Source organism: Uloborus diversus, chromosome 6 (genome assembly GCF_026930045.1).
Source record: "Uloborus diversus isolate 005 chromosome 6, Udiv.v.3.1, whole genome shotgun sequence".
Classification (NCBI taxonomy): Eukaryota; Metazoa; Arthropoda; class Arachnida; order Araneae; family Uloboridae; genus Uloborus; species Uloborus diversus.
In genome coordinates, this window is record NC_072736.1 from 87,403,740 (window position 1) to 87,535,266 (window position 131,527).

General features: G+C 32.8%; 2 protein-coding genes across 2 annotated transcripts; one reads left to right on the forward strand and one right to left on the reverse strand.

Annotated features, from left to right (window-relative positions):
* Positions 1 to 2,091: 2,091 nt before the first annotated feature.
* On the forward strand, positions 2,092 to 44,267 carry LOC129223838 (vitellogenin-2-like). Its single transcript, XM_054858201.1, has 27 exons — positions 2,092 to 2,137; positions 7,479 to 7,496; positions 8,561 to 8,703; positions 9,639 to 9,773; positions 10,987 to 11,160; positions 12,036 to 12,224; positions 15,078 to 15,220; positions 16,729 to 16,912; positions 17,942 to 18,144; positions 19,553 to 19,721; positions 20,885 to 21,049; positions 22,617 to 22,814; positions 24,130 to 24,347; positions 25,342 to 25,448; positions 26,747 to 27,027; positions 28,720 to 28,840; positions 28,936 to 29,197; positions 30,253 to 30,538; positions 31,823 to 32,035; positions 32,774 to 33,043; positions 34,076 to 34,213; positions 35,063 to 35,284; positions 35,495 to 35,771; positions 37,411 to 37,568; positions 38,099 to 38,341; positions 40,252 to 40,435; positions 42,620 to 44,267. Exons 1-27 carry the CDS (start codon positions 2,101 to 2,103, stop codon positions 42,901 to 42,903), a joined length of 5,022 nt encoding a protein of 1,673 aa, XP_054714176.1. The 5' UTR covers positions 2,092 to 2,100; the 3' UTR covers positions 42,904 to 44,267.
* A 2,183-nt stretch (positions 44,268 to 46,450) lies between these two features.
* LOC129223839 (MAM and LDL-receptor class A domain-containing protein 1-like) lies at positions 46,451 to 103,518 on the reverse strand. Its single transcript, XM_054858203.1, has 19 exons — positions 103,443 to 103,518; positions 93,954 to 94,046; positions 88,701 to 88,737; positions 87,439 to 87,621; positions 82,379 to 82,650; positions 72,185 to 72,278; positions 70,347 to 70,493; positions 68,768 to 68,851; positions 67,478 to 67,671; positions 65,746 to 65,830; positions 64,471 to 64,497; positions 63,479 to 63,631; positions 61,732 to 62,015; positions 60,143 to 60,230; positions 59,796 to 59,825; positions 51,672 to 51,806; positions 50,373 to 50,638; positions 49,361 to 49,454; positions 46,451 to 46,702 (listed from the first exon to the last, which is right to left on the reverse strand). Exons 2-19 carry the CDS (start codon positions 94,029 to 94,031, stop codon positions 46,674 to 46,676), a joined length of 2,280 nt encoding a protein of 759 aa, XP_054714178.1. The 5' UTR covers positions 94,032 to 94,046; positions 103,443 to 103,518; the 3' UTR covers positions 46,451 to 46,673.
* Between the last annotated feature and the right edge of the window lie 28,009 nt (positions 103,519 to 131,527).

The following is a 131,527-nucleotide window of genomic DNA, read 5'->3' on the forward strand; positions in this document are numbered from 1 at the left end:
AACAGTGCACTTAGAAAATATTTTGTAAATATGTACTCTGTAAAAATAACTCTGAAACGTTCCTGTAGTGCCTAATTTTTGCCAGAAACATATCTGGCCAAGGCTTTGCAGTGCTCGTTGCAAAATTAAATTCTTAGTGCAGCTTCGCATCGAAGAGAGCCCAGATGTCTCCATCTAGTGGGAAAACAGAGCAATCTTGTGGCAATGGTATTCGCCGATAGCGGTGCTACATGAAAGAACGGATATATCGCAGGAACGCACTAGGTCTGCAAACGATTGTGCCTCTAACGCTGCCCCATTAGAAAGAGAGAAAAATCTTTTACTAATTATATACAACTTAAATCTAGATTAAAACATTACTAACCATATAGTAATCTTAAAATGAGATCATACAAATACCTATAGAAATTTCAAACTCGTATTTTGGTGTTGCAAGGTGCCTCTTCTCTAATGCAAAAATAAAGAATTTATAGATGACTAGTGGCACCTGCCCGGCTTTGCCCGTAGTAGAACATTAAAAGGTCTTTTGGTTTGCCCGTACATTTACAAATAATGTATAGTGAATTTCTCGCCAATTGGCTTGCTCATATTACGGTTCCACGTCGTGAAAACTTGGTAATTTACTCGTCCATCTCATAATAATTTTGCTCAGGAAAATATTCTTAAAACTAAAATAGAAAAACAACAAAATCGAATTTTGGAAAAATCGCTTCGAGGTGCATACTCCCATGCTACAAACGAACTTTGTGTCAAATTTCATGAAAATCGCCCGAACGGTCCGGCCGCTATGCGCGTCACAGAGATCCAAACATACTACAGATATCCAGACATCCTCCGGACAGAGAGACTTTCAGCTTTATTATTAGTAATAAAGATTATGTGAAAAAGGGCTTAAAATTTTAATAGAAAATTAATAAAATCGAATTTTCGAAAAATCGCTTCGAGGTGCACATTCCCATGCTTCAAACTAATTGTGTGTCAAATTTCATGAAAATCGGCTGAACGGTCTAGGCGCTATGCGCGTCACAGAGATCCAAACATCCATACAGAGAGACTTTCAGGTTTGTTATTTAAAAAGAAAAGAAAAGAAGAAAGGTACAAAAGTAAAGAAAAGAAAGATAATTTTCAGAACAAATTCTTTCCCATTTTATTAAATTTCTGTGAAAAAATGGACTTAAAATTGGATTAGAAAAAGAACAAAATCGAATTTTCGAAAAATCGCTTCGAGGTGCACACCCTCATGCTACAAACTAACTTTGTGCCAAATTTCATGAAAATCGACCGAACGGTCTAGGCGCTATGCGCGTCACAGACATCCTACAAACATCCTCCGGACAGAGAGACTTTTTTTTTTTTTGCATTGAAAACAAAAGTACTGTCTGACCACGGATTGTATGGAAAGACAAACATCCGTTTTACAGCCGGAAATGAACGAATCTATTTTTTTTTTTTTTAGCGATGCCAGCTTTTGCAGAAGCAGAGTCTCATTCAAATAAACGGAATACCGGCATAAAATTTTAACTTTTCCCCCTCATTCAGATAGATTCGTCTTATCTGGACGTTTGAAAATTCCATACAATCCGTGGTTTGACAGTACGTTGTAATCAAGTCTTTGCTATTTTTCCTGTATTGATGCAACGATCGAACAACATTTAACAGAGTTACGAAAAAAAGAGCATTGAAAAAATTCTTTACTGCCATGAACTTTCGTGAAAAACGCGTGCTCTTATGCACTTTACTTTCAGTAAATAACTTTTCAATGAGTCAAAATAAAATCTACTAGAATATTTCAATATTCGTGCAATTGAATTATACTCTTTCGCAACCGTAAACTAATCGAATTAATCGAATAGCGATCAAGTGTATTTGTAAATGAAGACCAGCAATCGCTAATTGCACCTCACCCGGCGTCGACGGACAGCTTCAAAACACTTTTCGGGAGGAGATAACAGGGTGACCAGCAGGAGCTTATCGTCCGCACGTTCAACTCCCCTCGCGAAAGTTCAAGATGACGGGGCCCAAAGTCCGGTCACTCTTATCGTTCTTCTGGGGTGTATATATTCAGGGAGCTGTGCTAGAGCTTTTGAGTCGGGCAGAACCATGATCGGCCTAGCTCTCACATTCGTAGCGTTGGCTGGTAAGTGCCACTTGGAAATATTTTTATGTAGCTTTCACCTGTTAGAAAGCAATTTATTGGGCGATTCTCGGAAAAATGTCCCGTGCGTAATATTAAGTTTTTCTTTTTCTTTTTTTTTTCTAGCTAACCAAAGCCTTCGAAAAATAATGCTGTTGTGGAATAATACATGCTTTAATATGCAGGGAGTTATCAAAATGATGGAAACATTAAGAACATTTTTTGGGAATCTCTATTCTGCCGTAAATGTTCTGTTTATAAAGGTGCCCTTCTTTCTCTAATCACTCACACTGGTGAATCCAGATGATGATTGAGTTCTGTGGTCACTTTTGCTGCTGTTGCTTGCTTTTTGGACTTCACAGTCTGCTTCAATACCCGTCGACCTTTTTCACTGAGCTTCTCTTTCCACCCACTATTTTCCTTTGCAGAGCTTGTCTTGCCGCGCTGTGCGTACGCTGTCATGACTTTAGATAATGTACCTTTAGAAACGCCAAATAGTTGAGATGTTTCAGTTACACTTGCTCCAGCTTCACGCGCCCCAAAAATTTGGTCTCTTTAAAAATTTGAGAGGTCCGACATTTCATGCGCTTGAAAAGAAAATCAAGACTTTCAGAACTTCTGTTAAACCACCATATATTACCAGAATATAAACATTACTATTTATTTAAAAAAAAAAAACAGATATCTAGTTTTATTCTTTATTACATTTGAAGCGCATTCGAAAATGTCCCTTTTATTCACAGGTGTTTCCATTATTTTAATAACTACTTGTACTATCGAAACATAACAGTTAATCCCACATTTGATTAATAGTTACTTGAATAAAATAAAAAACTTAGCGTTGCGCACGGGATATTTTTTCGATAATCGCCCTAATGAGTTTTTTACTTATTATTATTTGAGGGTATTGAAGTACTAACTGTATTATGAAGTAATTATGTTGATTAAAAGATGACGCTGTTTAAAAAGAGGAGAACTATTTTTTTTTTCCTCAAAGTTGTTTGTAAAGGTTGTTTTTCGAGGAGATATTGTTATATTTAAAAATTTTGTTACTTTTATCATGAAAGTTGATTTTATTGAGAAAATTTTAAAATGTCAAGCGTTATAAAACATTTTAATATTTCTCATCATTTTTTTCATGCTTTTCAATTTCGATTTATTTAGACAAAAGTAAAAAATTGATAAGTTATTTTAAAAAATGTCCCATAAGGTTTAAAATGAACTGCAAAAAAACTACTTAAAAGATAAAATTATCCTTTAGCTAGAAAACTATTAAATTCGCTCTACATATTTTGTTTCACTTTTATTACTATTGCATTTTTATAGCTTCTCTCAAATTCTATAGCAAATTTGACTCATTAATGTTATTAACATATTGTAACATATTATTACGACGTCATTTCAAAACTTAGCCTAGACAAAGTTCTAAGCATGAAAAGCAGACCATTTTGGATTCTATATGGATCTGTCAGTATATTTCTGAACATTACTATTTTCTTCTATCTCCACATTAGAAATAGGACGTTATTCTTTTGCATTCTTTCACTCACAAAACCGTTTCAACGTTAAGCAATAGTTGAAATGGTATGTATACATGTTTAAAAACCATGAATGTCTACATCTCTTTAAAAACATTACTTGAAAAGCTGCATATCTTCGAAATGCTTTTGAGTGTAAAGAACATAATTTTTTGCTGTTGAGGCTTTGAGATTTCCAATTTCAAAGTGTAATTCATTTAATTGAAACAAATGCTTGGAAGGAACGTTGATTTACTTGACTATATAGTTATTTTGATGCGAGTTGCCAAACCACTTTTGCTGAGGTTTATTTGGTGGGAAAAATAAACACAGATATTTGAAGAAAAAATGCTTAAAGGTAAAAGTCTTAAGTTACGGCAGTTCTTGACTGTTTTCCCTTACGAAAGCAATTATTGAAAATTAAAACAATAGAACAAAACTATCAAATTCAAAAATAAAAAGCTTAATTATTTGATTCTGTAAAATCATCAATTAGTTCGGGGAAAGTTTTTTTTTAATACGTAATACAATTATCTATGTTCTTCTTAACCAAAGTTATTTAATTTATTTTTTTCCAAAACTTTTTCGTAACTACAGCTACTACGTCTTACAGGACAGTTGTAATTTCAATTAATGATTACATGTATGCCTTTCTATGCAAAATGATTAAATATAAATATCCACCTCCACCACTGACTACTGCAATACAGAAAGAAATTTTGTGACATTTATTTACCTTGCTAAGATCTATGTTTCTTACGATTTAGGTTTGCGGTTGCGATTTTCTTAATCACAGTAAACATTTCGCAGCAATATTAAATAACAATTGCATTAACTACAGTAATTCTGAACAGTAGGTATTTAAAATATTTTATATGGAAAGTTTTTATAAGTGTAGTCATTTTAAAAAATCCAATTAATTTTGCTCTGCGTTTTACTTAAAGCATGTTATGCTATTTAATTCACGTACAACGATATTTCCTGAAAGTGTAACAAGAAAAAATAATTACTTTTAAAAAGGGCAGACGAAATTCCTCAAATGAAATAATTTCAAATAAAAAATAAAAACGTTCTTAATTAAGCTTATAAAACTGAGTTGAAGAATAAATTTCAGCTTTTAGCTTGTACATGTATCTTGTTCTCATTAAATTTAGCCACTATGTTCGAAAAAAAAATGGAAACAAAATGGTATAACTAAAAGTAATTTACACATAAATATAAATCAAAGTATTGTTATAAGTGTGAAATCTTTAGAAAGAGACTTACTCATATGAGTAATAAACAGTCTAAGCTATTTATATTGCGCTATTTAGTTTTGATGTGCATTTTGTGACAAATGTTTCATGGAAAAATTTGAAGTTTTAAATTTGCAGCACATCAAAGTTTCAAAACTATAAGAAAAACTTTTTATAATCAGAAAAAACCTCTACTCTATCAAACATTGCTCTTTCATGCAGAATTTTTGTTCTTTTTTCAAGAAATGTTTTCACTGAGTTTTTGTTTTATCATTTTTGTATTGTTGCACACATTTAAGCATTTTTAATCCAAACTACATGTATCAGTCATAAAAAAAAATTACTGAACAATCAATTATCCACCTTCGACTTTTAAAAATCCGCATAGTGGTTCTTTTAAAAATTAAGAGTAAAATATTCATTTTATATATCTTAGTATAATATTATAACATTGTTTTGCATAATTGCCAGATTCATCTTTAATTATGTGATTAAATCTTGTTGTATGTCCTTTCATTAAAGCATACCAATCACGATTTTAGAAAAATGGCATTGGTGGTAAAATAACAATATCTGAGATTAGGGATTCCATTGAGCATGTTTTACTTTCAAATAAGCTTGAACTTTCAACCTTTTGCTTCTGAATGCTTCGGATTTCATTTTGACTGAGCTAGAATTTTTTCTAGAAATACCGTATCGTCGGTGCCTTTTTAGCATGTTTTCTATTATTCATACTGTCCATTGCTCTTATGAAAGTTTTAAAAAAACGTTACAATTGCCGATTATAATTACGTCTACTGCGTACTTTTTAAATTTCCTATTTTGTTGAAAATATTCTTTTTCGTACTTCAAACTTATTTTATGAGTAAGTAAAATAAAAGGATATATGTTTATTCTGGATATGTTCATCTCAAAACATTAAAACGAAAAAAAAAAAAAAACATTCCACGTACTTTTACTTTCCTTAAAAATTAGATGGAATTATCTATTAAAAATTTAAAATCATCTACTGCAATACTTTGATTAAAAAACCAGCTTCTAGTTACAGAAAATCAGCACTCAACCGAATTAAACTGAAGCTCAACAATGACAAGCGACGATAAAAATTAAAAATTTTAAAAAACCCCGACTGAGGTGCAACTGCAGAATCAAGAGGGAAAATTGAAAATCCTTCTAAAAACCTTATATTATTAAAAATCAATGTCAAGTATTTCATTTGTTATTATATAGAAACTGGCAACAGATAAAAATTTTAAATCATTGCATTTTATTTCCTTGTTTTCCAACAATGAATTCGGTTATCAAATCGAATGAATAAAAGGCTTAGCCGTTATTAAAATCTGCTTTTAAAAAACGTTATAATTCTATGAAACATGGAAGTTCCAAACACATTCTATCAGACGCGGAAAAGAAATCTTTTTATTTTGGTATTAAATTTTAAAAATTGTAACTCTTTTTTCACTGCAAAAATGGCGAAAACCCTTTTAGAGGTTTTTAATTAATATCTTCGTTAATTAATGTCATCCAAAAAGGCAACCTAGCTAAGAACACTCTCGGTTAACTCTCCTTTCGATTTGTTTTTTTTTTTTTTTTTTTCAAAATCGGTCCATCCGTTTAGGCACTAGAGTACCACACACATACACATAGATACACAGACACGTCAAGCTTATACCCCCCTTCCTTTGTGCGTCGGGGGTTAAAAAACAGTTATACCTTAAAACAGGCTAAAACATGCATTATTTACACCAATTCATTGCAGTTAAACATATACTGATTGAGTATTAAACTCCTTAAACTAAAACATGACACCTGTTTATTGCGAGGAAAAAAAAATATTTTAAATGTTATTATAAACCAAGAATACCAATATAAGTTATCACAGACAAATTACAATTATTTTTATTATACAACAATGCATGAATGCAGTGATTAAAATATGAGTGAAGCTTTTATTTTTTTTTTAATAGTGACTTGAACTTTATTTTTGTTAAATATCTTTTCCAATGTCCTTTTGACAGTACAAGATATAATTTGCTCCTCCAAGTCTTTGCAATTACGATTTGTTTACTTAATTGGATTTCGAAGAACATTTATTTTTCTATCTTCCTCTGGTTTATACTCGAAAACGAGGTCATTGTATTTCTAAATTGAATTAAATAGCTCTTCTTTTTTTGAAATGAAACTTTGTTGAAAGCTCTCTTTTTTTCATCCTCATTTTTATCTTCCTCGTATGAACATTGATGGTCAAGTCCAAGGATATCATCATCAGTCAGATTTATATGTTGGGATAAACTTATCTGTTTATTCTTTGTGGAGAAGTTTAAAAACAAGTTGATTCCAGTATTGATAGTATTACGCATTTTTGCGCGTTTTTAATGGGGGAAAGCTTTTCTGTAACCTAAAGTAATGCAGCGTGAAACATGTTTTCGTAGTTTGTGTTGCTCAAAGTTGGTATTTTCATTCATTGTTTCCGCTGAATGGTAAATGTTTATTTCTGAATAATGTGATTATTTGTAATTTGAAAGATTTAATAGCCCTATAATTTAGATTATGTGAACAATAACTAATAGTTCTTTTTTTTATTATTTTCAGCTACTGCAGCCGCCACTGGTAAGTACCAAGTTCTGGTCATTATGATTTTGTTTACATTTTAATACCATAACAAAACTAACTGAAATACGTTTCGTTTTCTTCTAATTATTTTCTACTGTGTGAAATTTTATGATTTCTACTAATACCGAACTAGTTTTTACTAAAATCGAAAGTAATTTCTTATTCCATAACAGGGTTTGCACAAAGAAAAGTATTTCATTTAATTGTAATTTGCTTTTAAAAGTTAAAACAATTGATAAGTTTTAAAATATATTACGTTAATTTCGGAGAATAAAAATCAAGGATGAGTGTTAATATTTAGAGGGGAAATTACAGAATCGATAGTATATTCAACAGTTATGCATTTTAATTATTAATTAAACTGAAAAATAAAAGAATTTTTTATATACATATTGACTTCTACAATTTTTAGATAATAATCCAAAATGCTCTCAGGGTGAACCATACGGTCTCAGCATTTTTAACGTCCCTACCGTTGCTCTACATATATTAACTACCACATTACACCTCACCTTTCAGCAAGAAACAATTTAGCGAATAAATTAAACAGGAAAATTAACTTTGCAAATGGGGTTGTATCCTTCAGTCAAAAGTACTACTTTTAGTCACTGAAATAGATAGAATAAGCAACAAAAATAATATGGAGCGAGAAAAAACCTTCATTTTCACAACGCTTAATTTTAAATTAATTCTCTTAAATGTCCGATTTCGATAATAAGGCGTGGTCTTATGACGTCACAAATGACGCACTTTGGTGTATGTGTCTACCGCGTTTCCACGTTATGATAATCAAGAAGCGATTGCCAACACATGTGAGTAAAGAAGCGAATTAAATATTGCACTCTGTGAATGGCATTTCATTATTTGTGATGTCATTGGCAGAAGCGTAAACAATGAAAGCGCGCAGATTGAAGTTTTTTTTTTACATTAAACTTAGGCAAAATATTTAAAAAATTGTCAGATCCTATGTTTTTAAGCACGTTCTTTCAGAAAAAAATACTTTTAAAATTTCGGAAACGACCCCATTGTGTCTTTAAATTGGTCCTTTTGCTCTGTTACAGGTTATATTGATGGCCGCGAGTATGTATACAAATATACAGGCAATATTCATACGGGTTATCCTCGCATCAAATCTCAATTCAGTGGATATGCATTTAAATCAGACCTCATCATCCAACCTCATGGAGATTATGCTTTCTTGAAGGTAAGAAGGAATTGTAAATTAATTAATTATTTACAGAATATAGTCTAAGTAGAATAGATTGAATACCTCGATAACTAGTTTTCAAAATTAAATTTCTTTTTCTTCAATTTTTTACGTATTTGGATGCGTTTTATCATTTTATCTAATGTATTTTTGTAGTATATTTTTTTTCCTATTTCCTGAAAGGAAAAACTAAAAACATAATTATAATCTTGAAAATTTACCCAATTTTTCATTGTTAAGAAATTATATTTCTCTTGTTGGCTTTTTAGATTAAAATGTTTGAATTTATCCTTTAGCTGTTTATGTTAAAAAAATTTCAGTTCTCGAAAAATACCCCTAAAGTAGCCAAAAAAGAAAGAGCACTTTGTGAAGAATAATTATTCAAAGAAATCCGGTTCTAATAAAGGACTTATATATGACTTATATTCCCTAGTTAATGTTTTTTTAACTGGTAAAATTTTAAAGAAAAATATTTCAAATTTAAAAAAAAATGGAGATGAGGTGTTTTGGAGGAGATGTTTGAGGGGGAAAAAAGAGTTTGTTCAAAGCTGACTAGTCCCTCAACAGTTATTAGGGGGAAAAAACCTCCACACGAATACTTTCCCGTCTCAAAATCCGTCTCTCAGTTTTTTTATTTTACAAAATTTATTTCATTATTATTTTTTTTTTTTCGTGTTTTGCGAAATTTTTACGGTGCGTTATTTTTTTTTCTTTTTTTTCTTTTTCCATTTTTAATGGAAAATATGCTAAAACACCTGAGATAGCCAACTTTAACTTTTATGAAGGAAGCAAAAATTTTTAATCAAAGAAAGCTAATCCAAGACCAGCTATCACAGCTTTGACTTTGATTTGATCGATTATAATATGTACATAGAGTTAATTTTCTGAGAATCTCTTCTTCTTATCGCACCTAATAATGTTCTTTTTTTTAGGTTGACCACGTCCAAAAGGCCCAATTTAATGACGAATTTGAGGATGTTCGAAGGTTTCAGCATGCATACAGTCCTATGCCTCCCCATGCTGAGTTCCTCACCAGGCCGTTCAAAGTACATCGAAAGAATGGAGTTGTAAGTATTGGTTAGAGAACCTTACAATCGAGTTCAAAAAGCTTATTACAGTAGACTCTCATTATTCCGGACTACTAGAGAATCCAGGTCGTCATCTGTGTAAGAGAAAATTAAGTATACAATCGACTCCCGCTACAACGTGATCCGACTTACGCGAAATGGCTATATATATAACGTGATTTTTTTCTCCAATAAACAATTTTAGATCTAGAGCGAATTTCTCGCCCGCAACACGAAAATTTTCGAAAGGGAATTGCGGTGTGTAATTATCGACTTTATTATTTTCTACTAAAAATTTATTTTCGTTAATGGACCTTCATTCCTTTAACATCACAGAGAGCGGAAGTTCCCACATCGTACTAGTCTGAACATCTCGCTTATACAAATACTCCTCACTTTCCGTTTATTTTTTTCATTCTAAATGTGAATGTTGATGAAAAAAAATGACACCTAAGAGCGCCTTCCAGTTCATTCGACATCTCTACGTGGTCAAACTATAGCACAGACTACACTTCTTTGGAAATTTTTGGCATTGAGCATTTTGCTCTCTATCAACATGATAAAACGTTTATTGGTTAGCATAAATCAACCAAAAGAAGGAGCTTTAAATGCAAGATACGTTCAAGACAAAATTTCTCTTGAAGCGTAGAGTTTTCAATTGTTAGATATGGGGTGTGTAAATTGTAGTTTTTTGTAAAAAAAATGCAACATATACAGTCTGCAAAACATTTTGCTGCTGAAGAAGGTAATCTTAAATGATTGAGACAATATCAGCAGAAAGCAGCTAGTTATTACTGAAACTCCTTTAAAGAGCATTGCAGATCAGTGAAACGACAAAAGATTATCTTTGGCGTTTCATTGGCAGTTTTTGAGAAAAATTATCACCTAAAATTATACTTAATCAGAATGCCTCATTTCGGTAATGTTTTACGAAAAAAATATTAGTGAAAACGAAATATGTAGCTATTACTATTTGGCTCAAGAAAAATATTTTTTTGAATTTTCCATCCACCGGGAATCCCTGTAGTACCTACCCGCTTTCACGATTTAATCGCATCTCCTAAGGAGATGCGATTTGGAGCATGGCAGCCCGAGCAGCCCTGTAATATTTAGATGTTAACTTAACTATAGGGTGCATTCTAAGAGCGAAAAGAATTGTTTTTAGAGTATGTATTTGTTGTTAGCAGAAGCTGAAAAAAATCATTTCTTTCAGATAACTCACATCGAAGTAACGAAGGACGAACCTGCTTTCTCTGTCAACTTGAAGCGTGGGTTAGCTTCCTTGTTCAACCTCAACTTCGACCAATATGACTCTGGTTCGAATAATGTTGAAGATAACGACATCCACAGGCCTGATCCAGATGCACATTACTACAAAATCAATGAGGTGAGTCAAAACTGTATTACATCGCTCAACCATACATTAAACTGTTTATAATTTAATTTGATAAAAAACTACTAAAATAATTTCAATCAAATTGCATTTATTTATCACGAAAGACTTTTACTTTAGAAGTTCTGTGATAAAATTGTCTTCAAAAAGCATGTGTGTCTCTCAATTTTATAAATATATGTATAAAGAAAAGCTAAAACAGCTATCAAAAACTCTAGCCTTAAAAAAAGAACACTATTTTCTGCACACTATATTCTGATTCAAAATTTACTATTTTTTTTAGCACATATGACTTTTACATTAAGAGCTTGTCCCAATAAAGTCGTCTTTCAAAAGTATGTGCATCATAAAATTCCTTCGATAAGTAAAAACTAAAAATGATATTTAAAAAATAATGAACCTTGCTGGGAAAATAAAAAAATAATACATTATTCTTTGTACCAACACTATTCTGGTCAAAAACCAAGCATTTATTTACCATATATAGTTTTTACCATACACAGTTTCTTAAACACATAAGAACTAAAAGATACATAAAAAGTACTTAATCTTGTTGTAAATATAAGAAATAATGCATTATTGTACTATCACAAATATGGTGAAGACCATAGCATACGTTTAACGCACTCGACTTTGCTTTAGTAAGCTTTGTATAAAAAGCAGTCTTTAAAAAGCATGTGTCTCAGAATTCTGCTAAAAAAATTATGACTAAAACTGATATTGCAAATTCTATTCCTTTTTGAAAAAAGAAAGAAAATGAACATTATTGTTTAAATTTTCTTTTTGTATATCATTTGACAAGCAACAGATGTATTAATGCAAAAGAAGGTACTCAGAGAATTGTAATTTGTGTTCAATTCTCATTCCAGGAAGGCATTTTGGGCGAATGTGAGACTGCCTACGTGATCGAGCACCACCCCTACTACAAGACTCCACACAACAACATTGTGCTCAATGTCACCAAAGTGAAAAATTACCACAAATGCAGCACCAGGCCTTCTCAAGTGTACTCGGTGTTCCACGGACATGAATGCGGCAAAGCTCCCTATGAAAAAGCGGTAAGTTCCTGCATCATCATTCTTGGTCAAGCAGTTCAACGTAGAAGGTCAATGCATGCCTTTAAGGATTTTTAAATCGTAACTTCTCATAACGTTCATATCCAATAAATTCCGCACTCCAATAACTTTTGTAGCAGCCTAATAACATATCGTGAAAAAGATCGTCTGACAGTTGCAACAAAAATTATTTTAAAAATTAAATAAATAGAATTATTCTGTTCACGCATATTCGCAACTCCAACAAACTATAGGGGGCACTGCAGCCACCGTCTGATGGCGGATGAAAAAGGTAAAACAAAAACGCACGCTGTAGCGTAGAAAATGCTAATAATCCTAGTAATTTTTGTTTGTATGCATGATTATTTTGTTTTATTCTTTTTAAATCAATTTTCAAAGTCTTGTGGATATTCTGGTTCATGTAAAAATAAATAAGAATTCAAGAAACATTACTAAACATTAGAAATTAATACAAATTTCGCAGTTCGTAGTTGTAAGCAGCCATTTCGACAATGTTGAATTCGAAATTTATCAATTCTTGATGAAACTACATTTTTATTGTAGCCATATGAACCCTATAAATATTTCATGTAAATAAACCTTTGTTTATCAGTGTTATCAAAAGAGGAAGGTGAAAGTTCTTTGTTTTGTTTGGCTAGCGCTAATTGTTTTACATTCGGTTTCGTATATTTCTATTTTCTGAATTATGATTTAATTCTGTCATCCATCATCAATAAAATTCTCATGGATACATGGCGGTAGTTTTCTTTGCAATTGATCTTCCATTATTTCTTTAAACTTATCGAATTCTGTTATCTTTCTACCATTTTAATCCACACATGATAAAAAATAAAAATGGTTTACAACTGACATGAAAATCTCGCCAAGTGTTATTTGCTTGCACAATACTAAAACTATAACGCTAAACTATAATCGCACTATTTTGGCGATGAAAATTCTCAGCGTTATACATTTTTCATTCCGTTCTACGATAATATATTCAGGAAAATATTTTGCTGGAAAATACTATCCTTTTTTTGCGTTTAAAATTTAAAAAAAAAAAACAAATTCTTACAAATTCACACAAAACAATAAAAAAAAAATTACCTGGTATAAAGTTATCCTCTTCCAAAAAAAAAATGCTTTGAATAGACTTGCAAATGCGAAGTTGAGAAAGAGTTCTTGAATCCAGAGTTTTCTTGTGTTTAGAATTTCACGCCATTTACGAAAGTCAACTCACTTTTTAAAAGGAAATAATAAAGACTAACTTGATTTTGTGGAGCTCGAGGATACCATTAAGGGACAAAAAACTTTCTATTGCTGAAAGCAATCCAAGACACATCGAATGCGTTAATAAATACTCATAACAAACTGCCTATGTTTACGTCAACAGACACACATGGAACGCAATGTTTTAGTTTTTTCGGCAGTTATGTAAATCACCGCAAGGTAGCGTATTCGAGCGCTGGAGTTGCGAATTTTTTTATTTATCGTTTGTCAAACGTTGCTTACGTTTAATTCTATTTTAATTTATATCTTTATATTGGCAACAAAGCTTTCGTGTTTTTTGGTTTTTAGAACAGGCATACCTACGAAAAATAAGGAAGTTTAGGAAAGTTCGATGTCTGATATTACAAAACCTTTTTTTTTTTTTTGAAATATTTATTTGCACTGCAGTGTATATATCATTCCTGAATAATGTGTTTCAGACCTTCAATCTCCAGTTTTTCTCGTTAATTAATAAAATACCCGATTCCCCAAAACCAACTCCTTCAAGTCGTGCAAAGGAGAATCGAAATTTTCTCCCAAAAGAAAGGAGGTGGAGGTTCATAAAAATTTTTGCCTGAAACTATTAATATACATATTATTCAAACTGTCAAACATATTAATTTTCTAGACTTGGCAATCTAGCGTAAGGCCAAGGGATTGTTTCTAAGCCCTCGCTGCCAGGCACATTTTCTATTTCCAGTGACTTTAAATTGCAGGGTTTTTTTTTTTTTTTCAAATATATAACGTTACCCACCTAGTTCCCGAGTAAAATGAGTCTTCTAATTCGTTCTACTTATTTTAATATTATTTAGTTCATTTTCTAATGAGTTTTTAATGTTCTTTATTCTAACTAAATAAGGCTTGTCAATTTAAGAAATTCAACTTTTGGTGAATATTTTCCCCGGAATTATCAGTCAAAAATTATCATACTTTAAAATGAACAAAGCCATTTTCTCTCTGGAAACCAGTAAAAATTAAATCTTAGAACTTTTGTACGTAATAACCGCATCGACATTAATGGGATTATACGCAAAATTGATTGATTTTACTAGAACTGTAGTAAATTTTAAAACATCGTGAAAATTTCGTCCAAAAAATAATTAAATTCAACTAATAATGCTTATTTCCTCTTTTTTTCCCCTTAAATTGCACTGCTATCAGCGACTCAGATCGATAGAGAAGAATATACTTTGAAGTTAGGTACATCGAGAGAGATACGTACAACTTATTAGGAGTACATTGCTACATTATTTACTGCAGTTTTTTGTTACATTTGACAAATGCATTAATTAGTATCTCAGTTTAGGATAAACACACGAAATACACTACTCTACTTAATCGTAAAAATTAGATTTGAACTGCCGAACTAATATTTCTGAGTATCAAGGTTTGAACATAGCATGACTGTTAAACATATAATTACACTTATTTTATCATTCGTTTTTTCTTCTTTTTTTTTCTTTAACGACGTGATTTACTCAGATAATTAGTAAAAACAAAATGACTGTTCAATAAATCAATATTTATGTTTGTAGTGTCATGTTTATTGGCATCATAAATTGATCTCAATCATTTCTTTTAATTTAGCACACTTTACATGGAAACGGACACTACCATTACGACATTCGTGGTGATCGTCATCACTACGTTATTGAACAAATTCGAACTGAAGGAGAAGTTGCTTACACACCTTACCCCTTGGAAGGTCAGACTGTTTCCACAGTCATAAGGTAATTATTGCTACTTATATTACAAATGTTTCAACAAATATCTAAAACAAAAGAAATATAAACCAGAAAAGCCTTACCATCTATTTTCAACATTAGCAACAACAGGATCTTTTAACGAAGAGGAAAAATGCTTTTAGAAACTAGTTTAAATTGGATATTATTCTGATTACTGTCAAAAGGAAGTTGACTTGATATCAAATAATGATTGTTAATTTAAATTTAAAATTTACGTAATTTTTTTAGTCTTTTTAAAAAACCTTCTGAAAACCGGAATGATATCAGATGATCTCTCAGGTATAAGAGCCAGACAAAAAGTCAAAAAATTCCAAAACCCCAAGTTTTGTAAATTTAAAAACCCCACATTGTAATTTTTTTCGCGACGTATCGCTTTATCCTCATTTTCTAATATTCAAAGAACATTTTAAAGTCTAGCCTTCAGAGCAATGAAGAAAATATACTGACATGTTCATAATTAAGTTATAATACACTCTGATTAAATTATAGCACTCCTAAAAAAATAGCACTTTTACTGAAGGATATGATGTAGAACAAAGTGCAGTATTTTAAAACTAATATAGAAAAAAAGTATGGTTCTAATAAATGACGTTGGATGTTTAAAATATACCGGTAGAATATTTTATTTTTACATTTCTAGGCATAAAACGTGAAAATTTAGCTACCATGACAATTTGGCACCCAATATTTAACAAGATCGAGATTTCTCTTAAACCCAATCTGAAATATTTCCTGTTTCAAAAAAATATGTTTTAACTTTTTCACATCTCCAGCCCCAGACCATGCTTTTGCCTTACGTTTCAGCATTCAAAAACGGGAAGAGATATGATTTTTCAATTAAAGCTAAGGTAACTTAGTTCCATCTGGGTAACTTAAGGGAAAATGATGAATAAGTAGCGAAAATTTGTTTTGGCTTGAAGACACCATGACTCATATAAATACGATTGAAATCACAAAAGTGAGATTAAACTTCTCTCATAACTGCGAGTGATATTGACAGGTACATCTCTAAAATTCTTTTAAAATCTAGAAAGGGATGGAGTAATTTATTAAATGTCTGATCCGACTAGTCAGTTACTTAGAAATTCTCCAAAAACCAGGCTTTCATTATCGTAATCAATGTCAATCGTAAATTCAAGCTTTGCAAACAATGAATAACTTATATGGTAGAATTTTAATAGTTATTTTCTTACTCAATCTCTGAATTTTCAAGAGATAAGAGATTTTCTCGAACATGCAAGAACTTTTCCCCTGTCGAGATCTTAGAGCAGGAATTGGTAACTGAAAGGAGCAAGTCCATTGATTGGCTAAGGAAAAACTGAGGCAAAGATCAAGAGTCACGTGATTCAACTACGACGCATGGGTGATACGTTTTGCGTAAAATATTCGCTGAATCACAATTCAAAAATAAAAACAAAATCCTAAAAATTCAAAATACTTTGTGATTACTGTAGTACCAAATTTTCAATCATTAAATTCTGTTATCATTCCAGCCGTCACTTGCAGTTGGTAGAGGAAAGACCAGTCACAACTTCATTGGACACAGGAGCTGAATACGTCAGTCATAGATCTCTCGTATACGATTTCGATCATCAAAGAGATTTCAAAGAAACAATAGATCTCAAGCAGCCACATTATCTCTATTTCTTGACCGGAAGGAAAGTTCCAGTGAGCGAGGTAATTTTTTTACTGATACCATAAGTAAGTTTCAATCACATTTTACGGTAATCAAATGAAAATTTTCTTTGAGAGAACTCTTGCGAATAAGGCCATTGTGTGTGGAATCTTTAGAATGCCTCTTGATTAAGTCGAACCTTTTACATTGTTTCATGATCTGGGAAACTCGTTTAAAAAGGATTTTTTAAATTGAATTACATTAATTAATCTATTCGGTAAGATAATAAAATTTACCTAGAATGAGTTATTTAAATCTTCTTAAAGACTTATATACTAAATTACACTTTTAGCTTAGGAGAGCTTGTAAGAGCTAAACAAGTTTCTACAAACTGAAAGTATATTTATATAAATTCAATCAAAACAATTTCCTGTGAAAACTAATTCAAAATAAAATTACCATTTTTTAAAAGGTTTTTCTCATGCCCTTTTACATGAATGTTAACTAATGAAATTTGCTCATGTAGTATTTTTCGGTTATTTTCAATTTCCTCAAAACATTTTTTCTGACTAATATAAAGCTTCAACAGAACAAGCAAATTAAAAAAGAAATTTTGGAAATATTTTTTTAAAAAATCAAAAGTATTTGCTCACATTCTATAAATGCAGCAAAATTGACAGAGTGAGGTAGTACTTTTAAAATAAGCTTTACATTGTTGACGATAAAATGACAGTTGAAAATTAATAGGCAATGTCTATGTGTATGAATATGAAGATGTGTCTGAAATTAACTTGAAATAAACAACGATATTTAATTCGAAAGTTGTTTAAGAATGCTCGAGAATACATTTCAACGGCCTTCACTCAAGTTAAGCAGAAAAACATTCAAAATATCATCAAATTATCATTAGAAAATCATAAAAGTAAGTATAGCATAAAATTGAAGGAGAATAAGTACGGCGCATAATATAATAATACAGAAATTTGATTTTGATATTCTGTCGATTCGATACAAATAAAAAACATTGAATCGTGATGTTCGTTAAATTAAAAAAACTGTCACATGTGTAAATTTTTTATATTTTTTCTCAGGTCCACCATCAAGTTGATGAATTACTAACTGTATACCAAGATGAGTCCTATCAAGAGAAGATTAAAGACAAAAATTTCCCCGCAAAATTTGTTGAACTCGTTCGATCTGTCTCAACTCTTGGATACGAAGAAATCAACGAGTTGTACACTGCATATGGCGACGTCCCCAAGACCGGTGCCACCGAACAACAAAAGAGATCCAGGTAATGCAAAAGTTTTAGATAATTTGCAATTGTTGTTGGCGAACGTCATTTTACACTCTTTTTCAAGATAGGGTATCCGTGGAAAGTTAATGTTTGACATTCGACGACACAGTAGTCAATTTTTTTTTTTTTTGAATCCATATAGCAGGGAATAAATCGAACCTTATAAATTTGATTCTGCCTTTACAGGGTGTCAGTCCTTGATATTTGTTTCTTAATTCATAGAAAAGCCACAACTAGTCGTTTCATTATGCAGTTTGAACCATAGTATTTCACAGGTTCACGACTTTTTACGAAATCGTAAAAAAAAAGGAAGAAAAGGAGAAGAGAAAAATATAATTGTAAGTAATCTAAAATGACGTCTGTATAGTCACAGTAAGCAAAACAAATTCTTACAGTGAGGATACAGCGATTATTTATGGCTATTTTTTTTCTTTTTTCTCTCCCCCCCCCCCCTCCCCTTTTCAAAAATAAAAGCGAAAAAGGTCTTGAACCTATGAAGCATTATGGTGCAAACCGCACATTGATACAACTTGTTGCTTTTCTACGAATTTTTAAAATGTGTCAAAGACATTTCGGACACCCCGTACATTCGTTTCCAAAAATTAAAGTAGCGTTTAATACAACTTAAAATTTGGACACAGCAAACAATAATTAAAATTTTAATCAAAAGCATCACTTTGTTCCGTTTACGTATGGGTTGAAAGAGGGAAAATTCTTAGATTTGCGCAGGGGAAATAATGATTATAACTTAAAAACCGTCTTTTTCTCATTCCTATTTTAACCTTATGGAATCCTTTAAGCCTCGGCTGATCAGAAGTCAACTTATCAAACCCAGGCTATAGTTCGCGCAGTTTTGTTTTTCTTCTCAATTTCATATATTTGAAGTACATAAGTAGGTGCATTTAAATTGAATTAAAAAAATATATAACTAAAATCATTTGAATTTTGGTGTCTTGAATTCAAATTACGTGTTTCGCAACAACGGATTGCTGCAGCATCCTACTTGTTGAGTTTCTTGTTTCTACAAATGGACTGGAATGAAAATGGAGACGAGATTCGCACCCATAATAATCATTGGTGATTTTGTAGATTAGGTAATACGAGGATATCCATAAAAAAATAAATATTCATGAGAATGCGATAAAAAAAAATATCTGGTTATTATGACAAAGTTTCGCCTGTATACTCATCACAAAGATTAAATTTACAGTTTATATAGTTTTAATTTCTTTTCAATTTCAAATGATAAAGTTTAGTAATCTTGGAATTTCGTATTTAAATGTTTGTTAAATTTTGCTATTTAAGTTCCTCATTGTTGCTATTTTTACTGCGGAAACTTATTTAAAATCACTTCTTTTTAATAGAAAAAGTTTTGTTTTCAATTAAATATGAATATTCTCTTCAGGAACTTGTTCGTTGATGTCCTCGTGAGCGTGGGCACCAACCCGGCGTTCGAGTTCGGCAAGCACTTGTTGCAAAGCAAATTGTTCCGTCCACAAGAGGCCATACACTTCATTACCCAGTTGCAATTCCACACCAAGGAAGTCAGTCAGTCATTGCTGGACTCAATTCAGGTAGCAATCAATGGTTTTGCTCATTTATTTTTCGCTGGAATCACATTCGCTGCTTTTTGGAACTCTATACTCTGAAAGGGCATTGTTAGCATTCATTCCCTTAACAACTCCAACGAATTATTTTCTCTGTAGAGTAGTCTGATTAGCAAATGAACACTTAATCCTAATTTCCTTTTCAAAAGTTCATACCAAAATCTGTAGCATTTGTTGAATGTCATTAAAAACATTCTTATTGTTTTGTGTAATCACATGTATTTTAAAAAAAAAGAGAAGTTTTATGGTTCTGGTACAGGGTTTCTAGGAAAGGGAAACGAAAAGTGTTGCAGATACAAAGTAAAAAAATACGTTTAAGTAATGGATAATCACAAAATTCTCTAGACGTTTCTGTTTCGGAATTGTAAGGAAGAAAGTTACTAATGGTTACTGGCGTGCTTATTCACTAGTTGAACTACTCTACTAGGCCCCCAACTTTACTGTTAAGAAATAAAATCATGCAGAAATATTGAGATGGAACATTTTTCTTGTAATCAAAGTTTAGGTAACATCTGGGTAACATCTAGCATTACGCAGCTAAGAAGCACTTTGTCAAGCAAAAAGAAATTTTATTCTGAAAAAATAAAAAAACACAAATATTTCTTAACTGTTTTTATGTTTATAACTTTAAAAAAAGAAGAGGTTTAATCGTAAAACAACCACTTTAGTTAATGAACTGAAGATTTAATAAAATTAATAAATTATGAACAAATGTGGATTAATGGGAAAAGTAAAATTTTAAGTTCAATCTTTTAAATTTTCAGATAGTTTTCCTAAAGTTCGATCTGGCAACATTTTGAGCATTTTTTTTTCTTTTTTACTAACAAAAGTACGAGTAATTTACTTAAAACGAATGAATGCGCGGTTTTAACACATTTATAATCTATACACATACATAATTTATTTTTTAGTTAGTTAACAGCATTCAACCAGACATCAGGGATTAAATCGAGTTCAATTGATTTGATTCCGCATCATACATTCAGTTTAAAAAATAAAGTAACTTTTAATACAACTTAAAACTTGAACACAGCTAACAACAATTAAAATCGAAATTAAAAGTAGCACTTTCTTCCCTTTAATCTCTCCTGAAATAATGTGTCGGTTATTAATAAATATTGGTTTTTCAGGAACTGTGCGACAGCGTGAAGAAACACCAACAGCTCCATGTTGCTTGCGCCATCAGCCTGGGTAACATTATCCATGACCACTGTGTCGCCAAATACCACCCAGAAGGTGACGTTCCACAAGGAAAGAATACCTGCCCATTGGAAGCAGCTGTAAAATATTTCGAAGTAAGTAATTACATAAAATGTCTCTAGATACTGATCTCCCCTAATTAATTTTCAAACTTCTGCCTTTTACAGGAAATTTCAAATGCCGGATAAGGAGATCAGGGTATTCAAACGGTTTTTCAAATTGCGACGATAATAAAGAGTTTGTTGTAGTCCTAGAAATTCTGGAAGTCGTAATACCACGCGCGTTTTGATTGTTATAGTTACTCACACTTCGAATCAAACATGGCGGATATTTTTGAAAAAAAAAAAAACTGTTCGTTCACGAATTTAGTAGATTAGTCTGTTCTACAAAAAAAAAGTTACGTTAGGGGATTTCCATAAATGATGTGGCACTTATCTTCACCATTTTTAACTCCCCCCCCCCCTTGTCCCTAAGCATCACACATCACTTTGCCCACTAACTCTCCTTGCTCCATGTCATGCTATTTTTCATAAATATATCTTTATAAAAAATATGTGATGTCACACTTCTTAGCACCCCCTTCCTCTCCCTGCCAGAAACTCGCAATTTCACGAAAGTTCTCAACTCCCCCTCAAAGAGTGACACCATTTGTGGACAGACCCTTACTACGTTTGTAAAGTTCTCAATTGGAATATGCAAGTGCTGATGGGAAATTTATATCTAATCAGTTTGATTAAAGCTTTAAAATCCTCTCGTGGACAATAAATTTAGTTAGCAAAGTTAATCGATAACTTAAAGGCAAGTTATAATTTTAACTATATGGACCCGATAATTTTACCCCGAAAGTAGTTTTTAAAAAATAATCAAAACCACTGAGGACAATGATGAATTTAATTAAAATGAACATTTATCAAAAAGATTAACAAAAACTACTAAAATCAATGTGATAAATAATCATGAAACAATTTTAAGAAGCATATTAACTCCAAATATAAGCAGTTTCTTAAAGAAAATTGCATTCCCATTTGACAAAACCTCATACGGAGGCCTGAGCTTAGAAATATAAATGGTTTTCTGAAAGTATAAGTACACCAGAAAAATCTCTGGTAGTTTTGTGTTATTTTCTTCTGCCCAGTTAGTAAATAATATTTGTGCAAATGATTGCTGGTAAACTAAATGAAAACTAAGCTTTTTTTATTCGTTCTTGAAACGTAGAGGGATATTGGTACTCTAAACGAAAACTATGTTTTTTCATTCGCTTTGATGCATGGTGTAATATTGGTATTCTTAGTTAAAACTAAATAATTTAGGAAATTTAAGTTTTAAACTGAGCATTTCGATTTGTGGTTGTTTCAAGCAAAGAAAATTGAGTAACATTATTTTTTACCAAGATATCTCAGAAATTAATAACATTAAAGGATAAAAGTACTCATGTTAAGAAGAATGATGTTGTAAAAACCATTAAAGGCTTTCGAAAGTTTTTACAAAATTTTTGCGATTTGCTAAAATTTAGATGAGTAAATGTCACCCATGTTTACAAAATGAATCTGTTACCGGTATGATTTTTTGTTTATTGGTTTATCTAAATATGTTGATTGATTTTTAATGCATTTTTTTTAATTAGTACTTCACATTTGTTTTATGAAATAATTTTCATTGCAGTACATTGCTCAGAATTACGAAAGCTCTACTGATGAAAAATTGAAAGCTGCTTATGTGAAAGTTGCTGGTAACCTTGGAGTAAAAGAAGCGTTCCATTACATCAGACCTTATGTGGAAGGTCAAGGCAGCCATCACAGATTCTACAGGGATAATGCTATCTGGGCACTGAAAAATCTCGGATTCAGATATCCAGATAAGGTATGGATATAGTTACTGTTTGCTCTTGAGAAATTGCGTATTTATATTCCATTTATTGCATCGTCATTTAAAAAAATTACGAACTACTTTCCCACGGTTTTTTTTTCTTCTGTGTTTTGAATCCTATTTTGAAGTTCAGAGTGAATAAATAAAATTTTTCTCTTAGTTTCATACCGAATAGTGATATTAAATTTCATAATGCTTTTCTAGCCATCAAATACTTTCTTCCCAATATTCAATACTTGGAACAGCACTTCGAAACACATGAATAGCTTTTTTTCTCAGCAGCATTTATTTTGAATTTAAACTCTTAATAGTTCATTGTGTATAAAGTTTGTTCGTCACCTAAATTCCATGCCGCCGTGGTAAGGTAAAGCGCAGCGTCAGCAGAAATGAGGGTTTGAGTTTGAAGGAAACGCGTGTTGGGTTCCATACCAACGACTGAGAAATGTTGGAATGGGACTTGATTTTTCGTGCTTTATTTTCAGCGTAAACCAAATGCTCAAATAAGTACCAAAAAAAAAACTTTTTATTAAATTAATGATGCAGGAAAAGTGGAGCAAGACAGTTTAAAGTTGATGAAGCTCTATTGTGCTGTCGTCGTTTTCAAGAAAAAGGGAAAAGGCAATTTATAATCATGTAAACTAAAAGGTTCCGGTACTTTAATTTAATGTGTGATTGTATTTATACTGCATTTGAATACTGAAACAAAGATAACATTAAAAAGTAGTTGATTTACCCGTAATCCTGCATTAACTTGTGAAAATATGTATAAACAGTATGTGACGTTTAAATTTCAATATATAAATAACATGTCAGTTAAATAGTGAAAGTAGTCAAAATTTAGTAACAGTTAGGAAAAATAATGCATTTATAGCAATAAAAAGCAGGGCTGTGGATTTGAATAAAAAATGATCGACTCCGGCTCCAACCCCGATTTTGAAAACTTCAGAACCTTCGTCTCCGACTCCTTTGCTTAAAAAGCAGTCCGACTCGGACTCCACAAGCAGTGTCAGAGTTACGGACTTAGAGGGAAAATGACCGACTGCGGCTCACGAAACTTTAAATCTTCGAAACCCGAGTTAAATAAAATTGTATCTAAAAACAAGAAGCAAGTTAAGCTTATATTTTTTCCTCACTACTTCATAGGATAAGAGTCAATTGTTAAACAATCGGATTAGATTTTTAACGCATCCCTCATTTCTCGTTTTCCCGCTTTGAACTTTTTTATCACTGGTTCAACAGAGAACGTAAAATGGGGGTTCCACTGTATTAATTTTTATGGAGATAATTATAATAAATGTTTCCATTCCAGGTAAGAGACCTGCTAGTTCCTCTACTCTTCAATCAGACTGAGCACTATGAATTGAGGCTGGCAGCATTCACGTTGCTGATGATGTACAGACCCGCGCTCTACGAAATCGAAGGTCTTGCCAGAGCTTTGAAATACGACCGCGATGACCAAGTCAGATCTTTTGTCTACAGTACTTTCAAGTCTCTAGTCAACTCAACGCATCCCTGTGATAGGAAAATGTAAGCACGCTATTTCATTATCTGTTAAGCTTCAGTAACATTTGTAAGAATTATTTATATTCAATGGTGAAACAAAACAAGGGTTCGTACATAGATATCTACTCGGTGAAAAGGCGAAAGATGAATTAATTATATCCAAAAAGTAATTCAGTTTATGTGTTGCAAATGCATACAGCAAATAAAAAAATTGATTTTGAAATTTGTGAACCATGCCGCAGTTATGCATAAAACTGATGAAACCATTATGATTTTTTTTTTTTTCTTTTCACTTATCATAACATTGCAATGAACAGTTTGTTTTGAGTATTAAACTTCTTTATTCCGACTGTACGACAACTAATCATGTGAAAAAATACTTTTTGTTGCTGATAATAAACATTCTTAACTATTGATTCACGTGTAGATAAAGTGTTTCACAAACATATTTTACTTATTCATTTAATAACAGGTTTTCAAAACTTAAAAATATTGTAATTGAAATAATCACAGTAATTGCTTGTATCAAATAATTACTGTTAACCAAATGATATTCTTTATGAATATGAATTAAATATTAAAAACAATTAAAAAATCATTTTTATATTATATCCTTCAACGCTATTGGGAGTCTCGACTTCGAATGACCAAAAAAGTCACGGACAGCTGTTGGATAAACTAAACTAAACTAAACTGTATTATAACCCAGGCTCGTGGTTTATGATTTTTGCATTATTTTTTGTGCAATTAAGTAGAACAGCGGGATTAGCTTTGGAGAGCTATTTTCTCAAATGCCAATTTAAAGTCCATTAACCAAATGTTTCTGTTATGATATTAGATTTAATACGAAAAATCATATGACATTTTTGTTATGAAATGTACACTTTGTTATGAGTTTTTCCGTATACATTTCACGTAATTTTAAGATGATTTTTCGTTGTAAATTTGAGTTAACTTACCTTACTGATTCGTGAGCATTTTATATGAATACAATATGAATCCACATTTTTTCTTACAGTTCCAACGATGTTCATTACGCTCTGCGCATTTTGGATGAAGTTCACCACGAATTTGAACATTACGACTACACTTACTCACAACATCATTACGTTGGTGGATATGATCGTAAGTAATACATTTCTGATAAATTCCGTATGTTAATATTTTGAATTTAAGTTTTCAAGAAATGTAAGCCACTTGTCTGATTAGGCACAACAATGTTCAATATGATACTCACCATTATCAGTTACTAACGGGAATCGTAACAAAGCACAGAAAATGTATATACTCAAAAATTTTATACTTCTTTTGAATTTTAATTTTTTTATCACTTAGATTGCCATTATAAAGAAACATTGCTATTCTTTGATTAATTGCTCTAAAATTTAACATTTAAAAGATACTTATATGTAAATGTCTTATGTTAATGACATTAAATTGAGATTCTTAATATTCATGGACTCAAATTCTAAAATACATGCTCTTTATTGCCATTTAGGAATTTGTTTCATTTCTCCCCCCCCCCCTCGACGTTTTACTATTGTAACTTAACGTTACATATTTGTGTGCATTTGATTCAATAAAAGCATTAAAGTTTCATTTTTTGCACACTACGAGAAACAGAGGGGGTTTTTTTTGTGCTATTTTAATTTAATAAATAATGCGCGTGGTTTTTTGCATGATCTTTGTTTTATATACAAAGAACAAAATTTTTAATTACTATTACAGATAGATATGCATAGATAGTATGGACAGATTGATAGATAAATAGAGGTCGATAAGGTGGGTCAGAAAGAGACATATAGGCTCGTATTGGCGGAACTTCAACGGGTGATCAATGCCCCCCCCCCCCCCCGCCGACTTTGAAAAATTAAAGTATTCACATAAAAGTGGACGTGCGCTTTGCTATTTTCCGCCAAAATGGTCATTGATAGTACACGCCCCCCCCCCCTCCCACCATCCTAATTTGGTTCTGTTTGCATGGAAAGGCGATCCAACTGGTCTCCGTAGGAGGCTATCTTTTTATGTGTTTTACGGAATAGTTTTAAATTCCAAAGAGACTTTAATAGGTTTTTTTGAAAAGGTGGTACGCATTTTAGTTGAAAAAAAATTGATCATTTCACATTAGAAGGGGGGGGCATAACTTTTTTTATTCAACGGACTTCCTTTAAATTGTTAGCACTTATTGCAAAGAAGTATTTCACGTATAAATCTTTCAGAATTTTTTTGATAATTTTTTTAATTTGAAATAACGTCTTTTGTCCTCTAAATGAAAACTTTTTCCTACTTTCGAATTCTACATCTCTAATTCTTACTGATACAAAACGCATTTTCCTTCTCTTTTTTTTTTAAGGAATGAAATATTTAGCTTTGTTCTTTTGCTCTCTCAACTTGTTACATTTTATTTTTATCGTTACTTCCAGACGATTATGATTTTGGAGGTTCCACTCGTTTCGCATACTTTGCCAGTGACACCGGATACATTCCACGAACAGTTTACCTTGGCGTCGATGACTTCATTGGCGGTAAAGCTTTCCAGACTTTCGGAATTGGCGTGAAACAATTCGGATTAGAGAAGTTCTTGGATAAGATCATCGGACCAGAGGGTTCTTTTGGTAAACGATCCTTCTTCGACCTCTTTAAGAAACGCGCAAGGAGAGATGTCAGCGGAGTCGAGAAAGAACTTAATGAAATTAAAGGAAAGGTACGTTGATAACATTGCCAATTTAACGAACTAAATGCTCTAGCACATCTTAGTACTATTCTATAAAGTATTCGCTTTTTGAAAATTTTTGAGTTATCATCGTGATTGTGTAATATTTTTATGAAAATATTTCTGAAATTTTCCGATCAAAGAGACAGTGTGCTAAAAGAAAAGTATTCAGTAGTTACACCAGTCCAAGTATTTATGCAGCTGTACACTGTAAAAATACCCGTAATTTCAACTGGTTTTTCCCGTAGATTTGACGGTTTAAACCTGTTTCCTTGACAACACGGCTTTTCTCCGTTCTACGCTTCAGTTATAATCGATTTAAAACCGTAAATTTGTCCTTGTATGGTAAAAGACCGTTATGTTGACAGGTATTCTCCGCAACTTTTACGGTTTTGCATAACCAACCCAGCTGCCGGTAAAAAAACGTAAATTTTACGGATTTTTTTTTACAGTGTACCTTTCTAAATTTATTACAGCCCTTGGATATATCTTCCATGGAGTATTTTCTCGTATCATCACACAAAAATTTTGCACTTACGGAGAAACTCTCTAAATTTTCTGAGAGTTTGATCGGCATAATTAAAAATTTTGCATTATAGTCTCAATTTTAGCACCAAATTCATTAAGAGCCCAAAAATAAAAACTCTTTTTTTAGTCCCTATAAATAAAACAAAAAGAGAACATTTGTATGAAATATAATTTAATAATTTTTTTTTTTTTTTGTGCTGAATGTTTGAAAAGTAGAAGTACCGGTACGATTTGCATCAGCAGTCTTCATCTCTGAAATATTATGCATCAATGGGGTTGTTTCCTTCAGTCATAATTACTAATTTCAGTCACTGAAATTGATAGAATGAGTAAAAAAAATAACATGGACCCAGAAATTTTTTTCATTTTCCCAACAGTTTTTTTAAATAATTTTTTAAAATTTCCGATTTTGAAAACAAGGCGTGGTTTTTATGACGTCACAAATGATGCACTTTGCTGCATCTTTCTACTACGTTTCCACGTTATGATAATCAAGTAGCGAATTAAAATTGCGCTCTACGCTTGCTATCAACCATATCGTTGCCAATACACGCGAGTGAAGATGTGAATTAAATATTTTTCTCCGTGAATGGCAACTCAGAATGGCATTTCATCATTTGTGATATCACGCGACAGAAATATTAAACTTGAACAAATTATTTAAAAAATGGTCAGATCCTATATTTTTAAGCATGCTCTTTCAGAAAAAAATACTTTTAAAATTTTGGAAACAACCCCATTCTGTTAAGTCGTGCATGTTAACGAGAAGCTGTTTGTAGAGTATTCATAATAGACGTTAACACTAACCAAAACATTTTTCAATACAGTTCGAAGGGGGGAAAAACCTACGTACATTGTTTACCGTCAATGTTTTTGTACTTTAGATGCAAAACTCATGAATTTTCATCCATCTTTGGCGTATCTTCCGTTTACTTGTGTTTAATGTTTAATTAATAATAATGTTTAATTTCAATGACCCCAATACAATAGCAATTTGAGCAATATAAACATACGCCGTTAAGATACCCCTCCGTTAAAAATCAGTAGATAAAATTTACTTGTAATATCCATTACGATTTAATGACACTAAAAAATCAATCCACTTTAAGAAATATCATAAGTTATAAAAATAAATAAATGTTATTTATTTTACAGTTGAAACTCCCAGTTCATGACTATGAGCCTATTCTTGGTGAAATTTTCTTCAAGTACATGGGCAACCACTTGCAGTCATTCTTTTTCGATGAACATACTTTCGAAGATTTCTTCAAAGAAGGTAAAAATGCTCTTCATGTCATCAATTTATTTATTTACTCAATAATTTAATTTTTTTTTGGTTTTGTTTATTTATTATTGTTTTTACTGTTTTAGGTCGCTTTGTAATTCCAAACCTTCCAGCATTGTACCAAACGGTAGCAGAGTTCACGTACCAAAGATTTATTCTTAGCGTTGACCAGTACTACATAATACCTAGTGAGTCAGGAGTACCCATCATTTTTGACTACAAACAACCTGTATACTTTCACCACCACAACAAAGAATCTAGCTTAAAGGTAGAGCCTGGATTCTTCCCTGAAGATAGAGGAGGAAAATTCCCAAATAGTATTAAAGCAAGCACAGACGGGCACTTTGCGTAAGTATATTTTGTCACATAATACACTTTTGTAAAAATGTACATTTAAAAGATTAAAATTAAAAAGAACGGCATCACTCTGCAATAAAGAGCTCTTTGAACATGAATTCCTTTTGGATTTGTTCTCGAGGTAAAAACAAAATTAAGTAAATTTTAAAAAAATATTAAAAATATATTAAATGGAACTCCACAGGAAGTAGCGGAAAGAAAAATCCGACTACAACCAGTTGGATGGGACGGACCTTGACACACATTTAGAAAAAGGAAAAATAATCATTTGAACTTTGACGTCTTGCATTTAAGTTATGTTTTTCCCAATCACGAATCGCTATAGGACCCTACTCGTTAAGTTTCTTGTTTCTACAAATAGACTGCAATGGAAATGGGGAAGAAATTCGCACCCTTCATATTATGACTGGTGATTTTCTAGAATAGGTTGTACGAGACATATCAGCAAAAAATGAAAAGGTGATTCGGATGCGGTAATAAAAATAAAGATTTTATGGCCGATATCCACATTATTATTAAGAAAATTTACAGCGTATAACATTATACATTTTTATTTCTTATCAATCTTAAATGATAGGAATTAGTAATCTGGAAATTTTTATTTAGATGATGTTTTGCTTTTAAGGGTCACGTATGTTCATGTTTTTCCTGAAAAAACTTAATTTTACAAAACCCTTTTTAAAAGGAAGCCTGCTTCAGTTAAGCGTGAAATAAACGCAAATTTATCAGCGTAATGAATATTAAAATCACTAACTAGTATTATACTCTTGTAATCACGGTACTGAAAAATCATAACATCAGCTTTGATCAAGTGAGGATAATAAGCAATTCGTGATTGCTCAAAAATGAATACCCATGGAAATCACGGGGGGGGGGGGCGCAGTCAAGAAGGTTAATGAAAAGATCATAAAGAAATCATAGTCAACATTCCTTACTAAAAAAGCGTCATGTTTAGCTACATAAAACTAGTAATACAAAAAGAGAAAAAACTTTTAATGTATGCTACATTTTAATGATTTAAAATGAATTCAATGATCCTTTTTCAGAGTGGACAAGCAGTTGTTCGCCACCATGGGTGTCTGGATTCCTTTTGATCAAGTTGTTTTCGGAGGTGGAATAAACCGCCGCGCAACCGTGTCTTTACCTCTGAAACTGAGCCTCGAACTTATCTACAAGGATAAAAAAGTAAAGACACACTGGACACCAGTTGCACCTCATGAAGTGTACCATTTCAAGTACGAGCCATTCACATTTGTTGATTCGTATGTCAATACCATACCACGAGTTCTGGAGCAAGGTTATAAGCCTGTTCGCAAAGTACACCACCATGAGGTAATATTTTTCATTACTAATCAAAGTTTTGATTATTACTTTATAAGCATAAATAAGTTCAACGTAAAAAATACATAAAATCTCTATTGAAATAAATTTGGCATGAAAAGATTCCAAGTAAACAAAATCTCTGATATAGAAGAAATATTTTGCGCAAAGTGGGAACTAATTTCTCTGGGAAAGAAAACTAATGTTTCTCTTAATTTGTTTGAAGAGTAGTATTTTTAACGTCATTTGGTCATGTTTGATATAGCAGTATAATTTAATAACGAATTCTTGTGACGAATTCTTATTGATATCTTCTGAACAAAATAACGCACATCATAATCGTAGTTTACATTTCATTTTTGAGGAAAATTATTAAAAATAAAGACAATTTTTTAAATTATAATTGACGTGTAAGAATGCCGAAATCCAATTTCCGTAGTTTTGCGATAGATCAACGGAAAACTTACCTAGTTCATCTGCATTTTATATAAAAGTACTTCGCTATGTCAACTGTTGTTTGAGATTAATAGTATGCATACACAGCTAGAAATATCGTACAAATAGTTATAAAACACCTTGAAATTAATTTTAAAAAAGCTCGAGAACGATAACTCTCGTTCTCACCCTATGACATACATTCCAATGTTGATCAAATTCCTCTGTTGCACCTCCCGGTTCTTTTTCATACAAATGCGATTTACGCCATCAATGCATATAGTTCAGGACCTTTCATTAATCACTCCATTCAAAAAGACTTTCTATAGCGATGCACAAGCAAAAAGCTCAAGTGCAATGGAGTGCACATAATCGGGACTCTAATTAACCAGGTATCCAGTTAACCAGTTCAATCAAGGATATAATTAGCTTTTTCCTCTGCCATCTCTCTTTTTTTCTTAATCTGAACTTTGCACGGCGTATTACATGCAATAATTTCTATGTGTACGTCTGTTAAAAATATTTCAAAGTTGGAAAATTAATTTCTTATACGTCATTTGTGATAAGCACTACTATAATTGGCAGTCCTAAAACCAGAAATTCAGGAAATTACCTTTAAAAAACCTTTTTGTAGCCGTATTTTAAAAGTTGCATAAGCATACAGATTTTTCATTGATCAAACACGTCTCGGTCTCAACCGGACTAGATAATCACCTTCTACTCTAATTTTGTTGCTGCAATCTTTTCTCCCCATAAAGTAGATACTAAAAGCAGTTTTAATTATCAAATTACACTAGAATTGACCAATATAAACATTTAATAGTTTTGAATGCCAGATTTGAAGTTATCTCTTCTTTTCAGGAGGAAACACATTACCTGCATGACACTTTCGGAGTTGGATTTGACGTGAAAGCCGATTACGAAAACGAATTCAATGACTTTGGATCTTTCTTGGATTTCTTCTTTGAGAAAGATTACCGACAGAAGTTCTACTACCTCTTTGCTAACCCTCACTTTTCAAGATACGACGTAAACGTTCAGTTCAGCCACGCCAAAGAAGGAGCCACTAAACAGGTTGGTAAAAATCTACAATCTTTGGAAATAAAGAAGAAAACTTAACTATTAAAAAAAAAATAATGCTTACTTAAAACCCGTTAACTTAGAAATAAAATCAACTTTTGGAATCGCTTTTTAAAACAGCACTTGCTTTTAATTTATCAAAACTCAGTTAACAAAATTCATTTTTATGCCTTCAATTTTTTTATTCTTATTTATTTATTTATTTGATTGCCGCCTGCCTTGTCTAGTGGTCAGAGAACTCTGACTGCGACAGGAAGTTCCGGGTTTGAATCCCAGCTCAGGCATGGACATACTCTCTCTCCCTTGTCCTTCTTTGTGTGAATGTTTTGCTATGCTGTGAAGGGTATCCTAGCCTATAAACGGGTCCTTATGGCATGTGTGTACTGTAGAAGTCGGACTTCAAACCAAATTACGGCACAGTTGGAAAAGTGAAGCATCGCACTTCAAATTGCCGGTCTAGCTGACACATGACAACAACATTTATTTGATTATGATTTCAAATTTTTTTTTCCGAAATGTTTATATATATATATATATATATATATATATATATATATATATATATATATATATATATATATATATATATATATATATATATATATATATATATATATATCCGTGAATCAATGCTAGCACTATTTATTTTTAAAATGCTTGGACGCTTTCGAACGTTTTAGAGTATTTATTTTAAAGTTTCTTGAGCATTAAATATTTCTTCGCTTCTTAAAGGTTGATACAGAGTTCACCTACAAGTACTACGATGAAGACTACACTTCTCCCCACCTAACCCAGGAATCTTTCGAACCTTATGCTAAACCAGAAGACAGAGGACAACTCTACACATGCGCATTGGAGGCAGAAGTGACAGCTACCGGAGACAAGGAACGGAAGCTAGAAGGAGAAATCACCTGGGCAAGAAATCTAAGACGTTGCTACCACAAAGTGAACTTCTACTACAAAAGAACACCTTTTACTTCTGATGACACAAGAACCCTGAAGGTAAGAATACCCAGGCACTCGAACTTTTTTTTTTTCGGTCAGAGTGTAGAACTGGGGTACATTAGCGTTTGATGGACATTTTAACTTTTCGCATTGGCGTAAACAGTAAAACATTGTTTACGTCGCCATCATGTTTGCTCTCCTTATATTTTAGTCTTACATATTTTTTTATGGAAATTTCAATGTTTTGTAATGACTTGCTATAATTTTCGCATATTATTTTACACTGTGATGGATTTTTTGAAGCATTTCAATGTCTTGGTTCAATTACTTGAATCATAACATTACATGTTGATGGAACTTTTAATTTTACTGAGCGACTTGCTTAATATAATAGTCCATTAAACGAACAAAATTATATATGGTATTGGCAAATCAAGTTTCATTGCATGAACCGTTAAACAAACATGGCGGAATATCTATTGTTGCCAGGCGATTGTAGAATGTTGCCAATTACGAAATTTTTAGTTTTCAATAGCGATGAATCTGTTACATCGCTAAAGTACCCCTATTCTACACTTAAGCTTATAATTTTTTTAGAAGAATTAGTTTTGTAGAAAAATCATAGTTAATGTCGAAAAGAATAAAATAAAACATAATAGTAATAACTTTTTTTTTTTTTTTTTTTTTTTTTCTGCATTAGCAGAGTTCATCTTAAAATTTTTGTCTTGTGAGACTTGAGAAATCAACGTATGCCGTATTTTGCAGTTGAAACTTTTCTTTACTCTTTTTTGTTTAAGCCTTCTCTTTTGATTAAACGTCTATGTGTTAAAAAAGCCTTGAAATTTTCTTGTAAGTGCAGGTACGATGCACTTGTAAATAAACATTAAATATTTCTCTTTGTCAATCATGAAACACCGCAACTTGCTTTGTTGACAGGTTCCACATAAGACCTAAATGCTACCTAAACATTCAAATAAAATATCTTTGAAGGACATTTTCTTTTCTTTTAATTCGAGTGCTCTTGCTGTGTGAAAACAGTGTGTACATTATGAAAAAATATAATAAATTTTTTTATGGGTTTTGTTTTAGGTATGTGGCAGCAGCTACCTGAAATATCCCAAGTACGATCTGATCAAATTAGCAACCCTAAATACCATTGATTTGGACCACACTGTGCAAAGTGAACTGAAAGCACACTTTGGAAAAGACTGTAGCTCAGACCAGAAGGTAAGCTCGAAAAAAGTATTTTTCTATAGTTAAATCCATCCGAAATAATTCCAATAACATTTAGATAACATACATGGGAAAGAAATACTTAATTATAATTGGCGATAAACATGGCATAGTTTTAATGATTAAAGTTTTTGTGAACAGAATTTTTCTGCTTATTTGAATTTGTTTAACTGAAGTTTGTTCTCTTCAATTTAATGTTCTCGTAATTCTGTTTATTTTTTTCTCAACTAAACAATATCATTTCTGGTCACCGGAGTAGAAAATAATTTCTACCATGGGTACCTACTTACTATCGCTTCTGTTCCTTCATCTAAATTCACCAGTAAACTTTTGCAATAGCAAATAGCGGTAATTTTTAGAATACCATTAAATTCGAAAGTGATCGAATATAAAATTAAAGACTATTTTTATTTAATATTTTAACTACTATGTAATTTTGTTTAAAATTAAAAATCAGAAAAAAAATTTACTGCATCCTTAATAACATAATACAGATTAAAGTTTACTGTATTATGTCTTTTTGAACTTACATTGCATTTTTCAGACTTATGTGACATTTACGGAACAAATTTATCGCTTATAGCAGTGGTATCATAATTTAAAACATCGCATTGAGTAGCTGTTTTGAAAATAAGTACATGTTTAAATCCAGTCCAGAGTTGAAGTTTCTTCTGTCTTTTGGTGACCAATTCTAGTTTACTCTTTTATCCGAAATTTTCGATTTACCGAAGGTGGTTCGGTATCAATCATTTCGGTTAATCGAGGCTCTATTACAATTTTAAAACAGAAAATTTGCTTTTTACGGAAGAGATTTACGGTGTAATGCAATCATTTTCATTTCAGATCAAAGTACAGGGACATTTTGAGGAAACCGAAGAGCAGAAAGAGTTCGAGAAGAGACGAGAAGAACCCGACACACCAGAACACTACAACGAGTACTCTCACTATTACCATGAGTGTCAGAAGGAAAGAGCACGTGGTCTCAACTATGGAGAAAACTGCTGGAAGTATATGGAAGTCGCTACCACTGTCCACAAGTACAACTTCGACGTCAAGTATGAGCATGTAAGTCACCTTGCCTACATATAGTTTCAAAACACGTAAGAAATGTTACAGCTTTTGAAAAACGAGTCTGCATACTATAAATACTCTAAATATAAAATAAATATTAGAAAAAAACATTTGTTTTATATAATTGTTTGAATTTGATCTAAACATAATATATTTTGACTCTTTAAAAGTGATGTAAAAAATATTTTTACATTTTTTACACAGCTGTCTAACCGCTTCCTCAACTTCACTTACAAAGTCGGAGGATTCCTCAGACACCTCCTTCACAACCATGCTGACCACAACATGATCGATGTCCACAATCCAGAGGGTGAATTGCACTTCTCAGCAAACTTTTCTTCCAAGTTGCCAGTTGCAGACATCCATGTCGTCAAACCACATGTTGTCAGCAACTATTACAACGTCTACTTCCCCAGGTATCACGGATTCAGAACCTTCCCTGACTTCGAAGAATATCACATCAAGAACTCCTTCAGCGACAGTAAGTTCTATTCTTTAAACTCATGTCTCTAATAATATACACAGGAGGCAAATATCCTATTTAATACCCTTGCTACTTTTATGACAAGCATCACTATGGATTTTTCTCACAATATCATATGAGGCAGTGAGAAACAAAGAAATGTAAGTGAACATTTTAAAGTTTTGAGTAAAGTGCGTGCTAAGTCCAAACTCTAAGTACACTTTTATTGAAAACATTTTTAAAATCATGCTGCATAGTATCTTCTACCAGAACTACTATTACCATCTCTTGCCACAAAATACCACAGAGCTTCTCGCACCATTTGGACTAGTTACCACCAAGTTTAATTTTGCCACTTATATCCCCAGGTTTTTGATTGCTTAAAATAACTTCTGCGACACTATATTAGATCGTCACAAAGTATCTCTAGATCAAAAGTCTCACAAGATGGTGATTTTTCCTATTAGCAACTCCAATAAACTAAAGGGGGCGCTGCAGCCAATGTCTAATGGCGGACGAAAAAGGTAAAACAAACCAATGCCGTAACTTATAACTTACTTTGAAGCTTAGTGACTGACAGTAATTTTTCGTCGTGTTTGTGGGAAGCTTTCTTTTCTATTCCTTTGAAATTACATTACATCACAAACTGTCTGAAGCCTCTAATTTACCCCAAAGAAAACACGTGGAACGGAATGTTTTACCTTTTTCAGTTGTATTGTTAAATCACCGCAAGGTAGCGTATTCGAGCTCTGGAGTTGCGAATATCATGAGTAAAAGATTTTAATCTCTACATGAAGGAATGCTTACGAGTGAATAAATAACGCACGTAGTCATCTCGATAAATTAAAATTTTCAGCGCATATTATTAAAAATGGCGACTGAGGAATCCACTGCTAAAACTTTTGACTGGACAACAATAAAACGCAATTCAAAAATTCATAACGTAATCTACCCTCTGCCTCAAAAAAAAAGCAACAAACAGAAAAATGGTTATAGAACAAAGACTTAGGTTTTAGGACCTAGGTTGGTCAGAAGACCTAGGTGGAGAGAAGTGGTAAAACAACAGAGGAAAAGAATGATTAGGTTTCAAGTGAGCAGTTGGAACAATGATGTCTAACTCGTGGTAAAAAAAATGTATAAATGCAATTATTTATCAGAAAAGTATGCGGCTACCTCTTTTGAAGATGATGACTCATTTTCAAAACTTTAGAGCAAATAAATGAAGAAATGTGCACCAAGAAACGCATCCATCCAACGTAACGAGAGAAATAACAAGAGCTCAAATGAGTCTGCTTTTATATCTATCGCATTACTCGGCAATGTGTAGTAATGCAAATATTTTACGGCGAACTGCTTATACATTTTACTGCAAGGTATATTTTGTATTATTACAACATCTTTTTCCTCTGTCCCCAAAGACGCGGAATCTTTCCTAACTTCTTTTGGGAAAAATATGCATTTTAAGCGATGCCAAACCAGCACAAATTTTTGGAATTATGAATTACATGTTTGATTATGATTTTTAGTTTACTCTGTTTTAACATCAGTACTGTCATTTTTAATTTTTGTTGTTCATCTTTAATTTTTGATAAGATTTTATTTTTCAGGAAGACAAACTCATAATGTATGATGTGTTTTTTTTTTCTTCTTTTTTCAGTATATTGCGACATTGAAGGAGATCACGTGACCACTTTCGATAAATATGAATACACACTACCACCCATCGATTGCTACAAAGTGATTGCAAGAGATTGCTCGCCTAATGAACATTTTACTATTTTGGCCACCAAAATCACTCATCCAAAATACCATAAGGTAAGTAAAAGCCTCTTAGCTGTTATCGAAGGAATGTGCTGTTTCTAAATTTGTATCTTTATTTTTCATTTGCAATTTGTCTTGGACTAAGCAAATCAAACATTAAGACATTATCAGCACAATGCATGTTTCTGAACTCGTTTATCCTATGACACATACAAGTAAATCAAGCTTAATTTTATAATATAACCTTAGTCGAACTCTGTGAGTTAAACAGCTTTTCATTTTTATTAATTAGTTTTCTAATGATATGTTTTGCTTAACACACCCATTTAACTAAAGTTATTAGTTATATTTTTTATATTTTATTTTGAACTTTTAAGAACCTGTGAGATTACTATAGTAAAGATTTTGGTAAATAAATCAAATATGATTTTTAAAATTGTTATCAAGAGTTAGTTTTATATAGCTCCAGAATGGGGAAATTAGCAGATCATCACTGCAACCTTCAGTGAGAAACATTTGAGTTCTTAAACTATTAATATTCCACATTCTGGCAATCAACTATTTGACCATGTTTTACAACATAGGCAGTTAAAGTGTTCCTTGGCAAACACAAGATTGAGGCTCTCCCTGTGTCAGAAGATTCCGAGATCATTGTCAGGGTAGACGGCAAGAGAGTGTCAGTGACTGGCAACGAACCTTACTTCCACAGAGAGACTGAGGAAGCAGCCCCAGATTTCTATATCACCTTCAGAGATTTCTACTACGCACTGCACTCGGAGAAGTACGGACTCATAGTTGAATACGATGGACATGCCATTTCTATACAGGTAAATCAGAAGCATTTAACTTAAATTCATAAAACCATTGAATTGAAGTACATTAATTTATCTTCTTGCGAAGTAAACACAAAAGATTTTGAAAAGTATTTCTCTAAACCCTAAAACATTCTAATAAATTATGTTTCATTATCTTCCAATGGAGTAAATATAATAGGCGTTGCGAGTAAAAGCTGTTCCACTAAATTTCCCTAAAGTATTCTAATTAATTATTTTCTTTCAACTTCCTAAGGAATAAATATAAGAGGTGGATAAAAACTACTCCTCTAAAACGTTCACAATTATATTCTTTTATTATCATATGGAGTCAGTATAAGAAGCGTTATGATTAAAAACTATTCAACTAAAACATTATAATTGTGTTCCTTCAAACTCCTATGGAATAAACATAAGAGGTATTGCGGATAAAAACCATTTAACTAAAACATTACAATTAATTAATTATATTCCTCCATCCTACTATTCAATAATGGAGGCGTTGCGGGTAAAAACTATTTCACTAAAACATTCCAAATATTTTTTTTCATCCTCCTATGAAGTAAACATAAGAGTCAACTAAAACATTATAATTAATTATATTCTTCTGTTCTTCTATGGAGTAAACGTACGGGGAGTTGAAAAAATATTTCACTAAAATTCACTAAAACATTGCAACTAATTATGATATTTCATTCTGATATGGAGTAAATATGTAAGGCGTTATGGATGAAAAGTAATTCACTAAAGCATTCGACTTAATATTATATTCTTTCTTCCTCGGGGGGAGGAGGCGGAAACATATGAATTTTCGTAGATGCTGAGAGTAAAACTCAACATTAGGTCTTTATTTATTTGTTTATTAATTAATTTATTTATTTATTGACATACAAATCTTGACCCTTATGACAATCGTTGGATTTATTTTTCATGTTCAATTTGCCCGTCTTTCCCTCTAAAATAACGCAGAGAATACCAATTTCGGTGTTTGCCTTTATAAGAACTTAACAAACGCGTTTTGAGGAAAATATCATTTGTTGAATGCGAGGTTTGTAACCAAAACGCATCACAAAGCTCATTGTTTGCTTCAATTAACTTTTAAAATATTTGTGCTCACCGTATTTTTCTTTTTGCATCAATTAGTATTTTTTCTTTGATTCAAGACCGTTATTTTGTGCATAACATTTACCCATAAAGTTATTTAACTTATGCTCAGAAATAGCTCTTGTTCTTGGAGTTATCTCGCTTATTATTCTGCTGCTGTTTATTTAATCTCGCACAGTTTGTTTAAACGTAGCTATAGTTCCAAAAAAAGAAAGAAAGGAAAATAAATTTAACTTAGCCTGATCTGAATTCTGAATTTCATGCAGAATTTGCATCAGCCCTCATTCGAGTTCGGCTTCTTACTTTATTATTTTATGTGTATTTTTACATCTTATAAGGAGCCTAAACTGTTTACCTACTTAACTTAAATCTGAAGCCTATAGAGCCCCCTTACTTCTTTCGTTAGCAATTACTTCCTCCTCTTATATAATTTCTTACAACTGAATTTTCCAACGTATTTCCGTTACTTAAATTTAAGTAACATTCTATTTATTTAAATTAATTTTTTTTCAATGTAACAAATACTTTTCTTACATTATGCATGTTCCTTTGATATTTTTTTTCACAATAAAAAAAAAAAATGCAAACGGTTGAGCACTAAGTCATTGGAAAAAATTAATTGAGAACGGAGATAAGATTCATCGTGGCGAAAACTTTGTTTTTGTCATAAAATAATGAGTTTCGTGAAATTCAAACAAAATAAACTTTTTGATCTGAGAGCTATTAACTGTTCTCATCCCTATTTTTCATTATTCTACATAAAAGTAAAATTGTTGCCGCTCATGGCATTAATCCAGTAATGTCATTTCTGTTTTTTGCAGGTATCACCTTTCTACCGAAACAAACTATGTGGTCTGTGTGGCAACTACAACGGCCAGAAATATGATGGTTACACGAATGCTGATGGATGTTACTACGAAGACGAGAAGGCTTATGCCTACGCTTATGCTATCCCATCCGACACTTGTACGGTACCTCAAGCAGAACTAAAGTGCCCAGCTGAAGGTAAGGTACTTGGATTTTCCCAGAATTTTTTCCCATACATATATGTGAACCGTAGAAGAAGCTCTAGTAGAAGATGACAAACTTCCAATATCAACTAGAATGATCCACGATTGCTCATAATAGTAATCATATGACAATTTCATTTAAAACCCTTTGCTTCAATAAATCCTCCCAATGATTTTTTGAACTATCATTAAAATTTTATGAAACATTAAATTGAAATGGGCACAAAATATAAAAAACATTTTACATTAATTACATCTTTTTAATTTAATTCATGTGAAAATTCTAAAAGAAAGACAGTAAACAGATATTCAGCACTTGGTATTTTTTATTTTCTTCTAAGAATGTTTCCATTCAGAACCTCAATGTTTCAAAAATGGGGTCGTTTCCAAAATTTTAATAGTATTTTTTTCTGAAAGAGCATGCTTAAAAACATAGGATCTGACCATTTTTTTAAGCACTTTTATTATACTTGGCCTGATTGTCACGGAGTAATTTGAGGCCTGCTTTTGCTTATATTTCAGCAACTAGATCACTTAGAGACTTCTCGATTTCACTAAATGGTTTGCTTAACGTTAAGGTACAACTTAACACTAAAAAATTAAAATTCTGAAATAAAATTATTATTTCGGATGGGATGGAAAATAGCAAATTTCATGTAATTTCCCCATTAAATGTTTAAATATAAACGGCATTGTTACAAATTTTGTTGCCTTGCAAATGTAATGCTAATAGAAATTCATAATGAAAATTTTGAATCAAGGCTTCTCTGGAGCAAGAATAAATTCATTCACTGAAGCTGCTTTCTTAGGGTTATCCTCATCTGTGCCAATAATTGATAACGGGACTAAATAAAGAGACATACTAGGATCTTTATCACAAGTAACTTGTACGCTGTGAACCATTCTTTTGCTTATATCTCAGCAACTAGACCGCTTAGAGACTTCGGAATTTCACTAAATGATTTGTTTAATCTTAAGGTACAACTTAACGCTAAAAAAAAATGAAAATTTAAAATAAAATTTTGTTTGAAAGCGAAAAATTAAAATAAGATTTTTTAAAAAAATACTAAGCACTTATCATAATGCACTCAAAAGGATAAAATAACTTTTCTGGGTCAGAAAGGACAATTTAAGTATTCCTGTAGTTTTCAATTATTCCAAAAAAAAAAAGACTTCACAAACGAAGAAAAATGCGCTCAAGTCATTTCAAGCCGAACTTTCCCATTAAGAAAAATATGCATGCTTCAACACTCAAATTTATGATTGAAAGCTAGATAATGATAAAACATTCTCTACATGAGTTGAGCCGCATTTTTCTTCGTTTGTGGAGTCTTTCTTGGAATAACTGAAAACTACAGAAATACTTAAATTGTCCTTTCTGACCCAGAAAATTTATTTTATCCTTTTGAGTGCATTATGATAAGTGCTTAGTATTTTTTAAAAAAATTCTGTTATTAAATAATTTGTTTAAGTTTAATATTTTTTAAAAAAATACTTAAATCGGAGCGCTTTCATTGTTTACGGCTTCTGCCGATGACATCACAAATGATGAAATGCCATTCAGTGTTGCCATTCACAGTGAAAAATATTTAGTTCGCATCTTTACTCACGTGTATTAGCAACGATATGGTTGATAGCAAGAGGAAAGCGCAATATTTAATTCGCTTCTTGATTATCATAACGTGGAAACGTAGTAGAAAGATGCGGTAAAGTGCATGATTTGAGATGTCATTAAGACCACGCCTTGTTTGAAAAATCGAACGTAATAAAAAACTTATTTAAAAAACACTGTTGGGAAAATAAAAGTATTTTCTGGGTACATGTTTTTTTTTTTTTTTTTTTTTTTTTCGCTCATTCTATCCATTTCAATGACTAAAGATAGTACTTTTGACTGAAGAAAACCACCCCATTCTTAATGAATATGAAAAAAAAAACCTCGTGATAAAAATTGTCGTCGACGTTTGGAACTTTTTCTGATGATGCAAGGGAAATGTTTAAAAGTAAGAAGCGAGAGTTAAAATACATTCTCTCTCTCTTTTTGCTTCAACGTTTTTGCAATGTATTATTCTGATGTATCTTGGTTCATTTATGGAAAATCAAATGTTCCACCATAAAACTCTTCTGGATTTCACTTTCTCTTTTCAAATATAATTAATTGATTTATTCTCATTCGTTACAGATGGATTTGGCTGCACCAAACTACGAACCAAAGTTCTTCAACTGAGTTCAGGCAAGGTACCACAAACATGCTTCTCAACCGAACCTGTTCCAGAATGTACAGCCCACTGCAAATCTAGAGGAACCATCACTCGCCAAGTTTCATTCCATTGTCTCCCAGCCAAAGATGATTCCACCAAGGCTCTACTCAGGCAACAGCAATCTCGTGTCCTGTACGAAGTCAGGAGGAAAAGTCATGACCACGAAGCTGCAGTAGAGATACCAGATGGATGCCAGCACGAATAGTCACCAATAGCCGATTGTTTTTCCGAGGCTTCATAATGACACTTATGTTTTTGACCGAGTTAAGATTTCCACGAACATACATAAATTCTAGGCAGTGTAATAACAGGACGCTGCAATCATTTAAAATGAGTATTATTAGCCAGAAAAATTTTGAACCATACTACCTTTCAACTTAAAAAAGGCTGACGACAACCAAATACCCAAGTAAATTGAAGGGAGGATTAAAAATTCTAACGAACTACTTTAAAATATTTAATGATTTAAATTGTTCAGAAAGACCTCGGAAAACTGATTGAATGTCATAAAAGTACAAGCATTTTGTCGTTTGTGAAGTCTTCACGTCGTCTTGCTTGCACAATTTCAAGTATTTTCTAATGTGGATGTCTTCTTTGTTTCCAATGTTCAACACTATATCCCCCTTATGTTCTCACAATACTACATGTTTCCCCATGAAGTAACTTTGTACCTCTTTTTTCCCCCCCAAGAATGTTAAATCGTTTCGAAAGAGAAGGCAATGTGTTCAGTTTTGTTTCGTGTTCTGCAATAAAGTTTTTTTCTGAAACTACAGATTTTCATTGCATTCTAAAAACTATTCTCATATCTTTCCAATAATTAAGATGTTATACAGTATCATCCAAAAAGCATAATAGAAAGTAAACGATCGTTGTGGAAAAAGGCAAGCTTCAAGAACATGAAACCTACTTCATTGAATAAAGATAGGAATGACATTTATTATTCAAAATACTCCAGATGTCTAACGACTCCGACTATAGTCTTACAAAGTAGCTTCTGAAATTCTGTATAACTTTCTGGTTTGTGTCAGGACCAACAAATGTATCCATCTCACTTCCGATGACCAATTTCAGGTCCTCCAGTGAATCAGCGGATTTTCGGAAAATTCTGCCTTTGATGTAGCCCCATAAGAAGATGAAGTCACGTGAATTTCTTTGCATCTAATTACACTCACCAAACTTCGTTTCCAGCCACGTGAAGATGTCAATAGTTTCCCGAGGACGAGTACCGCTCTACATGAACATTAGTGACGAGCCATGTTTAGAAAGCATGCTTTAAAGCTCAATTTACGCGCTATCAACTCTCAGCACTTCACTTCTGTGACCATACGGTCTATGAAAATCGGACGAAGTATCCTCTTCGATAATATGGCACATCTCACCGTGACCTTTTGTGGAAATACAGTGGTAAGTCGACACTAAGATGAGGTAACTCAATGGCACCAGTTTTGCTTGCAGAAGAGGTTTCGGAACCGGCTTTATAAGATTGAAGTCGGGGACGGTACGCATTTCGAGCGTCTTGTTTGTGAAATGTCATTCATATCTTTTTTCAATAAAATAGGTTTCATGTTCTTTCATGCTGTCTTTTTTCTGTTGCGATTACTTGTATTCATTCATGTTTCTTTTTTCTTTGGCACATTCTGCATTTGCAAGTCAAATAGTGTTCAAATAATCACCTACACACATTTATTTACAAAAAAAATTAATTTTTTGTCAAAACGTCAAATATATTTTTAACCTAACTGCAAATATCATCATGAATAAAATGTTTAAGAGCGTTATTGCAATAAAAATCAAGTTTTAGCAAAACTTGTTATGCTAAATAGAACGAAATTCTTCGTCATTTATTGCTTTACGTTATTTTGAGGATACGGTACGGCGTTACCAATAAGATCATTTAATTCACCTATTTAGAAGTAAATTTTCTGGTTTTATCAAATAACAATCAATACAATCAAACATTTTTCGACATTTTGTGAGTTTTTAGAGATTTCACATTTTTGGAAATCCAATGAAATCTAATTCATGCTTCACTTGAAAGAACAAAAAAATCTCAATGCGCATTTAATGTAACATTAATGTAAGTTTTACATTGAAATAAGTTCAATTTTAATTTTATGAAAACTTTTTTTTAGAATACTAAACTTGAAATAATGCTTTTTTTCTGTAGTAAAAATGCGCTAAAATGTGAAATTAACGGGTTTGTAATAAGTCATTGTTTTATAAAAGCTTGAAATTGCTCATATATTTTATAGACTCAATGTTAGCTAATGAATGTGTATAAACATTCCTTCTGTCATCTCCTTCTGTCTCATTCATAAAAAAGAGACCGATACTACAAGTATACTTTATCCCAATTTGAGTTAAATTAAAGTTGAAAACAAAAAGAGTTTCTCGAAAAATAGGCAGATAGGTAAAATGTTTCCAACGAAGAAATATATTGCGAACAATCTTCTTAAATAAGTAATTGTTTGGTAAAACAATTCACACTCTGAAAAAAAAGCAATTTATTCACAAGTTCCAAAAACCCCGCTTGGACCACGGATAAAAGAATACCCCATCAATAGTAATAAAAGATTCTATATAGAACCGAACAACTCACCATTCACTAGATGCTTATAGTTTCCAGTTCAGTTTAATGGTTTCCCCTCATAAACTAATGAGGTTTCTTTAAATATTACAGATATGCTGGTTGAAAAAATTTCAAATAAAACACAAGAGCACATTTCTTGAATAATTCTTTTTTCTGGTATGGTGTATAAAATTAACCATCAAGTAATATTGTTCAAATTTTTCTGTTATTCTCCAGCAAAATGGTCATGCGTACTCCCAGCAGTAGGCATTTCTCCTTTCATATTGGCAATATACATGTGCTTCATTCAAGTTAATGATATTGAATTACTATTGGTTATTATTTAAGTTTAATCACATTATATCAACATACTAAAAGTCCGTGCAAAATAGAATACTGGTATGCTTGTGGAACCTAACAGATTGAAAAGCTGATCTTCGTTTAAACGAAACCAACAAAATGTATTTTTAAAAAAGTATATAAAACTCTTATGGCAATGGCTTGTTAAAAGATTTTCTGAATAAAAATTGTACTGGTGGTCTAATGAAGGGAAAGACACGCTTCGCCATTATTAACATCCACTGTAGCGATTCACATTAAAAAAATATTACGATACAGTAGTGGCGTACCTAGCATGGGTGACACCCGGGGCGGTAATTTGTGGTGTCACCCCCCTTTCCCCGTACAAACGTAAAAAAAAAAAGGTTTTACTGTATTTGTTCTATAAAAACATAAAATTCCTTAATTCCTACCATTTTTAGAAACTACATTTCCATTTGTGCTATTACGAAGTTTTAAAAGGGTTAACGTACAAAAGACAAAAAAATTATGAACACTCTTTATGTAACTTGCCCTTAACCCAAATGTGTTACCCCCAGACGGGTAAGACCCGGAGCGGACTGCACCCCCCCCCCCCCGCCCCCCCAGTAGCGACACTACTGGATACAGTTACTTTGTGGCTTTCATCAAAATCATTCTATTATCTTTCAGATAGATATTTACTAATTTTTAGGATTTCCACCATTTGTGCAACGCATACAAAAATTAATTTTAGAATAAGTAAAATAAAAGTTTTGGAGTATTACAAATTCTTTACGCATCCTCTGTTACACTAAATATAACAATAAAGGTAGGCCATGTCAATCTAGTTGAAAACTAGGGGCATTCATTAGTTCAACGGGGTAGGAGACGCGGCGCGGCGACCAAACTGCGCCTTGGCTCTCGGTAGCCCTCATAACAATGAGTTAAAGCAAATAAAATAATACAGAAGTGTTGTAATGATTATGGATGTATTTTTCACAATATTCAAAGATATTTTTAAAAAAATGTACAACAGTAGTTTTAATGACGATGTGAAATGTTCTTCAAGTTTGTTCTTTGCGTGTCAGGTAGTTCACATGCTGATTTCAGCTAATTTTCGCATTCTTGGGTCGTACTGCAAGAAAAAAAAAATGAGGATGTTGAAAAATCAGTAGTCAAAGGTCTGCGAATGCGAATACATAGAAAACAAGCTATAAATAAAACTTTCATTGAAATTATGCAAGAATTGAGCTACACAAAAAAAAAAGAGTTGTACTTGAAATTAAATAAAAAATGAAGCTCACAACAAAACTTATGAGTGAAACTGTACGATAATTTTGTTAAAAAACAAAAATCATAAGTGGTTCAAAAAAATTACGGATAGAGAATAGTGATCATAGCGTATAGCAAATAGGTTTCAAAATAAAAACTATATTGCAAAAATAATGCAAGGAAAAGAAATCAAAAGCTATAAGTGCAGTCGCAAAAGAGAAATATGATGTCGAACAATAATTATGATTGGGATGGAACAGGAGATTAGGTCACGAAACAAAAATGGCGACGAACATTTCTAGAAAGACAATTAGGCACTGGTACTTAAAGTTTTGCATCTTGTCCTGCCGTGTTAACATAATGAAAGTGCTAACGAGAAATTATTCATATTATTTATTACTCTATTAATTAATTTGTAATAAACATCTCAACCATGGGTACAGTTATTGAAAAGTTAAGCAAATTAAAAACTCAGGCTTTTATTTATTTATTTATCTTACAAACTGAGTAATTAACCAAATAAAAGGATTTAATTGTTTTAACCATAAAAGATAACCGAAACACCCTTCCCGAAATGTGTGGAAAAAAACTGGTTTCTTTGTGAAAAAGTTAAATTTTTTGGACATTAAACATTGTAGTGATTATAATAATAAAAATGTATTTTTCAAATACTTTTTTATCACTATAATCACTATCAATTGTGGGACGAAGACCACTATCAGAGTGAATAATGTTACAGGATACGTTTCATTGCAGATTTGGAGAGAATGAATAAAATGGTGTAAAATATTGTTAACTGAGTATTTAAATTATCAATAGAATGCTGTAAAAAATGTGAACACTATTTTTTGTCTAGCGGGTTACTCTTAATTTCTCGTCCGAAACAAAATCTAAATGATATTAATAGCGAAATTAAGTAAGAGAATAATTTTATTTTTATGCAACTTTTTAAAGAAGGATTTTGCAGGGTTGGCATTTTCTTCTTTCTATTCCAGCTAAGATTAGACACATACGAGGCCTGTCTAAAAAGTATCCGACCTTTGATTTTCCCGCGCAAAATAGAGACGATAGCGTGGCGCCACTGTACACAGTAAAGGAAGAGACCTTCATGCGCATGTGTGAATTTTATCCCCGCCTTCCAGCGCGTCAGTACGCTGCATGTCGGTCGCTGAGTGAGGTGCTACACAACGTGTTCGGCGGATTACTAATTCTTTCAAGATGACTGAACGTGTTGAGCAAAGATACTGCATCAAATTTTGTCAAAAACTTGGTGATTCTCAATGCGAAACAATTCGTAAGATTCAGCAGGTGTTTGGAGAAGATGCGATGGGTGTAACCCAAATTAAGGAGTGGTTCAACCGATTCAAAAATGGCCGCACATCAGCGGAGAGTGACGAGCGTTCTGGCAGGCCCCAAACTGCTCGGAGTGCAGCTGTTGTTGAGAGGGTGCGAAATTTGGTAATGACAGATCGTCGTTTGACCGTGCGGGAGATTGCCCAAGAGGTTGGAGTGAGTAAAGATTCGGCACATGCAATTTTGCGTGATGATTTGAACATGCACAGAATGGCTGCGAAATTCGTGCCCAAGTTGCTGTCACCGGAACAAAAAGACCTCCGCCTTGAAGTTGCACAGGACCTTCTGGACACTGCCAACGCTGATCCTGGGTTTCTGAACACCGTGATAACTGGAGATGAGTCATGGGTGTACGGGTACGACCCAGAAACAAAAAGACAGTCGTCGCAATGGAAGCATTCCGAGTCTCCAAGACCGAAGAAAGCGCGACAGGTGCGAAGCAAAATCAAGGTGCTGCTGACTGTCTTCTTTGATGTCCGTGGAATTGTGCATCACGAATACGCACCGCAAGGACAAACAGTGACAAAGGAGTACTATCAGGATGTTCTCCGGCGACTCCGTGACGCAGTTCGGCGCAAAAGACCAGACATGTGGACGGCGAAAAACTGGCAACTGCATAACGACAACGCCCCCACACATTCATCCCACTTGATCCAAAATTTCTTGGCCAAACATGGAATTTCAACCGTTCGCCAACCTCCCTACTCTCCAGACATGGCTCCTTGCGACTTCTGGTTGTTTCACAAATTGAAGACCCCACTGAAAGGATCCCGTTTTGAAAGTAGAGAAGAGATAATGCGGAACGCGACGACGGAGATGAACACCATTCCAAAAGAAGACTTCCAGAGGTGTTTCCGGCAGTGGAAGGATCGGTGGGCTAAGTGTGTGCAAGTACAAGGGGCCTACTTTGAAGGGGATTAGGGTCCCAACCCCGTCCAGTATTCAAAATATTTTTTATAGCCAAAGGTCGGATACTTTTTAGACAGGCCTCGTATTTTAAGAAACAAGTCAACTGCTTGATGATTCATATTTTTTAATTGTATTTTACTTTTTAACGCTGTACAGCTTTAATAAAAGCAGATGAATAATTGACCAGTATCTAAAACTAATTGTTTTAAACTGCACATGAATCATGCGGAATTTAATATGTTTTTAAAATCATACTTACAAGCGCATGTGGTAAGGTTGGAGATAGGAGCCATTGAAAATTTGATATCGTCGAGGACCCATCCAGACTTTTGCACAGTACTGATAAAGGCAACCTGCAACGAAAATCAAAGTTGCAGCAAAATATCTAAAAGCGGAAAGAGGTAATCCCAGCGCGCGGCAACTGGACAGCACGAATTTCAAAAAGTGTAAGCTAGGCTATCTCCATGCCAAAGCACACCCAATGGTCAAATTAAAAAAAAAAAACTTTATTTAAAATGTTTCTTCATTTTTTTATTGTAAATAGATTGAATTTCACATTATCGATGCAAAAATTGCTTTTTATGTTTTGCATATGGCAACAAACTAGCATCAAAAAGACATTTGTAAACACGCGTTGTGGGCGACGTTAAATATGCTCGTGGTCTCAATGTCCTCCAAGTGAAACGATACCTCTGGGGGTGCTAGTACCAGGTAGCTATTAGCTCTTGGACTAGTTCTAAATTCTTATTAACTGTTCGATCCGGTGATGGTGCTGCCATCTATCGGTATATAAAATAATGGAGGCAAGGCACTAGTATGCAGACCTCGACATAAAATACAGTTGAAGTCAGTTGTGACTCTTGAATAGAAATAGTATAGAAAACACGCGTTGCTGCATGCGAAGTTGATCATTTTCAAAAGGGTTCTTTTCACATCTAGAGAAATTTCCTTGCAAGTCAAGAAATGTCAATGCAAAATAAATATTACTAGTTAAATAAAATATGCCTAGGAGAGTATACTTTTTATGTTACAAAATGATGCAGCAAAGATTTTTGGTTCAAGATAAAATTAGTTTATAAGTCTTTTTTTTTTTCCAGTCGTTTTGTCAAGGCTGGAAAAACGAACTGTTCTGAAAAGTGTATCAATCAGGAAGATATTTATCCATAATTCACTCCAAAATCAGGAAGGCGCCACACTGGCTCCTTCAGTCTTTCTAGGTATATGACAAAGTTCAGTCTTCCTAGTGTTTAAGTATCGAAAGTATCAATTACCGAGAAATTGGATGCAAGTGTGACATTCACTTGACCGTAATGGTAATGTGTCTGTAGCTTTTCGTCTCGATTCAACTTCCATATTTCTGTATGTGTGTTGTTGTAGTGAGCCCTGACCAGCAGGGTGGCCCCTTGCTCCGTTTCCAGGGCCAAGTACCAGAAGCTCAGACAATAGGTGATATTAGGGTGGCCATAGAGGAGGGGTGACTGCAGGGTACTGCTGACTGGACTCGGCGAGGAGAAGACGTCAATGTAGACGAATCCGTCTGAAAGACAAAAGTCGAAAACAATCAATAGGGTGGTTTCCTTCCGTCAAAAGTACTACTTTTAGTCATTGAAATGGATAGAATGAGCAAAAAAAAAAAAAAATAAATAAATAAATAAATAACATGGACCCAGAAAATACTTTCATTTTCAAAAACAGTTTTTTTTTTTAATTAATTTTTTAAAATGTCCGATTTTTCAAACAACGCTGGGTCTTGATGACGTCACAAATGATGCACTTTGGCGCATCTTTTTACTACGTTTCCACGTTATGATAATCAAGCAGTGAATAAAATATTGCGCTCTACGCTTGTTATCAACCCTATCTTTGCCAATACACGTGAGTAAAGATGTGAATTAAATATTTTGCACTGTGAATGGCGACACTGAATGGCATGTCATCATTTGTGATGTCATCGGCAGAAGCCGTAAACAATGAAAGCGCTCCGATTTAAGTAATTTTTTAAAAATATTAAACGTAAACGAATTTATCAAAAAATGGTCAGATCCTATTTTTTGAGCATGCTCTTTCAGAAAAAAATACTTTTAAAATTTTGGAAACAACGCCATTGTTTATTATGTAATGCAGAGGCTGATATAAACTTTATTACAAAAATGCAGAACTGAACAATCAGTGCAATACAATATCGTTCCCTTTTGGCAGGGGAGGATGCTCCATTAGTGAACATGATTAAGTAATGATCAAAAACATTAAAAAAAAATTAATTTATTGAAAATTGAAATAAAACACTATTAAATATAAAAACTCTATATTTCTTTTAAGAAGAAAACCTACTAAGATTTTTTATAATGATAACTGAAAATAGTATTCCAATTTTTAAAGTATTTTAAATTGTGTTTTCGTTGAATTCTAAGGTTTTAAACTGTGATCTATGTCACAGAAACCATGGTTTAACAAATTATCCATCTTACTTAAAATATTCTGTGAACTAGAGAATCGAATCTGTAAAACGTAACAAATTGAATTTTAATTGCTTAAATTCACATTCAGTTTCAAATTATTCTTTTCCTTACCTCCCAAAACTTGATAAGTATGATCCTTCACTGTCGCTGGCTTCGTGTTTCCAGAAGGCAATCGCCATTTTGGACCCGTGTGAGAGGAATTCACAACTCTCCAATGGCACAGGTCTCGGTCAAAGGCGCAATCAGCTACGCATGAAAAAGGTAGTTTTTATTTGTTAATAAAAATTTGTAGTCAATTATGTTGCACGAAATGCTATTAGTGGCTTATACAAAGACTGAATCAACCCTTTTAATGGAATGTTAGTGCTTTACAAAGAGTTTGATTCCATCAGTTTTCATGAAATGCTGCTCGTTTGCTTATTCAGAGCCAGAATCAATTATTTTTCATGAAATACCATACGTGACTTATAAAGTGTATGAATCGAATATTTTTTATGAAAAGTTACTTAAATGATTGAAAACACTATTGGCAAATCAGTCTCAATGAAATTCGCAACTCCAGCGCTCGAATACGCTACCATGCGGTGATTTACAAAATTAAAGAAAGAGGTAAAACAATTCGTTCCACTTGTGTCTGTTGGTAAACATAGGCAGTTTTTTATGATTATTTAGTAACGCAATCTATGTGTCTTAGATTGCTTTCAGCTACAGAAATTGTTTTGTCCCTCAATAGTATTCTTGAGCTTCTCAAAATAACGTTAGTTTTCATTATTTTCTTCTAAAAAGTGAGTTGATTGAGAAATGGTGAAAGCGTAAACACGAGAAAACTCTGGATTAACAAACTTGGGTAACGTTATACCAGGTAAAAAAATTTATTGTTTTGTGTAAATTTGTAAGAATATGGTTTTTTTTTTTAAATCTTAAATTAATTTAACTAACCATATTTTACAGCAATTTAGTTGGAATAGACAGTATGCAAAATATTTTCTTGAATATATTATTGTAGAACGAAATGAAAAATGTTTAACCGAGAAATAATTTATTTTATTGCTTTTATTCTCAGCTGAAAGGTTTCGCCAAATTTTTTTAGGGTTATAGTTTTAGTATTGTGCGAGCTAAGTACCCTTGGCGAGATTCCGCATGATAGTTAAACCATTTTTATTTTTTATCTTGAGTGGAATAAAATGGTCGAAAGATTACAGAATTCGATAAGTAAAAAGAAATAATGGTACATCAAACTGAAAAGAAAACTAGCACCTCATATTCGTGAGAATTTTGTTGATGATTTGCATAGCATGACGTAATTAAATCATAACTCAGAAATTAGAAACATTCGAAACAGAAAAATTTTTAATTAACCGATTCGGGAATTTGAGAAAAATAACTCGGCTACAAATGCAAAACAATTAGCGCTAGCCAAGCAAGGCAAAGTATCATCTTCTTTTGATAATAATTCGTAATGTCATATAATTAAATTTTCTAGCATTAATTGTTATTCTTGTCAGGCCACTATTATTATTTAGTTTTATCAAGAATTGATTAATATCGAATTCAACATCGTGGAAATGGCTGCTTAGAACTACGAACTACGTAGTTTGCATTAATTTCTGACGTTTAGTAATGCTTCTTGAATTCTCATTTATTTCTACGTGGGTCAGAATATTGACAAGACTTTGAAAATTAACTTAAAAAGAATAAAGCGAAAAAATCATGCATACGAACAAAATTTACTTGGCTTATGAGCATTTTCTACGCTACGGCGTGCGTTTGTTTTTCCTTTTTCATCCGCCATTAGACGGTGGCTGCAGTGCCCCCTATAGTTTGTTGGAGTTGCGAATCATACTAATGTCTAACCTTCATTGTCAGTCAATATGTTTTGTAAAATTGTATTTAACCAAGGAGGATAGAAGAAGGGGGAGACGCTCAACACAACAAAACCTGAAGCTAAAACCGTAACCGGTTTTAACTGACACGGGTAAAAGTCTACCCAAAACATTCGGCTTTGAATGGCTTTATCAGTGCCATTTTATCTAGAATGCTGTTTTTAATAGTGAATATTTTCTGTTGATTTAACTAAAATGCCCGCTTGTTTTGCGTACGGGTGTTCAAACAGACCGGGAAACAAGATTCCAGGGATATCTTTCGTGCCATTATAAAAGAATACTTAAATGTAAGGTTTAGGTATTGGGGAAAAAATATTGAAAAAAAAAAGCAATTCACTTAGACAATTATATTCAAAATTATTGCACTTTAAAGGGCAATAGTGGGTAACACAAAGGGTTAGACATTTTGCAGGCAAGAAGTCATTTATGCCAGGACAGTGGAAAAAATAGCAAAAACAGAATTAGAGAAAGTTGAATTGAGTTCTGTTAACATAACAAAGATATAGGAATGAAATTTTTTAGCTATCTATTTTATTATTTATTATATTTATTTATAGTTTGCAAAATTTGCGTTTAATAACAAAAGTAATCCCTTTAAAACTCCACCACAGCATGTTGCAATATAATGCAGTAAAATTTTTCTATGAGCCTAATTCTTTTAAACATAAAATTTCAGATAAGCAAACTTTTTTTAAAAAAAATTAGGATTAGCACATTTCTGCCAAAGGTAGGAAAAAGAAAAATTCTAAAAGTGTCCTGGCAAAACTATTTTTTGCCCATATTTGCCAAACTGGCAAAACTAGATTTGCTTCATTTATGGGGATTAGATATAACCTGTTTAATATCATAGTAATTTTAACTGCATTCTAATAATTTTCATGTTTTTGTGTCTAAAATATTAAATTGCATCAGTGGAACAGTAATCCATTGTTTTAGTCACATGCTTTTCTTTTTTATTTTATGAATACAGAAAGAAAGTGGAGTGTAAAAAACAATAAAAATCAACTCACTGACTTTGGTATAAAATATTAAACTGCCCTAACTATTAAATAAGAAATTCTCATCTTTTAATTTTTAGCAGGGAAGTAGTGCAAATTTTGCAGTGCCAACAGAGTAATAAAAATTATAAGAGGTCAACTATGATTATATAGTGTGAAATATAAATGTGATAAAAATGTATAATTCATACTAAATGAAATTTTATTATTGACAATTACTCCTAAAAATAGTCAAAGCTCAATCAAATTCAGTTAGATCCGGTATATCAGGATATTTTTTTAAACATTGCATCGCAATATGCAAGTTTTAAATCATTCTCTATTTCCCCTAGTATACTTTAAATTGTTTTAATTATACATTTATATTAATGAAGAACCTAGTCTTGATCTGCTTTAATTTAAATTTCAATTGGATTATTCAAATTGTACAATTGTTATACTTGTTTTCCCAGTTTTTGCCACTATCCTGGAAAAAATAACCCTTTGCTGGCAGGACGACCACCAACCTCATCAAAAATTTAAACTGTTATTCTTTTTCCAGATTTCATTTAGATTTTCAAGCTATTTAATTTTGACAGAAAATAGTCAAATAATATAGAAAATTGTCTTTTTTCTCTAAAGAAAAATTACGTTTCTTCCTCCTGACTGGGGAAATTGATACCCGAGAAAAAGTAGTTGAGAACTGGTAATGTCTAGCTCTTTCAGACAATCATTCTTTGCATTTATTTTCCTGCCTCAAATACAAACTGTAAATTCAATTTTTATTTTAAAAAAAAATCTTTGGAAGCATTCGTTTAAGCAAGTTTAATATTACATTTATTTTAAGCTAGATGTCAAAGAAAACCAAAACTAGAATTTAATTAAAGCATGTTTAATATCTTTTATTAAGTTACTGAGGGCAAAATTAAAAAAAACTACATAAGTTGTCTATAAAAATTCCATTTTTTGTTCCCTTTTGAATACTGGCAAAAAATCTATTTTTGCTGGAAGGGGAAAACCGTGTTTTTTTTCCACCCGTGGCGAAATACTTGCCAACCCTGGCAACACAACTTGAATAACTCATTTCTTGTTCGAAATATCTCTACTAGAACCATAGAAAAAAGAGGATAGGGCACATATTTTTCAAAGCAAGAAAACTATAAATGTGCTACATCATTTTATGATCTATAATGATGATTCATCACATTTTAACTATCATAATTAAAAACAAGTTTAATATTCCAGAAATACAGTGCGTAAAAATGTCTCATTTGCGCAAATGGCTTAAGCAATACATAAAATTTGAACTGCAAGGCAGATTTTTTTTTTTTACTAAACTTATTGAAGAGAGCTCTTGACAAAGAAAATGTAATAAAAAAATTATTTAAATTTTTGGCTATTTTAAGGGTATTTTTTAAGAAATTTAAATTTTTGTCATACATTTGTGTTTTACTTTCAATGTGTCAATATTTGTTGTGTATAATAAAGACATTTTCTGTACTTGGTACATTCTTTAGTTCTTTCAAACAATGTTCAAAATTTAAGATTGAAGACATCTACATTTTTTAGTACAATTTATTTCTTATGTGTTTATACTCTAATTCTATTCTAACTAAGCAAAGTTTTAGACATACTTTTTCATCAATTACGTGCGTTCAAGCTTCTGAAATTGTGTGATAATCGGGGGAAATAAATAACTACTCTACATTCCAAAAATGCATTCACTAACATCAAAAATGAATTAAAATAAGAAAAAAAAATCTCAAAGAAATAGCTTTTTTCATTGTTGTATGCGATAAATAAAGCTTTTTTTTTTTTTTTTTTTTTTTTGCTCCGACAATAAAAATTATAAAAGTGCCGCACATTTATTTCTCTTTCTGAACGTTTTCCATATTACTTTACATTGAATACCATTGCTTTCTTGGGTAGAGTTTTTCCCTTCTCCTCTCCCTTACCCGCTCTGTCCACGGCTTCAAGTGCGCGCAGCAAGTTTACGGCTTTGGGCGTCACCCCTTTCTTCTATCCTCCTTGTATTTAACACCTTAGTAGTTTGGCTAATCATTATTTTGTGATTAATGGCTTAAAGTAAATTTTAATCAATCTTTTGTTTTCAAAGCATTATTAAAAATGTACAAAAATGCTTTAAACAAAATATTTTCAGGAATTACTGTTACTGACTTATGAATTTTATTTTAAAATAAACCTGGCACATGATTATTTGAAACAATCCATGAAAATTTATTCAAAACGTTAGGTTATCAATATTTAATAAAATTTGTATTACGAAGATTAATAACTCTCAGCAGAATATCTTCCTCTGCTGAAATATACTCATTTACCATTAAGAGATTAGAAAAAAAAACAGAATTGCGTTTTTTTGTAACTTAATGTATCATCCCAATTTTTACGTCATAGTATAGCAGAAGAGACCGTCAATTATGTATAATATGTATTAGTCAATTTAGTGACTCAGACTGAGAACAAGGTTTGATCAACTTTTTCAACAGGAGTTTCTTATTTTCTCATTACACTATCATATAAAAATTTCCGTCATAAATGGAAAATGTTTTTTTTTTATTCAGAGTACTTTTCCTTCAAATACTGCTAGGTTAAAAGACAACTAATTATGAGCTATAAAAATGCCTTCTATTATTTTGTACTGTTTTTACTTGTCGAAAAAACATTGATTTTGTTTGAAGCTACTAAAAGCAACTAAATACCATAATAAGTTCTGGTGTACTTAAAGGGAAGAGTTTGTGTTCAGCCCGAATTTATTGTATTTCAAATAAAGCAAACAAATATTTTAAAATGTATTAGTTTTGCATTAGCCTTAAAGGGCAAAACTGTGAAAATTCATCAGTCACCATTGGCTACTAGAAACAATTTCATTAGTAGCTACCTTTTTGATATAGATGCAATTTTTTTTTACTTAAAGTGCTAAACGACAATTTTTTTAATTTGTTGAAGTTAATAACTCTAAACTCATTAATTTATAATCCTCATATATATAATAACAAATTCACTGATGGAGTAACGCTCTGACGTCATCAACAATGAAACTCGCACCATAGCATGATAATTTGATACACACATCTTCATATATATAATAGCCAAAATGATCAAGCAACCCGCGAAATTCAACAATAAAACTCGCGCCATGGCATGGTAATTTAATAATATGCTTTGGCAATGTTTGACATGCAGGGAATGCTTTATTTTGACAAGGCTGAACTGCATCCGGTAACTTAAATGTTTTACTGGTAAAGTCGTCATTTTAGGAGAATGACGAAACGAAAACGTGGTCAACAATAATGAACGCTGTCTACTGGAGCTTAGGATTCATCCACTGGTTCTTAAGGGTAAAATTTCAACTATCAAAATATCACCAAATAGGCAATTGCTTCATTCGAATGTAGAAGCAATTTTCACCCGTCATACCTAGACGGGCGATTTTCTAGTATGATAATACACTGCTCAAAACAATTAGGGGAGCAATCAAAAATGTGAAGAAAACCGTGCGAGACAGCCACATATTGGCAAACAATGGATAGTACACACGTATCAATGCGCAATACAGAAAAAAAAGGTAAAAAAATGGAATTACGCTTTAGTTCTTGGAAAATATGGAAAAAAACATGAATAGATTATCTAGGGCAACAATTTGGCTATATGAAAACGATGAAAAAATATACTGTTTAGACATGATGCATAAGTTTTAATAGGGAGTATGGTCTCCTCGAACAGCTAAGACTGCTGCACACCTGTTTACTATGGGTGCGATGAGGTTTTTGATCTGACTGTGGAGAATACTGTTCCACTCCTCAAGAAGTGAAATCTCCAAGTCTCGAACAGTAACAGGCGGCCTTGGTCGCGCAGAATTCGTCCTCTGAGCATGTCCCAAACATGCTCGACTGGATTCAGGTCAGGAGAGCACGCTGGCCAATCCATACACTGTATTGTTTCAGTTTGAAACATGTTCTCCACCAGATGATCTCTATGCGGTCGGGCAATATCATCCTGGAAAACAAAGGAATTTCCAATGGCTCCAGCGTAAGGGATGACATAACGTCACAGTATCTCGTCTGCATACCTTTGGACCGTCAAAGTGCCATTCCGAAAGATATGCAGGTCCGTACGTCCGCCTATGCTGATTCCACCCCATACCATCCAACCAACTCATCTGTATTGTGACCTTTCGCGAATGAATGCCGGGTCATTTCGAGTGACCCCGTACCTCCATACCAGAACACGTCGGATGTCGCACTCCAGACTGATTTGGGACTCATCTGTAAATAACACTTGGCTCCAATCATGTTGCTCCCAATCTCGATGTTCAGCAGCCCATCTTCTTCGGTTCGCACGATGGCGTGGGGTCAACGGAATGCAGACCATTGACCTATGTGCATAGTGCCCTCCCTCATGAAGCCAATTACGTACTGCTTGGCTTGACATCCTTCGTCCTGTTGCCAAGAGCAACTGTCTTTGCAGCTGTGTAGCATTCTCTGTTCTGTTTGGACGGGCTGTTAACAGTATATACCGGTCATCAGTTGCTGTACTGGCTTGTGCCCGACCTTGTCCTCGTCGACGTCTAACATTTCCTGTCTCTTGGAATCGATTCTACAGCCTTGCAACAACACTTCTGGAGACTCCAACAGTGTCTGCGATACTACGTTATGTTTGCCCAGATTCCAGTTTGCCTATGACACGCCATGTCATGGATTCCGGTAAATCACATTGTTGAGACAACCTCAATTAACCTTGTCTAAGAAAAAATACTGCGTAATCAAATTCCACAGTTACGGCAATAAAACAGACTTTTCTACAACATCCCGATTTCTGCCCTTATCTCCTTTTTCTGGTTTTTGACGTCATGAACTATGATTTGCATATAAAGTTTTCTTCTTCCGTTTTCTGGTAGGATTTAAATTATGGATTATTCATTGTATGTTACTTATTAGTATGCATCTTTGCGTAATTTTGTTAAAACCATGTGCTCCCCTTATTGTTTTGAGCAGTGTACTTTCAAAAAATGATTTACTAAAGATTAATTCTTAATTCTGGTGGAAACGATTTTACTAATAACTGGACGTCTCTTGTGCTTTTAAAGGTATCTTTTCTTTTTCTTTTTTTAGGTGGCAATCGATTGTCGAATGACAGATGAATTTTTAATCGCCATGTTTTTTAAACATGTGGTCGCCCAGCGACACAATGGCCCTGGAAACCGATGATTTTGTCTTTCAATTGTCCTTAAACATGCGAGGAAAAATTAAATACGAGCAAAAAATATATATTCATGCGTTTAATTTTTCTTAAATCATCAAACGAAGAAAAAAACATTTAAAAAACGTTTCTAAAACTATACAGATTTTACTTACCATGATGCACATGAGCCTTTTGAGGTTTAACTGAAAAAAAAATTAATAAATACATAAATATGAATGTATTCATCTATTTTGACATCTCATACATTGAGGGAAAACATTTAAGTTTAAAATAAGATGCATAAGGACTGCATATTTCAAGCACAGCATAAGATATCACATTATGTTATAAAATGAATTGTATTGTAAGCGATTTCTTCTTATTAAACTTAGGCTTTCATTCATTTCGCATTCGTAATGTTTCTACACTTGGTGACACACTCCTGCTTAAAGACTTGCATATACTAACTATTTTAATATTATTTCTAGTTCACTTCAATGAAATATTTGCAGTAACTTACTTGTACAATTGTAAGGAGTTGTAAATGTGATATCATCTACTCCAATAGCTGCTCTTGTATCACCACCTTTTATAGCTTCAATTATGACCTGTTAAATGCAAAAAAAAAGAGTAGAAAATGATGGTAGTGATTTGGATTGAAAGTAGAATCTGCAGGAAATATTAGTAACAATGCGCAAAATTGTAGAAGTTATGCATGATGATTTGTCATAAATGCAATGTAATACAATCTAAAACAATCGATTGCTTGAATTTCAGTAGTGATTGGTATTTACCTGCATGTTTCCGATACTAAGTAAAATCAGATAAAAATTTTCAGTATAAAAGAGTGGCAGATTAATGTTCATAATTGAAATGTATCAAATTATTACATACATTGATAATATGATACTTTAAATGGTTATTCATTATTTAAACCCAACATTTCTTTAGTTATACAGCATGGAAGTAAGTTTTGGTCATTTTGGACTACTGTCAAGTTTTTATTTTGGTGACGTACCGATAAAAAAAAACTCAATAAAATATCAAAAACATAAATGAAAATAAGCTGGCAATAAAAATTTTAATCTGATGTTGAACGGACAAGATGTATTGCCTGTCACCGAAAATTTGTCAATTCTGTTCATCCGGTAACTTAAACAGTAGTTTTCGGCTAAGATTTCAGAATACTGACGACATTTCAGATTTCGTACACTTCTTTCTTACCGCACTAACATTTTTTACTTCCGAGCATTATTTATGAAATATTTTAGACAAAAAATTCAGATAAATTTAAGTTTTAGAGAAATCTAATCACGACAAACTTAGAAGATGGATGTGACGGAATTTAAATAGCAAATGTAAGTTTCAATAAAAATTTGCACTTTGTTGAAGGCTCAAAAAGACCAAATCAAGCACTTCTGTTGGTTTAATGCCACCAATTAAATTACTATTCAGTTTACTTTGCTACAATAATATTGACCGCACGGTTGTTGGAATCCACTTTAGACGAATCTATTTCAAAGCCGATAGAAAACCAGAAAAGTCAAGCTGGTATATTATATTCAAAAAATCAGTAATCCAACGTCAGAAAGCACAAATGACTTTTCATCCAGAAGCTCACATTTCTTTGCATTGAAAAAAGTGTTCCTTGTAACACCGAAACACGTGTCTGCAATTTTTTGCAATATTTGTGCTTTCTGACGTTGGATTACTGATTTTTTGAATTTTCAGCACAAAGGTATTTATTCGTTATTTGGTATATTATATGTTGGGAATTTTGGCTACGACTAACCATCTTGTCAACTCGTATATTTGATTAAGCAGGCAAAGCACTAAGTGCGACTAAGAATCGTAGGGGAATACAACCTTGATAAAAAATGATGATTACGATAATGGTAACGATGTAAGTAATAATGGTAACAAACAATTAAAAAGTATTGACAATCACACTTACATAATCTTCTCTGCAATAATCGTAACGATGCAACTAATGATCACAACAGACAATTAAGTAATGACAGTCACACGTACATAATCAGTCGTGACAATAAAGGTAATGATAGAAATGATGATGATGATAGATAATTACTTAGTAACATTAACACTTACATAATCAGTGGTCGTATTCATGTCGGAAGGAAGAGACAATTGAGAGTGCACCCAGTGTGATGCTTGGTGATTATCCAACCTCCACAAAATGATAGAAGTGTTGTCCGACTTACGGACTTTGACTTGCAATCCTCCAATCGGTACTCCAGCTGTACTGGCGTACATGTACGTCCAGAAAGTCAAGCAGTACGTATAGTTGCTGTGTGGTATACGTGGACTGATAAGCTGGCCCTTATCCAATGGCGCATGTTGATAACTTGCAGTATTGAACATCATGTAAGAATCTATAAAAAGCAACAGCGTTATTTTCTAAGAAGACATGTTAATTAACTTTATACTTTTACTGCAGTAAGAGTTAGGTTGAGAGGCAAATTAAATATTGAAATGAAATCTATATCGTAACAGACAGCCGTAAACAAGGTTTTTTTTTTTCTTTTTACGAGTTAACTTCACCATGATGTATGTTATCAGAATTATTATTAGATACTCTCATTGCAAAAATAAAAACATAGGCATTCACTTCCTCATCAAAAATGTAACTACTTTCCGGGCTCGTAGTCGCCTGTTGTCCATACAGAATATTTTTGGCTAGAAGATAAACTCATTAGGTGCTCTTTCGCAACCAAAGAGGGTGTGCCAACCAAAAATCCTCGCAAGACAAAAGAAGGTAGACCAATCAGAAGCAATAACATCAAATGTGAGATTAGTTCCCTATCCAACGAGTATCAAGATCAAGATTTATATCGTATAGGTTCGCCTTCAAATTCAGTTGTGCTCGGAAGAAGCCTGAGGTACGACTGGTGAAACGATACAAGCATATTGGATTAACCATGGGCTGCAAGACCTGAAAGTACACTCAAATTCGTTTGTAACGAGCTTAAAGTGATCACGATAATTGATCGATATAACTGAGGATAATAAAGAAAAGTGTACGTAAAAAAAATACCTACTTGCTTTTTTTTTTTTACATTTTTGTACAATATCAAAAAAGTGAATTAATTTCCTTTGAACTGTCCTTTTGCCTCTTTTTTTTTCTTGAGCAACACTCACGGCCCAAAAAACACTTACTTGCGCCTATGGCATCGAAAAAAGTTTGAAGATTTTCTGCATACCAAAAGCTATTGAATATGAGGAATGATTCAGTTTGAAATTCTTCTCATTCGTCTTTATCGTTATGGCTTTCACTACTTTTTTTCATCTGCTTAAGCATAAATTTAAGCTATCCCTGAAACTGAAAACGTTGGCGTTAAATATCTACAAATTTAAAGTGCTTATTAACTCCACACATTAAAAACAAAAGGACCGTAATCACTTGTTCTTAGTATTTTCGACTCATCACTAATTTTCGGTTGACTTCGAAATGCTAAATAAATTATTCCAAGAAAGGATGAGCTGAACTGGAAGTCAATCCAAATTTAATGAGTCACAAAGTATTGCTCGCTTTAAGCGGGGTTTGCTCGTTGAAAGTGAAATATGCTCCTGTATACTTAACAATGTACCATGCATGTATTTCTGATTTTCTCGTCAAATTCAGGTTCTTGTAAAAACAGGACTCGAGTTCGACTGTTGTTATACTATCATGACAAAATAATCAGAAAATTGTATACAATGTTACTGGGCTAGAAAAGTTGACCTTCACGAAACTGTCAGAGTTGAACTGAGAAACTTTCTGACACACTCGATCATACAACTGTGAAAAATTTATATGAATAATATTTCAACTGCAATTTGTCGATATTTTCCTTACCTGGCCGAGACACTCCAGCCATAGAAGAATGCCCATCGGGACTGAGTAGCGTTCCTTCTCCCGTGACCCTTCCCCATAATGGCGGACTTTCTGGTCTCGTCTTGGTGTCCATTTCTTTCCAACCGCAAGAATCCACTATAAAAGCGCAATCCCCTGAAAATAAATTAAGCATTTCTTTCAATCATTGTACAATATAAATCAATACCATTTTCAGATTTCGAGAATTTAAAATAATAAGTTTTTCTTCTAATTATTTCATAGCAGCTTCAGCACATAAGAAATCACAATAAAAGACCACTTTTTTAAAATCATTGTTAAGTTAACGAATAAATTTAATACCTTGTGCTTAATAATTACTAAATGAATTACCAACGTTTTAATGGGCAAAAATTACTGCAGACATCTGTTTCACGGTTACAAGGAACCCGTTTTTACATGCAAAGAAGTGTGAGCTCTAGGATGAAATGTCATTCGAGGAAAGCAACAAGGTGGAACAAAAGGCAGTATAAATAGCAAAAAAAAAAAAAAAAATGGAAATTAACAAAGCAAACAAGACAAAAATGACACCATAGGGGATTATTGGACAATATGAGGATGATTTCATTTAATGGACAAAGTAGATTGTTTACGGGATTTCTAGGAAATTTATTACTTAACGGTTTTTTCGTGATGAATTATGTCATAAATTTTGGCTTCATGGTGTCATTTTGTCTTGTTTGTTTTGTTAATCTACATTTTTTGCTATTTATACTGTCTTCTGTTCCACCCTGTTGCTTTCTTCGGATGTCTCCAAAAGCTCACACAAATTCATTGAAAAAGGCATTCCTTGTAATCCTGAAACACGTGTCTACAGTAATTTGGATTGTTAAGTTTTCAGTTCGTTCGAACTATAACAAAAGAAACAGTTCATGACATGAAGCGTATACAATAATAACCTTGAGTAAAAAAGTCTGCCATAGTTGGTTATAGTTAAGCAAAAGAAAGAATTTTACCTGATTTGCTCGCCTCTCTTGGAATACCTGCATTAAAGGGGGGAAAAAAAGATAATTTTAAAATCTACAGAAAATCTCATGAAATTTGAAAGTAAACTAAAAAATCACTTATATGACACAAAAAAATAATTGAGTTTAATTTGATGTGTAGAAGTTTCGCAATGACTAAACTTGTTTCGATAGTTTTAAATTCCTACGTAAGAAATATTACTTGTAAACCTGTTTCCTACTTTTTCCTTTTTGTCTGTTTTCTTCTGGAAATATGATTTTTTTTTTTCTTCTGCGTAATTACTTCTCTTAATGCATTCAAGTTTTAGCCTACGTCAGCACATTTTTAATGAAAGGGAAATGGTTAAAATAATAAATAAGGGGAAAGTAGAATTCGGGTACAGTGTACTGGAACAAAAGTTTTGGGGTAAACTCCCTTGACACTAGAATGGCTGACAACCAAGTGAAATTTATTTATTTCCTTTTATTTTCACAGTGGTTATTAATTTTACCCTTTCGTGTAAAAATTTCCATTTTTAGCTTCAAAACTATAATTTTTACGTAAAAAGGAACTTATGAAATAGTTTTGTACCAAAGATGTGATGTACCTAAATACCACATACTTAGGACTGCATGCAGGAATGTAGGTTAGAGTAGAAATAGGCACTCAGTTCTGCACATATTTCATATTATTATTTTATTATAGTAAAGTCATAATGGGGTCGTTTCCAAAATTTTAAAAGTATTTTTTTTTTCGAAAGAACATGCTTAAAAACATAGGATCTAACCATTTTTTAAATAATTTGTTTAAGTTTAATATTTCTAAAAATCGGCGGCGCTCTTTCATCTTTTAACGCTTTTGTCGATGACATCACAAATAATGAAATGCCATTCAATGTAGCCATTCACAGAACAAAATATTTAATTCGCATTTTTACTCACGTGCATTGGCAACGATATGGTTGATAGCAAGGGTAGAGCGCAATTTTAATTCGCTGCTTGATTATCATAACGTGGAAACGTAACAGAAAGGTGCGGCAAAGTGCATCATTTGTGACGTCATTAAGACCACGCCTTGTTTGCAAAATCTGACATTTAAAAAAAATAATTAGAAAATAACTGTTCGGAAAATGAAAGAATTTTCTGAGTCCATGTTATTTTTCTTGCTTATTCTATCAATTTCAGTGACTAAAAGTACTACTTTTGACTGAAGGAAACAACCCCATACTCGAATAAAGTAACTGATGAATATATATGCCACTTTCATACTCAACAAAAAAAACTTACTGGGGCAAGTTCCATTGTTTAAGGCAATGTCGTCTATAGCGATGTCGCTTTCACCTGGCTGATTTATTTCCGCTTCAAAAATTACCTAAAATGCAAATTTGAAATATATCTGAAAGTAAATACAGTTTAACTATGCAACAATTAAACTTTACTTAAAATACAAATAGCGAATCAAATAGAAAATGAAGGAAAGTGAATAAATTCAGTTTTTTCCAGATCAAACCAGTAAATTTCTAGGAATGTTGTGTATTTAATGACTTCAGATAAGTAACACGTAAGTTGAAGAAAAAACAAACTACTTTAAATTAAGTAAATCGGCTTCTTGGAAAGATAAATATTTTCAGATTTCAAATGAAAAGAAGATCCATTCCTTACTGATCAAATTTTTGTCTGATGGAAATTGTTCGGTACTTTGAGATATTATGATTTCAAAAAAAAAAAACAAGTGAAAATTGTCATCTATATAGTTTAAGTAGGTAAGTTTCTTAGAAAATATGGTATTTTAAGATTAATTTTTAATCTTCTCTGATCTAGTTTAAGTTACTTAGTACAATTACGAACATCTGGTATCTAAAGATTTCAAATAAATCGAGAAAAAATTATTTACTGATGCAGCAGTAAAGGAGAATGGAAACAGTTGAGCCTCTTTTTTATTGGAGCTCATTACTTTTATTTGATTCTATAAAACTGTAGACCTAACATTTTGAATTGTCTTTTAGTGTATCAATATGTTATGCCATTTTTTAAATGTGTACATTAAAATAATAGATTTTAAATATAAACTAACAATAGGTAAAATGATAATGTCCCTTTTATACAAGAAGTCTTGACCCTGGCGTTCAAGGGACTTGATCGCCGGGAAAACAAGTGTACTTACGTAAAATGTGTAGTACATAAAAGTTAATTATTTATCATTGAAACTTTGAAATTGTTTTTTCATAAAAAATCAAAAATGTTCATATCAAATTAAAAGTAAAGTAAAACCAAAACAATAAATGTAAGACTTTCATTCAACAAACAAAAATAACTCTATAATATAAAATGACTAGCACTGTTATCAAAACTTATAACCTTTTCATCAGTCTTGATGAAGTATTCAGTGAAATCTAAAAAGTAATATTTAAAAAGTATGATTCTTTTAACGTATCATGTGTAAATCAAATAAAAAAAGCAGTGTTTTAATATCATTAATTGTAGAAGTAATTAAAAATTCACAGTATCAATCACCTGAAGTTCGTGGTTCACGATAAAAGAAAATTTATAAATTCAACTTCAAATTTTGTCGATGCTTTTGGGAAAACAAAAAGCATCCGACACACAGTGAAGGTAATTTAATTTTAATATGGTGACGGAATACGGCTCTCGACTTCCACGTCTCTCTTTTGAGATAGTTTGATTGAGAACGCTTGCAACAGCATTTTTTTTTTTTTAACTTTCGTTGTTAATACGTTTTTTTAATAGGCTCTTTATCTATGGACTTTCTTTTGTAATCCTTTTACATTTCTGTATGTTCAAAAGATAGTAATATGTACTTGAGCATGTATTTAATCATGCTGAAGGATACTTGATCTCGGATCAAGACTTCTCGATTCTAAAGGCTCAAGTGTCCTTAAGTACACTTTTCGTACAGTAAATTACTGTAAAAAAGTTACAAAATGGTCATTTAACAAGATGATCGCTCGGACAAAAATATTTTGAAAACATTTAGAAATAATAATTTTCTTTCACGTACACGAAAGGGTCTTGGTAGGGAAAGAGGTACTTCTCCTTTGTACCACTGATCAGGAGTCAGTGTTCCGGTGTACAATTCCCAAATTGGATCTCCCGTTGCATTTGTAGTGTTGTCGTACATGTACACCCGTAGTGCTCCGACGCCTGCGCCATACAGCGAGGTCCAAAAACTCAAGCACAATGCACTGCCATTACCTTGAAACAAAAAGAATGTAAATAAGCCATAAAGTGCAAAATCACAGCAGTTGGTATTTGTTGCAGAAACAACGTTAGCTTTTTTGTCCCCCCGTTGTTGTTTCGCTGTTGACAGGGGTGCCCACCTGGCGGGGGGAGAGTCATGGCGCAGACTGAGCCATTGAAATTTTTAGGGTTTTGAAAGGTATATTTGTCTTTTTTTGGGGGGGGGGGAGAATCTTGATTTGGGGGACTCGTGGTATTCAATGGGGTGTGCCTTGGCTCTTGGGGGAAGAGGATGGGCACCCTTGATTAACATCATATATTTTTTAGCGTTCTTCAGAAAACAACACAATATTCCTATTTCAATTTTTCAGACTCAATTTCACTTGCATTGAATTACTTCATAAAACACCGTGTATCTCTGCATTCCGAGTGAACATGTTTTTATTATGTACTAATAAAATCATTACATCATTTTATTTTTAATGTTAATACATATATTCCCTCTTTCAAGAACAGAGAGAATGTTTTGACTAGTTAGTCTCCAGTAGGTATGGGCAAGCTATGCAACGCTTATGAGACTTAGTGATTGGTCATTCTCTTAAGTAGCGAATTAGTTTTCAGCTCCTATATTAAATTTGGTATTCGCATGCACGAAGAGGTCCCAATTTAGTTCTAATGTTTTAAAGGTTCATGAAAATTTTCATGCGCTATATTTCAATCGCGTATAGCTCAAAAATGGGAAAGTTTCAAAAAATTAGACCTCCACTTTCAGATTCAGGGCCCTCAATTTATAACAGAACCAAGTTTCAATTTGTTTTCGGGGAAAATAAGTTCATGCCGTTTCCTTGTTAGAATGAAAACAGGAATAATTTTGCTGCTTTTAGGAATATCGTTGCGCACAAAAAAGAGCTTCGAAAATTTTTGTTAACTTTTTAAAACATGCCTTAAAAAATAAGTCTGAAATAATGATCTTAACATTTTTCAAAGTGCTCATCTGCTTTCCTATCAATATGAAATTCGAGACGGACGCAATTTACTGAACTAAAATAAAGTATAATGGATTGATGATTTTCATTGTTACGTTTTCAACTCATTCCTCAAAACAATTTACCAAAAGGATTCAGAACTGGACTCCAAAGTTGAGCTTTATCTCCAGGCTTATTAGGGTACGATGAGTCTATGTAAGCATAGCCACCTGCAATACAAAGAATAAACAATGTTTTTTAACCGAGTCATGAATTATTGTTTTATTCCAAGAGAGTTTTTTCAATGGACAAAAAAAAAAGAAGAAAAAAGCATTTTAATGAAAATTAGTTTGAGTTATATAATATTGTGAGTTGAAAATATTTAGCATATGAATACCAATACAAATAACGAGTAAAATATATATATAACTTAGTGCCAAATAGTTCTCCCAGATATATATTTTGGAATCCTCATGTATATAATAGCCAAAACAACTGATCGAGTAACGCTCAAACGAGACCAGCGATGAAATTATTTATAAACATGAGTTACTTTACAATTGTATATATTTTTGAGAGAAAATAGCTGACATTCTTAATATTTTTATTTCAACTGCTGCCAATTTTTTGACACCAAAAAGAGTTAATGCATTCAACCTAGCTGATTTTGCCAAAAAGGAACAATTGGACATAGTTATGCGACCCAAAATTTCAACGATCAAAATATTCCCAAACAGGTAGTTGCTTCACTCAAACGAAGTTAAGTAATTTTCACCTGTCATACTTTGACAGGTGATTTTCTAGTTAAAGTAATAATATCAAAACAGCTAGGCATCTTGCTTATCACAATGACTTGTAGAACATAGTAATTAAGCGATTCTGTTTACGAGAACTCAAAATTTGATTCAGTTAGCAGTTACTTGTAAAATATTGATTCAGCCCTGAACTTTTAGAATATTTTACAACTAGTGATTGCAATTCCTTTATACCGGTGTACCGAATGCCAGTATTTTGTTCTATTTTGCAGTTTCGCGATGCTGGTATTGGCTGAGGTAAAGTACCGGTATCTCCAGTATTGGCTGCAAGATTTATTTATTTTTAATTGAAGAATTTAATATGACTTATTAGGCATTTGCTGACATTTTAAATGCGCAATTTTTTCATCAATGATACAGGTTGAAAATCATTCATTTGATGCCAAATTTGACTTTAAAAACACGATTTAGTACAATGAAAAAACGCATTGGAAGAATACAAAAAAAAAATATATTTTTGTCACTGTATGATGTGAATAAATCACATTTTCAAGCATTTATGTTCAACACATAAATGCACGAAAATGTACATTTATGTGCTGCACATACATGCACATAAAAGTCCATGTTTATTGTGTGTTACACGGTACCATCAGTAGTTTTCGAAGATTTTCATTGGGTGATACACGGATCTCAGTGATAAACGTTGGATTGGTTTCAAACCTTGAAGCTTTCAGTGATGGTGATCGCGAATGCAACACAAGTAATGTAATGCCCGTTTATGCAGAAACCCAGGGATAGAACGTTCCCTGACATCGGGAATTCAACACAAGGCATTAATTTTTACGCACTTCTCATTTGTCATTTGACTTATTAATTATTTTTCAAATCTTAATCCAACACAGGTTTAAACGGCTGTAATTTCAGATGGTCTTTTTTAAGTGTTTCGAAACAGATTGGATAAACTTACCAGTTTCACGCCATGTGACACTGCTGCCGTGATCTCGTGATGGCCCTGTGACAGAGCTGCTGCTGCCACGACCCATTTTCCAGTCAAATTCATCGCTTGTGTTAGAATTTGTCCAATTGCAAAAATCATGTTCAAATGTACAATCCCCTAAAATAAGAAATTATGAGCAATAGTTAAAAGCATAGTACATAACCTTATCTATGCACTAAAGCTTATATTTATGCATCAATTGAATTGAAAAATTTCGTGAATATTTAACACAATGAATACGCGCAATAATCCTTTTTCATTGAATTTTTGGATTTCAGTGAAAAACTTTTTGGTGTTGGTGTTTAGGTGCTTGAAATAAAGTATTTGAATTGGACAAATTTTCTTGAATATTTAACACAATCACAGCTGCTTACTGCAGCATATGGATTCAGTGGGAAAATTTAGGCGTTGGTGGTTACGCAATTGAAATTCAAAACAAACTTTCATGATCTGAGAAATGATTCCAATTTTATAACGTATTTTAAGATAACAGAATACCTCTTTTGAATAACAGACTAAGCTGCCAAACTTAAAACAATTTTTTCGGTTGCGAAATAAACATTTTTAGACTACAATTGATGTGAAGTTTGAAATTAGCTCATAAGCGGCTAAACTAGCCGTCCTGGAAGCTAGTACAAATAATAAAAAATGTCCTCATAATATACCTTTCGACTGCTGTTGTTTTTATCGTTAACGATTTGTAGGAAAGGAAGTTGCAATTTTAAAGTAAGAGTTTCATAAATTATGCATTATCAAGGGAAATAGCAGGTTTTAACTGTTTCAATAACTGAAGTGCATAGATACGCTGAAATACTACCTGTACACCTACTGAGACGTATTTCATAATTAATTTTTTACAATTTATAACGCATAAATAGTAAAGGTGTTGGTTGGATTGATTTACTTGAAGATCACTTGACATGCTTATCATGAGTTTAACTATTGTCGAAAATCGTCGTCGTTCCAGTAAAAATCAATGAATCAAAAAAGTCGAAAAATCAAAAAAGTCGATGAATCACGTTATAGTTAATTGTTTCCTGAAACCAATGGGGTGGTTTCCTTCAGTCAAAAGGACTACTTTTCGTCATTGAAATGGATAGAATGAGCAAAAAAAATTACATGGACCCAAAAAATACTTTCATTTTCCCAACAGTTTTTTTTTTTCAATTGTATTTTTTTAAATGTTCGATTTTTCAAACAAGGTGTGGTCTTTATGACGTCATAATGATGCATTTTGGCGCATCTTCCTACCACGGTTCCACGTTATGATAATCAAGCAGCGAATTAAAATTGCGCTCTACGCTTGCTATCAACCATATCGTTGCTAATACACGTGAGTAAAGATGCGAATTAAATATTTTGTTCTGTGAATGGCAACACAGAATGGCATTTCATCATTTGTGATGTCATCGGCAAGAAATGTAAACAATGAAAGCGCACCGATTTAAGTAATTTTTTAAAAATATTAAACTTAAATAAATTATTTAAAAAAATGGTCAGATTCTATGTTTTTAAGCATGCTCTGTCAGAAAAAAAAATGCTTTTAAAAGTTTGGAAACGACCCCATTATAAATTTTAAAAGTTGTATCAATAAACTTACAGAAACAGTTACAAGTTTGTAAAACGATTTTTGCTATTTTTCATAATGAAAGTTTAAATTGACAATGTTCCAAAACTGGAGTTTTGAACTTGGATACTTTTAACTAAAAGTTACATGATAATCACTTTAAATGATAAAGAGAATGCAGAGAAACTAGTACCTATCATATAAATTACAATAGATTTAGTCATAAATTGGGTTGTCTTACCCGCACAGAAACCGTCCGTTAAATAAATGTCGTCAACAGCAACAAATCCCCTTCTCCTCAAGTAAGTTTCTCTTGGAAAAGCTTCATAAACCAACTGTAAATATTTATTAATAAATATAAATCCAGGGCAGCGTAATATTATGCAAAATAAATTTTCTAGCAACTTCATTTTATATTTTTACTTACAAATGGTTTTACAGCATAAAGTACAGTTATTTTTTGTAAATATTTTCTTGAACTTTCACTATGAAAAATGTCTTTCTTCAAATTTTGTAACCTATAGATAATATGTCGCAGCGAAATTTTATTCCAAAGTTCCGAAATTTCATATTTTGATGGGATATGTATGATTTTTTTCTGCTTCTTACAAATTTGCGCAGTATAGATAGTTCTAGGTATTATGCCCTTATGTCTAAACAAAGTACCCAAACAAAAGTTAACACTTTAATGTAACATTTATGAAACCTCGCTCTTTTTTTTAAATTGTCAGTTAAATTCCGGAATCCGATTTTACCTATTTATGGGGACTACAACCCATCCGTCACTTTGATATTTTTACAAAAACAAATGCCAACCACTCAGAATAACGACAATGTTTAGAATGACTAAAAAACCTGGTATTATTCAATGAAAAGAAATCTCTTCATTGTAGAGATGATTTGGGATACTATTCACCGGGGGTAATACGTAATTAATTGAAATGTCGGAAAATCATTTTTTTTTTTTTCAAACCACTTAACGTTAGCAAGAAATTCATAAATGCGCATACAAAACAGTTGGCAACTGCTTGCTTACACTGCGAGACGTAAGAACTCTAAATTCACTTCTTTATAGAGCGAAGCGTAAAAGTTTAAAAGTTATTTTTCCCCTGTAATAATTGCCCGTCGGAGTGTACATACAGTACATCGTTGCCAATTTTGTGATAAAAGCGTATTGACATGAGCGGCACGTCGGGAACATCTTTGCAGCGCAAGTGATTTAACTCTTGAGTTGCAATTGCACTATTTATGTAACCGCAACCAGGGCTCCGTGAAATTCTCGTTGAGGGTTCGGCAAGAAGTCAAAAGACTTTATTGTACTAATTCCGTAAAAATGAAATAGTTACACTATTAATAACTTTAATTGAAGTTCACATTGAAGTATTGCTATTTTTAAATTTATCTCCTGCTGTGTAGCATGTTTAAACTTTTTGCGTAATAAATATAAAAATCGTCTGCTCTATTTATTGTTTCTTTGTAACGGCAACGCTAAAAAAATTAAACAAAAGAGTTAGAATACTCTGAAGCGCATATTGACCGTTCCCAAGCGGTAATTCTGTAATCCACGCTATGGCTTGGTTTCTTCCATGCTCGATAGATGGCGCCACTACTTTTTCATGATTTTTTTTTTTTTTTTTTTTGCTTTCTTTTCAAAAATGTCTTGTGTCTTTTGAAGTTTTAACCATGGATAGCTTATCATCCGGCTTTACTTATTCAAATATTAATATTACAAACGATCAAAACGAAAATTTAACTTACAGAGTAAAGAAATCACTGATGAAAATGCTGCAAATGTAAGTTAAAAAATTTTTTTTCTTAATTTAATTGCGGATAATCCCGAAAAAAAAAAGATGTTGTTAAAGGGACAGAACAACCGATTTAAGCTATTGGAATTTAAAAAAAAAAATGTGAAAATTCATGTGCCTAAAGGTTTAACGTTGTAATTAATAATTTAATCAACGGTCTAATTGATAACATTATATGCAGTATTCGGGGGGGGGGGAGTACATATGTATATAGTGTGAAATGTAAGTCAGAACAGCTCTTTTACAAAAGTACTCCAATACGCTTTCTAGTTTTTTATTTATTTATTTATTTATTTATTTATTTTGAAAAACAAAGACACACATATATATACAGTGAAATCCCGTTAGAACGAACTTCAAGGGACCTCAAGTTTTGTTCGTTGTAACAGGAATTTCGTTGTAATGGAATTCAAATAATGTAATGACAGTTATATTGGGACTGAAAATGTAGTTCGTTGAAACGGAAATTTCGTTGTATTGGTATTCGTTGTAACGGAATTTCACTGTATATATATATATATATGCCAATGAATTTTTTTTTGGTGGCGGGGGGGGGGGGGTGTGATCGCTACCCATGTTTTACCCATGTTTTGTAGCATTTTTTAAAATTAATTTTCTGTTTAGTTTGTTCTTTAAGTTTCGTTGTTTTTTCCACCAGTACTTACATGTTCTTTACTTAATTGCTATGTTGGGCCTTTTTTGGTTAAAGATTTTTTAGATTGTATTTGTGTTTTAATAAAAATTGAATTAACCTCTCTTTTGATTGGCTTATACAGATTTATCTTAAATATGCTTGTTAATTTTATACACAGAACTGGTTACAGCAACACAGTGAAGATACAAAAAGTACTTGGCGTGTTGCAACAACATATAAGAAATCAGGGAGATTTAATAAATACAAAATCAGCTATCGCTGTGTGCATGACAGACAGAATAGTTTCTGGGGATGGTCCTTCAAAGCATACAGGATGCACTGCCAAATTGACAATCACAATGCAAAGGCAAGTTACTTTCAATTAAATGTATATATAACAGAGTTTGAAATAGGGTTCAATTTCTAGAAGGGGAATGTTCCCCGTTACTTCAGATTCCAGGGGGGATTTTTTGAATTTCGGGGAGAATTTTTATAAGTTCTGAAAATTTGTTTACAACTTTTTTTTATAATTCATTTTTTATTTCATTTTTCTATTTATTCATTTTTAAATTATAATTTTTTTGGTGTAATATCAGTCCAACACATTTTCAAATAATTATTCCTTAATTTTGCAATTTTACTTTATTATTCATTTTCAATAAAATCTTTTACAATTAAGTAACATCACATACACTCAATTATTTTTTTTAAATAGAACATTTTCTGGTTCAAATTATCCGAATGGGGTTCGGTCCCGATTGTTTAGAAAAATATTTCTACTGAACAAAGACTTTTTTTCTGACGATCAAAAAGTTAAAGTAAAAATTTGCCTATAATTTTCCAAAACGGACTGTCGTTTCCAGCAGTTTTCGGATCGCATTTCGACCGGCGGATCGGAATTAGTTGATATAGGCAGATCGGAATCGGTTGATGTAACCAGTTCTGTGTATAAAATTAACAAGCATATTTAAGTTAAATCTGTATAAGCCATTCAAAAGAGAAATTAATTCAATTTTTATTGAAACACAAATACAATCTAAAAAATGTTTAACCAAAAAAGGCCCAACATAGCAATTTAGTAAAGAACATGTAAGTACTGGTGGAAAAAACAACAAAAGTTAAAGAACAAACTAAACAGAAAATTAATTTTTAAAAATGCTACAAAACATGGGTAAATAAAACTAAGGGTGAATGTGTCCCTCCCCCCCCCCCAAAAGGAAGCGATCACACCCCCCACCACCAAAAAAAAATCATTGGCATATATATATATATATATATATATATATATATATATATATATATATATATATATATATATATATGTGTGTGTGTGTGTGTTTTGCAAAAAATAAATAAATAAATAAACTAGAAAGCCTATTGGAGTACATTTGTAAAAGAGCTGTTCTGACTTACATTTCACACTATATACATGTACTCCCCCCCCCCCCCCGAATACTGCATATAATGTTATCTAATTGATATAGTTGTATCAATTAGACCGTTGATTAAATTATTAATTACAACGTTAAACCTTTAGGCACATGAATTTTCACATTTTTTCTTAAATTCCAATAATTTAAATCGGCTGTTCTGTCCCTTTAATAACATCTTTTTTGGGGGGGGATTATCCGCAATTAAATTAAGAAAAAAAAATTTAAAACTTACATTTGCAGCATTTTCATCAGTGATTTCTTTTACTCTGTAAGTTAAATTTTCGTTTTGATCATTTGTAATATTAATATTTGAATAAGTAAAGCCGGATGGTAAGCTATCCATGGTTAAAACTTCAAAAGACACAAGACATTTTTCAAAAGAAAGCAAAAAAAATCATGAAAAAGTAGTGGCGCCATCTATCGAGCATTGAAGAAACCTAGCCATAGCGTGGATTACAGAATTACCGCTTGGGATCGATCGATATGCTTCTGAAGCTGTAAATGTTGTTTTCTCCTTTCCGTCTTGTCAGAGATTTTAATGTTATACTTCATGCAAATATGTAAATAAAAATCTTTCGTTACAAAAACTGAAGAATGTGATTTTATTTACTAAGGAAAAGAAAATCATTCCTTTTTAAATTCCGAAGAAGTGGAAAGAAGATACAGTTTTTTTTTCCCTTGAAAGCACCTAGACGAGATAAGTACTTTGTTTTATTGATTTATAAGCTTTTTTTATAAGAAGTTTTAAGAACTGACATTTTATTTGTTTTCTTGCATAAGGACTTTTTCTGGTAATTATTTTTAATATCATATGCCGTTTGTATTACATGTTAAGGTACATGAGCAGTTGTTTTAGAAATTTTTAAGCAATTTTCAATTTTGAGTGATTTAATGATTGATAATGTTGTAAAGAAACTAACTCCAATGTTTTTTCAGAATTTTGTCACTACATAAATTAATGTCACTAAATGTTGTCACAATATGTTTTTAGAATTTCGCCACTATATGTATATTCAGAATTTTGTCACTACGTTTAAGCTGCTGCCTTGAAAGTTGTTGAAAAGAGATCATTATTTTCTACTCATTTATCATACGTAAAAAATATTTCAAAAAATATTGACACTCGATCGTTACAGTTCTTTGACATTTGATGTTGTCAAAAGATTTCTGTAAGGTTAAAAATAGGGGTGTGACATCGATGTCTCTGTCTTGGAAACATCAATGTTTTTGTTAAAACATCGATGTTTTTCTTTCGATGTTTTTGGACCATCGATGTTTTGGTTTCGATGTTCTTTCGATATTGATGTTTTAACATTTTAATTGAAAATTATCATAAAATTTGCTCCAATTTTCTCGCTAGGTATTTAGGTTTACTTATGGAGTTCCCAAAAAAAAAATCATTTTTGGCACCCATTTTATAAGATCAATTTTTCTGTGCAGAGGATGGTTTTTGGGAAGATCACTACAAGATAGTAGAAGATTAACTAGAGTGAGGAAGGGGTCAGAACTATTAGAAGAACCTGACACTGGTAATCTGCAGGGGTAGAAGTAGTTCTATATATCCTATATTTCCTATATTTTCAAAAATAAGCATCAAAAGTGTAATATATTTCCTATATTTTTGAAATTGTCTTATATTTCCTATATTCTTATAGTTTGTTATGAAAAATTGAAGAAAATTATCATTGAAAAGCCTTCTGGTCACTTGATTCGCACTTTCTTTCACGACTTGACAATTCAAGACTGCTTAAAAAAAAAGATGCTTGTTTATAAAAAAAATCTATTTTTACAAGCAATCCTTATTGGAATCTTTGGCCAGCACCCGTCTCTTTAAATTTTGTAGAGTATTTTTGACAAAATTTTCAATTTGTTTTTAGAGAAAGCTTCAATGATCTATATTTTATGACAAGCTCTCCAAACTATTGATGAAGCACTTTGTCAATGAATTTTCACTAACAACAAAATGCGGGGAGATTATTAATGTTAAAAAAAAGTTCTATTTGAAATATTTAAATGTAGGTAATTATGCTAAAAATAAAAATAAAAAAGATAAATTAACCCTGCCTGGATTCAAAATTTGAACTTCTTACTAAAATCAGAATTTTACCTTATTTAAACTATATTTTTAGCCGAATTTGTTATTAAAAAAAAAGGCTTTTCAGAAATTTAAAAAAGAAATAAAATTTTTACAGGATCCTTCCATTGATATGTCACCATCTTGTTAAAAAAATTGAGGAATGGGGATTGGATGTTACTTGGATGTAAATTAATTCATTTTGAAAAAATGCTTCGTAATGATAAAAATTGATCAGCTTTCTAGATGCAAATACTTAGGTTTTTAGTAGTGAAAGTCTTTAGCACCTTTCATAAGATGTAGCATCAGTTGAAAGAGGTTTTTCTCGCAAACAAAAAGATACAGACGTAAGAAAGATCATCTTAAAGCATTGATTCTATAATAAGAGTTTTAAGGTTAAGGTACTGCAGCTGGGAAAGCGATAAATTATGCATGCATTACCAAGGAAAGAGTTCTGTTTTATCATGATTTATTATAGTACTAAATACAAAATTCATAAAGAAATGGAAAATTCTTGTAGAGATGCATAACAATCAGAGGCAAAAGAAAAGCTTCATGTATCTTCTCAAAAAAAAAATATTGAAACTTAGAGAAAAAATTGAATTTACACAGTCTGATTAATGTAGGCAGTCAAGTCATAGAAAATGGCCTTAAACGTAAATACATATGTATGTATAAACTTTTTTTTCTTCTGAAGCTATTCTTTAAGATCTGCAGACTCATTCTAAGTAAAAGTTATAACTTTTATTTGGGTTTTTAACTGTATGCAGAATGTTTAATTGAAATCATTGATAATAATTTATGCAAGAATATCTAGGTTATATATACTATGTACTGTTTATTTTTTCATATCAGTATTATTCATAAAACTTGTCCTATATTTGTCCTATATTTTTCGTGGAAAATTTCCTATGTATTAAAAGTTGACCACTTCTACCCCTGAGTCTGGAGCCAGAAGTAGCAGTCTATTTCAAGGCCCCAGTTCTTAAACTGAAGGGAAATTCCATACGTCACTACAGCGAAAATTAACTTTAAAAATTCAGAGCTGGTAATAGTTGTTTTAAAGTATTTGATAGTGATCGCAACTTCTGTTCCATCGGAAAGAGATGTTTCTCTGACTGGTGGGATAGCCTGCGAAAAGAGAAATGTGCTTCTGGGGTACAAAGTAAAAAACTTCTTTTTCTCCAAACTGTCAACACCAATATTCGTGGTTACTTATCGACTTCCACCAACTAGTCGTCCCTCTATTACTTACATTTTATGTTTAATTATTAACTAACAGCGCAACACATATTTCTTGCTCTTAAAAATAATTGTTAGATTTAATTTTGTATTTTTAAAATAATTAGCACAACTTTTTCTCATCATTCAACTGACGGTAACTGATTTGATACATTTTTCCTTAGATTCTTTTTTTATGTAGTTTACTTTTACTTTCATTCAGTTAAAAAAAATTTCCTTATTACTATAACTAGTATTAACCGGTGCTTGTCTTATTATCAATTTTTGTCCTACTATAATACCAAGATGTTGCGAAATTATTCTTATTTTAAATTATATTCATGATTTGAGGTTCAGTATTTTCAATATATTCGTCGGGTATGTATTCTTTTGTATTGCTTAAATTAGTATAGTACATTCAAAAATGTATGTTATACATTGATAAAATGATCAATGTTTTAAAGCATCGATGTTTGGAAACATCGATGTTTTTTGGTCGATGTATCAATATCATCGATGTTTTAATTTCTAACATCGATGTTTTGAAACATCGATGGTTTGCCATCGATGTCGTACCTGTAATTAAAAATTGTGGCAAACGCTAAAGTAATGCATTTAACTTTCTGTAACCTTAGGTTGTATGAAAAATCACATCTGGCGATCAATTTGCGCAATTAGTAAAAAAATCGATTTTTTATTTTTAAAGGTTTACCAACCAATAAATCGCGATTTATTTAAATCAAGATTTTCTGAGTTTGAAGATTGAAATATCAAGATGTAAGACAGCACTTTCACCATCTTTCATTTAGAAGAAGTCTACAGGTTTAATACAAGTTAGTATTAAATCCTTACTTATTGTTTTTCCAAACAACAGATAAGCATGTTTTTTTTTTTTTTTTTTTTTGTTATCAACAATAATATTTTCCACTCAGAAGAAAGGATCACTTAAAAATTCAACTCACGAGTGAATTCCTTTTACGTATTCTGTAATTTTCTCTCCTAATTCAATCTTCATTCAATGAGGAGATTCACTCCACTGCTTAGCAAAAATAGAAATAACCTTCCTCCTATCAGTACAATGATTCTTCAAAATCTGTCCTTTCGTTATGTGATTTTTCGCTACTTCATTTTCCACGAAAAGACATTTCGCCATTTTCAAAACATTAATTTTAAATTCCTGCCATTTTCTCACAATGTGAAATGTTTGTCTATTTTTATTTTGACCTTTTTTTATTATTTTCTCTGTGACTCATTATTCATTACTTGTCTCCAGCTACTCCAACATATAAAGCATTGGTTCCTTGTTTAATTAAAGCTTAACCGCTGTAGAAGGATGTAATTTGTCTTTGAGAAATAAAAATTAAAATAGCATTGATGATAACATGTATTTTATGTTCATTTTACACTTCAAACATGCATAAACGTATATCTGAAATGCTCAAAAATCATAACTCTTCATTTTTTTATTCAAAATCCTTTTTCACTTTCTTCAATTTCTAATAGCATACAGAAAAAAGTTTTGGATTCGTGATTTTTTTTTTTTTTTTTTTTTTTTGAATTTCGAGATTTGGACGTTTGACGGAAATGCCCAGTTTTAAACAGGATAATAAACCTAATGTGCTGCATTTTCCATGACAAAAATCTTAAGATTTAGATCTGTAGAAATCTTGAAGGATTCTTTTAATATTTTAAACCTTTTACCGCTTAACCTTCAAAATATCAATATCTGAAGTTTTCGTGCAGAAAATTTGCGCTCTTTGACCACCCGCCACCCTTCCGGGTCCCTTACCCGGCCTGGCAGAACGGGCGATAAATGCTTGTTTACGTATGTACTTTCTCTTCATGAAAAAAAATTTTCAATTCACCTTATGATATTTTCTTTTTTTAGTCAATTCTTGGTCTATAAGAGTAGAAGAGCAGTAACTACTTCGTTTCTCTTTAGTTGAAAGCACTCTAATTTTTATTCTGCAAGAAATCTCATTTTCAGCTTAAACTAAACTAATACTCATTTTTCTGATAATAGAACAGTAAAACTTATGTGACATAGAACTAAAAATGTATTCGTATGACTTGCTATTCATTGAAAGCAGAGTCAAGTAAAGGTCTTTAGTTTAAAATTGAGAAAAGACCGATTGTGTTGTTGAAAATAACGTGCTTTCAAATACGGCTATCAATAAAGTGAAAGACTTACAACAATTGCTTTTACAAAAAACTAGATCATGAATAATATCGCACCTCCGTTTGAATATTGCCAAAGATTTCTCAATGGAGCAGTCAAATAAAAAAAGTCTAGCACTAAAGAATACTTCTGAGGTGCTTAAAATGTTAATAAAATAACAATGAAACAGCCGGTTCTGTTGCTGGTGAAGGCGGTTGCAGAGGAACCGGCTCTCTGGTTCGTAAATTTTTTCATAATTCGGGTATAACTGGGTGTGAAGCACTGATACAGAAAATCTCATGGGAATTTTACCGCATAAAATACTCTTATTCATTGTAGTTGGTACATTTATAGGAAAAGCTGGGATTGTCATCAATGCTTCTGCTTTTTATCCAACAGTTAAGGTAATAAAATTATTTATTACTTTCATCATGGCAGGGATTTTCGAAAAATGCTGTTTATAAATGAAGTAGCTACGGAATACATTTTCACTCAGCAATGAAAATCGCTCATTCGTGATATTCCGATTCATAAAATTTATTAGTATATGCAAATATATTTTGTGAAGTAACCCTGCCGCATTTGTCAAGGAAACAAGTATAAAAGATTGTCGTAACCTCCATAGGAATGACTTGTCAGATATGATGACTTTGAAAAATTTGATGTACCACAGATGTTAGTTATACTTCCTAAATACAATTTTTATTCTTATATGCCATCGGTATAGGAATGCGAGATGCGTGTACGGAAAATGTATAGACTCGAAATTTTGTGGTCACTCTTAAAGCAGGAGACTGGAGAAAATGTCCTTCCCCTCCAACCTAGAGAAAGTGAAGATGACTGGTGATGCCATCTCTCGATGGTCAAGACAGTTATTGTTGATCTGTGTTAGAGAAAGCAATGGCTTACCAACTATGTGCCCTTTAATGCACACCATCCGTTTCGGGACGTTGAAGTGGCAAATTCTGTAATATCATTAAGCTTTCACATTAGAAAAATATTTATGCTATTAATAATTAGGGCAATTGATGAACTTTTTCGAACATTAAAATATGCCATTCCGGACAAAGGGTTGGTTCTAAAAAATTACTGAAAACCTTTTATTCTTACTCTGAACGCTGTCTCGCAAGTGAATGATACTTTTCCACTCTGCCATTCGCCATCTGTAGAGTCCCGTGTCTCCCAGATAGTGTAAGTGACGTCCGTTGCATTGATCAATACGCGCAGGCCTCCGACCGACAGTCCTTGCAGGCTGTAACTGAAGTGAAGACACTTGCCTTTGGAAGAAGTCGCATTGAGAGGATGAGTAGGTAACCAGGCCCGATGAATGAGTCCCGATTCATCGCTGGACATCCGAGATAAGTCCATGAATGCGTAACCACCTATCCAAAATTTCAAAGAAATAAAGGGAAAATACAATGAGTGAAATTGAATACTTTGAGACTAAAAACTGTCTCATGTACTTCAGATATTTTGAAGTGGAGCATTTTGAGAAAATTTAGAAACTTCTGTTAATGAAGAACATTTGACATAACATTTTTCATTAACAGAGAGATCATGTCAGACTGTAGAAGGCTCGGTTTTTGATACAAGAAAGTTTCTTTCGGGCTCGGGGGGACTGGCTCGGATTTTGGTCCGAGACAATATCACTCGGGCTCGGGCTGTCAAAAATGACCCCGAACTCATCTCTGTATAGTATTACACTCATGCCATCATTGATGCCATGATGGAAAACTTTTCTAAATGGTTATTTTGGGAAAACCTTTAGGCACTTCGTCGGGATCAGCTTAATGACAGGAGTGGTAGCAAAACGTTTTCCTTTCAATATAGTTTTTATTTTTCAGATAAACCAAAAGCTACATGGTGCTAAATGGGGGAAGAGTAAAACATATGTTGGGAAGAAGGGAGCTTTTTTTTTTTTTTTTTTTGGTTAAAGCATTGCATTATATAATGTTGGAGTAACACGTAATTCGTTGAAATGTAAACTCATTTCATTGCAGTTTTAATACAATGCATTCTTCATTTGGTAGGAATTTTCTTTTATTTTTTGTGGCTTAAATCATCTCTTGAAACCTAATTAAAGTGAACCTATAAGCACATGTATGCTCGATATTACGTTATGGCACATCTCTCTCATATCAACACGGGGTTATGAAAGTGTGATATGAGAGAGAGACATGACTTTTCAAAGTCAACTGCTCGTTTAAATATTTATTTATATTCTGATCAATTGTGAAAAGATAACAAAAGTGTGGAAAGAAGCTAAGACAAAAAGATGACGTTTCACGGTCACATAACTTATTTATACAACTTAAAGGAAAATTTATTGCCCTTTAAAATCTTTGTTTTTATAAAGATATTATAATACGTTTTGTGTACAAAACCATTCTCCGCATATATCCTATAATCCCTCCCATATCCCTTCTATAACATTTAAATACTACTCAAAAGACAAAAATATGTATTATATTTTAAGAGATATCTAGTCTTTTGAAATGTTGCCGCTGGATCATAAGTGCTTTACAGATTATAATCACTAAAAACCAACTTTATGGAATTGCAATTAATTACTTTCTTGTAAAAAGATATTGTTAAACGAAACGGTTTGTAAAGACAAGAAAACAATTCAGTCTGGGGGAAAACTGATTCATCTTTAATTAGAAATGATGTAATCGAATTCAACAAGTGATTAGCCTTGCGTCCTTCCACCGAAATGGAAGACTTCTTCTGAACAAAAGAACTTTTTGCACCCGCCAAGTTCAAAAAATCAGATATTGTTAGATGAAAGTTACTCAAGCAACAACTTGATGAAATGTTGTTACCTTTCCATGAAGATATTAATAATAATTTCGTGGAATTTGTTACGATATTTTTTTCAACGTGAATGATCTTTCTGTTATTTAAATATAAAAATAAATTTCGTTATTTCTTTCATACTTTTTGCTGAATCTGCTCTCATCGAATTAGCATTTTTTAGACGCATCACTTAAGTAAAGGAAAAATATTTAATTATAGTAAACGTGGTTGAACACCTGTTTCGTTAGTCAGAGGTCAAAAGAATGAACGATCCTCTGATGAACGGATCATTAAAAGGAACGACATTGCCCACCTCTACTTGCCACCTTCTTAACTTCGTAACGACTACTGCTACATCTTATATAATTAAATACTGAGCGTATGTATTTATGTATGTACCTATGTATCTATGTAGTCATTTATGTATCTATGTACAAGTTACTTCTCCCGAACGACAGTGAACTGACCATCGAATCAGGTATGGATGGATTCGTAATCTTCCCGTCTTTATGTTTGGCTATTTAACATAATTCTCCGGTAATAATTAGTGGATACCCATTAAAAACTATTAATGATGACACTTAGTTTTTTTCGAAGGCTTTCCTCTATTTAAATTATTATTCAGTGCTTCATCTCAACTTTCCGTAACAATGCTTTTAGTAAAATTTATAGCGTGAAGAAAGTCGCTGAGACGAAAGATCTGTTGCCATTTTTTTTCTCGAATATGAACAAGTAAACCGACCGGGATTCCGGGACTAGCCCGGTCAAACCGGGATTTTTGGCAAGCCTTCGTTTAATTCAAAGTCTCAAATATCGAAATACTTTCTAAAAATTTGAAACAAAAAAAAAAAAGATTGTTTGGTAAAGACTTTTTAAACTTTCGATGGATTTCTAAAATTGCAAGAAACAAAAATCTGGTAACTAAATTTAAAAAAGCCATTAAATCGAGCCTGCCCTCCCCCCCCCCCCTCCCCCTAATTACCGTCGAAGAAAAAGATTTATTTCTCGCCAGGAACAGCCAAATACATGCAGAACATTTTTTTTTAATGTACCATCTTCTGTTCGGAATTGAAAATCATATCTTATAAATAACATTTTACACAGTTTCATAAACTTGGCCAATCTCTCGCGAATGTATGGTAATGTGGTTTTTTGCGATAAATAATGGATTATGATTTATTACTTTACATTTTAACGCTGCTTTCGATTGCAAAAATAAAAAAGGAAATTAAATAAAATGATTTTTAGAACTTATGTGATGGGCAGTGTTACGATAACGTGGTCATGACGAGTGTTCAAAAATCTTGGTACTACAGCCATTACAAAAGTTGCATTAAAATGTAAAAATTCCGCCACATTAATTTTGGTTAAAAAAAATCATTAAATACTATAAGGTATTGAAGTTAAAATTAAACCGCCAAATTAATAAAGCAAAACACGCTCAAATAACATTAAAGCTACTATTAATATGTAAATTAATCCGCCAAATCCTTTTTTATTTATTTTTTATTATTTTTTATTTTTTATTTTTTATTTATTTCTCCAGTCTCGCCAGGCGACTACGTTAGCACATTGGTGAATTATTTTTTATGAAACGTTTACTTTTCAGTTTTCTTTTTTGTCTCTTATTTTAAGGATTAATGATGCTAATTAGAATTTTGTGGAATTAGTGCCCATATTTTAATGGCTACAATGGAGAACATTGTTCTTTTTTTTAATTTGTTTTTTGTGATACCTGACCTTTTACTGATGAAGATTTTTGGAGTCAATCATGATGGAGATTTTCAGAGGAAGGTCGATGTTATTTGAAAACGCTGATATCACCATTCTAATAGAAACTTTAGGGAATGTTTCTCTTTCCGAAATGTGACGTTTTTCGTACTATTGTCGTCACAGAAATAGGAACTTAAAAAAGAAAAATGTTGTGATTACTCTGATTTTAATAATATATTTTTACTCTGAACTTTTTGGTATTTTAAACAGGACCCGTGATGTTATTTAAAAACAGTTGATTTCCTTCTGATTGGTATTTTAAAGATTTGATAACCTCACTCTAAAGGGACATTATTAGAAAATCAGTATTTGTAATGACTGCTGACTCTATTTCGGGACGATTGCCATTTTAGGCGTATTGATCTTTATCTATTCAGGAGGGACATGCGTCACCTGAGCTCCGTTCCTTTCTCCTGCAAGAAGCATATGCAATAATTTAGATAGCCGGCGTAGCGCTAGACACCATATGACGGGGATCGGGATTATAAGGGAAATGTTTGATTTTATTTCAGAACAGTTGACCTCAATCGGATTGGAATTTTTAAGAATTACCCTTACTAACTTCTTTACTACTCCTATACGTTTTCCTGATTTATATTGTGCAATTTTTTGGGTGTCTCCCCAGTTTCGCCGACACTTCATTTACCCTCCCCACCTCCCCGGTTTTCAGTTTTAATCACACCTTTTGATTTGTTAAAGGGGGGGGAGGAGGAAATTTGAAATGTCGGCAAAACTGGGGACAAACCAATTTTTAGTAATTATTTGACTCCTGCCTCTGTTGCCCATTAACCTGAATCAATTGAAAAAATCTACATCAACGTGAGCGAAGTCGCGGGTAAAAGCTAATATATTCATAAAAGGGGTGTCTATGTATAGTAAAGTTGCCATGAGCTACTGAATCAAACTACCGGTGACCTGGTGGAAACTGGATTTAAAATTCCTACCTCGAAAACGACACGACATAGGCGGAAAATGTGCTTCACTAAATCGTAGAGCATCATCGATTTAGCATTAAAAGACACCTTGTGGACTTTAACGTAAAGAATAGACTTTTTACTACACGCTTTTCTACATTGTGACGTGGGAGAATGATCCGAGGAAAAAAAAGAAAAAACAATTAGTTATAAAAATATCGCTTATTTGAGGTGTTCAAACTCCTCACCGTCTGCTGCAATGCACGTTTGGATCCCCGCTTGAATATCCCGTTGCACGCGTTGGAGCACAAAGCGTGACGCGTTCAAGATCCCAAATTTAAAAAAAAAAAATGCGCGTTGTAATCGTTTTATTCTAAGCATTTACGTCCAAAAGGTGTCTTTAAGTACTAAATCGATGATACTCTACAACTTCGTAAGTCACTTTTCCCCCAATCTCGTTCCGTTTTCAAGGTAAGAGTTCAATCTCCACAGTTACCCACAAGGTGGCTCAACCGGCAGTTTTATTCAGTAGTGCGTGGCAACTTTACTATACATAGATAGTACTTTTATGAATATCCAGCAGCCAAAACGAAGTTAAGAAGGTGGCAAGAGACTTTAGTGGGCATACTCTATGCATATATGAGATAAACGCTTCAAATGCTTTCATTACGTCAACATTTAGCTTACCTTTCGCGGTTCCATTACTGTCAACAGGTGGTCCTCCAGTCCAAAAGGCTTCCTCCCCGCAACCTACGGCCCAATTGAACATCGAGAGGTTGGCTTCTGGATGGTGCAAAGCGGTGAAGTTGCAAGGTGTTGGAAAACCTTCCCAGGTGAAGTTGCAAGGACCAAGAGTATAATTGTTGTAGGCTGAAATCAAGGAAGGTGGTTTTTCAAACAATAATTTTTAGTTATTTAATTAAAATGTCGCGCATTTACTTATTGTCATTTATTCGAAAGCATATCAAACCGCTCGGACCAGGGAGTAACAATAGAACTAGAGGGCGCAGTAGGGTAATTTTTGGGTGTACGCCTGAAATTTCCTTTGACCGCTATTGTTTGCCGAGCGGAACAGACTAACATTCAGCCAATATAAACTTAACTAAACACATAATTTAAGAATTAACCCATAACTAATTCGCAAGGGCAAGGTGTTCCTTACCCTTGATGTCTGTAAGGTGTTCCTTCTCAGTTATGAAACGAGAAAGACGCCTAACCCCTCTTTTTGTTTGACCACTTCTTACTCCTCTTGTTGACAGTCAGTGTCTAAATTGTGGACAAATCAGCACTCACTCTAGCTTTGATATCAACTCTATGCTATGGACTAGTAGTTCTGCTTTAATGTGAGCTGCTTCTATTTGAAACTTTATGGACTCCAATGCGTCACTCGAGAGATAAAAAAAAGCTGCGATATTCATCGGAAAGGGGGGGGGAGAAGCCGCACGTCTAGAGGTCCAGGATGCCACATCCTTCACCCCTCGTAGGTTAAAATCTAAAACTGTTATTCACCATGAGCATATAAATTAGAAAGTAGATTAAAAGCATATTTTCGTTAAATACGTAAGTAATATTTTCGCTTGCGTAACACGAATGTTTGTATCTTCTTTTGAAAGTCTCAATTCTTATTTAATTTTTTTAAACTGAAATTTTAATTTCCCCCCGTCCTCACACACACAGCAGTGCAAAAATTTTTGTTTCGTAAAATGATTTTTTTTTTCCTTTTATTTATTTGAACGACATTTACGTTCTTTTATTGCAGTCTCAAATTCCTAATTTCGCAAAGATTTTTAATCTTGACAATACCTTCGGTTATTTCTTGCAAATATAGCGACCATTTTAACTTCTATTAATTTCATTAATTAAAAGTTTATTTCATTAACTTTATAAAGAAATTGTACAACGTAATTTTTAAAAAAGATTTACTTGTAAGAAGCATTAATAATTCTTACCATAGTTTAGGTTTGTCCGGACAACATTGGGAACAACCTAAAAATAGTTTCATGTTATTAACATTTTAATATAAATATTATATGAGGCAGTGAGAAGCAAAGCGATGTAAGTGACAAAGTTTAAAACTTGGATATAACCAGTACAAATGGTAGGAAAACCTCTCCTTTGTCTTGGGAAAAGAGATAGTACTAATATCCCTGGTAGGGGCTGCTGTACAGCATGATTTGGAAAAAACATTCAATGAAAAACCTACCTAGGACCTTATCTTTAAAGGCATTTTACTCAAAACTTGAAAATGTCGACTTACATCCCTATGCATCTCACTGCCTCATATGAGGAAAATATAACAGGTACACCATGAAGTAAAACAATTTAATAGCACATAAAGACTTTCAAATTGAGATCTAATTTCAACGTACATCTAAAAACAAAAATTCCGTCATTAACATGTGTTCTTTCCTAAACTTTTCTTTAAATCTCTTAGACACATGTTCTTAAAATGCTCGTGCATTTCTCCATTTCTTCATTAAAGCAATACGCAGTGACTACAAACCAGTGGTTGGAAAACTACATTTTTTGTAGCGAACTACAACTGCAGTTATTTTAATACAAATTTAGTTAACTACAACTACTTTGTTTTTAATATAGCGACTACAAACTACTTTTGAAATGCAAACGCTACTTCGCTACGTTTTAAAAAATAAATAAATAAAAAGCATACACAAACACCGTTTTAGGATTGAGCGAAAAAATTTGAAAAGTTGCACAGATTATTAAATAGCTAATTTGAACATGGAATATTATTTAGAATAATCATTTCTTTCTTTCTTTTCTTTTTAAAACCTTTTTTACGAATATTCGCTGCAAAAAAGAATTGAAAAGTTGAAAGATTCAAATTTTTGCAATTCGGTTATTTGAAAAATGCAAATAGAAGAGGTCACATAATTTGATTTAAATTTTACATCAGCATACATATACACAAAATTGATTGGATAAAGAAAACATCTTTTAAACCAGAGGAGAAAATTTTGAATTTTCAATACTTGAATTAATGTTATAAGAACGTATACTACTTTGTAGAATTTAATTAATAAATTTTGAATTTTAAGCAAGGTTCTGAATCTGGACATCATTCCCTTTCTTATGCTACTGATAAAATGTATTTTTTTAACTTAATTTATAAGTAGTTTTCAGAGGTCGCTACAAACTACTATTTTTTGTATCCAACTACTTGCTGCTCTACTTTTTTCTTAAAGTAGTGCATTATACTACAAACTACTAAAAAATGTAGCTACTACAATAGAGTCGCTACTTGTAGCGCGCTACTTCCTACCACTGCAACAAACTTAATCACGGACGAACTATGATCAAATCTTTGCTGTCAATTAATATCTTGGTCTACAAATTAAATTTTTAAATGCCGAATAGATTTTTAATCCGGAAGATTCTCTATTTACTATAATGGGATGATAAAATTTTTATGTAAAATACAGTAGAACCCCGTTATACTCCTTTAGGAGTAAGAGCCTATGAGTGCCAGTCAGACCTACGTCATAGTATAAAGGCCCAAATGTTTTCTGCGTAAGGACATCACAGCAGGTAAGAAAGGTTAGCTATTATTGAAGCTGAGTCGCACTGGCTTTGGCAGGAAACAGGTAGCAAAGGTGCGTCGAAAACAGAGTCATTCTATGTCAAGTGATCTTGTCGTCTTCACCCGACCATCTCCGATTTAAACGAAATTTTATAGAGGTGCAGACATGCCTTTGAAACTCACCAGTACAAATTTTCAGCTTCCAAGACCCAAATCCTGAGGATCTAGGATCGAAAAAAAAGGAGACTCCAAAAAGGCGGATCAGTTTTGTGAAACGAATTGCCATGTTTGGCACGGTTTCTCCATTGGAGTCCATTTTGGAACCCACTTCTTCTTTTCTTTCTGACGTATCCTAAGTCCTCGTTATTTTTTGTCTTGGAAGCTGAAAATTTGCACAGGTTAGTTTCAAAGACATGCCTGCACCTTTATAGAACGTCCTCCAAATTGGAGATGGTTGAATGGAGACCACCCAGGTCACGTGACATGGAATGAATCTATGATGTTTAGCTTTTTCAGAAGTTTTGCGCACCTTTACTACCTGTTTCCAGCTAAAGCCAGCGCGACTCAGCTTAGAAAACTTTAACTTTTATTTAAATTTGCTGATTTACGTTTAGTTAGGAAATCTTAACAAGTTTTCGTGAATACTTTGAACTCTCTCTTTCCGAAGGGTTCTAGCGATACTAAATCATTTCTACAGAAATTTTATGTCTGAAATAACTTAAGTTTTCAGCCCTCGTTTCACTCTATGTCTCTACACTTGCAGCAGCATCAATAATCAACAAATAACAGCAAAAAGCCACCAAACGAAGCTATGAAAAATAACCCGTTTTCCCATTTCTAAGCAGTTTTTGCAACCGATTAGCATTGCATTTTCCGGTCGCCCCCCCCCCCCCCCAGACAAGATTAAAAAAACTCGTTTTCACCGTTTTTAAAAATTGGCTTGCAATCCTAGTACTAATTAAATCGTTGTTTCATACCAAAACTGGAAAACAATATGTCTGGCTTTTTCTATTCTTCGCCTTTGACGACTGAAAAACTGACATTGAAAACCAGATAAAGTGTTAGACAAACTTTTATCAAAGAATAATTTTGCCTACATATGCATTCAAAAGCCAGCAGAAATATATTCATTTTATCTTTTTTCAACGACATTCAATAATTCATTAATCCTATCATTCGTTAAACAATACGTTGAGAAGTTCTGCGAGAAAAAAAGCTTTTTTTTTTTTTTTTGTTAATGGTGAAAGCGTCCTATCTCCCTATCTGGGTCAATTTGTCATGACATTTAAGGGTTTGTATGGAATTATTGTTAGACTGGCTTTTTAGAACTTATTGTTACAAACCAGAAAAGTAAATTTTCTATTTTCGAGAAAAGATATCTTTCAATCAATCAATCCCATACTTTATTCAACAATTCAGTTTGGGAAGAAATTGATTTTGATTGTTATTGAGAACATGACTCTGTTTTTTGAAACATAAAACAAAACTAAGCAGAAAACTCCACAATTTTCTCCCTTTCTCTCTCTCTCTTCTCTTTTATGAACCAAATTTACCTTTATACAAAAATGTACACCCAAGCATTTATATTTATAGTTTAAGTAAGAAACACAAGTAATTCGAAACAGACAATGTCTAATCGAACCATTTCTCTACGACATTGACAGTGCATTTTCAAACATCTGATTTTTCCCTGATCGCAAGACTGGATTTTCGCTGCAGCGTTGACGGGTAAAAAAACATTTTATCGCTTTTAGACCTTAAACCTCTGCATGGGCAGAATAGGTATCCAGAATTAGACTTTCTTTTTCTTTTTCTTTTATTGACAATGAAATTTTAAATCTAGGTTTGTCAGCCACTTAGTGAAGATTTCACTGTTCATCCAAGCTTTTTTTACTGTAAGCAGTCTACAGCTAAAGTTCGTAATTTCTTGAAACAACGTGGTTTTTCCGATTTTCCAACATAAGGAAGAGGAATTTTCTCGCTACCATCCATATCGCTTGCGTTCAAGTGCAGATCTTTTGACTTTCGAAAGTAATTTCATGTAAAATTATGCGGATTTTCTTTTTTCTTTTCCCTTTTTCCCTCAAGACCTTAAAATTTTCTCCGTCCTATGTGGGATTTCGTCTAAATCCTCTTCGTATTAAGCGATTGATTTAACACTAATTTGTAGCTTTATCTGACGGGGAATCATTTATTTCGCGCTAAGCGAAATTTCACGTTAAGTGAGTTCGTGTTAACGGGGTTTGGCTATACTAAACCTGTCTTTATGCTTTGACTTATTTATTTATTAAGCAATCATGATTGCTAATTATCCGCACTTGACTGTTTGGTGTTCCTTTGAATTTTCAGATTACCAAGGCGACGAGAATAAGTCTAGGGTGTTATTTTTAATATTTTTTATGAAAGAATAGTTTTCGTCGTCGTGGTTACAAATCGTCTGAGGTTTAAGGGTTTTTTTTTTCTTTTTTTTTAAAATCTATTTCAAACATGTTTTACATAAAAAGGGGGGGGGGGTAACATTTTGTGTAACATCTCCTTTTTTCAGGAAAAGCACCTACATAGATGAACTTAAATAGCAAACCTTCATCCAAATACAAAATTTCCAGATTGCTAATTCCCATCATTTATGATTACTTAGAAATAAAAATGCCACAACGGTATACGCTATAATTATAATCTGTATAATAATTGAACGAGTTCATATTGGCCATAATAACCATATCTTTATTACCGCATCCTAATTACCATTTCTTTTTTTATGGATATATCTCGTACTACCTAATCTGAAAAATCACCAGTCAAAATATGATGGGTGCAAAGTTCTCCATTTCCATTCCATTCCATTTGTAGAAACAAGAAACCCTACGATTAAGGTCCTTCCGCAATTCGTGATTGCGAAAAACATAATTTGAATTCAAGGCATCAAAATTCAAATTAATGCCAGGCACTGGATTTAAAAGTGTTAACCACATTGCTTAAGTTTAGGAATGAAGTTAGTTTGGTAACTTCTATCAACAAAATTAACTTTATAATTACCAATAATTTTCATTGTCTTTGGCAACAATTAAAAAGCGAATTTCTGGTATTGTTTAGTTTTTCTCGTCGTTTATAAGCTATTTCCTTCATTAAAATATACAATTTTGCAGTGATAAGTAAGGCGCAGAAAGAACAAGAGCGGGAAGTGAGAGAAAACGTGTGTGTAAAGTGAAAATTCGGAAAGTAAAACATAAAAAAAGGCTGAAAGTTTCACTTCTAATCGTGTGTATTTATGACACACATTGTTTCTTGCTAAAAAATTTAAGTATTAATTTTTTTCCACTATTATAAGTTTTAGTTTCACTCCTTGTGAAAGTGTGTGAAGTAACGATTCAGAATGAAAAAAAAAAAAACGGAAGTTTCACATCTATCGTGTATTTTTACACACAACATTTGTTTTACAACAACACACAGTACAAAACTTATTTCATAACCTAAAAATGCAACACTGAGCCTTCTATTGGTTTTCTAAATTCTAATAAAATAAAACATTAGGCGTGGTGTAAAATGAACCTGCGTGGTTCAAAGTTACCCTAAAATACTGTACGCACAGTTAATTAATGTCTATGTTTCATCAAGAAACAACAGCAGTAAAAGAAACGAAAAAAAAAGAAAAAAAGCTTACCATAAATATAAAGACGGCAGCTATTGAAAGACATCGAAGATCGAAAGCAGGTTGCATCACATTTCTGTTTATTCCCATTCAGCAATGAAAGAACTAGGAAGATGAAAAGAAAGGTTGCTTGAAAGTCCCCTCAACATTTCAGAATAAGGATTTCTACAAACAATGTTTCATGGTCTAGAAAATTTAGAACTAAAACGGTATCATAAAAATTTTCTTACTTACGTATCAACAATCGTGTTTTAACTGTTAGGTACCAAACACAAACTTTTCATGTTACATGTACTGAATATTTCACTCATTTGCTTTTATTTATATCTTGTACTATTTTTGTCATTTTTACATTGGTAAATTACATATTTTACAAATAATATTCTGTTGTATATAAGTCAGAAAATTTATGTGGGAGGGGGAGGGGCTACAAGGGGAGGGATCTTTGACGCAGACTGTCCGCGATTAAATTTTAGAAGGTTGTAATTTGAGGGGAGTTGTCTCTTTTTTTTTGGGAGGGGAGGATGCTGGGTAGCATTTGAAGTGGTGAGCCATCGCTTTTGGGAATGGGTACTCCGGTGTATATCAACATCAACTATTGTGGAACTAATTAACAAAAGAAAAATATTTAACTGAGAAATATCCCTATACTAGGGATTTATTGCACATCTCCCGTTCATAGTGGAACATTGGGCACGTAAACTGTACTTTTCCTGTTTTCGCCAAGGTAGAAAGTGAAAAGGTTGCCAAGTGCCCCCCTTTTACATTCTTACACTAGTTCATTCAGCTACATACGAATAAACAAAATATAGTAATTTCCCAGATTAAAAAAAAAGGCTTATTAATATTAAAAGGCTGAGAAACGGATAGTGAAAAAGATGCTCATAACCAAGAATTTAACTTATGAGGCATGCCTTTTTTTACTTAGGAGGAGAGTATTGTAAAAAAAAAAGCCTGAGTAAGTGGTTGTCTATTAATGATGTCATACTTTTTTTTCAAAATTTCTCTAACCCATCTCCCTCCTTTGTCAACGTGTCACACTTCAATTTACCCCCCCCCCCCGCCTTCCTTGTCACATGTCAAGCTACATTACAAAACCATATTGTTGTTTGAAAAATGTGTGCTATTATACTTCTTGTTACCCCCTCCCCCATCTCACACTAACTTTTTAACTGCTTTCCAAAAAAACTGAAATATTTTCATCTGATTTCTAAATTTGTATGCATTAAAAGTGCTTCTTACTTATAAATGATAGATTTTCTTTATCAAATATGCCTATTGGTTTAGGTAATCCTTGATGATTCCTTGTTTACCTATAGCTTGAAATATAGTGAGAGTGTCAATGTGATCCCGATCCCAGGCAATGAAATTTCTCGCTTATTAGAATATTTTTTCGTCATAGCTGTTCTGTTAAGCGAGCAACTGTATGTAACATTATTTAAATTAATAAGAATTTCACGTGTAACACAATTGCATAAGAATTAGCTTACATTTCCATGATAACTGGTTTTCGTCGTCACAGTTTTCAATAAACAATTCAATCCTATGTTGTTCTCTCTGTGTTTTTCATTTAGAAAACACCGCGGTGTCAATGATCCATAGTACCGCGAGAAAAGGTGCGAAAGGGGGGCGATGTACGGATGTAAGGGAACGTGCACTTCCGGCAAAAAAAAGGGTCAGTGGCGACGGACGTTGGAGCTTTATTTAGAGCTCTTTTTCTGCTGTTTTGTTTACTTCGCGAAGGACAATGGCAAAATTTGAGGGTCTATGTTAGTTTCCTGGATTAAGGAAATGCATCTCGAAACCTGAACTAATGTAATGTAAATAATGAGACAAGAAATTATTTCTTAATATTTCTGTAAGGAAAAATTTCTGAGAAAAGGGTAAATTAAATTAGTAAAATGTTTTTTCGCTGAAATTCATAAAACCAGTAAACATTTAACACTTTCACAAAGTACTAGTTTGCAACTCCTGCTGATTTTTGCATACAAACTGGAAATCAGTACTTATGGACGTTTTTTTTTATCCTTCCCTTATAATTGCTGCATGAGTGAACGCTCACAAATTTGCAATATTGCATATGAAATTTTGATCAATGTTGATTTTGACTGTTTACATCGATTCATTTTATTCTTAAACTTTGGAGTTTTCGGAAGCCTCATAGATAATCAGTGAGCATTGCTAAAGCCTCCCATGCCCCGTGGAGGGGAGGGGGGATTCGAGCTAGTACCAAACACTCCATTTATAATTCCGTTGTTGCTCATTTTCCACGAAAAATTTTTCTTTAAAGATACTTTCAGTTTACATTTTTTAATTTTAAAATTGATTTGATGCACGGGACACAAAAAAAAAAAAAACACTAGTGGAGACTGAGATCAATTGATACAGGGTTAAGCTGATATAAGGGCTTTAATTTTCAAGTGTGTATGTGTCCAGAGCTGAAACTTTAATGAAAGAGCAACCGACAGATATTTATTCGTACTCGAGATAACCTGTCTTATTTTGTTTGAAATTTATTCGAAAAAAAAAAATTTTTTTGTGCGCAAAAATAAATTTCTAAGGTTTGCTTTCAACTCTTGCATAAGGTGTTTAACTAATTATACCAGATGAAGCAAGATAGTACTGTCTTGAATGGAAGGCAAGATTTTATCTAATAGAAATTGTTTATAATCAAAGCTGTTTTTTCATTGTTTTTGAGTAAACGTAATGACGTTGTTTGGGTCAGGTTGATGATACATCGCGCTTGAATCAAATTGATATTGTGTAATAATTTAATAATAATTTAACTACAAAATTTTAGTGTTTTTTTCTTTTTCCAGAAATGCTTTAAAAGGACCAAAAAATTCAAATAAATTAAATTCCTCCTGAAATAGCTCAAAGAGCGCATTTCGGAAAAAATAACCGTACTTATGTTTATATTAACTGTAAAGCAAGCTTACGTTTATCAACTAACTCGAATTAAGACTTCAAACATTTTGTGGGAATCTTCTTTAAGAACAACTCTTAAAACTTTCATTTTTTATTACGTCAGCATAAGTTTATTCACTGGTGTATCAACTTGACCCAAGTTGGGTATAGTTGATGCCCTTCAAGGAAACTTTTAATACATTTTTATAGGGATGAAAATATGTCAGCAATGGTGTTTTAATCATTATTTTACAGGAAAATAGCTATAGTATCAAGTAAAATTTCATTTTAGTACGTAACATTAAAAAAAAAGTTAGAAAAATCAAAATATAAAATGCGCATCTCCGCTAAATCCAGTCTCCCCTATATTTAAAATTATTTAAGCAGCATGTAGGAGATTTACACATCTGAAGAAGGATATAAAAGGAGTAATATACGGCTGCCAAGGTTTCCATCCTTAAAATGAAAATTACTACGCAGAGTTACTTCATTGTTGTATTAGAAAATTCTGTATCTCAGAACCAGACTAACGTAAGTCCAAAATTTTGCGATTTTCTGTCTATTGGTACATTGTATGTGGAATCCTATTTCGTATTGAGCCATGTGAAAGTAGTTAAAAAAAATCCTTTGTAATTATTTACCATCAGTGTTAAAGAGCGCGCGTCCCATCTTTTGCATGCGCCAGACAATCTTTTTTTCTCTCTCCTGTAAAGTAGCGATAATGTAACTTACGTTGTTCTGGCTCTGAGGTACAGTATTTTACATTTTAGACCTTTAAATCATTATAGACAGCTCAAATAATTAATAACCGAATTATTACTCTTAATACTAAAAGAAAAACGCTTAAATAATTGATACATTGAACGATAATTAATGTTAAACTCATAAGTAAATCAAGTGATTCACGAACGTATGATTAAGACCCAGAATTCGTCGACAATTCAAACAAATGTATTTAAGTTGATGAGTAAGAATAAACGTCTTAAGTCACGCAATACTTGTTCATAATGTTCCGGAAACCAGGTCTGTATAAATTGGTTTATATGATAAAAAATGTTTTAAGAATTCGAAGAAAATCACTAATACAGCTTAGACATGAGCTATCAAGCTTTCGTTTTTATTAAAAACTAGCTGATATGCACGGCGCCCCACAGGTTTTGAGTGCAATATCTCAAACTTAAACAGATGAACAAAAAAGTCCTCAAGAAGTACATAAATCACAGTAAATTATATCAAAGAAAAAGTACCATAAAATGAAAATTCGAGCTGTTAGAGCATGTTAAATTTCTGAAACACTATTACGGCAATTTTTAGCGACTAAATGGTAAAATGATATAAAATCTCAATGAAATTGTGTGTATTTTCGGTTGAAGATAAATTTTCTGACAATTGGTATAACTCTTTTAAGTTTGAAAAACGACCTCAAAACAATCTTCGGGTTTCGGAAACATCTCCACGTCAAATAATCTGAACAAAGAGATCGTACAGAACTAACCAAGCCTGCTTTCCGTATACTATCTCTCTCTCTGTGTCTGTCTGCCTGCCTGCCTGCCTGCTTGTGTGTTTCTTTCACTTGAACTAATTAGATGACAATCCGTTGGTGCTCAATTTACAAGAGTTTTGCTTTCTGAACACAGCACCTGTTTTACATCCGTCTAATTATTGAATTGACTTATTATTTACTTTCTTCATAAATCATGCTTTTGGAGATGCTCTTGTCATTTTATCCTTTAACCACACACCTGGATACACGTATATGGGTTATAGACTTTAACAACAGTAAAATTTGTTTAATGTTTGTTTCATAAACTTTTTTAGTTTATTATTTCACTCAGAACTACTTGGATAATTATTAACATTACATTCAAATTAACTTGGATAATTATTACATTCAAATTTCTCGGGATTCTTTGAATCAGAAAGGAATGGGCCTCGACTGTTGATCCTTCTATTCTGCTTTTCAATTTATTATTTGTCTTACCTGTGTACGGTTATAAAGCTATTTCAACGGTGTAGTTATTCAGTAGTACTTAATAACATTCTCAACTTCTGGGCTTCTACTTTTTTTTTTTTTTTTTTTTGGTTTTTACGCAGTCGGGTTTTTTTTGTTTTTATTTAATATTTTTTTTTAATTTTTTGTCATAGAGAAAAAAATTAAGACATCATTTTCTCAGACCGAGAACGTGGAGTACTCTGGTCCACCTCTTTGCGGAGCACGTTGGACCAGACCAACGGTGGAACCAGTTTAGATTCCACATTTAATGGCGGATTTACTTCAAACAAATTTAGTTGGAAATTGCTCTTGACAACCTACTCCCGACTCTGACAGTATTGTGGCACCTAAGACTCCTGTCCCGAAAATTAGTTGTACTCCGACTCCCCGACTTCGTAGTTTTGGAAAAACATTTATACCTGGAGGAAAAATGACTGATTCCGACTCTTGGAAATTCGACTCCGACTTTCTCTTAAATCTCAATAATTATAACAATATTTTAAGCGCTTGTGTATTGTACATTGATTTCATTTCATGTTACACATTATTGGAAAAGATAATAACAATAAACTTAGGATAAAAAAGCAAAGGTAAATTTTATATTTTTCAAAAATTATACTTAATTAATTTTACCAAAAGATTTCTCTTATATCTGCACTTTTTTACCATTTATATTTTCAAGTATTCTACTAAACTTTTGCTGACAATTGTTTTCAAAGAGTTAAATATGTAAAAAATGTTTTGTGTCAAAATATAAAATGTGTAAATATGTAAAAAATGTTTTGTGTCAAAATATAAAATGTGTAAATATGTAAAAAATATGCAAAGTTAAATATGTAAAAAAAGTTTCTGTATTAAACTTAAATTTTTTGCCAAACAAGCATTCAGTATAGAAACAAAATAAAACAAAAAAAGAAAGATTAATTTGAATTTTGACAACTTGAATTCAAATTGTGTTTTTCGCAATCACGAGTGTGTGTTTGTGCGAGGGGGGTATGTGTGTTTTTGTGTAGGGGGTATGTGTAGGTGTGTGTATGTGTAGTTGTGTGTATGTATGCGCGTGTGTATGTGTTTGTATATGTGTGTGTATGTGTAGGTGTGTGTATGTGTAGGTGTCTGTATGTATGCGCGTGTGTATGTGTTCGTGTATGTGTGTGTAGATGTATGTGTGTGTACGTGTTTGTGTGTGCGTGTGTTTGTGTGTGCGTGTGTGTAGTTGTGTATGTATGCGCGTGTGTGTAGGATATGGATGCAACCTGGAGACGGCTTTCGCCATAGGCGCAGCATCGTGAGGAGCCGGTCGACGGTGATGGTGCGGAGGGTGGCGGTGGGAAAATAAAATGATAGGACGCCAAAAAAAAACAATCAAATGAAAGCAATAAGCAATCGTGATTGCTCAATAATTGATTGAAAGAAGAAATAAGCATTTTTTCTTAAGATTATCTAATTTCATTTTCTATATTTAATTTTAGAACACAAAGATATACTCACTTAACGATGTCAATTTTATTGTACTTTTTCTTTGAAACATATGGTATTAGTACAACTGGATTCTTCTCGTTTTAGAATTTTTTCATGTGATGCAGTAAAGAAAAAAAGAGTGTTTCCCCCCCCTAGCAAATATTGATGTAACTGGGCATAAAAGTAACATATGATTTATCCTTCAAAAACCCAGTGTCTGCTCTGGAAGTAGTACTTTTATCTTCCCAGATATTATTTAACACATCTTTTGTTAACTTTAATCTGCATTAGTTTTCTCAGGAATATTCAATAATCAATTTGTCTTTTGAGTTTAAAAAAAATAATTGTGTACTAATGGTGATTACTTATTGCTGTTTTAAATGAAAGATGACTCATCAATTAAAATCAATTTAATACGATATATTGATCTTTAAACTTTTTTTCACTTTACGCAGAAAAGAAAATAAGTTAGTTACAGTTTTGGACAATATTTATCACTAAAATTATAACAAAAGTTGTTTTCGTAATGCGGTTGAACGTGCCCGGAGAGGTCGACCAACGTATCCCACGCGTGGGGCACGTGGGTCCACTTAAAAAATTACTATAAAAGAAAGCTAGTCATTTCGACGTTTTCTAAAAAAAAAAAAAAACCTGAGATAATGAGAAAGTTATAGTGAAATTTGTAGAAAATTGGACTGCTCATTACATTCTTTTATGAAATAAAAAATGAAAAGTAGAAAAGCGATCCAACGTGCCCCATCTCCTTTTATTCCGATTATTTATAGAAAAGAAAAAAAAGTCATAAACCTACTTTTTTTTTTTTCTTTTTTGCTGTCAACGCAAAGGCAATTGGTTATAATTTGGTTTTATAAACAATTTTAGTAGAAAAAAAAAAAAAACCTTCCTGATTGGTAAAATTTTATTTATATTTTTCCTAATTGAACTTAACTGGAAAGGAGCTGAGAAAGTTTTTTTTATTTGAAGTAATAAAAAAAAGGGGTGGTATATATAATTTTACACCCCTATATAGCGTTTACTTTAAGAAAGAAGTTCAATTTTTTTCAGCAATCTTGATGACATCCATTAAAAAAATAAAAGTGCAGTTTTCATTAGGGTTGGGAAAAACCCGGGTTTTTTTTTTTTAAAGCCCATGGACCCAGGGTTTTTTTGGGGGGGGGGGAGGTTAAATAAAACCCGAAAAAAACCAACTAAATTTAGGGTTTTTAAAAAGAAATGTTGGTTTTTTTTTTTTTTTTTTTTTTTTTTTTTTTTTTTTTTTTTTTTTTTGCCTTTTTTAGGGAAAATGTGGGGTACTTGTAGCACATTGTAGCGTAAGTATATGGACAAAGCACAAAAAATTGTCTTCGGGTAAAAAAAGCTGGAAAACTAGTTAAAATTCATCGTTTTCTGAAAAAAAGTATAAAATACAACGAAACCCAAGAATGGTTAAGTTTCACATTTTTAGTTTCTATGATTATCAACAGTTAAGGCAAAGTTACTGCTCGAGTGACAAAATCTATTGTTCGTTTTTAATTGCTACATTTTTTTTTTTTTTTGCATTTTACTGTATTGCATTTTATTTTGTTATGCAACACTACTGTAGAACCTCAACTAGTTTAAATCCCTTTTTACTGAATTCCAGCTTAATCAAGACATTTCTTTGAATTTTATGTTGCCGGTTTTTCTATTTCTGTGTACAGAGTAAGAAATTGAAACTTTTTCGTAAGATAATGGAAATACTGTATATCCTATTCTGTTTTCTGTCCGACCGTTTGTAAAACTTTTTAATTTCTAAAAAATATATCTTGTTTGTTCGGGATTTGTGACGTGTTGGTTTGCAGAAAATAATTCACATGAAAGCCTTTTAGCTAGAGTAGTTTCCTATGTACAATCTACAAATATTGAGAAAATCAGACGTGACAGGACTTAGTCACGATAATTTGATTTATTTATTGACCAATTAAAGAAAAAAGTTAAATATGTATTTTTTAAATCTTTGAAGTATTTTTTAATGCCGTTAAAAGTTAAAAAATGCTATTAAAGTTCAAAATTCATTTTTTATGTCTGTTGTCTCTGGTGAAGAACAAATAAAAAAGAAGTTTCAATTGTAAAAGTATTTCAATTAATTAATTTTTTAAAAAACTTCTCAGAAAATTAAAAAATTTAAAAGTGGGATAAATAATGGGTTTTTTAAATGGTTTTTTTTTTAAATAATTTTTAAAAAACCCAATGTTATTATGTTTAATATGTAATGTATAATATTTTTAAATAGACCCAATGTTTTTTTTAACAAAAAAAACATTGGGTCTAACCGAATTGGGTCCAATCTGGCCAACCCTGGTTTTCACACATTTTCTGGAAAAAAATTTGTTCAATATAACTGTACCGTGTAATTTCATTACAGAATTTGTAGGACCATAGAGGCTATTTTTAGTCATAAATAAAAATTAAAAGTAGTAATAGTATTAAAATAATTGAGACCGATCCAACGTGCCCCATCTCCCCCTGTGTTTAGTAACGGTTCCCCGTTCTTTTTTTTTTTTTTCTTTTTTTTTTTTTTCATAATATCATAACATTTTCTGGTATTGAAGAACATATTTCTTGGAGCTCCCAAAAACGTGTATGCCATTTTCTTCACACATATGTACCCCTTACAATGTTTATATGCGTGTGGCTTTTAATTATTTTTTTTTTTTTCATGAGAATAAATCTCCATAATTTTTTTCGAAAATTCTACGTATACCGTACACCTCTTACAGATGTCGGAGTTGTCCTATATTTCAAAAAACTGTCTAAAAATTCCTAATATTTTGATCTTTTTTTTTTTTTTTTTTGAAAAGCACTCGACGTAAATAATATGTTTAGTGATTAAAAGTCCCATTTTAAAAGATTTAGAATTGAACTCACTAAAAATTGATTATGATTTGCATTTCACATTTTTGAGATTTTTTAAAAATTTTACTCATTTTTCCTGCACAATTTTTATTTTTTAATTCACTCTGAACTATAGATTTCAGTACAAAGTTTCATTCAACTAAATTTAATTTCATTAAAACAAAAAATACAATATTTTTAATTTTCTCGAAACATAACTAATTGCAAGACATTAATTATTTTTCGCAGAAAGAAAATAAACTTACCGTAATTTTGCGGTTGAAACATATCCCCATAAAATAATTGATAAATATTTTTCCGAGTCTTCTAGCGTGACTTCCAGTGTGGACTTACATATTCTTCTTCGAAACGTCGAACAGAAAAACGGAAAGAAGCCGATTGAACATTACGCGGCGCGGGTGGCATCACATGAACAATTATGTAAGACAAAAGGAGCCAATAATGGATCAGCGCGGGTTGCCGTAATAAAGCAGCATTGGCGATGGCTTCTAGATGGGGAGATGTATTGCACTTTTTTTTTATACTCACCAAAAACTACTTTTGTGAAAAACTAAACTTTAATACAGATTTGCCTGCATATTTCTACCCTCTTAAGAACAAATGCATACCTCAATAAGTTAAATTTTGGCTTTGATCATTTTTCAGAATAATTTCTCATAGGGGTGGGCGTAGCCAGAACAAACTTTGGAGGAGAATATAATTTTCAGAGGCGGATGTGTGTGTAGCTCGTTTCAGTCCTTTTCTATGGTCAAAAAATGAAAATATCTGACTTCCAGGGGGGGAGGGATATATCCTCAAATTTCCATTGAAGATTCACTCTCTGATTGTCCTCCTTTTTTAATGATTACTTATTTTTGATATCAGCAGTAGATATTTCCATTACGTATAATTATTCAGCCCTTCATTTAATGCGTCTATAAATCTAATAAATACTTCTTACGTAAAAATTTAAAAAAAAAATAAGGAAACAATGAGGTTAGGAGTGCAAATTTGTGTTCATGGTGCAAATTTTGCAAAAATATTATTTGCATCATGCAAGAAAAAAAAATGAAAGTTTTAATATTTTATTCCCAAAACTTTAAGGCACTTACCTTGAATTGTCTCTATAAGGCTTATTGTTGCCTCGTTACTAATCCTACTATCATATATACTTTCGGTTACTAATTTTTGCATGAAATTTCTTCAATAAAAGCTTCCTAAATAGGCGAAAATTTTTGCAACACAAAGGAAAAAAGGATTTATTAGCTGTAATTTAACTTTTTGCGTTATTTTCATCTTTTAGAATCTGTTACAAATTGTAATTAAATCATATTTATCGGTGATTTAACAAGTGGTATTTATATCCGTGCTTTTTCTCGCTTTTCTTTTCGATGATTGAAATTTGTTTTATTTATTATTTATTTTTAGTTTCTTTTACATTTTTAGGAATTTAATTATTCATGTTTCAGATATCAAGAAACCTAGTTTTCTCGTACAAATTTTCATTTGAAATGATTACATTATTCAAAGCAGACAGTGGTCGTGTTTTCCATCCAATGTAGAGACGAGTCAACTGCAGGGGCACAGTGAGAAGAGGATTTGCAGGTTAACCTACCCAATCTTCCAGAACTCTTAGTTTGAACTCATATTGCAAATCCTAGTATGGTAATGTTCATTTTCATGCAGACCTACCAACCGCTACTTTATAAAATGTAGACGATTGTTTAAAAAATTGTGGAGAAACCCCTTAAAATGTGGAAGACCTTAAGCAACATCAAAATATAATCTATGTTTAATGTAATTAAAAAGAAAATATCTTATTTTCATGTAATACTATTTACAATAATTTTATTTTGACATTTTCATTACAAAACCACATGATTATAAATTAAGAAGTCATTACAGATTTTGAAAAAAAAGTACTAAAAACAGATCATTCTACAATTTCTATCATTCTTCGTGAAACATCTTTTTTATTGAAAACTGAGCGTATATATGTATGTACCTTTGTATCTATCTCTGTCCGAGTTACGCCAGTGAACTGACCATCGAACCAGGTATCGATAGATTCGTAATTTTCCCGTCTTTATGTTTGGCTATGTAACATAATTCCCCAATAATAATTAGCGGAGATATCAACGAAAAACTAATAATTATAATACTTAGATTTCGGCATAAAATTCCTATTTTTCAAAGACTTTCCTCCATTTAAACTATTATTCAGTACTTCGCCTCAACTTTCCCCAACAATGCTTTTATTAAAATTTGTAGAGTGAAGAAAATCATTGAGAAGAAAGATCTGTTGCCATTTTTTTCTTGAATATGAACAAATAATATTCTGCCTTTTATTTTGAGGCTTTTCCCGTAATTGTGGGGACTTAAAAGGTTTCCTTTTTGGTTATTTTTCCGCAATCTGCGACAAAATTTTACTGGTTTTCTAGAAAAAGAAGCAACGCTGCAACGTCTTCTTGCTTTTTTCAAAATACCTTTCGAAAAAACCACTTCATTACATATTAGAATTGATACATTTTTATAAATTTTCAAGTCTGTCAGTGTGTTACTCTCCCCCCCCCCCCCCCAATGGGTGCCACCCAGCGAAAACACAATTATTGATGCAACAACGTTTCATGGAATGAATATAATTTGAAATACTGGAAGAAAATTTCATAATTAAAGTATGTTTTTCAAAAACTCAGAAACATATTTTGGGTGTCATTCTCAAAAGATTTCCATTCAATACGAACGCCCCCCTCCCCCCCCCCCCGTAATGATGCTAATGCGTTTGATAAATTAAATATACGTTAAAATATCTGGAAATATTTTCAAAATTGAATTTTTATGTTTTCCATAAACTCGCTAATTCATTTTCGGTGTCACCCACAGACATAACATCCGGGGCTGCGATTTGTGGTGTAACCCCTTTCCCCACACACACACCCTCGCCCCTCCACAAACGAAAAATAAAAGGATTTAATCTTTTATGCAAACATAAAAACATGAAACTCATACAATTTTCAGAAACAACTACATTTTTGTTATAACAAAATTAAGTCGGCTAATGAATTTAAAAAAAAATAACAACTATGAACGCTTTTTGCATAACTTGACCTAGACGCAAATGTGCAGGCCTTCGAGAGGTCAAAAAAGTAAGAACTGCATGAATTTGATATCTCCTAAATTATTTCAAACTTATCTCTAACACAGGGAAAGACAATGGGGTTTTTTAGTATAAGAGGAAGTCACTATTAGGTCTAAGTTTTGAAAATATGAAACAAATTCTGAGAATAGTATTCATTCCACAATGTGGAGGGGGAAAGAAGGGGTCCGGGTGTCCTCCCCCCCCCCCGGAAAATTTTCAAGTTTGTAGTCTTAAAAATGCAATTTAGCTTCATATTTTTCAAAAACTTGCAATTCCACTTTGGGTGTCACCCCTCTCCGATGGTTGACACCAGGAGCGAATCGCCCTCTTCCTCCCCCCCCGCAGCGACGCCACTGTATATATATACACATGTGTGTATATATATATCCATATATATATACATCCATTTTTTCAAAAAATAGATGTTTTATTCAATAGTTTAATGGTGCGCACTGCGCATGTCTAACTGCATAAATAACTATAACTTTTAGAAACATAGAGCAATGAACTATAGATCATAGAAATTTGAAAATAGAAAAAAAAGAACGGTGCAAACAAAGCAATTAAAAATGATGTTTCAGAACTAAAACCCTTGATTTCAAAAACCTTAAATTGTCGAGAGTATTTTTTTTTCTTTGTTTCTTCCTTTTTTTTTTCTTTTCTCCTTTTTATCCTTTGTTTCCTTTTTTCAGGCGGGGGTGTGAGAGGGATGTGGTACACGTGATATTCAAAAATAACTTTCTGCGAATAAATGCTATAATGTGAGTGGTTTCCGAAAGTTTATCAATACTTACAAGTTTTTTTTCCTCGAAAGTATCCACAACACTGCTCATGAGTGCAACATTGCTACCATCTATGAAACTAGTTATGTTATTTGGCGCCGATTGTTCAGCCTCTTACGACTCTTTTCATTTGCAAATACGTACGGGTCACCTCTTTATTCAATTAAGCTAACACAAATAATTAAAAAGAATGATTTTCAAGTTCATCCAGGTCAAGCATAAAAGCACGACTGTCGCTCGGACTGTTCGCGGTCTAGTAGTCAGCAGTAAAAAGACTAACAAACATACATCCCAGGGTGTGTTACAGGTTGTATTACAATATTTGAAACAAAATTTAAGCATGGTGCATGTCCCTTGAATCGTTACAGTGAGGGATAAATTTCTAAAAATGCTGCTGTCTTAAGTAAAGTGATATATGTATGTTCCATATTTACAAACTATGCATATATACTGAAATTCCGATACAACGAACACCAATACAACGAAATTTGTGTTTCAACAAAATAAACTTTCAGTTCCAATTTAATTTCCATGACATTGCTTGATTTCTGTTACAACGAACAAAATGTGAGGCAGGGGTGGCAAATAGGGGGGTCAAGAGGGGGCGGTCGCACCCCCCAAATTTTTTCAATAGAATGATAGAAAACGGTTGAATTCAATTTATATAAGTCGGAAATCAATGTTCATTTTTAAAAATCTCGCTGGTTCTTAGTAACTTTTTGATGAAATCCGACACATTCCCAGACTAGAAAAAGGGTTTTTCTTTATTTGGGTGATGACTTAGATATTCATGAAGTATTTTCCCGCCTTTTCAGAACATAGAAAGCTGATAGAGAACCATGGTTTAGTTTTAACTAAAGAAGACATTTCCTCATATAGGCTAAATATTTCATACTTGTGTGCCCAGTGTAACGATGGTGTGTCCAATATGAAAGGCTCGTGCAAAGTGGTGTGGCTGCAAGGTTTTCACAAGAAAATTCCTTGATATTTTTCATTCAATTTTACGAAAATTTTTAAGTGTATATTTATTTAATGAGTCTTCATCGCTTTCTTCTGCTAGATGATCTGTGCACCATACTACCCTAGTTCAATCTACAATTGAATCTGAAAATAAATTTTACATTTCAATCAAATGTGAGCCTTTTCAAAAAAATTCTTCCTCCGAACCAATTTTAAAAAGACGCAAAAAAAAAAAAAAGACAAAAATCCACATGATGATGTGAAGTTAAACATTGATGTTTTAACATTTTGTATGAAGTAATAGATTCAGTTTCGAATGAAATTAACACAAGATTTGATGATAATTATTTTTCTGTAAGGATGGTTCTGTATGAGTAAAATTGTTAGCATGGGGCAAGAAAAATTACAAGCAAAATACCGACAAGACCGGTTACCACATTCAGAGATTGCATTTTCGTCATTGTTATGGACTCATTAGTCTGAAATAGTAAATAAAAGAGCTGGAGGCAGATGATATCTCATTGAAGCTGAGATTGCCGACGAGACTACATTATTCAATGATGAAAAATGCATGGGTGATTTTGAAGAGCCCGATATAAAAAGTGTTTTCATACTTAACTATATTGCTTCAATTATTTTTTAACTATTCCAATAAGCTAAGCTAGTAGAGAAAGACTTTTTTATGTCTCAGGAGGTTAGAGAATTATTTTCGAAGTGCAATGGGCAAAAAATTCAAACGAAGTCATACATGCTAAAGGGCATGAGCTTTTTCACCATCTTTTCTATTTAGCTGTATGGTGTATGTATAACTGGCAAAACAGCACAACACTGAGCAGATAGATTAGTAACACGATTTCCTACTCTTCCGAATTCCAAAAATCATGCATTAAAATTTTTCTAAAAGGTATAAAAACTTTAGTATCGAGATGTTTTGTATGATAACTTATTAGGAAATGAATTAACATTTTAATTGTTTCTAAACACTAATTTTTATTCATATTGAATCGGTTTTATGACCACTTCCTGTTAGCTAATGTGTGTTTGGGACCACACTGTGGTAATACACATTTAAGAAACTCGACCCCCCCCCCCCAAATGAAATGCTGAAATGCCGCCCCTGATGTGAGGTACCGTGAAGACTGTTCCAACGAGATTTCACAATACTATGCAATCACACCTTGTGAATAAAATTATTTTGTGTTTATGATTTCTCTTCTGTACAAATTCTCATCAAGATAGTTTTTGAAATGAAATAAATATATATAAAAACTGAAGAGAACAGATACATGAAATGTTGTCTTTTAAAATAACTCTTTCCTTTTGTTCTCCTCTATTATTACTAATATTAGAGGGCATACACACAGTCTGATCGGTCAGACACTAGGCTTGTAGCCGTAGGGTCGCGGAGCTTGGACTTTTATACTATGACGTAGGTCTGGCACTCATGGGCTCTTGGACTACTAAGTTAATTCTTACTTTCACCTCTACTGGACAAAGGACTACGGCACATTTCTCTGGCAGCCATCTCACATGCAAGCGTAGGATATTCCCAATATTATACTTTAAAAATGACTAGAAAGTTCTTGAATCAATGTTTCCGAATGAGAAAAGATTTGTTTCAATGTTATTTACTAATATGCAGCCTTTTTCTTTCTTTTTTCAATAAATTAAGAACAGTAAAATGCAACAGACCAATTATAAATTGTATAAATTCTTTTTAAAAATCTATTTTTTCTAAGTGAATTTGTTACTGCTTTCAAACAAGTGAGTTGCAACAATCTCAAATGAACATCAATAGATGAAAACCTTCAATCACATTGCAACGGCTTTTTTTAAGATTTCGCAATGTATGAATGTTTATAGAAAATTTCGATTTTTTTACTGGGGTTAAAGCGTAGTAATAAAATTTATACGAATATGTATTTGAAGTTTTACTGCGATATTACAATCTCTAATTTAGAACTGAGCTCTATTTTGGTGTTAAAATAAATTATCGAAATAAAAGGCATAAAAGGAGTCTGAAATCTCCAAGTATTTTCAAACATTAACTGTTTAAAAAAAAACGCATTCACTTTTAAGGAAGACACAATTCAACTACTCAATCCAAATCCAAAGGGTAGATAAATGTCTAACATAGTTACATCAAACTAAAAATCCTACAACTAGTCTCCCCTCCCTCAAAAAAATATTGCATTAGTAGGAATCAAATTTAAGAAAAAAATACTATTTGCATTTGTATAAATGTCAAGTAAAATATCTTCAATTTGTCTGTTGTAAAGAGATAATTATTGTGATATTCCAAACTAAAATGCAAAAAAAATTATATAGTTACATAACCCCCGTTATATTGCATCATCAAATTTTATTAACTTAAAATATTCATTTGTAAAAAGCTTTTAGCATAAATACATACGAATACATACAGAATACATGCATACGTATATATCTTAAAGTTTTCTTTTAGGACAGTTGCCTTGAATTACGCCTACACCTGTCCCCTACCCATGCTATTTTTTTCTTTATTTTTAATCATTAAAAAATCTAAGATCTGACTCACCTCAGGATTTCATGTAATAATAAAATCTTTGGAACCAAACCGGTCGAACTCATCCAACCAAGATCGCATCCCTGAAAATAAAACCGCGACAACTCAAATATTATTTTCCCGCTATTCGGCCTTCAAAAGGACTCAGGCGAATTCAACTTTCATTCATAATTCGCGGTTTCTAAGCCGGAAAAAGACTCGGACAGGCTGGACATTCTGTTTTACAGAGCGTGTCTATCTTGTTCGGATATCTGTGTAACATAGTGGGAGAGGTAAAAAGAAAACAGTCAAGTCCTTGGACGAAATAGTAGCACCATGGAAGACAAAATGATAGTATGATTGACCCATAAATAAATTCTTCTATTTAGTTTTGGAGGGATATTGTTATGTTATAGATTGTACGGATAACGTATTGTCGTTTTCATTAAATTGGAGTATCTTGAAAAAAAAAAAAAATGATGCCGTAAAGTAGAGCTACTTGAACCCGAAATTTCATACTTTTTGCGAGTTTTACACTGAATGCTTTATTAAACCCATAATGTGAACTGATATCCTTGTTTTTACGACTTTTCAGACGTTCTGCTAAAATCTTAAGCCATTTTAAACAACAATTTTAACTCTTTATATTTTTTTGTCCTATTTTTAAAAATTTTGTTCTAGTATCCCCGCGCTAGGGCTACTTGGTCCCGCTCAGCAAAATAAGCTCGAAACGTACATTCTAGTGAGCAAACTATTTATATAAATTGCAAATTATTCATATAAATTAATATAAAGTCAACGTATACATAAAAACATATTTTTAGGCAAAAATAATTTCTCAAATAGAAACATAATCTAACTACAGCTAAAATCAATTGAAATGCTCATTATTTAAACATTAGAAAGAATGAAAAACCCCTCAATTTAATGCCTTGGGTGGATTTTTTTTTCTGATATTAATACCTGCTCTTCCTAGCTAGTAAATACTACAAGATGCACAGACTTGTTTTGTGAACAATCTTTTAATTTCCTTTTTAGAGTTTATATACTTAAGTCAAAATGGGCTGATGCCACTCTCTAAGACATTTCTCCTGAATTAGTTGAACCTGGACACAATTGTAATTTTTCCTCTTAATAATCCGCATTATTTCCTACTTCAAGGGGTTCTCCTTTACTTTCGGACCCTTTTTATCCCCAGATCTGGAAAAAAACGGTTATAAATAGTAACTAACCTCTTTATTTTAAAAGATTACATACCTCACTTAACATAATTTAGTGATGAAATGTGGTTTGGTGCTGTTAGAACGCTGGGTTCAAGTAGCCCCATTTTAAGTCAATCAGTGCACTTTTACTAACTTATATTATTTACTGTGTTAATTATATAGCTATAACCTTATAACACTGTTACTTTATTAAGAAATAGAATGCAAACATAAAACTATCTTGACCTTGTTGATATCAGATGCTTCCATGAACTTGCATGTGAAAATTTGCAGACACTAAAAACAATTGTTTAGACAACTTGTAATCATAACCTCAATCAGAAAAAGGTGGGAATAGCAGAAACTTTGTTTCATGCTTCAGCCTCTACCTAGTACTGCTACCTGTCATGGAGAAAAGTTTTTAAGTCTATACATTGAGTTATATAGGATCAGGACGGATTTTAAACACTTTTACTCATCAGTTCAAATAGCACCTGGAGGCTCAAGTAGCCCCACTTTACGGTACAAAAAAAGTTTATAGCACCGTTACAAAAATGGCAATATTTATAGAAAAGTCTAATAATTCAGTAATAGGGTGACTCAGCTCTAATAACAAAGATCAAAAATCTCTACTTACATATCTTCAGTTCAAATGTTTTGCATACATCGAAAATTTTTAGTTTTAACTTGAATACTTTATAGAAGTTACTTTTTTATAGTTTATTTTTAACTAACAATTTTTTTTTCATTATTCTAATTGTATGTTATCTCATAATTTTTTTTTTTTTTTTTGGTCAATTATCATTTTATCTCATTTCTACATCTCATTTTTACAGAAACAATTGAAGCAGTGAGAAGCAAAGGTACATGTGAACAGTTACCATATCTTCTCCGTAATATTAATATTAGTGGAGTTGCATTATATAAATTAATTTTTTTGCAATCAATTTTTTAAATTTGTTAGTTATTGTTATTATTATTAATAAATATTTATTTATTTATTTTTATTATTATTTTTATTTTTAAGACTTTTTTGTTATTAAATAGCTGTTCAAAAATTTAGCGTTTTATAATACTTTCAGGAAATATTTTCATTTAATTATATATTGAAGTCTAAGAGAATTTTAAACAACATTATAACACTCTATATGAAGCTTAAAAGCAATGTACAATAAGAATAATATTTACAAAACAAAATATTCTTTGTACTAGTCCCATAAATTTTTTCTTGTCCATCTATTAGGCATGGGGAATGCCGTTCTTTTTAATAATGCGGTCATCAGAGAATCGGTCATTTCCTTTCACCCGTTCATTGAACTCGCTTATTTGAACAACTTTGTTCATTTAAAAAGTTATTTAAATTTTTTTAAAGTTAGTTAAAAAATTATCAAGTATAAATTATTCAGCATTATAAATTCATTAAATTATAAATAATTAAAAGACCTGAAAAGTAGGCTAGGAAAATAATCAACCCAATTTATTAACTTACGTTAACAAGATGCAGAAAAAATGAGGAAGAGCAAGTAATGCCGAATGCTTTATTATAAAGCAGAAAAAGAAACCAAGCTGTGTTTACTTGTGTAATATAACTTAAAGGCTAATATTAGTCAAAATGAACGAAAGAACGAAGTGAAAAAAATGTTCTTCCAGTGCCATGTTCAAAACCAATCGAGGTTTAAAAGAACGACTGTTCATTTTTTTAGAAGATCGTTACGTGTCGTTCTTATTGACACATTCGTTCATGAACGACGCATCCCATGACCAGAACTTGCTGCGAAACTTTTAAATTTGACAGTAAGCAGAGTTATATATTTGGGGATAAATATATTCTTAATGACACTGTTGCTAATTTAAATTGACACAATATAGGTTACAAACCTTTAATGTAATTGGCATATACGTTTGTGTTTCAAGTCAAGCAATTTTTCCTGCATTTTTTAATTGTGTTCGTAGGTGCACCAGGCTTGTTCACATGTATTCCTCTATAAGGGCACAAATGAGCAATTGAAGATTTTTTTTTTAACACCACAAAGTGAAGAAATATTTTTTTACAAATCTCAAAAAATTCCACGACACAAAGAAAAGACCATTCAATCATGCGGAGACATTTTTACTGCAAGAAATTGATAATATTTTTGAAAAATTAAAGAGCCGAAACAATTGTTCATCTGTGTCCCCCCCCCCCCCTTTCCCCAAAGAACTTGCAAAAAGCGGTTAGGGCGTCAATGGGTTAAAATGCAATAAATCAAAGAGATTAATAAAGAACTCAAACTGAAGTATAGGAAGCATGGCAAATAATACGTAGATACACTTATGCTACGGTACTTATAGAAACATACTTTATCCTATACTTATGAAACATATTTTATCAGGGTATCAATAATGTTTAGAACATTGCATATACAAAACATTGAAAAATCGGCAGTTTTTAGATTACTTACTTTTGTTCTTCTCATGATGTTGAGCTCTGAATTGTGTGATAACTCTGATTGATCTGAATCGTATGCTGTTCCAGTCACATTCATTTAACAAATAACAGGTGTTCCCATTGGCACTGTGATCGTCACATTCCTTCCTGATCTATCATTCTTATTCCCTTTTCTCCCTGATGTTCGCATCCTGTAAAACAAAAATGTTGTACTGAGGAAACGTCGATCACTTTTCGAAAAACGAAGTCAGTCTCATTACTTAATAGAATGATTCACTATGCACTGAATGCAAATGCCAAAAGCGAAAAAAAAAGCATTTAATTTAACAATCGCTGGCTTGAAATAAAATTTTAAGCAGTTTAGAATTTTTCATCAGCTTCAGATTTTGTACTGTAGCAATAGTTCTTTCCTCTTCGTTAAAGTGTGAAATTAGTGGTCGCTAGCCACTATCCACAGCGTGACGGAGAAAAAATTGCGATCAATAAATACTTTGTCGATTGAGGCAGCGAGAAGCAAAGGGATGTAAGTGGCAAAATTAAAAATTTGGAGATAACCAGTACAAATGGTATATGTGACCCACCCTCTGTCTTGGGGCAAGAGATAGTATTAGTAGCCCTGATAGGTGCAAGCATAATTTAGAAAAACTTCCCAATGAAACTCTACCTAGGACCGCAACTTGAAACGCGTTTTACTCAAAACTTGAAAATGTTCAGTTTCATCCCTTTGCTTCTCACTGCCTCGATTGTAATCTGAACGGCACCTCAAAAAATAATGGCTTTAAAGTGGACAAGTGCACTAAGTGATTTATAACATTGTTTTTCACCAAAATCAAGATGCAGCCTTTAAAACGAATTTGTTAAAAAATATTACTTACATTAATTACTAGTGGTACCCGCACAGCTTTGCCCGTAATAGAAAATTAAAAGATCTTTTGGTTCGCCTGTATATTTACAAGTAATGTATGGTTAATTTTCTCGCCAATTGGCTTGTGCCCATGTTACGGTTCCACGTTATGATAAATTTCGTAATTTATTCGTCCATCTTATGATAATTTTGTTCTTAAAATTGGAATAGAAAAAGAACCACATCGAATTTTCGAAAAATCGCTTCGAGGTGCACACCCCATGCTACAAACTAACTTTGTGCCAAATTTCATGAAAATCAGCTGAACGGTCTAGGCGCTATGCGCGTCACAGAGATCCTGACAGAGATCCGGACACAGAGAGAGATCCTGACAGACAGAGAGACTTTCAGCTTTATTATTAGTAAAGATAAAGATGTTCATTAACTTCAACGAAGTAAAAAGACAAAATAGTTCAACACTTTGAGTAAAGAAAAAGTTACCACTGTTTCAGAAAAGAGGCTACAAATGAGGTTGTTACTATCGTTCAATGGTGGCTTTTTCCTTTATTCTTCGCCCTATCTACCTAACCACATATTTCCATAATATTTATTGCTTTATATGTTCTTGCATTTCTGTGACATATGACACATCATGTAATTTTATTGAATGAACAAGAAATACCACCTAAACCTAAGTGAGCCTAATTACCAGCACATACCAGAGACTGACACATAGGCAGATTAAGAACTGAGTTCACGGAGGACAGTTTTTTTCTTTTTTTTTAATTATTTTTGAACACCCTCCCCCCCCCCCCCCGTTTTTGTTTCTTTGAAGTGATGCATGAGGCCATGCTTTACGTTTTTGTGTATCGTTTTTTTAATGTATTGCATACTGTCCTTTTTGATTTGATCTTCTTAGGGGTACTGGTATCAAGAGAGTGACGCAGGGTCCCTTTCAAGTGGGGAATATTTCCAATTATAGGGTACCTGGGGGTCTCCCTCGGAGGAAATTTTGTTAAATGGATATAAAATGCTGCATTTTGAATTTGAGGCCTCATAACGGGTAATTGGATAGACCAAAAATCTCGGGGAAAATAGACAAATGAATTTTTTTTTAACTCACTATCTACTTTAAATCTGATTTGTAATGTAAGTTAATGCTTCAAAGGAAATGTTGTACAGATTTAGAAAATTGGTAACAAGAGAGTAGCATTATGCCCATTCGAACAATTAATAATTTATATACTTGATAACAAATAAAATTGAAGAACAATTTGCTTAGGAATTTCAAAGACTTATCTAATTATTTTCAAGGATTCTAGAACAATTAAAATTATTTAAAGCACCTCATTAGCACTTTCCAGTTTCTGAAATTGATTAATAGATTGTACAATTTTACAGTATTTTTCACGCTTTAAGAAACAGCTATTTTTAGCTTAAAAGAAAAAAATAAACTAGATTCCTCATTACAATAAACTTTTTTCAATTACAAACAGTGCAGAAAACGAATGAGAGTAGAGGTACGTAATGTAACATTTTTTTACCAGGCTAAACAGATTAACAATATGCAATGAAAGTAAGATAAAAGCAAGCAGTACAAAAGAACTTCCAAAATACTGCAATCGGGATGAAATAAAGGTATATGAAACATGTGAGGATCACAAAAATGTATTTCCAGTAATATGTTACAGAAACATGAGAACCATGATTTTTATATTTTTGGTGCAGAAAGTAGCAAGGATGTAGAATTTGACATATTTTGGTATTCCTACCCCTACCCCCTCTCAATTGTTGCAAATTTCAATGTTTTTTCAAGCACTTTTCATCCTAGTTGTTTTCACTCCTATCTGCACATTTTTGTTCAATATTTTGTCATTTTTACAAAATTCGTCAACTTTTATGGTTTTATAACGGATTTTTACGATTCTACCAATCTCTTTTAGATTTTCAATCGATTTTTATCAAATTTCAGCAAATTTTTCCAAAACTCTCGATGTCTTAATTATTTAGATTACAATAATGGCAATGACTGATGGTTTATTTTACTTTTTTAAAAGTATTTAGAAAGTAAGTAGAAGGGTGGTTTTCCTCTAAGTAAAAAAATATTCAATTAATCACAACGCTCAGGTAACTGAAATTCATTCAGTTTGCAATATTATTTATTTTCTTTCTTTCAGAAAAAAACTAGCCGAAAATTTTCTGAGCGCATGAAGTACAGCTCTAACTATTGCTTCCATTGACACATTTTTCTCCTTCTTTACTAATAATAAAGCAGAAAGTCTCTCTGTCCGGAGGATGTCTGAATGTCTGGATGTCTGTAGGATGTCTGTAGGATGTCCGTAGGATGTCTGTGACGCGCATAGCGCCTAAACCGTTCGGCCGATTTTCATGAAATTTGGCACAAAGTTAGTATGTAGCATGGGGGTGTGCACCTCGAAGCGATTTTTCGAAAATTCGATGTGGTTCTTTTTTTATTCAAATTTTAAGAAAAAAAACATATCATAAATTACGAAATTATCATAACGTGTAACCGTAACATGGGCACAAGCCAATTGGCGAGATACGAAATTATCATAACGTGTAACCGTAACATGAGTACAAGCAAATTGACGAGAAAATTCACAATACATTATTTGTAAATACAGGCGAACCAAAAGACCTTTTAATTTTTCTATTACGGGCGAAGCCGTGCGGGTACCACTAGTTAAAAATAAAGAAAACACAGTTATAAAAACATTTCATCAGGTAATAAAGCGATCTTGCAAGAAATGTGCAAAACTTTCGTGCCGGAAATACATCTCCTTCACCTTTTCTTTTATTCGGACGTTTTCTCTACAATATATGTTTCTGGAAAATCTGAAATTTAGTTCTGAACTGCTTGGGATTGAGATTCCTATTTTTTTTCCTGAATAATTAACGCATCGTTTATAGTGCTTTTACTTTCTGTTTGTGAAATGGTTGGACAATTTTTCCAGTTTTTTTGTTTGATTGTTACAAAAGCTCGTTGAGTATGGTGTTAAATGTTATATTCACAGGCCCGAAGAGAGGCCATGTCAGCCTGGTCGGAAACTAGGGGCACGGGTCTTGGGTGGGGGGAGGGGCGACGACACTGACCCAAAAAAAAAAAAAGGAAAATAAAAAGAAAAAAAGGAAAGAAAAAAAAAGAAGAAAGAAAAATGGGTTTAAAAACTCCGAATGAGGGAAAACGCAAATATTAAGTAAAATTTGATAGTTACTCTTATGGCACTTAAAATGAAGTTAATTGCTTTCTAGTAAGAAGTTTTGATTGTTTTTCTTTCTTTCCCCCACGTTTTTCTTCTTTTTTCCCTTTTCCTTTCTTTTTTTTTTCTATTTTGGGAGGCAAGAGGGGCCTTATTACATAAATGATAAGGGGCCCGCCTTGGTCTCTGCAGTCCTGTATATTCAACAGTATTTTGCAGTGCAAAAACCTTTCAAACTGTGTACTTCTTTTGCAATAGCATTCACTTCAAATTAGCCAATTTCATTTGAACATATGAAACCAAAAGATTCTTCAAAACCTTTCGTCTGTAACAACTCAAAATATCTATCTTTTGAAATCAAGCAATTTGAAAATAAACATTCTGAAAGAGAAAGAAAACAAATCATAACGAATAGATCGTTCTGTTAGCGCAAGGGGGGGTCCTTTGTTTCGGCTACTAATTTGTTAAAATAACCGTCGATTATTTTCCATATCCTAAACACACATTCCTGCACATACACACATGCCTGCACACACACACATGCCTGCACACACACACATGCCTGCACACACACACATGCCTGCACACACACACATGCCTGCACACACACACATGCCTGCACACACACACATGCCTGCACACACACACATGCCTGCACACACACACACATGCCTGCACACACACACATGCCTGCACACACACACATGCCTGCACACACACACACATGCCTGCACACGCACACACATGCCTGAACACACACACACATGCCTGCACACACACACACATGCCTGCACACACACACATGCCTGCACACACACACATGCCTGCACACACACACATGCCTGCACACACACACATGCCTTCACACACACACATGCCTTTACACACACACACGCTTACACACACACGCCTGAACACAAACTCAAAATCAGACACACGCCTACATACACCCACACACACACTTGTGATTGAGAAAAACATAATTTGAATTCAATACGTCAAGAAAAAATTTCTTCTTCTTCTCCCATCAGGAAAGGACATTCGCTATTCTCTTCATTTTCCTTACTAAGCTACTCAAAACAGAAATAACAGAATTTTTTAAAAAACACTAAGCACTTTTCATAATACACTCAAAAGGACAAAATAACTTTCTTGGGTCAGCAAGAACAATTCAAGTATTTCTGCAGTTTTCAATGATTCCAAGAAATTGGAAGACTGAGAGTCAGACACGCATTGCCCCATCTGAACACCCTAATAGCAAATTTCTTATTCTTCAACATTTAATACATTACTTAATTCATTTTGATCTTTTAAGCGAAACGCATTAAGAGACGCATTAAGCACTCTCTCACTTTTTTTGGGGGGCGGGGGGGAATTTGGCTTTTGGGGAATTGACCAAGAACAAGGGCGTGTATGCATGCGGGTGTATGCATAGAGTAAAGAAATTTACATAGAGAGGCCCCGTCTATGGTAAAAAGGAGATAAAATTGAAGCCGGAATTATGGGATACAGCGGTGCAATTATGGGCGGGGTTATGATAACAACCAAATGAAGTAGCTGACGGTTTGGTTAACATTTTAATTCATGTTGTTTTGCAATTTCAAAAATGTGCCTCATAAACTTGCAACAATATCTAAGTATAAATTAACTACCAATTGGGATTCAGTGACAGAATGTTTTGAGTCAAAATATATCTCAAGATATTTAGCAAGAAGCTACGGATCTTGGGATACAGCGGTGCAACTTCCGGCTTCAATTTCTTAGTATAGCGGGGCCTTTCTATCTAATTTCTTTACTCTATGGATAGAAGTTATTCTACTTAAATTTATAATTATTTATGAATTTAAGCTTAGATGAGAGGGAAATTCACATATGACAAAGGAAATGGTGCGAGTAACGTCTTATGCAACATAAAGTAAACTTTAAGCAAAGTTTGAGCTTAAAGGAAAACTTACAAGTAACCCAAGTATGAATCATTGATTATACTAAAATTTTGTACATCAATGGAGCACTTAAAAATACTGAACCCGTGTGCCGATAAAAAAAATATCAGCAACAAGCACCTTAACGGAGTGAAATTTACCCCTAAATATTGGATAGTTGGGAATTAGAGGGTACAATATCTATATTCTTTTATGTTGAATTTTAGTGACGAAAGTTCAAATAATGATTGCAAATTTGAAAAAACGAAACGAATTAAAGTTCACATATTTCAGGAACTGTCTGAAAATACCATTAATAGGGGTAAAAAAATCCTTCGGAATATACACACAGTGAAGGAGACCTTAAACTTAAATCTATAGTAAGAACGTCATGCTATACAATAGAAATCTCTTTTTTTTTTTTTTTTTTTTTTTTTTGAATTTTGAATTTTGAATTTTCATTCTTATAACTAGGAGAGAAGTAACAGTCATTTGTAAGAGCTCTTTTAAATTTTTTTCGTACATTTTCAGTTTTTTTTTTTTTTTTTTTTTTTTTTTTTTTTTTTTTTTTTTGAGCAATCACGATTGCTTATTGCTACATTTAATACATTACTACAGTTAATGTTAATACAGTTAAATGTTGAAGAACACTATCATTTGACTGTTTTTGGCGACCTTTGATTTTATTTCCCCACCGCCACCCTCCGGACCATCACCGTCGACTGGCTCCTCACGATGCTGCTCCTCTAGCGAAAGCCGTCTCCAGGTTGCATCCATGTCCTACACACACGCGCATACCTACACAACTACACACACACATACACAAAAACATACACACACGCATACATACAGACACCTACACATACACACACAAAAACATACATACACACACATACACACAACTACCCACACATTCATGCCTGCACACAGACACAAACACACATGCCTACACACACATACACATATCCCTTACACACTTATGCCAGCACACAGACACAAACACACATGCCTACACACACATACACATATCCCTTACACACAAACACACTCGTGATTGCGAAAAACATAATTTGAATTCAAGATGTCAAAATTCAAATTAATTTTCTTTTTGATTTCTTTATTCTTTCACTTTTTTTTTTTTTTTTGCAGGCCTATATTTTGAACAATTTTCAAAATGGAAATCAAAATATTGGCAGGAATTCTTATCTTGTCAAATGTGTCCTTCATGTCAAATTTTATTGAAATCGGAAATGGTAAAGAAGGTTATTTATCTCACATTCAATTGCTAGGCAACTAGCCCTGCGATGGTGTAAGATTGCGAGAGTTGGTTTACCCTTATAAATAGTATTTTCAGAAAAATCCTGAAACACGCCAATTTTAATTTGTTTAGATTTTAAATTTTCAATCATTATTTGAATTTTTGTAAATAAAATTTAAAATAAAAGAATGTATTGTAACCTATAATATCCCAATTATCCAAAATAAGGGGTAAATTTCACCCCGTTAAAAGTGTTTGATGTCGATAAATAAAAAAAATTCATGTTCAATATTTTTAAGTGTTCTATCGATGTGCAAAAGTTTATTCTAATCGGTAATTCACCGATTGGGGGGGGGGTTAAGGGTTACTTGTTAGTTGCTTAGCTATTAAAAAAAGTTGTTTAACGTTTCCTGGAAGAGCGTTTCCTTGCATTGAAATCGCGATAAAAAGGCAAACATATTTACAGTTCAAAACGGTGTTTTTTTCTCCTGTGTTGAGCTCCATATGAAAGAAAAACTCATTTACAGTAAGACATAAAGTAAGAATTTGTAATATTTTTTTAATAACTCGTTTTTTCGAAATTACTGCTATATTTTTTTTTTTTTTTTTTTTTTTTTTTTTTTTTTTTTTTGTGTTCTATATTTGATATTGCTTCACATGTCCCTTGCTCCTAATTACGTGAAAACGTGGCTTTTGCATTTTTAACGAATTTTCCTTTTTTTTATTTTGTGAAATCATTTATTTATTCTTTTTTTTCTTTTTTTTTTGACTGCAATACGAATCTTTGTTTGTAGTGTTTAGTTTTTAATGCATTTGTAATTTTTGCACGTAGTAGCATTTTTTTAACTTATGATTGCTTAATAAAAAAGTTTATGTGTAATTTTTTTTTATTTATTTTATTTATTATTATTATTATTATTATTATTTCAAAACTTAGCACTTGCGTGAATATGTACACGTCAATTTCCGTTAAAGAATTATTTATTTCAAATTTAAACAACATAGCTCGACTCATATTCACACTAGGGTGGGCCGAAAAAATTCATTTTTTTATTGCGAGTCGTAATAGCGCAGAAAAGTTACGAATTATAAAGACAAACAAAGAAAAAAGAATTATGGAAATCGATTGACATCTTCCGATCGCGCATGAGGCATAAAATTTGATAAAATATTAAAAAAAACATCATTTTTGAGATTTAAATAAAAAAAATGTTAATTAGACGTTTTCTTAGTGGAATAGTTTGTAACGTCTTTAAACAGAGCCTCAAAACATTTTGTTTAAATTTGGTTTCGATCAGCTAATATCTTCCCGTCATGCTTAAGCCCCAAAATTTTTCAAAATAATGAAAAAATTGCATTTTTATGGGTGAATTCAAAGACTTCAATTTCAAAAGATTTCGTTTGGGGGGGAGGGATGATTTAAAATTGTGTTTTTAGGACTTAAATTTAAAAAATTTTAACTAGGATATTCCTGAACCCCATCTTTTTTCTTTAACATCATCAAAAGTCAAGTGCATTTTAATACTTCAGTTTGAAAAAAATTCCGACTACATGCGTTTCCCTAACATCATCAAAGAAGGCATGCATTTGCGTTTTCAGGTCTTTAATTTCGAAAAATTTTCAGGGATGGATCTCGAACCACATTCTTTTTCGTAACAACATCAATTTCAAAAAAAAATTTTCATCCTTATCCCCTTTGGGTTCAGGAGCCCGATCTCGAATCGCCAGCTTAAATTTCTCTGACGTCATCAGAGGTGGCCCAAATTATGTTTTTGTCATTCAATGTCGAAAAAATTCTAGAGCGAATCTGTGAACCTCACCTCTTCCCCTAAAATCAACATAGATCGTTTACATTTACGTTTTTAGGACCTTAACTTGGACAATAATATGGGGTTAATGCCCCCTGAATTCCTCTTAACATAACTAAATCTCATTTCTTCTTCCAACGTTGCTAAAAGGGCCTACAATCGGGTTTTTCGAAAAAAATTTCAAAGTTGAATTTATCCCAAGCTTTCTTTCTCCTTTAGCGCTGAAGAACGCCAAAAATTGCATTTCAAGAGCAATTTAGAAAAATTTCAGAAAAAATCCCATGGCTTTCATGAATTGGTTCATCTTTCTAGTCTCTTTATTAGCATAATGCAGAAACTGGATCTGCTCTGTCCCTCTCTACACGTATAATAGGGAAACATGGGGCAAAGCGAAATTTGAAAATATTTTCAGTTTTCATCGTCACCTATCTTACAATATGTTAACTATGCTCTGAAATATATAGTGGATTGCAGTGAACAAATTAATTATTTTAAAAATCAAGGTTTATAATTTTACAAGTTATTTTCAAAATCTAATATCCGTATTGTAATATTTTGTGATTTATCAAAAACTTTTATTTTTAGCAAAACTAACAGGAATTTTTTAGGATAAATTCAGCAGATGTCTGAATTAGGGTGGGCCGAAAAAACTCTTTTTTTTTTTTTTTTTTTTTTTTTTCGAAGTTGAATAGAGCGGAAAAGTTGCGAATTATAAAGACAAACAAAAGAAAAAAAGAATTATAGAAATCGATTGACATCTTCCAATCGCGCATGGGGCCTAAAGTTCGACAAAATATGAAAAAGGCATCATTTTTGAGATTTTCAAAAAAAAATTTTAACTAGACGATTTTTTAATGTAACTGTTTGTAACGTCTTTAAACAGAGCCTCAAAGCATTGTGTTTAACTTTGGTTCCGATCAGCTAATATCTGCTGGTCGCGCTTAAGCCCCAAAATTTTCCAAAATAATGAAAAAGTTACATTTTCGGTATTTGATGAATAATCAGAACATAAATAAAATAGACGAAATATTTTTTCCGTCGAACTGAAAATAAGATAGAAAAAAAAAAGCTGTCGGGTTCAGTCAATGTTTTCCAGTCGCGCAATGCCTTAGAAACTCTCGTGCGCAGAAATATCACAGCAATCCAGACAACGTCACAGTTGGGAATGTATATGTTTGCTTTGTATTCACAGCCGTCTTTTGGCTAAAAAAATAGGCGCGAAGACTTTTTGATTTGCCTTTGTATTTATTGTCTTCTTGAGTCATGGATAAACATTAAGTTTTCTGGGTAAGCGAAAAAACTATTCCGTTCGATTGCAGGGTTCACAATATAAAGCAAGGGTTTTGCCAAGTACATGATATATTGTATTGCTTGGCTAACAAGTTTTGGGCTGTCTTAAGATGGTTTGATAGAAAATCAAATTGGCATGAATGATTTCAATATAAACTATATTAGTTCTCGGCAGTTCAGATGCGAGGCTTTCTTCATTTACATACACAGTCTGAGTGTTCTATTTGCTTTTGTCTACCACCTCGAATGTGATAAAAGCCCAGAATTTTCTACAGCCAAATCTTCTTTACAGGTTTCTGATACAATCGCCTTTGAAATATCAAATAAATATTGCTGATCTTTGCGGAACGCCTTTTGGTCGATCTCTGGGATCAGGCAATCAGTACTCTGAAATTCAACTATTCAAGATTCCGGCAGTCAACTAACTTTTCCCTAATTCAGCCTTTAGAGGTATTAGACCCCGTTGCCCCCAACAGCTGAAATATGTGGTGAAATGGCAACTCATTGAAATGGAAGAGACAAACTGCTTATTGCACAGTCATATCTCAACAGTTGACACTAGCAAGACACAAGCTATTATGCAGCTTGATGATTTTGTGTTTCCCAGGGAGGAGGTTCTATTTCATTTGAAGAAAACTAAAGCAACTAAAGTTCCGGGTCCAGATAATACTTATCCAAAAATTTTAGTTGAATGTGCAGAGGAATTAGTGGATGTTATTTTAAATATTTTCAATGCTTCTTATAATTCAGGGCCCCTGCCAGAGTACTGGAAACTGACTAACATAACGCCGCTCTTCAAGAAAGGGTCTAAAGGTAATGCTGGGAATTATAGACCTGTATGACTTCAGTGGTTCGTAAGATTTTCGAAACTTTGATCAAAATTAATATTATGAATTTCTTAGAGACTAATAGTCTTGAGTAATTTGCAGTATGGGCTCAGGTAATAGAAATGCAATAAATTGGTGCTACCAATTTATTGCATTTCTATGACAAGGTTACCTCAGCTTTAGATGATAAAATAATAGTTTAAAAAACTTAAAAAAAACGCGTTTTAGTAGCAAAATGAACTAAAAAGTTAAAAATAACCTTAGGATGACAAGTATGTAAAGTAATTGACCAAACACTTAATTTTACTGTAATAAAAAAAAAGCGTGGGGGCTTGCCTATTTACATTTTTGCATGGATAACAAGTGGAAGAAACTTAAGACAACTGATAAGAAGCTCCCACGCTTTTTTTTTTGTTTATTACAGTAAAATTAATTGTTTGGTCAATCACTTTATATACTTGTCATCCAACGATTATTTTTAACTTTTTACTTCATTTTGCTACAAATGCGTGTTTTTTTTTTTTAGTCTTTCAAACTATTATTTTTTATAATGAAATGTTTCTTAGTATTCTATTGCATTATTTGCATCAAACATTTTGAATGCTTTCTGGTGAATTCATGTGCAAACATTTGTTACACTCCGTAGCTCTGATTTGTACGTTGTAAGTAATGCTAATAAGCCACTGGCTATTTGTCCAAAGGAAAGTTGGACTCACAAACTTGCCCACAAACATACAAGTTAAGCTAATAAAAGCGTGTTAATTAGAATAAACTAATAACTTATCGTTAATAAATCAATTTGATTATAGAATATGGCATTGTCATCGGGTCTGAGGTTGCATTCCAAATTTTAGAAGAATCCGATCACAAAAAGTGGGCGAAAATTAAGTTGCAAGATTATAAATTTATTTCGGTGTAGGCAAGATTAGAACGCACGCCAATGATTCCCGGAAGTGGACGTCAGCGAAGACCCCCGCCTTAGACAGCGCGGCCACGAACGCTCATAAAGTGGTGGAATGTACTAACAGTAATAAGCCACTAGATCTTAGTCCAAAGGAGAGTTACAAACATACAAGTGAAGCTAATAAAAGCGTGTTAAAGAGTGTGTGAATGTTGTTTATAGTATTGATTTTCAAAAAGCTTTTGATAAGCTACCGCATGTTGCTCTTCTCGGCAAATTAGCTGATATAGGAATAGGAGGAAAAACTAACTAACTTTGGGTTAGAAATCGGCTTACTTAAAGGAAACAAAGAGTAGTTGTGAAGAAAAATCATTCTAAATGGAGTGATGTTTTAAGCGGGGTTCCTCAGGGTTCAGTTTTAGAGCACCTCTTGTTTATTGTTTTTATGAATGACATAAATGAGAATATTTCTGGAAGCATGAATTGCTTTGCTGATGATGTAAAAGTTATGAGGATTGTAGAAAATGAAGAATAGGTAAAACAGCTTCAAGAGGATTTAAATTACATTACTAAGTGGGCGGATAAGTGGGGTATGGCAGTTAATAAAGGGAAAAGTCAAGTGCTACATTTAGGTCATGGAAATAACCGTACGAGTTATCGTTTACATGGTTCAATCATTAGTCAGGCAGAAAAAGTTATTGATCTAGGTATCTTAATAAATCAGGACTTCAAGTTTAGTCGTGCAGCATTGCAAGTAACAAAGTCAACAGAATGATTGGGTTTATCAATAGATCTATTTCAAACAATTCTCAGAAGGTTCTTCTGCCTTTATATAGGAGTTTAGTAAAACCCCATTTGGAGTAAGCTGTGCAGTTTTGGTCGCCTTATCTGAGGAAAGATATTTGTGTATATGAAAGGGTTCAAAGAAGGTTAATTAGACTAGTAAGGGGACTTTCAGATTTAGATTATGATACCAGATTTGTTGTTGTTGTTGTCCTGTCTGATGACGTGCAGAGTGCGAAAGGTTTAGATGTCTCCAAAAGTCTTGATAACAAGATCCGCTAATTCTGAGGCCCGATGACTGTACAGGATTTCGATTGGTGGTGCTCCAAGTTGGAGGAGGGAGCGAATAATGGCCTGACGATTAAGAACATGATCCGGGGTGAGTTGTAAATGGGGACAGTGCTTGCAGATGGGATAGGATTTATTATTAGTTGGTAATATCTTCATGTCCTTGAAATGTCCAGTGCGTAGCCTAGCTATTGTAGAAGAGAGGTTTCTTGGGCAGTGAAGGTCGGGGATTGTTGCCTTGCTGAAAAGCTGATCGTAGATCCTTCGCCTGGTAACAGCATTCACGTCTGTGAAGGTGGCTGTTAGAGGTTGATCTTGGTCACGTGCTTCCTTTTCTAGGACATCTGCACACTCATTTCCCTCGATTCCGACATGAGCGGGGATCCACTGGAGAACACAAGTTATGGTGAGTAAGTGGAGAAGAAAATTAATTTCTTGCGTCAGTCTGGTCACACCATTACGTATGGCCTGGAGTGCTGATTTTGAGTCGGAAAAGATCACAATTTCTTCCATTTGGTTTTTAGGAGTAGGGGAAGAGAGACAATAAGAAAGAGCCGCTTTAATAGCAATGAGTTCGCTGGTGAAGTTTGAGGCGATCTGGCCAGTGGGTATTTTAAGTTTGACGTTATTTCCTGAGGGATAAACGATGGATATGCCTGCATCACCTCTATTACAGTCAATGTCAGAGGAACCATCTGTGTAGATTAATACTGTTTTCTTTGGCAAGTGAACGAACAGTGTCTTCACCTTTCTGTAATAAGATTTCAGTAGGTTCTTTGTTAGAACATGGTTCAAGTAGGTAAGTATTGATTTTAGTACTCTTAGGAGGTCTAAATGGAAAGAGTGGTTCTTGAGTTATGTCCAAGGAAGAATGGGCAAGATGAATGGCCTCTCTGATATCCCTGTCTAACTGCAGCGTTGATGATCTCTGAAGCCTTGATGTGCCTGTTCAAGCGTCGAAAGCTCTGTAAGCAATGTGGTCTTTACTGTGGCTTCTGATTTTATTTGTGAACTTCACAGTAGCAAATTTCCGTCTGTTTCTGTCTCGGGAAACAAGACCACTTTCGAGTTCAACCTTGGTGTTATTAGCAGATGACACTGCACCAATGATAATTTTGGATGCTCTATATTGGACTGAGTCTAAAATGTCTTTGGCAGAATCGGATGCATGTGCCCAAACGGGGGAGCAATACTCAAGTACCAGCCTGATGACAGCGCAGTAGGTACTTTTTAATGTTGATTGTCTTGATCCCCAGTTTGTGCTACTGAGTTTGCGGAGGATGTTAAATTTCTTTAGACCTTTATTTGCTGTGATTTTCAAATGTTTTGTAAATCTCAATTCTATATCTAGAATCACTCCCAGGTATTTGGGATTTTCAACGCGCTCAATAATGGAGTCCTCAATTCTTAAGACCGGTTGGAAGGTGCCACGATTTTTCCGATCAGTTGAAAAAACACAGTAGTTAGACTTATTGGGGTTAATAGCAAGTTTGAGATCTGCAGCCCATGTTGCAGTGCCTTTCAGACTAAGATTCAGACATTTCTGGGAGGAATTGAGATCTTGATTTGTACACCAAATAGCAATATCGTCTGCACAGCAGGCGATCTTGGTATTCTTATGGATATAGGAATCGATTGTGTTCAGGCCCGGACTGGTCATAGACTTAACCGGGACTTTTCCCGGTGCGCCCTCTCGAAAGGCGCCCTTCTGTTCTTTTCTTATTTTCCAAAACGATGTTTTAGCAAAAACGAAATAAATTGTGTGGAACCAAGAAGTGATTTTGCATGTGAATATTTTCACATGCAAAGGCAATGTTCTTTTATTTCTATAAACGTTCCCTTTTATTACCCTCATAAAGGCAATTAATCCCCTCTCGTTTCGTAAATGGTCTGCTCCCAGGGCATCGTTTGTGACTTATCGTTTACTCCAAGTTTCAGTTCTGAGGACAAAACGGACTCATGGTGTTTCCCCAATAAAAAGGGATAGAAAGTGACAGCACATATCTAAAGTCAAGAATACGAGAATGGATTGATTTATTGATTGTACTTAAGTTGCTATAAAAGAGCAGATAGCATGACTCCCTGTTCTGCTAACGATCATGAGTGCAATAGAAGTAAGAAGACAAATAATGTAAAATTTTGAAATCTGCGCATTAAAATAATGTAATGTCGAAATAAGCCGCATAAAAGCAATATTTTAGTGGATGGATGAACACGATGACAGATGTCGCACTTTTTGTCGCTTCACAAAAAAACTATTAGGACAGGATTGTACGGTGATTCCTAGATTTTTTGATTCAAGGCGCCCTTTTTTGGACTAAGATTTTCGTATGGCGCCCTTCCCAAAATAAAAGTATGACTTGTAACTGACAGTCAAAAATAAATATGAGTTGTGTATCAGCATTGAATAGCCCTTATTTATTCTACAGAAGCTCTGTAAAAAATAGAAAAAAGTTACCCAAATAATAAGTCTAAATTAGTTCAGAAAAATAGTTAATTTTCGATGTGATCCTAGGAGTACTGTTACGCTCTCAGGGCACATTTGGGGAATTACTGGACTAAACAATAAAGATGCCGAACAGTTTTAAAGATAAAACCTTTTTTTCGATTCTAAACAAAATTTTGTCAATTAAAATCATAACAAAAGTTTAAGATCTTTGCCGTTGGCAAGCTTTGTGTTCAAAACATATTTCAGTTTTTATAACTGGATTTAATTCCTTCATTGTCTTTTTAGCCAGAGGTGTGCACAAAGGAAGGGGGTCATGGCATAGCCTTTGGAGTTGAAATTGTTTGAATTCCTGCATAAAATCATTATATTATTACATTTTATACTGCCTTTATATCATTTTGGGAAGTTTTTTAATCTGTGTTTTCCCTCAGATGAAGCTCGATACCGCCCCCCTCCCCCACCCGCTATCCTGCTGACTTGTGAAGGTTATTATTAATAAACTTTGCATCAATGAAGCAATACAATTCATCATGAGCGAAACGAAGTTTGAGTTTGAAGAAGGTATGTATAACGATGTTGTTAATAAATAAAACGCAAAGCTATTAATAGTGACGTCGCGAAGGGGGGGGGGTTGTCCGTCTCAAGTTTGACTGTCTGGGGGGTGATACCCAAAGTGGAATTGCAAGTTGTTGAAAACAAATGAAGCTGAAATGCATTTTTAAGACTTCTAATTTTAGAATTTAACAGGGGGTAGGACAGCCCGGACCCCCCAATATATATATCCCCCACCATGGAATCAATACATACTACTATACTCGGTTGATAGACCTAGTAGTGACCTCTTATAACAAAAAACTGAAAACCCATTATGTTTCCCTGTGTGTGAGATACGTTTAAAGTAATTACGCGGCCAACAACTTCACAGACCCCCTTACTTTTTGATCTCTCGACGCACACATGCGTGTCTAGGGCAAGTTACATAAAAAGCATTCATAGCTTTTATTTGCCTTTAGTATATTATCCTACATAAAATTTTGTTTTACACAAATACAGTTGTTTCTGAAAAATGTAAGATTTTCCTATTTACATAGAAATGAAAAACTTTTTTTTTTTTTTGCGTTTAGAGGGGGAGAGGGGGGGTTGACGCATCACTAATTACCGCTCCGAGTGTCACCCATGCTAGGTGCGCCGCTGGTATTACAAACGTTAATAAGAGTCAAGAAAGACTATATTAGAAATGTAATGTGAGGAGAGAAATATCGAAGTTACTTGATTCGTTTTCTATCTGCAGTTAGTTTTTCACATATCAGGATAGTATAAAGCATAAAAAATAAAGAGCACTTTTTTTTCACAGAATAAAAACTAAAGATTCTAACCATTAAAGCATTTTATGAGGGTCTTTCGAAGCATTCTTGTACCGTACAAGAACTTTTGACTAACTATCTTATGGTAAGCAGAAAAAAAGGAAGCATACATGTAGACCACATACTTGTTTTATGGCTTTAAATGACGCCTTTTAAGATGCTTTTTACGGATAAGGATCTGCGATGTTTGGGGATTTGTAACAACGGATTTCTACTGGACAAAGGAGGACAACTATCATGAATTTTATCCAGTTAGATGACAGAGACAGAGGTCCGATTGCTGTTACTTACATGAATCGAAGAGTCATTTAGATCAGATTTTAGCATTAGTGAACAAGTAATTTTGAAGCGGCAGCAAAAT

Bases quoted from the DNA above. Each gene is read 5' to 3' on its own strand.
- LOC129223838 (XM_054858201.1), top strand. From the start codon at position 2,101: ATGATCGGCCTAGCTCTCACATTCGTAGCGTTGGCTG. The intron at 19,722-20,884 runs GTAGCAATCAAT...TTGGTTTTTCAG, and splicing joins CATTGCTGGACTCAATTCAG to GAACTGTGCGACAGCGTGAA. The intron at 35,772-37,410 runs GTAAGTTCTATT...TTCTTTTTTCAG, and splicing joins CAAGAACTCCTTCAGCGACA to TATATTGCGACATTGAAGGA.
- LOC129223839 (XM_054858203.1), bottom strand. From the start codon at position 94,031: ATGGGAATAAACAGAAATGTGATGCAACCTGCTTTCGATCTTCGATGT. The intron at 63,632-64,470 runs GTAAAATTCTTT...ATTTATTTTCAG, and splicing joins AAGAGAGGCGAGCAAATCAG to GGGATTGCGCTTTTATAGTG. The intron at 46,703-49,360 runs GTAAGTATGATT...TTTTTCTTGCAG, and splicing joins CAACCTTACCACATGCGCTT to TACGACCCAAGAATGCGAAA.